The 108,527-nt window shown below is 48.2% G+C and overlaps 4 protein-coding genes across 7 annotated transcripts in view; 2 read left to right on the top strand and 2 right to left on the bottom strand.

Moving 5' to 3' along the window:
• Nucleotides 1-13,503, top strand: part of LOC124473569 (signal-induced proliferation-associated 1-like protein 2) — a 72,815-nt gene extending 59,312 nt beyond the window's left edge. The window contains exons 12-21 of one of the 3 annotated variants that reach the window (XM_047029138.1): nt 590-687; nt 1,964-2,052; nt 2,610-2,974; nt 3,998-4,252; nt 5,378-5,513; nt 6,003-6,213; nt 8,117-8,248; nt 11,117-11,234; nt 11,332-11,410; nt 11,965-13,503. In XM_047029138.1, the coding sequence (XP_046885094.1) occupies nt 590-687; nt 1,964-2,052; nt 2,610-2,974; nt 3,998-4,252; nt 5,378-5,513; nt 6,003-6,213; nt 8,117-8,248; nt 11,117-11,234; nt 11,332-11,410; nt 11,965-12,111 (1,630 nt within the window). In that variant the 3' untranslated portion in view covers nt 12,112-13,503. The remainder of the gene's footprint in view (nt 1-589; nt 688-1,963; nt 2,053-2,609; nt 2,975-3,997; nt 4,253-5,377; nt 5,514-6,002; nt 6,214-8,116; nt 8,249-11,116; nt 11,235-11,331; nt 11,411-11,964) is intronic. The other 2 variants (XM_047029139.1, XM_047029140.1) reach the window with 2 other exon arrangements.
• A 34,957-nt stretch (nt 13,504-48,460) lies between these two features.
• Nucleotides 48,461-84,983, bottom strand: disc1 (DISC1 scaffold protein). 2 transcript variants are annotated; one of them, XM_047029198.1, is made up of 14 exons: nt 84,376-84,983; nt 78,397-79,364; nt 78,241-78,310; nt 76,502-76,652; nt 74,671-74,752; nt 73,452-73,687; nt 71,283-71,337; nt 69,024-69,126; nt 68,382-68,570; nt 60,250-60,310; nt 56,950-57,190; nt 54,782-54,826; nt 53,313-53,430; nt 48,461-50,115 (listed from the first exon to the last, which is right to left on the bottom strand). In XM_047029198.1, the coding sequence occupies exons 1-14, from the start codon at nt 84,407-84,409 to the stop codon at nt 49,943-49,945; spliced, it is 2,526 nt and encodes an 841-aa protein (XP_046885154.1). In that variant the 5' UTR covers nt 84,410-84,983; the 3' UTR covers nt 48,461-49,942. The 2 variants fall into 2 exon arrangements, with proteins under 2 accessions (XP_046885154.1, XP_046885155.1); XM_047029199.1 differs by lacking the exons at nt 48,461-50,115; nt 53,313-53,430; nt 54,782-54,826; nt 56,950-57,190 and adding an exon at nt 58,305-60,010.
• Nucleotides 84,984-86,325: 1,342 nt separating this feature from the next.
• On the bottom strand, nt 86,326-92,906 carry tsnax (translin-associated factor X). The gene is made up of 6 exons (XM_047029241.1): nt 92,581-92,906; nt 92,356-92,448; nt 92,086-92,200; nt 91,860-91,990; nt 89,080-89,189; nt 86,326-86,980 (listed from the first exon to the last, which is right to left on the bottom strand). Exons 1-6 carry the CDS (start codon nt 92,594-92,596, stop codon nt 86,606-86,608), a joined length of 840 nt encoding a protein of 279 aa, XP_046885197.1. The 5' UTR covers nt 92,597-92,906; the 3' UTR covers nt 86,326-86,605.
• An 808-nt stretch (nt 92,907-93,714) lies between these two features.
• egln1a (egl-9 family hypoxia-inducible factor 1a) lies at nt 93,715-108,006 on the top strand. The gene is made up of 5 exons (XM_047028652.1): nt 93,715-94,742; nt 104,341-104,460; nt 107,043-107,179; nt 107,274-107,341; nt 107,439-108,006. Exons 1-5 carry the CDS (start codon nt 94,026-94,028, stop codon nt 107,492-107,494), a joined length of 1,098 nt encoding a protein of 365 aa, XP_046884608.1. The 5' UTR covers nt 93,715-94,025; the 3' UTR covers nt 107,495-108,006.
• The last annotated feature ends 521 nt before the right edge of the window (nt 108,007-108,527 follow it).

Consider the following 108,527-nt stretch of genomic DNA (forward strand, 5'->3'; position numbering starts at 1 on the left):
ATACCCGTGCTTCGCAACTTTACAACCGGCTCTTGAACCAATCGTCACTCATAATGCCTAAACCTCACAGCCAATCAGAGGCAGAGTGGGGAAAGGTTTTTTTCAAAGTCTGCAACACTGAGCAGTCTGTCAACGACTGAACCAAACTGAAGTTGAACACTTCCGAACGCATTTAACTTTAAAATGTAATACATTTCCTTCCGGGGGAGCATGCCCCCGGACCCCTCGAGAGGGTCGGGGGTTCACTGTATCCTTCTCATCTTTTTTAGCCTTGACCTGTTTGCATGCCTGTGCCTGACCCGGACAGACCAGCGCCTCTCGTCAGCACCGGAGGGAAACACCATCTTCAGCTCGACTCTAATGAGCTCAAGTGTTCTGACCTGTGATCCTCAATGACTTAGAGTCCTTTGAGGAAAGTGTCTGTGTTCTCTCTGCTGCTGAGAGAGAACTGTAAACAAGCTGTGACCTGCCTGTGTTCTCTCTGCTGCTGAGAGAGAGCTGTAAACAAGCTGTGACCTGCCTGTGTTCTCTCTGCTGCTGAGAGAGAGCTGTAAACAAGCTGTGACCTGCCTGTGTTCCTGTCCTGCAGCTGTCCTTCTCCAGTCCTCCAGGAGCGCTGTGGGGAGCTGCAGGGAGAGGTGGACGTGCGGGAGAGAGACACCACGCTGGAGAGGACCCGCTCTGCAGGTGAGTCTCTCCTCCCCCTGGGGGACCTGCTTAACTGTGGGGCTTGAATCATGCTGTTGTGTTGTACATGATTTATGGAGGTTGTGAGTTATCCATGTGTATGAAACTCTCCTGCCCCCTCTGAACGAATGAGAAGTCATGTCTCTATGAAAGCTCAGCTCTGTGACCTTTGACCTGCTGTGTATCTGTGATCTGGACTTCAGATTCAAGTGGCTGTTGTCTGTCATGCTCTCAGTAAGACAGCTCATCTTACTGCTTTCTCTGACCCCTCTCTCTCTCCCCCTCTCTCTCTCCTCTCTCCCCCTCTCTCTCTCTCTGTCCTCTCTCCCCTTCTCTCTCTCTCTCCTCTCTCTCTCCCCTTCTCTCTCTCTCATCTCTCTCTCCCCTTCTCTCTCTCTCATCTCTCTCTCCCCTTCTCTCTCTCCCCTTCTCTCTCTCTCATCTCTCTCTCCCCTTCTCTCTCTCTCTCTCATCTCTCTCTCCCCTTCTCTCTCTGTTCTCTCTCCCCCTCTATCTCTCTCTATTCTCTCCCTCTCCTCTTTCCTTTCTCTGCTTTCACTCCTCTCCCTCCCTCCGCCCCCACTCTGCTCGTCTCCTCCCCATGTCCCATGTCACCCTGCCCCATGTCACCATGTCACCCTGTCCCATGTCACCATGCCCCATGTCACCCTGTCCCATGTCACCATGTCACCCTGCCCCATGTCACCCTGTCACCCTGCCCCATGTCACCCTGTCCCATGTCACCCTGTCCCATGTCACCCTGCCCCATGTCACCCTGTCACCCTGCCCCATGTCACCCTGCCCCATGTCACCCTGCCCCATGTCACCCTGCCCCATGTCACCCTGCCCCATGTCACCCTGTCACCCTGTCCCATGTCACCCTGTCCCATGTCACCCTGCCCCATGTCACCCTGCCCCATGTCACCCTGCCCCATGTCACCATGTCACCCTGTCCCATGTCACCCTGCCCCATGTCACCCTGCCCCATGTCACCATGTCACCCTGTCCCATGTCACCCTGTCCCATGTCACCCTGTCACCCTGTCCCATGTCACCCTGTCCCATGTCACCCTGCCCCATGTCACCCTGTCACCCTGCCCCATGTCACCCTGCCCCATGTCACCCTGTCCCATGTCACCCTGCCCCATGTCACCCTGCCCCATGTCACCCTGTCCCATGTCACCATGTCACCCTGCCCCATGTCACCCTGTCCCATGTCACCCTGCCCCATGTCACCCTGCCCCATGTCACCCTGTCCCATGTCACCCTGTCTGCAGAGGCCAGATGGCACCTCCCCTCCACCAAGGTCCTCAGCTCCCTGAAGCAGAGGGAGGGGAGCAAGGACTCTCCCAGCAAGCTGTCTAGGGTGAGTACCTAGCCCCACGCCGTTACCCCTGGCAACGGAGCAGGGGGCTGGGGTGAGGTGGTGTTTCTCCTCTTCTTCTCTATCTATCTCTTTTTTCCTCCTTCAGCCTTCTCCCTCCCCTATCTTCTCCCCCCCTCCTCCCTCCCCTCCTCCCTGCTCTCCTCCCTGCTCTCTCTGTGTGGCAGCTCAGTCTGGAGGGCTTATTTTAATAAGTAGTTATGACTATGCTCTGCCACGGGTCAGCTGTCTCCTCTGGACAGTCCTCTGTTTGGTACAGTCCTCTGATGTACAGCAAACACAAACACGCTTCCCAGCCGCATGCTGCCACCCACAGCTCACGCCTGAAGATTTCCTGTCTCTTTCTCCTTACACACCTCTTTCTCCCTCTCTCTCTCTCTCTACCTCTCTACCTCTCTCTACCTCTTTCTCCCTCTCTCTCTACCTCTCTCTCCCTTCGCTTTCGTCTTTCTCCATTGCCCTCTCTCTCTCTCTCTCACATTCCTTTCACTTTTCCCTCCCTCTCCCTCTCTCTCCCCCCCCCTCCCCCCCTCCCCCAGACGGGAGATAAGACCTCCAGCCCCTCCAGCAGCAACACCCTCTCCAGTAATGCCTCCAGCAGCAGCGACGACAAGCACTTTGGCTCCGGGGACCTGATGGACCCTGAGCTCTTGGGCCTCACCTACATCAAGGGGGCATCCACAGATAGCGGCATCGACACCAACCCCTGTGGGCCCCCCGGGGCCCGGGTGCTTCAGGGCAGGCTGGCCGAGCAGGGTCTGGTCTGGGGCCCCGAGCACGACGCAGCCTCAGAGGAGGATCATGGGAAGGCTTACCTGCCGCAGGGTTTCGCCTCCGCCATCTTGGCTGGTCATGTGACCGAGGGCAGCATCGGAGACCTCAGCGAGATCTCCTCCCACTCCAGGTATGGTACAGCCACTTTCTGTGTCTTCTACTTCCTGTTTCCTGTCCCAGCAGCATGTGGGGTTTGATGGGGAAGTGTTGTAGCAGTGTGACCTGTGACTGTGCTGAAGGTTGGATGATGTCATTGATGTTTTTCCTCCCAGTGATCTGGAACACACCACCACAGGAAGTGGACCCTACCATGTCTGTGTTATTGATTTGCCTGTGGGGGTGTATTGTATTCTCTATGGGATTTGACTGGAACCACAATCTATTGAGTTCAAACACACAAACAGAGTAACATATATACCCACAGAAAGCTTTTTCTGTTTGTTATCTACATCATCGCCTCATCGGACTGCTGACCTGTTTGGTCATGCACACACACACACCACACACACCACACACACATGCACAATGGGGATGGTTGCAGGTTGACCTTTTCGTCCAGCTGTGAGCCTCTCTGTTGACCTGCAGGCCGGGCCCTCCTGCTGGGGGGTGACCACAACAAGCCCCTCCCCCCCAGAGCCCAGGGCGGCCCCTCCCCCCCAGAGCCCAGGGCAGCCCCTCCCCCCCAGAGCCCAGGGCAGCCCCTCCCCCCCAGAGCCCAGGGCAGCCCCTCCCCCCCAGAGCCCAGGGCACCCAGGGTACTGGGGGTACTGGGCAGGTCTATGAGAGAACACAGGCTTTATTACAGCTTAGGATCTGGTCATCATGTCTGGTCATATCACACCCAGCCTCCTGTTTTTGTTGATTTGCTCTGGTTCTGCTGTGGTTCTGTTTGGGTCACCTGTTCCTCTGGTTCTGCTGTGGTTCTGTTTGGGTCACCTGTTCCTCTGGTTCTGCTGTGGTTCTGTGTGGGTCACCTGTTCCTTTGGTTCTGCTGTGGTTCTGTGTGGGTCACCTGTTCCTTTGGTTCTGCTGTGGTTCTGTTTGGGTCACCTGTTCCTCTGGTTCTGCTGTGGTTCTGTGTGGGTCACCTGTTCCTGTGGTTCTGCTGTGGTTCTGTGTGGTTCACCTGTTCCTGTGGTTCTGCTGTGGTCAGCGGTTCACACCACTCTGGCAGTCCCCTGGCTCGTGGGGCACGCTACTGCACCTCCGCCGACTCCGCCCGCGTCTACACCATCCCTCAGACCAGCTCAGGGGCGGGGCTATGCTACTCCGCCCCCCAGACAGGGGCGGGGTTAAGTTCGGAGGCCTGTGGACAGACACGACAACAGCCTGGCACCAAGAACTCTGAAGACACACCCCCTCCCGAAGACACACCCCCTCCTGAAGAGCCTGCCATGTCAGAGTGTGGGTGAGTGTGTGAGGGGTGTGTGTGTGTGTCCAGATGTCCACAGCCCTGGCAGGGTTCACTATTGGGTACTGACCCAGGAAACACACCTGGAGACCTGCTCCTGTAGATGACAGCCTCACACACACACACACACACACACTCAGAACAGACAGTGATGAGTTACTGGATCAGATTAAATGGTGGGCTGTAGGATACCGGGGGCCATTATAAGATGTGTGTGTGTGCGTGTGCGCACGCCTGTTTCAGTGTGTTCGGGAGAGAGGGGCAGAGATGACTCCCCCAGGGTCCTGGGCTGCAGTTGCAGTAATCTGATTCAGCGAGGCTCATGTAGCACTTCCAGCCTGAGTGATTGATAGCATGCTGTAGTCATCTGCTCCCGCCTTATGAAGAAGGCCCCTAATGCTGTTAACGCCCCCCACTGTTTAGTCTAGATCATTCCTATGGTTTCATTTCTTCTTACATAACCAAGGTTCTTGATAAATGGCCTAATAATGCACACAGTTATTGTCTAATCATGTAATTAAGTTTTCCTTTCATTCCAGAAAGTGTCCTTGTCTCTGCCTAACGTGTCCTAACCTCTGGCTGTGCTTCTCCTGTTTCTGCGTCTCCCGCTTGTTCCAGGGGAGCAGACAGTTTCTTAGCTTTCCTCCTTAACACGCTGTCTGAGCGCTCCAGGTACACACTCACTGTCACCCTCACCACTCTGCTGTACCAGCCCCCCTCCTCTCCCTTCTCTCCTCCCCAGCCTTCCTCCCCTGGTCCTCTCCCCTGGTCAGGGACAGCCTGCCTCTCTAACCAGAGAGACCGACATCTCTCTAACCTCTCTTCCCTCCTCCTCTTCCTCCTCTCACAGAGCTTGGCTGCGTCCCTCACAGCCTCCTGCCTGGCTCCACCTCCTGTCCCTCACCCCCTCCCTCACCCTTTCCCTCCCCCAGACTAACATCTTCAGCAGGACTCAGAGCTGCCCCCTCGTGTCTCCAATGCTAAGATGCCCCCTGTCCCTCTGATTGGTGCTGACAGTATTTACCAAACAGCTGGGTTCCCTTTGAGCCCTCGCTGTGCTGTGTGAGGGCCCCCTGGCCCCCGGCCCCCGGCGCTGACCCCTGGCTGTGTGTGTCCCTGCAGGCAGCTGTACGCCCAAGAGGCCTGTCAACGACAGGCGGGGGAGAGGGGGGCCGGGGGCCTCCAGGGGCTGTCCAAGGAGGAGTACCTGAAGATGATGCTGCCCGACAGCCCTCCAGGGCACGAGGGCCCCCGCAAGGTGAGGCTGGCCGCTGCACACACACTCTGGTGCTGTACATGTGGAGACACTGGAAACACACACACACACCAGCATACACACACTCTCAGAACACACAGGCACACACAGCAGCCTTTGGCCAGAATGAGGTACTACACTGAGGTGTGTGTGTGTGTGTGTGCTGATGTAGACAAGGTCTCTGGCCTGGTAGTGAACAGGAGCCAGGAACACATCTGATAACCTCACCATGACAACACAACTGATAACCTCACCATGACAACACAACTGATAACCTCACCATGACAACACAACTGATAACCTCACTATGACAACACGGTGGGGAAGGGGGAGGGAGGAGGAGGAGGGAGGAGGAGGTTGCTCCCTGAACTCTGTCAGTCTGAATGCTTGTAGACATGTACCCTGCATGCTTCCTCTCATCTCTCTCTCTTTCTATGTCATCCCCTCTGTCTCTCTCTGTCTCTTTCTTGTTTCATCCTCTCTCTCCCCCAGATGTCAGCGTCAGAGAGCCTGTCACCACGGCGATCCCTGTATCGTACCCTGTCAGATGAGAGCGTGTGCAGTACCCGTAAGGGCTCGTCCTACAGCAGCTCCCACAGCTCTGCTCTGGACCAGACCTTGGCCAGCGACATCCTGTTCAGTAGCACCCCGCCCTACCACACCACCCTACCCCCCCGCAGACCCCCTGGGGGGGGGCTGAGGAGTGAGTTACTACACACACTCACACACTCACACACACCTGCAGCTACGCTGTGTCAGGCTGCAGCTACGCTGTGTCTCCCTGCAGCTACGCTGTGTCAGGCTGCAGCTACGCTGTGTCTCCCTGCAGCTACGCTGTGTCAGGCTGCAGCTACGCTGTGTCTCCCTGCAGCTACGCTGTCTCCCTGCAGCTACGCTGTGTCTCCCTGCAGCTACGCTGTGTCTCCCTGCAGCTACGCTGTGTCTCCCTGCAGCTACGCTGTGTCTCCCTGCAGCTACGCTGTGTCTCCCTGCAGCTACGCTGTGTCTTCCTGCAGCTACGCTGTGGCCCCGGCTGAGGAGACTGACCGCTGCAGCTCAACTTTTGTCAACAACATGCTCATTCTCCATCAAGCTGCATACTGTCCTGTCACACACAATGTCCCATTCACTCATCACTTCCTGCCTGCCTGCCTGCCTTTCTGTTTGTCTGCCTGTCTGTCCTCTGTTTTAGTCCCTGGTCCTCCTCTGTGTGTGTGTGTGTGTGTGTGTGTGTGTGTGTGTGTGTGTGTGTATGTATGTGGTGACAGCGAGAGTGCTCTGCAGAGCAGTGTTCCACCTCCCCCTTGTGAAGCTATGCTCTGAAGGTCTCTGATTGTTTTGAAGGAACAAAACATCCAAAACATCCCTTTCAGCAGAGTATCAATCTGTCTCTGAGAAGGAAGGGAGAGGGAAGGGGTTTAGCATCACCTCCAGCACTGCCTTGCTTTTTACTATCCCCTCCCTACCCTTCTCTCTTCCCCTCTCCATGTATCCCTCCCTACCCTTCTCTCTTCCCCTCTCCATGTATCCCTCCCTACCCTTCTCTCTTCCCCTCTCCATGTATCCCTCCCTACCCTTCTCTCTTCCCCTCTCCATGTATCCCTCCCTACCCTTCTCTCTTCCCCTCTCCATGTATCCCTCCCTACCCTTCTCTCTTCCCCTCTCCATGTATCCCTCCCTACCCTTCTCTCTTCCCCTCTCCATGTATCCCTCCCTACCCTTCTCTCTTCCCTTCTCCATGTATCCCTCCCTACCCTTCTTTTTCCCTCTCCATGTATCCCTCCCTACCCTTCTTTTTCCCTCCCTCCCTCTCTCCCTTCTTCCCTCTCTGTCTCTTCCTCTATTTGATCGTTTCTGAAAGCCCATGTGAAATGCCAGCTTGTTTATTGCATTCGCTGTCTGTCGGGGGGGAGAGGGTGGGAGGGAGGGAGGGAGGGAGGGAGGGAGGGAGGGAGGGAGGGAGGGAGCAGAGAAAGGCAGCAATGATTGAAACATGAAGACATTCACTCAGACAAGTCATTTATCAGCCCTCAGACGCTGAGCTGAACACCGGGCGGAGGTGTGAAGACATCCTTAAACACCCCGCTCCCCCTCTCCTCCAGTTAGCCTGCTCTCCTCCTCTCTTCCCCCTCTCCTCCTCTCTTCCCCCTCTTTCCTTCTCTTCCTCCTCTCTTCCTCCTCTCCTTGAGGGTACCAGAGGAAGTTGTTTGCACGCTTGTGTGTTGACGCTCGTCGGGATGGATTTAGAAAGCCTCATATTAGCAACTAAGATTGGGGCGAGCACTCTTCAGTGAAGAACCTTCTGGAACTAGAAGGATGTGTATGATCAGGTGTGCAGGGCAGAGTGGAGGTAGATATGACCAATGAGGAGAAAGAGGAGGAGGAGTTAAAAGCTAAACCCCCCTCCCTCCCATCCTCCCTTCCTCCCCCCTCGTGCCCCACTTGTACCCCCACCCCCCAGCCAGTCCTGCCCCCCTGGGCAGCCCTGCCCCTCCAGCCAGCCCTGCCCCTCCAGCCAGCCCTGCCCCCCCGGGCAGCCTCTCCCTGGTGTGAGTGTCCTGACAGCTGGCCCCAGACCTTGACCCGAGTCCTGTGTGTCTCTGCAGATGAGCTGTGGTTCTCTGACGGCTCCCTGGCTGACAGGTGCAAGTCCGGCGACCCGGGGCTCATGCCCCTGCCTGACACCGCTGCCGGGCTGGACTGGTCCCACCTGGTCGATGCTGCGCGCGCCTTCGAAGGTAGCTCACCTGCTGTGCCTTTCACTGCTGCTGGCCTTGTGTGTAGGAGAGACTGTGTGTAGGAGAGACTGTGTAGGAGAGACTGTGTGGGAGAGACTGTGTGGGAGAGACTGTGTGTAGGAGAGACTGTGTGTAGGAGAGACTGTGTGCGAGAGACTGTGTGTAGGAGAGACTGTGTGTGGGAGAGACTGTGTAGGAGAGACTGTGTGGCAGAGACTGTGTGTAGGAGAGACTGTGTAGGAGAGACTGTGTGTGGGAGAGACTGTGTGGGAGAGACTGTGTGGGAGAGACTGTGTGTAGGAGAGACTGTGTGCGAGAGACTGTGTGTAGGAGAGACTGTGTGTGGGAGAGACTGTGTAGGAGAGACTGTGTGGCAGAGACTGTGTGTAGGAGAGACTGTGTAGGAGAGACTGTGTGTGGGAGAGACTGTGTGGGAGAGACTGTGTGGGAGAGACTGTGTGTAGGAGAGACTGTGTGTAGGAGAGACTGTGTGGGAGAGACTGTGTGGGAGAGACTGTGTGTAGGAGAGACTGTGTGTGGGAGAGACTGTGTGGGAGAGACTGTGTGTAGGAGAGACTGTGTGGGAGAGACTGTGTGTAGGAGAGACTGTGTGTAGGAGAGACTGTGTGGGAGAGACTGTGTGGGAGAGACTGTGTGTAGGAGAGACTGTGTGGGAGAGACTGTGTGTTGGAGAGACTGTGTGTAGGAGAGACTGTGTGGGAGAGACTGTGTGTAGGAGAGACTTTGTGGGAGAGACTGTGTGTAGGAGAGACTGTGTGTAGGAGAGACTGTGTGGGAGAGACTGTGTGTAGGAGAGACTGTGTGTAGGAGAGACTGTGTGGGAGAGACTGTGTGTAGGAGAGACTGTGTGGGAGAGACTGTGTGTTGGAGAGACTGTGTGTAGGAGAGACTGTGTGGGAGAGACTGTGTGTAGGAGAGACTGTGTAGGAGAGACTGTGTGGGAGAGACTGTGTGTAGGAGAGACTGTGTGGGAGAGACTGTGTAGGAGAGACTGTGTGTAGGAGAGACTGTGTGGGACAGACTATGTGTAGGAGAGACTGTGTGTTGGAGAGACTGTGTGTAGGAGAGACTGTGTGGGAGAGACTGTGTGTAGGAGAGACTGTGTGTAGGAGAGACTGTGTGGGAGAGACTGTGTGGGAGAGACTGTGTGTGGGAGAGACTGTGTGTGGGAGAGACTGTGTAGGAGAGACTGTGTGGGAGAGACTGTGTGGGAGAGACTGTGTGTAGGAGAGACTGTGTGGGAGAGACTGTGTGTAGGAGAGACTGTGTGGGAGAGACTGCGTAGGAGAGACTGTGTGTAGGAGAGACTGTGTGGGAGAGACTATGTGTAGGAGAGACTGTGTGTTGGAGAGACTGTGTGTAGGAGAGACTGTGTGGGAGAGACTGTGTGTAGGAGAGACTGTGTGTAGGAGAGACTGTGTGGGAGAGACTGTGTGGGAGAGACTGTGTGTGGGAGAGACTGTGTAGGAGAAACTGTGTGTAGGAGAGACTGTGTGGGAGAGACTGTGTGGGAGAGACTGTGTGTGGGAGAGACTGTGTGTAGGAGAGACTGTGTGTGGGAGAGACTGTGTGTAGGAGAGACTGTGTGTAGGAGGTTCAAGCACTGTTCGTGACTTGTGGCACTGCTACAAACTGTCCCTGGTTCCAAGCCTCTAACTTGGGATAAGTGGACCCTCGTTCGTGGCCAATTTTCACCATAAATCCCAGCAAGACTCCACTCAGGCAGAGTGCACTAACTACCGCCTCTCACAGTTAAGCACTTGGTTGCCAGGTTGGGTAAGTGCACCCCCGTTCTGGGGCCTGGCCGTTAGGAGTTTGAGTGTACTATCAGGGTTGGCAGAGGCTCTCCTGCTCTCCCTCCCCTCTGAGGGTGTGTGAGGGTGTGGTTGGGGTGTGTGAGGGTGTAGCATGAGTGACGGAAGGTTGTGTTGTGTTGGAGGGCTGACCAGAATCCATCATCATTTTTTCTCATTACCACTGGCATAACACTGTATATGCTTAGAATTAGCCTTGAATACTTGTTTCTGATTGGTAAATGATGCAATTCCAGGGTCTGTTAATTCTGAACTAACACTTTTTTTTTGCCGAAGCAAAAAAAAGCATCCAATATTATATAAATCAACATTTTGTGTCCAATTATTGATTTATTTAGTAAATCGCCATGTAATAAGATGGATGGTGCACATTCGACATTTAGCAGAAATGACCATCTCACTTCACATGATCCCATCATCGTGTACAGATGAGCGGTGGTGTTTCTTCTCCTGTTACCAGGGTCCCCCACGTCCTGGTGGTCTGGATCCAGGCTGTTAGGGAGGTCCTGGTCGTCTGGATCCAGGCTGTTAGGTGTTGGTACTGGGAGAGGCAGGTGGACGAGGCAGGTGTTTTTTCACCAGTGAACTGAACATTTCCTGACAGTCAGATTTTCTGTGCTGATATCTCTGCTCTTGCAGCACTGGTTAGTCTCAAAGACACAGCCATGGAACATGAGAGACCTTAATTCATATGGAAATCCCAACCTGCTCTCTCTCTGTTTCTCTCTCTCATCATCCAAACCCCAGTTTGAGAGCCTTTGTCTTGGATGGGATCAGGTTTCTTTTGGGCTAAATTAACAGCGAGGCTGTTTTAATCTCTTTTATATGAATATGCAGATCCTTCTACTGAGGTGTCACACAGGAGCCAGAGAGAGAGGGAGGGTCTGTGGGAGAGAGAGCAGCATTCAGCAGACATGGACTCCCTGCTGACACTAGCTGGGTGTGGTGCGGTGGAGGTTAACGTGTGTGTGTGTGTGTGTGTGTGTGTGTGTGTGTGTGTGTGTGTGTGTGTGTGTGTGTGTGCGCTCCCCAGACCAGCGGGTGGCCTCCTTCTGCACCATGACAGATATGCAGAGAGCCGAGGCTCTGCAGATCTCCCAGGAGCTGACCCGCCGCGTGGCCGCTGCCGAGGGAGCAGCTCTGCAGGCAGGGTGAGGAACCCCTACACACACACACACACTCTCACACACACACACATACAAGGCCAACAGTGTGCGGTGTTGTAGTCTGTGTGCTGGTCTCTTCCAGGAGCTGCCCTGCCACGCTGACGGGGAAGGTGAACCAGCTGGAGGTCATCCTGAGACAGCTCCAGTACGACCTCCACAAGGTGCTCGCGCTCTCTCACCCACACACACTCTATCTCTCCAACACACTCCTCTCTCTCTCTGTCTCTCTCTCTCCAACACACTCCTCTCTCTCTCTGTCTCTCTCTCTCTCTCCAACACACCCCTCTCTCTCTCTCTCTCTCTCTCTCTCTCTCATATTCCTCTCAACAGCTGGGCTGTTTTGGGAGGATCTCAGAGCTAACCAGTGAGATGACGGGGTAATGGTTCATCTAATATCCTGCTTCCCTTCCTCATCATGTACTGGCCGAACATTTGTCCACCTCCTGTAATGTGTTTGTCTGAAGAGAGGAAACCCTCTCAGCCTGCAGCAGAGCCAGCAGGGTCTTCAGTTCCTCAGGGCTCCTTTTCACCAGAGAGCAGACGGTTCCTCAGGAACAGCAAGCTGTGCTTGAATGGAGCCTCTGGGTTTAATCTTTGCTTCTGTATGTGTGGTGTTGCCTGGAGCGTAATATGAGTCTGTTGTTGTTGTGGTGCTGGTCCAGGAGAAGGAGCCTAATGTGAGTCTGTTGTTGTTGTGGTGGTGGTGCTGGTCCAGGAGAAGGAGGACAAGGCCATCCTGCAGGTGGAGGTGCAGCACCTGAGGCAGGACAACATGCGTCTTCAGGAGGAGAGCCAGACGTCAGCAGCGCAGCTCAGGAAGTTCACAGAGTGGTTCTTCCACACCATCGACAAGAAGCCCTGAGAGCCCCCTCCCTGCCCCTGCCCCTCCTGCCCCCACCCCTCCCTGCCCCTCCTGCCCCCACCCCTCCCTGCCCCTCCTGCCCCCACCCCTCCCTGCCCCTCCTGTCTCCACCCCTCCCTGCCCTTCTGCCTCTGGAGGCTGGTTTGAGGGCCTGGGGAGGGAGAACTCCGACAGGCGTCTTGGAAAGGCTTGGATGATCCTCTATCCCTCTGGGACAGACTGTCTCAGGTTCACCGGGCACCAGGTGCCTGCTTCACCGGGACAAACCTACAGTAGTGGAATGTAAAGCCTTCAAAGTCCTGTACTGTAGCTTCACATCTGAACTGAACCCTATTCTACTGGACTGAACACACTGTCACTCAACTGTTACCATGGCACCCGGGACATTTCCCTTCTCCATGGAGACAAAGAGCAGGAAACGAGGGAGGGGAGGAGGAAGAGGAGGAATGTACTGGACATAATGAAGTGGTACTTACTGTCTGCTCACACCAAGAGGGGCCACATGTGGAGGAGCTGAAAACAAAGCGTGGAAAAAATGAATGTAGCTCAACTGAGATCTATTTTTGCTGGACTTTCTGGTTCCTGGTTCCCAAAGTCACAACCATTTAGAGTCCTGATGTTTGATCCCAGCGCTTTCTTCCACCGTGCTTTCTTTTCCTCAGTGTTGTAACATAGGGTCAAATGGCAGTAACTTTGATGTTTCAAGTTTTTCTCCTTACACATATGAAAAATGTTTGTCAGTAGTTTATATCCAGTGTCACAATGTCCTAGCAATAACAAAGTGGTAGTAACAAAACAGTGTTTTTAAAAGTTAGCACAAACGTGAACAGTTACCGTCACAGACCGGTTGTGTTTGACATGTATTTATATAACAGGAAGAGAGTGTGCCTAAAACATGGTGGTGTAAATGGATCGTTTCTCTTGAGTTTTCATTCTTGATGGTGAACACATGCCTTGTCCACGGCTCCCACACACACAGCTGGTGTCTGTCAGCAAACCTGATCACAGCAACTCTCTGTTCTGCAGTGGAGAGTCAGAACTCACAATGCCAAAAGGTTTTTAGTTTAGTTTTTCTGTACAGATCCTCCACAGAAGTGTCTTGTGTTTAACAGCATTATTTAAACTTATTCAACCTAAAGTTGTTTATTTTACAAAGTGTTTTTGCTGCACTAAGGGGAGAGGTTCTGCTGTGTTGTAAAGTGTGTAGCTTGCCAGGGCAAAATTATATATTTAAATATATAAATGATGATTTTGGGGGAGATTCCAACATTTGGATGCTGCTAGATAACAGTTTGTTGGTGTGTATGCTTTTACAGATGTGTCTCGTGAAACTGGCTCATCTCTGATGGGAACATGGTTGCTTTTTTCTTTTTTTAAATAAATGTAGTTTGAAAAGAATGGATGGCACTTACTGTGTTGTTTTCTGATCTGACCCAACGTAATACGACTGTGAATTTAATCAGACCTTTTCAGATGATGCACCTCATAAATCACCATTACCTGAGATCTGATGTACCTCATAAATCACCAGTACCTGAGATCTGATGTACCTCATAAATCACCAGTACCTGAGATCTGCTTTGAAGTGGAACCGTGAACCCTCCGCAGGCCCCGACACCCGGGGAAGGACACGCAGACGCCACCGAACAGGAAGAGGAAGCCACCAAACAGGAGGAAGACCGGCTCTGGGGAGTACTCGGTACCCGGGCCCGGGCTGGGGGATAACAGGATTAGGGTAAACGCTTCCATTCTGGACATGTGGCAGCAGCATGGAGGAGGAGAGTTGAAGGAGAAGGAGGAGAAGATTCAAAACTGCCAAGTTTTAATAGCAGGTGGTATTCTCTCAAAACGTTGTTTTCCAGAATGGATAGAAACTTAGTTCAGCACCATGTCAGAGAGTGCTTTTAGTTAGAAGTGCTTGCTCTCAGCAAAGCACACTATTATGTCTTGTGTATTTTTTTTATTTCCCACCCAAACTACTCCCTCAGTTTTTGCACCACGTAGACATGAAAGATAAAAAAATGTGCGCCTCGTTCCTGAATGTGTTGCTGTTACTTTATGGATGGTTCCATTGCACATTTTAGGAAATATTTTGTGTCAAAGTGCTGCTAACTTTATTTAACTAGTTAGCCACAGTCAGAAACATTGCAAAAGTGTTGCCAATTTAGCGACTTTTCACCTTCCCTAGCGACAAAATTCTCGTCAAGCGACAAACGTGGCGACTTCATCAACATCTGTTCTGGGAGCAGAAGCTCTGACACCACAGCTTGTTTGTCACCAGATCTCTACTGTGAGAGTGTGGGCCCCAACTGAATGACAGATGCTGTTTTCACCGTAGGGACAGTGCAAAAAAGGTTATTGAATAATTAATTGTAATCCTTATCTTTTTTGGGAGGGGGAAGTGGGGGTGGAGATCAATTAAATGTGTTTGCTTCCTGCTACAGTAAGCCTTGAGCCCAGCTGGAAAGACATGGTCCAATCATCCAGATGCTGCAGGGGTTTGTGGGTAAGTAGCTGCATTGCATGATAGAAAGAATCGGTTTTCGAAGTGTCCGCTCTCTGAATCTAGGTTGCCACTTAGGTGAAGTTCAGCTTTAAGAGAGTTCAGCTTTAAGAGAGTCCTGCTCGGCATATATTTGCTGTTTCTGTCAAAGCTCCAGGGTTTATCAGGAGTCACGTCTTGTATCGTCTGAAGGGAACAGCTTAACTTCTTTATTCTTGAAATATCGTCGGTACTGACACATAACTGCGCCTCATATTTTCCCAAACGGGATATTGCCGCTGGTGGCCCTTTACTGGGTTTGGTTTCCCTAACTCACACTTCCTTTTACAAACAACCTCCTCATGTCTCCTCAGAGCCAGACCCCCCTCAGGCACAGTGAGCAGAACAGGCAGGACCTCCCAGACACGAGGGTGAAAAGAAAGAAGCACAAATTCGGGAAATATCTAAGCACTCTGACAGGCTTTACCTAAAGTCTAGCAGCTTACCCCCGTCCATCAGTCACCCTGTCAATATTGAACTTGTTATCTAAAGGGGGTCAGGTGGCTGAGCGGTTAGGGAGTCGGGCTATTAACCAGGAGGTTGCTGGTTCAATTCCCCACCCGGTTAAATTACGTTGTATCCTTGGGCAAGGAACTTCACCCTACTTGCCTCGGGGAGAATGTCCCTGTACTTACTGTAAGTCGCTTTGGATAAGAGCGTCTGCTAAATGACTAAATGTAAATGTTATAAACTGTAAGTCTGTTTGCATGTGAGGTGATTCTGTACTGTTCAGGTCAGCTATATCTCTCACGTCAAGCCACAGCCTGCCTGCCCGTTCCCCTGCTCCACCCACAGAAGACCCCTCCACCCAGCCAGGGCTGCCTGAGAACATGCCTGAGTGGGAATGTGTTGTCCGTGTTTGGTGCCTCAGAGCCCCTCATGCTTGGTCTGGGTGCATGTGGGCAGTGCAGGGGCAGCAGATGGAGGTTGGCGCCACGGTTGAGCTGGGACCAGCAGAGAGACTGGTATCCACAGAGACGGATGCTGTTGGCATAGTGACAACATAGAGGATGATGAATAGGCTGCTCTGTTGTACTCACAGTAAGTACCAGACAGTCTGTACATTGCAAAATGGAGGGACAGACTGACTGAATTACTATTCAGTAAAAGCCCTGCAGAACTTCAGACAAATGTTATGTCCATGATCTCCATTTCGGTAGACCAAACCAACAAGCCATATCCAAAGCAAAAAAATTATAAGCAGCTCTCTGCCGCTCTCCGTCCGTCTCCAGGTCTGTTTCTCTGTGGGCTCATCCCTCCTGTCGGCTCTCTGGAGCTCCTCGTCTCCTCGGGGGACTGAAGGATCCCTCAGACACCTGCCACTCATCCCTCTCCGTGTCACTCAAGCTCTGGGGTACCCCCCTGCCCCCCGCCCCCCAGCGGTGAAGGACAACATCTCACCCAGTCATCAGAAGAGAGACTGGCTTCAACACATCAAGCTAATCAAAAGGTAGTAGACAGATTCATGCTTCATGTTGAATGATGTTGTACAGTACCTCACAGCGTAAGGAAAAACCCACCCTGAACAAAGCGGAGAAAGGGAGGGCGAGGGAGGGAGGGTGAAGGGCAGACGGGGTGTTTCTGTATTGCACAGCAGCGTGGCCAGATGTGGGAGAATGAGGAGGGGAACAGAGATGAAACCTGCTGATTTGGCTTCCACTGCTGAGATGTCCATGCATGTTGTCCTTCTCGCTCTCTGAGAGATGAGCGCTCTATCTTCCTCCTCCAGATAAACCAGCTGTGGCTGCCTGAGCCAGGCCACGGAGGCCCAGAGGGATCAGATGCAGAGCAGCACAGGGGGTTTAGCTGTGGGGGGGATGGGTAAATGCATCGATTATGCAGGGATTCATTATGTTTGGATGGCCTACAGCATTATGTGTTGGTGGAGGGGTCATGGGAATATTGATGCTTTGGGAGGTTTTTGTTGGTGGTAAGGGGAGGGAATAAACAACCCCACTGACCCGTCAGCACTAAAAGCTGAACTGGAGCTCCAGTCAATAGCCTGTGTGGGAGTCAGACTGAGAGACACTGGAAGGTCAGACTCCAACTACATTACAGCATTTACCGCCAGGCTGATGAGTTTAGCATTGAGTGGTGCTGGGCTCCAGTCCCTGTGAACACAGCAGCCTCCTCTGTCCTGCTGACACACCCACTAAGCTAGGACACTGTACAGAGAGCTGCATTAGACAACACTAGTAGAGAAGACAGAAGAATGAATGTCAGACCCATATCGTACACAATCATATCGTACACGATCATATCGCACACGATCATATCGTACACAATCATACCGTACACAATCATATCGTACACGATCATATCGTACACAATCAAATCGTACACGATCAAATCGTACACAATCATATCGCACACGATCATATCTCACACAATCATTTCGTACACGATCATACCGTACACGATCATCAACCACTTTGCTTTTCATAGAAGATGTCTGCTTGTTTTCATTATGAGAAAGTGTATTTGAAAGGGGCTTCTGTTAAAAAGTCTGAAATTTAGTATCTAACCAGAAGAGGCAGATAGTAATATTTGCTTCCATTGTGCCGTGTGATGTCTGATTTCGTGTCTTGAGTGTAGAGACTGAGATGAGACCAGGTCTGGGACCCTGCGGGTGGATCGCACCTATCTGCCTCTCTCCTACTCGTGAGGTTCAGGGGAGGTGACAGGGAGAGAACAGGCAGCAGTTAACCTTCAACCAGTCTCCTCTCTCCTCCCCGGGCCACGACAGACACTCACAAGCAGCGAGAGAAACAGAGACTGAGATATTTCTCTCCCTCCAGCTCCCACACATTCCTGCGTGTGTGTCCCTCTTCCTCTGATCTCTCTTTGTTTCTCGCTCCTTCTCTTTGCATCATCCAACATATTTCTCTTCATCATGGTTTTGTCTTGTTTTAACGTGCCTTAACTGGTTGAAATGACTGTTGCGTTGGTAGGGGAGCGAGCGTGACCTGGTGCTGGCTGTCTTTGGAGAGAACATGGCTGCTTCCTCACTGAGACCTGGCAGGATGCGTGTGCCCCAAAGCCTCAATGTGTTCTGCTCCAACAAAAGCTTAGCATCAGAATATGTCACATGCTATCAAGACAAGCGGATGATTTAAAGGGGACACGTTGTCTGATCAGCAGAGTAGCTCTAGGTGGCTGTAGCTTCACTGTTTCTACAAAATTCTACATATGGACCATATGTGGTGGACCATGGAGGGACAATGAACTGACCGCTGCAGTAGGAGAGAGAACGAGAGAGATGGAGGAGGGGAGAGGGTGAGAGTACGAGAGGAAAAGAGGGAGAGATGTTGAGAGGCCTTTTGTTGTCTTGGCAGTAACGCTGAGCTTCTCACAAAGCTGAACACCAATCTGCCTCCCCCTGTCACATCCTCCTGCAGGAGGCATCTGCACACACTGCAGCTGCAAGCACATTCAGACAGAGAGAGAGAGAGAGAGAGGGGGGGAGAGACAGGGTCTAAGAAAAGGATCACACCATCTCTCCCCTTGTTTTCTCCTCTCCTTCCTGCTCTCTATTCTCCCTCTCCTTCCTGCTCTCTATTCTCTTTCCTGTCTCCTTCTTCCTCCTCTCCTCTGTCCTTGTGTCATCTGTCTGTAGGTCTTGTCGTGTGGTGGAGGGCTGAGCTTGTGGGAGCCGCCTGGCGCTGGCTTCCCTCCTGGCTCACAGCTGCTGGGGCTTCACAACAACAACAACAACATCTGGAAGAGGGGTGAGGTCTCCATCAGCTCCCTCTGCTCCACAACCAGCTCCACAACCAGCTCCACAACCAGCACCACAACCAGCACCACAACCAGCACCTCTTCCATTGTGTGAGCCTGCTGTTATTCAAGGTAAACACAAGTTGTTTTGTTGTTGTTGTTGAACTGTTCATGGGGAAGTCCCAAGCATATTATCTGTCTAAAGGGTTAATGTCACTCATGCTATTGTTTCCCTTAATCTTTCTTCCTGTCTTTTCCATACTGTCGAAGGAAGTGTGATTTGTGGGAAAAACAAGCGATGAATATGAAGTCCGTAACTTGTTTTTGTTCTTTTTGATTTCCTTTCGCACACGTAGCTAAATATACCCTGCGACCAGCAGGCTTCTCAGACACGTCAAGATGAAGGGGAACGTTTTCTCACTTCGGCTTCAGCCCAGGAGCCCCCCACTTGAAAAATCAGTAAATAGTCTCTCACACACACACACATATACATACATACATACATACACATGTATAGATACACACACACACACAGGATCTAAAGACTAGCCGCCTGGCACCACCACAGATCAGGGTGTGTCCTCTCTTGCTCCTCCCAGACACAGCATCTCAGAGTGATGGCTGACAGAAGCTTTCAGATGCTGTCCCAGACACAGCATCTCAGAGTGATGGCTGACAGCAGCTTTCAGATGCTGTCCCAGACACAGCATCTCAGAGTGATGGCTGACAGAAGCTTTCAGATGCTGTGAGAACACACGCTCCCTCAGCCCAGCTGCACCATGTGCACTTGCTCTCTCTCTCAGCATCAGGATGTTTGTATCTGGAACATTCTGCTTATCCGCCCAACACTTGTTTTTTTACCAACAAAAAGTTTCTAATCAAGGGCCACTGTTAGTCTCTGTGTGGTTATTGTGTTAACATGTTCACTGTGCGCGTAAACACTCTTCGACGCTCGCAGCTACAACAAAGGGGACAGGTAATGGCTTTGCCCGGCTCTACCCTAATAAACAAATCGAAATTAATTTCTTTGTGCTCAGAAAGCCAAAGTGATGAGAGATTATGATAGTGCCTATTGGGGGATTGTGCATACAATGGCTCTTATTCAGTCCACAAAGGCAGAGCGTTGTGGGGACGAGATGCGCCCGATAAACCAGATGAATAGCAATTGAAAGGTGTGAATGAATGGCAGGTGTAATCATCTGTCATGAGAAAAAAAGGTTGAGGTAAATAATCTTGTGATCCAGACTACGCAGGCATGGCTGTTCCAGAGAGCCCCCCACCAAGCTATAACGAGGCTGTGAGTGACTGAGTGATTACATGGTGGAGGGTGTTCTCTCTGTCTACCTGTCCTGTCAGGATGTAAACAGACCCCTTCGCCCCCTCCTCTTACCCCCTTGCTCTGCCGGCCCCGTTTCCACGGTGACAGAGGTGTGAAAATGGCCCGCTGACCGTGCGGAGCCCAGCACCTCTCTCCTGGCGGGATCCTCTTTGTTCTTTCCTCACAAAGAACGGGACAGACACAGCCTCCTGCAGGTCAACACCCCCTCAGACAGACACAGCCTCCTGCAGGTCAACACCCCCTCAGACAGACACAGCCTCCTGCAGGTCAACACCCCCTCAGACAGACACAGCCTCCTGCAGGTCAACACCCCCTCAGACAGACACAGCCTCCTGCAGGTCAACACCCCCTCAGACAGACACAGCCTCCTGCAGGTCAACACCCCCTCAGACAGACACAGCCTCCTGCAGGTCAACACCCCCTCAGACAGACACAGCCTCCTGCAGGTCAACACCCCCTCAGACAGACAGCCTCCTGCAGGTCAACACCCCCTCAGACAGACACAGCCTCCTGCAGGTCAACACCCCCTCAGACAGACACAGCCTCCTGCAGGTCAACACCCCCTCAGACAGACACAGCCTCCTGCAGGTCAACACCCCCTCAGACAGACACAGCCTCCTGCAGGTCAACACCCCCTCAGACAGACACAGCCTCCTGCAGGTCAACACCCCCTCAGACAGACACAGCCTCCTGCAGGTCAACACCCCCTCAGACAGACACAGCCTCCTGCAGGTCAACACCTCCTCAGACAGACACAGCCTCCTGCAGGTCAACACCCCCTCAGACAGACACAGCCTCCTGCAGGTCAACACCCCCTCAGACAGACACAGCCTCCTGCAGGTCAACACCCCCTCAGACAGACAGCCTCCTGCAGGTCAACACCCCCTCAGACAGACACAGCCTCCTGCAGGTCAACACCCCCTCAGACAGACACAGCCTCCTGCAGGTCAACACCCCCTCAGACAGACACAGCCTCCTGCAAGTCAACACCCCCTCAGACAGACACAGCCTCCTGCAGGTCAACACCCCCTCAGACAGACACAGCCTCCTGCAGGTCAACACCCCCTCAGACAGACACAGCCTCCTGCAGGTCAACACCCCCTCAGACAGACACAGCCTCCTGTTAACACACTGACTAGCATCCACACGCAGGGAGGTCTGGTTTTTCCAGTGTGTTAATGTGAGGTTTCCCTTCTTTCTCCTTGTCTTTGGGGGTTCAGGTTAGTTTAGGTGCAGTTCTTTGCCCGGATGGGAAGCCATCTATGACGTTGCTTGTCAAAAAGGGCTACACAAATCCAATTTGATTGACTATTTCTCTACAATAACAGAACACACCTCCACAGTACAGAGGAAACATGAGTGAACAACCTTGACCTGGTGTCTTCATGATAAACAGTCGCTGTTTCTCAGACCAGCCTCTCAACTCTAAACTGCTGGTGGCAGCCAAGGAGCCTGCAGCTGATTGGCCCAGTCACGGTCATATGAGCAGCCCTCTTCTGAGATGCTGGCGGGTGCTGCCCTGGGGAGCCCGGTCCATCCCTGCAGGGTGATTAGCACATTCCTCCACTGGGTAACAGTCCCATCTGAGACACCGGCTGGGAGATGATTGCTCATATTCGGGCCCGTTTCCACATATTCCCTTTAAAATAACAGTGTATGCGTGTCATTATACCTCTGCCAGGGTAATCCTGATTTAATTGTGTTTGGCTGATGAACATTCTATCTGTTGGATCTGGTGATCTGTCGTGTGAGAGTGAAGCAGGGCCTAAGTTAGCCAGCGACTCATCTCATTTCAACTCAGTGAACCTCTGAAAGAATAAATGGTGATGGTTTTAAATGTGGGCTCTATTTCGGAATGCCTTTGAAACGGCTGCTAGCAGACTTGTGGATGTGCGGACGGGACCTGAGAAGAGGGGACCTGAGAGGAGGGGACCTGAGAGGAGGGGACCTGAGAGGAGGGTACCTGAGAGGAGGGGACCTGAGAGGAGGGGACCTGAGAGGAGGGGACCTGAGAGGAGGGGACATGAGAGGAGGGGACCTGAGAGGAGGGGACCTGAGAAGAGGGGACCTGAGAGGAGGGGACCTGAGAGGAGGGGAGTCCTACTGTGTCGTATTTTGATATGGCATCACCGGCACCTCCCTTCTAAAAACAAGACCCACAGAGATTCTGACAGAGGGAGGGATTGAGCGGGAGGGAGGGAGGGAGGGAGGGAGGGAGAAATGGAGGGAGGAAGGGAGAGAGAAATGGAGGAAGGGAGGGAGAGAGAAAGGGAGGGAGGGTGTAACGGGTATGCAAGAGAGAGAGAGAGGAGAAAGGGGATTTGTACTGAAGGCACTATTATGCCCTAGATGGAAGAAATTATTATGTTTTGCATATATCTGTCTTTCTCTGTCTCTCTCTCCATTTTCTCTCTCCCTCCAAGTCTCTCTCTCTCTTTCTCCCTCCCTCTCTCTCTCTCTCTCTCTCTGTCGGCTGAGAGAGAATCATCTGATTAAGGCACAGACTCCAGGACCTGAGGGCTTGGGTGCTCTTGAAGCAGCGAGGAAGGTTACAGGAGAGGACGAAAGAGAGAGGGAGGGAGGTGTGATAGAGGGAGAGATGGGGGAGGGTGGTTTGATATATAGAGAGGGAGGTAAGGAGTAAAGGAGAGAGGGGGGGGGAAGAAGGGAGGAGTGGAGGGAGTGACTGAGAGGGAGGAGGGAGGGAGGATAGTGTTCAGAGTTGTAGACTGCTCCAAATATTTTTTCTGTTTCTAGATCATTCAGTAGATGCCCAGGCAGACTCAGTGTCTACAGTCATGCAAGGTAGGCCCTCTACATATCACACCATGAAGCAAGGATGCATGAGAGCTGATGTCAAGACTAACGCCCATGTTACATATGTAGTCCATCAGTGGTGAGGTGATGTTGACCGTAGCAGACCCTGAGCTGAGCTGCTTGTTGAGGGACGGACGTGCAGGAACAAGCCCACAGGTTCATCCTGTCTCCTGGACGTCACGTCTCATCTGGGGAGAGACTGAACCACACAGACACTACAGGTCACTAGCCATGAGCACATTAGCATCTCTTGTTCCCTAGCTGTACGTGTGTGTGTGTGTGTGCTGTAGTCTGGTTCCTCCCTCTACAGCAGCAGGAGAGTCCATGTGACCCGGGGGTCTGGAGGGGGAGCAGCATCACAGCTCCCCTCTCTAACCCTTGATCCAGGTGGTCTTCCAACGGGAAGCCCCACCTCACCTCCCCTCTCCTGGGGAGGTGGTTTGTCTCTGCAGGCTGGAGACGGCTGATCCGTTGTCGATACGATCCCAGCGGTAACCATCATTGTCTCTTTTTCTGGTTCAAGATGTTTTATTTGACTTGGCTTGCCCTGGGAGCAGTGATTAGACATGAGGAGGCGGCTTAACAAGACTAGTCCACGGAATTGCTACTCAGGCATTGTGTGTGTGTGTGTGCTTGAATGCATGTGTGAGTGTGTGAGTGTGTGTGTGAGTGTGTGTGCGTGAGTGTGTGTGTGAGTGTGTGTGTGTGTGTGTGTGTGTGTGAGTGTGTGTGTGAGTGTGTGTGTGTGTGTGTGTGTGTGAGTGTGTGTGTGAGTGTGTGTGTGAGTGTGTGTGTGTGAGTGTGTGAGTGTGTGTGTGAGTGTGTGTGTGAGTGTGTGTGTGAGTGTGTGTGTGTGTGTGTGTGTGTGTGTGTGAGTGTGTGTGTGTGTGTGAGTGTGTGTGAGTGTGTGTGTGTGCCTTTGTCCTCCCTCCCCTCAGAGGCAGGCACGGTGCTGGTCAGGGAGAGCTGTCAGTCAGGGGGCTGGCTCCCTGTGTCGGCCTGTCATCCTGTCCCTCCCTGGTCGACGGGGTCCTAATGAAATCTATTTAACGACACCCAGACACCAGGGGCCCTCGGCCTGCCAGGGGCCCTCAGCCTGCCAGGGGCCAGACACAGTTACCTCAGAAAGACGGTTATCTCCACCATGTGCCACCAGCCATGACCTATAATTCAGCCCTTTATGTGACAGACTCACATCTGATCTGCAATTAACAGATGATTATATGTTTAATGTCTTTGCAATAAACGCATTAGGCTTGAAGAACAAAGAGGTAAAGATGTTTCTCCTTGTGGGCGTGGCGACAGATCTGGGCCAGCTGGAAGCTGAGATGAACTTGGCTACTGAGAGCATGGACACCTTGCCAAGCCCCGTCAGTCTCCGACAGGGCACTTTGTCTTGTGAGGAAGAGCCGCACAAACAGCTGTGCTCTCCCCCCCCCCCTCGTGATCGTGACCGGCGGGACACCCTGCCGTCTCCACGAGACATGGTCCGAGAGCAGAGGAACAGGACCGGTATTTCACATTGGCTGACGTCAAATGTGTCTTGCTGGTATGAAGAGAGCAGGGCAGCATGCAGACTGGCCTCCCTCTCTCCGGCCTGTGAGCTCCCGACTGAAAAGTCTGGATAAATAACATGTAACTGCAGCAAGTCTCTGAAACTTTCTAAGTTTGTGGTCAGTCGAGTGAGTCGCTGGTTCAGACGATGGCGTGTGAAGGTCGCCAGGGATACAGCAGGTTGCCAGAGATACAGCAGGTCACCAGGGATACGACGGGTCGCCAGGGATACGGCGGGTCACGCCCTCAGGGTGGGTGTTTGAAGCCTAATCCCCGACACGGACACATTTAGCCCAGCAGCTAATCATGCTTTCATCTCCCTCCTGGTCTGACTGGCTCTGTAATCTCAGTTATGTCGAGAGCGAAGCGGACTGCCTCCAGGCTGCTCTGGTGGTGCTGAGTTGATAACGCCTTCAGCTGAGCGAGGGACCGGATGAATCTGAACATCAAGGGGCGTCCGAGGTGCCTCTTCCCTCAGAGAACGTGTGAGAGACGGATTTGGGGCAGGATCGATATCCAGACTGAGACTGGCAAATACCATGGAGGGGGGGGGGGGGAGATCTGAGGCAGCTTCAAAGTTTAAATCAATCCTCCCCTTCCTCCACCCTCCCCCTTCCTCCCCCCTCCTCCTCCTCCCCCCACCACACTCACACTACCAAGCTGTTCTAAGCACATTTAGCCTTCCCTCTCTGGCTCAGCAACACATGGTATTACAATAATGTGTGGAATGGCTGTGTGTCTGTGTATGTGTGTGTATGTGTGTGTGTATGTGTGTATGTGTGTGTGTGTCTGTCTTCAGACCAGTAAATCTGTTCAAACACTTTATGGTCTGACCGCTCTGAGATCACAGACCCTATTGAAGATCAGCGTTGGTAGGGAAATAGCTTAACAGCAGTCTAATCACTGACAGGTTCACTTTATATATCAAATGTGTCTTTGTTTATCTTTGTGTAGGTGTATGCTGTTTGTGTGAGCGAGGGTGTGTTCCTTTTGTGACATCATCTGTATAAGACCAAGTGGTGATTAATTTCCATGTCAGGGTTTGGGCTGATTGGACGAGCCTTTGGGGAGAGCCGGATTGATTGGATGGTTTCTCTGTCTGTATGTGTGGTCACGACTGAGGAGAGAGGGACTGGGAGAGAGAGAAAGAGAGAGAGAGGGGGAGAGAGAGAGGGGGAGAGAGAGAAAGAGAGGGGGGAGTGAGTGAAAGAGAGAGAGAGAGAGAGAGAGAGAGAGAGAGAGGGGGGGGGGGAGAGAGAGTGGGAGAGAGAGAAAGAGAGGGGGGAGTGAGTGAAAGAGAGAGAGAGAGAGAGAGAGGGGGGGGGGGAGACAGAGAGAGAGAGAGAGAGAGAGAGAGAGAGAGAGAGGGGAGGGGGGGGAGAGAGAGAGTGGGAGAGAGAGAAAGAGAGGGGGGAGTGAGTGAAAGACAGAGAGAGAGAGCAAAGAGAAAGGGACAAAAAGAGCATGTTTGCTCTTCCACCCCAGAGATCAGCAGCATATAATACAAATCAGAGTGTTCTCCTTGGTTCCTACCGACCCTGAGAGAGAGGGAGAGAGGGGGGGGAGGGGGAGATAGAGGGGGGAGACAGAGAGGAGTCCTGGATCAGGTGCAGCCATGTGAAGAGCAATCGGAAGTGAGATGATTGGAGTGTGTCTGTGTGTACGTGTGTGCGCCTCAGGGTTTGCATGTGACTCGGACTGTCCCTCTGTTTGACGGTCTGACTGTTGTATTTAAAGACGGTGGATTGTTGATATTTAGAGAGGAGTCTACAGAGACAGAAACAGTTGAACCATAGAAGCAGAGTGAACCCTTCTGGTCTGCAGCCCACCAGGGTCCCGGCTGCACTGTACTGTACTGCACTGCACTGTATGGAACTATACTGTATTCTACTCTACTACTGTGCCCTAACCTTTTTTCTTTTATCTGTCTATCTTTATTTTCATTTTTTTACTAAATGAATATCCAGGACCTACTTTAATTCGATCAGAATATCATAATTTTTTCCACAATTAAAATAAAGCATGTTGTATTTAACGACATGTAATTTAGCATGTAATTTAGCGACAGGGAGAATCACAAGCTCAGTGGTGCTGAGGCTGTAGTAGCATCTCTTATAGATCTATCTTAGAGAGCATCACGGATAGACCGTCACCTGCAGCCATGGAGACCAACAGCACCAAAAACAGAACCAGCCCCTATCTTGCCCTGACACTCAAACACAAGCAGGCAGACGTTTGGATGTGTCAAACCCATCTGGCCTCGTTTACAGACCCAGCAGGGGAGGTGGCACAGTGCCTTGCTCTGGAGCTGCCCGTTTGCCTGTTAGACAGCTACACAACTGAAATGCTACACAGCTACCGCTAAAGCTACACAGCTTTAATGATTAATGATCTGATGTCTGACTGCAGCCTGGACCTGATTGGTCTCACCGAAACCTGGCTAAAACCTGATGAATATTTCCCCCTGAATGAAGCTTCGCCTCCTGATTTTGCGTATTCACACATCCCTCGTGTTTCAAAGAAAGGTGGTGGTGTTGCTATGTTATATAAAGCTAGCTTCAACCTCAGCCTAAAATCTGTCAATACCTTTAAATCATTTGAGATAATTTGTATGAAACCACCAACTACTTTAAAAAGGACTAATTCTACTACTGTTGCCCCCCCTCCTTCGTTTTGTATAGTTACTCTATACCGGCCCTCTGGCCCATACTCCCTCTTCCTTGAGGAATTTGCTGATTTTAGTGCTGATCTTGTGACATACACTGACAATATCTTAATTATGGGTGATTTTAACATTCATGTCAATGACCCAAAAGATCCTCTAAGTAAGGCCTTTACTGCTCTTATGGATTCCACAGGTCTCACTCAGGTGGTTTCTAAACCTACCCATCTTCACTCGCATACATTGGATTTAGTTCTCACGCGGGGAATCAAGATTAGTGATGTCATTGTTCATACCCACAATCCTATATTATCAGACCACTGCCTGGTAACCTTTAAAATGGATCTCTGCCAGAGCCTTGGAGGCACCCAGAATATTTCTATTAGCCGCTGCTTAACCCCAAATACAGCTCTGGAACTGGCTAGTATTCTACCCGCTGCACTAGAAGCACTTGATGTCCCGAATAAATCATTAAATGCTAAAACAAGGGATCTGAATTTGGTTCTTCAGCAATCCCTAGATTCTGTTGCTCCACTCAAACCAAGGAAAAGAATAGACAAGAAACTGGCTCCATGGTATTCAGAGGAAACCCGCACTCTCAAGAGGTCCACTAGAAAATTAGAGCGTAAGTGGCGTACCACTAAATTGGAGGTTTTCCGCCTGGCCTGGAAGGACAGCCAAATAGAGTACAAGCAAGTCCTCATCAGGTCCAGATCAGAATATTTCTCTAAGTTGATTAGTAAGAACAAACACAACGCTAAGTTCCTATTTGATACTGTTGCAAAACTCACTAAGAAAAGTACACTCTGTGTTAGTTCAGATCTCTCTCCCAATGATTTCTTAGATTTCTTTGACCAAAAAATCTATGCAATAAGGGACAAACTACAGACTAGTCCTGGAGGAGTGGCCATCAACACTGATTTTCCCTCTGTACCCAGCATTCTGCATGTTGAGACTCTCACTCACTTTAACCCTATTTCTATGGAAGCATTCATCAAGCTGATAGATTCCTCGAAACCCACTAGCTGCCTTCTCGATCCCCTCCCTGCCAAACTTTGTAGGGAACTTCTCCATATTATTGGACCGCCCATGCTTAGTATTATTAATGAATCTATTGTAACTGGACAAGTCCCTGATGATTTCAAACAAGCTATTATCAAGCCCCTTCTTAAAAAACCAAACCTGGATCCAGGTTGTCTTAGCAATTACAAGCCCATTTCAAATTTGCCATCTCTCTCCAAAATTTTGGAAAAAGCTGTGGCAAAACAGCTCACTGAGCACCTCTCCTCAAATCAGCTCTATGAACCTCTCCAGTCTGGATTTCGTCTTCACCACAGCACTGAAACTGCATTAGCCAAGGTAGTCAATGAGCTATTATTAGCCTCTGACGCGGGCTTTAGCTCTGTCCTTGTTCTTCTAGACCTAAGTGCAGCTTTTGACACTGTAGATCATGAGATTCTCCTGGAACGTATGGAGAACTATGTTGGGATTTCTGGTACTTCACTTCAGTGGTTCAGATCGTATCTATCTGATAGATCACAATATGTCCACTATGATGGTTGCTCATCCAGGAGCTCCATTGTAAAATACGGAGTACCACAGGGTTCAATTTTAGGCCCTCTGTTATTTTCACTCTATATGTTGCCTTTAGGAAACATAATTAGAAGTCTTGGGGTAGATTTTCACTGCTATGCAGATGATACTCAGCTATACATGTCTATAAAGCCGGGAGAATTTCCACATGCTATGGAAACCTGTGTTTCCGGGTTGAAAACTTGGATGACTGCAAATTTCCTTCTTCTTAATTCGGATAAAACCGAGGTTCAAATTTTTGGTCCGAAAAAACACCGAAATAATTTATCCCATCTAACCTTAGACTTAGACGGCGTCAAAGTATCTCAAAGCCAGCTGGTAAAAAATCTGGGAGTCACAATGGACCCAGACCTTTCGTTTGAGTACCATATTAAGCAAATCACCAGAACAGCATTTTTCCATCTACGTAATATTGCCAAAATACGAAAATTCCTCTCAAAGGATGATGCTGAAAAACTAATACATGCTTTTGTTACGTCCCGATTGGACTACTGCAATGTGTTGTTCTCTGGCCTCCCAATTACCTACCTAAAAAACTTACAGCGGGTGCAAAATGCTGCTGCTAGACTATTGACTAAAACTAGAAAGTTTGATCATATAACATCGACTCTTATCTCTTTACACTGGCTCCCTATCCAAGCCAGAGCTGATTTCAAAGTTCTACTACTAACTTACAAATCTCTGCATGGATTGGCACCACTGTACCTCTCCGGTCTCCTTGCACCCTATTGCCCCGCAAGGTCTCTAAGATCTCAAAATGCCGGCTATCTGGTAATACCCAAAGTTAAGAAAAAAACTGCTGGAGGTAGGGCGTTCTCATATAGAGCACCTCTTCTTTGGAACAAATTACCCATCTCAATTAAGGAAGCTGATACTGTCTCGACATTTAAAACTAGATTAAAAACGTTCTTGTTTAGTCAATTCTATGATTGTTAAAGGGAAGTATGTGTGTACTTTCTATTTAAACCTGGGATGTGTGCTTGCCTATGTGTGTATCACATGTAACTTTTAAATTTTAATTATAGCTTATGTTCACATTGCCCAGCTAGATGTTACAAATAAAGTAAACCTGTTACTGTATATTGTTAGTATTATTATTATTATAGTTCCGTTGCTGTATATTGTTACTGTTATAGTTTTTATTACTAGTTGGAGACAACGGGGGACTGGCTGTTTTCATCCTTATTCGTATAAGTATAACCTACTTTAGAGTTCTTTCCCCTGGAACAGATTTCATGTTCCAACTGAGGGGGGCTGTCGTTGTTTTGGTGTGTGGGGCTGCATCAAATACCCTTTTTGCTCTGTTAAATTGCTGCACTAGTCCACACTTGACCGGTGGGGATCTCATTCTATTTTGACTGTAACTGTTAGCTGCTCCTGGCATTCTCTAATCCCTGCTCTCCTCTCTGTCCCCCCCCCACACATTCCCTGTGGTGTGGGGGGTTTGAGCTGTCAGGACCTGCTTGGTCGTCGGTCTGCCAACGCTGAACCAGGTCGTCACCCGGAATCCAGTCTCCATGACGGCCAACAGCGAGTTTCCCGGTCCCATCCAACGTCTATAAAGCCGAACAATGGATTTTGGTGTTTCAAAACCCATTGACACTGTATGACTATGTTTAGCTTGTGTTCTGCTCCTCTCTCTTACCAACCGTCTCTGGAGGAGGGGATCCCTCTCTGAATTGCTCCTCCCAAGGTTTCTTCCATTTTTTCTCCCGGTGGGAGTTTTTCTGGGAGTTTTTCCTTGTCTTCCTTGAGGGTTTAGGTTGGTTGAGGGGCAGTTCTATGGGCGCATGTGAAGCCCTCTGTGACATGCTTGCGTGTAAAAAGGGCTATACAAATAAATTTGATTTGAAATTTGATGACAGCTAAACCGCTACAGCTACCGTTAAAGCACATGCAGAACATGGTGTGTTTGTATCTGTACGGATCCCAGATGGATATCTCCAGCCTCAGGTCTGACGTCCTGCAGCTAACCCGTCCATGGGCGGCTCTGTGTGGGCCTCTGCAGTCCGTCAGCCACCCCTGTGTCCTGTTGGTTCAGATAATAATAATAAGAAGAAGACTTTATTTATATAGCACATTTCATACAAGATTTGCAGCTCAAAGTGCTTTACATAAAATCAATAAAAACAACATTAAAAGTAATAAAACCCTTCTGAACACAGTTATAATACAATTGTTGCTCTTTGCAGTAATCCAGAACAATCTCAGACCTTTTGCAGTGCAATCCTATGATGCTCAAACCTTTTGATTCAAATCCTGACATGCACTGCATGGGCTCGTCAGAGCGTCACGATGCGTCGGTGCACAACATCATCTGCTCCCTGGTCCACAAAGGACAGGCTTGCTTGGAAAGAGGGCTCAGATTGGGAAAATTGTTGATTGAATAAGGACATAGCCAGCACAAAGAATATGCGCTCAAACGATGTGTGAATGTTTATGCTATGTAGGTCAGCCTTCAGCTGTTGCCGGGCAGTGGTTCTTTCAAGTGCTGTCTCATGGTAACGTTCTGAGTGAAGTGACAGATGATACAAGAGAGAGAGATGCTCTCTCCCTCCTCTTCCCTTTCTCCTTCCCTCCCTCTCTCTCTCTCTCTCTATCTCTCTCTCTCTCGCTCTCTCTCTCTCTCTCTCTCTCTCTCTCTCTCTCTCTCTCTCTCTCTCTCTCTCTCCCTCTCTCTCTCTCTCTCTCTCTCCCTCTCTCTCTCTCTCTCTCTCTCTCTCTCTCTCTCTCTCTCTCTCTCTCTCTCTCTCTCTCTCTCTCTCTCTCGCTCTCTCTCTGTCTCTCTCTCTCTGTCTCTCTCTCTCTCACTCTTCCTTATTCCTCCCCACTCGCTCCTCTGGCCCTCCCTCCCTCCATCCCTGGCTCTGCCTTTCATCCTAGTAAGAAGGCTGTTCCTGGCCTGTTTGGCCCTCAGTGAAACGGTTCTTTGTGCTTCAGTGAGCTGAGAGTTGCAGCCCCCCTGGGGAGACCGCTGTCCTCGGCGAGGGGCCGTTCTTACGTAGACATCTGTCAGAGACTTGAAAGCCGTCTGACCAGCACTCTGAATAGTCGCCCCTTTAGGATTTATTTTTGTAATCCTTAGATGATTGTGACCCATTATGAATCCTTCCCACTTTCTCATGTCCGTTTTGTATAACACCCTCCCCTCCTTCCCACTCACACACACACTCACACACACACTCACACACACACACACTCACACACACACTCACACACACACACACTCAGACACACACTCATACCCTCTACAGAGTTTCAGTGCAGTGAAAGGCATGTCCTCTGTACTGTTATCATAAGTGAGGAGAGTTCAGGAGAGACACCCCTCTGATCCTGCCTCTCTTCCCTCTCGTCTCTCCTGATCTGGTGGGATGTCCCCCCTCCCCTCCAGGCTCCACCAACCATCTCTGTATCAGAGCCCTCCAGATATTTCACATGACAATCGTGTTACTCCTGCAACCCCCCTGGGGCCAGTCAGCAGACGGAGACAGAGCAGGAGGTATCGCTAGTTAAACTGGAGCACCATATGTTTCTTCAAGGGTTTTGCTGATCATTTCCCACACATACACACACACACTGAAACACTCACAATAATCCCTACCCCATGCCTGTATGTATGTGTGTGTGTGTGCGTGTGTGTGTGTGTGTGCGTGTAAAAAAGACAGAGAAAGAGAGAGCAGGATGCTAGCGGCTCAGAGAAGATAGCCCTGGGTTCTCTCAGCAGACAGCTGATGAAAGCCTCATCCTGTGTTGCCATCAACACTTACCAGAAGAGAAGGCCTCAGGACACACAGACCAGCTCACAACACTTACCAGCTCACTGTGGAACAGAGCACTGCATCGGCCTGGGGGGGAGGAGGGAGGGGAGGAGGGGAGGAGGGGAGGGGAGTGGGGAGGGGAGTGGGGAGGGGGGGGGAGGGGAGGGGGGGGAGGAGGAGGGTTGGAGAGCTGCCCTGTAAGTCAGGCATTTTAGGATGAGTTATAGCAGTGTGGATTGTCTGGCTTACTGTTGACTTAGGAAAGAACCTCCCAGAGGACTACTGGGAAGGACACACTCCCCCCTCCCCCCCCTCCCTCCCCCCTCCCCCCCCCCCCCCCCTCCCCCCCTCCCCCCCCCCCCCCCCCCCCTCCCTCCCCCCCTCCCCCCCCCTCCCCCCTCCCCCCCCCCTCCCCCCTCCCCCCTTCCACTTCTCTCTGACAGTCTCCCAGTACCCCATCGAATGACACAAATAGGACACATAATATAGATAATGGTTCTCCCGCAATAAGTGTCATAGATTAGACACGGTGCTTAAAACAAGTCTTGGACTGCGAAGATCGTAAACCACCATCACACAATTAGCTCCAACGGACAAAAGGAGCATTTAGAGACGCGGTCCCTCCTTCTGAGGCGTAACAAGCCTTCAGAGGCCGCCCTCTACTCCAGATGAGTTTCTGTTACCAGGATGGAGGCAATTAGGCCAGCTCTGATCCTCCATCTGCCTTCCTGGAGCACTGCCTCATCAGCCAGGAGGAGGCCCGAACACACCGTGGCTAGCCAGGAAAACCCTGACTGTGCAACACAACACAAAACTACCCTGTCAGCTGTTTCACTCTCTCCTTTTAACTTTCTCCTTCTCTTTGTACATTTACATTACATTTAGCAGACGCTCTTATCCAGAGCGACTTACAGTAAGTACAGGGACATTCCCCCCGAGGCAAGTAGGGTGAAGTGCCTTGCCCAAGGACACAACATCATTTGGCTTGGCCGGGAATCAAACTGGCGACCTTCAGATTACTAGCCCGATTCCCTCACCGTTCAGCCACCTGACTCCTTTTGTCTCTCCGTTTGGTCCACCTTCCTCTCTCTCCTACTCTCTCTTTCCTTCTCTCTTTCTCCTTCTCTCTCCTCTCTCTCCTCTCCCCTTCTCTCACTCCTTCTCTCTCCTTCTGTCTCCAAAAGTCCCTGTGGGGCTGTCTCCAGTGAACTCTCCACCAGAGCGTGACCTTGTACCGTATCAGTCGACAAGTTCTCAAAATCTGGTGCACAAGCACGAATGAGAATAATCATTTGTTCTGCCACCCTACTGTACATCTACTGCACACACAGTTTCATCATGTAGATAATGTGACAATGTGGAATGAGACTGGTTGTAATCACTGTTATCTTTAAACGATATATCCCTAAAGCCCCACAGAGGTAACATCTCTCACAAGCACCTGGACTGCTAGTCTGTGCAGTGTTCCCATCACACTGTCCTGGGGAATCCACCCAGCGATGTGGAGGAACCAGGCGTGGAGAGCTGTCTGCTGGCGGACACACAGCACACACAGAAGAGATGAAACATGGAAGCATGAATGAAACGCTGTGGAAAGTGGATATCTGTGGGAAGGGAACATGGCTGAACTTCCCTGCAGTACCTGACGCACATGTAGCAACACACGCTGTACCATGTGTTCTGTCCCTTCCAGAGCGGACGGGAGGGTGAGACTGGAGAGTATATCCATTAGACACACCAGACTGCTTCTGTCACAGTCACCAACTGCAGGGCAGGAATGCAGTTAGCAGATCATTAGCTTAGCATAGGCGAAGATACTTAGCCAACAGTGCATTTACATATTCTATTTTTTTTATTTTTTGGGATCATTGATGAGTACTCGATGAGGACCTAATACACTGTACTATATTTCTTTACTCTGTTTTAGGCTTCTCTGTTCTCCTCTCCCCTCTTCCAGTCGGCCATCTTGAGGATGCTGACTAGACAGTGTTGTTGGTCCCCCCTCAGCAGGAGAGAGTACTTACCCAGCAAGGGAAGTAAGACCAGGTAGTGCCCCCTTTACCCACAGTCCTCTCTGGTGGCTTGCCTCTCCCTGACTCCCTCTTCATGCTAACCTTTATTCCCATTCATATTCATAACATTTCTGTTTTGAAGAGCGTCACTCAAATGCCCTCTATCTGCAGACTTTCTAGAATGGACTGCTCTCAAAGGAGCTCAGAACTGATCCACTGCTGGAAACTAAAAGAAAAAAGAAGCTATTCATGAACATTCAGTCCTGTTCCCCACCGAAAGAGACGTTTTAGAGTTTCATTCGGTTGCTCTGTCCTGGGGCGAGGAGAGTGGGATGTGTTCCTGCCTCTCTCCCTGGAACAGCAGGAACGGAGGGTGAAAGGTCGGTGCATTAGTGACGGTTTCTCTCAACTGCCTTTCAACTGCCACAGCAGAGGAGGTCCTGAACGGGGCAAGAGAGAGAGAGATGGATGGGGAGAGAGAGAGAGATGGATGGAGGGATGGGGAGAGAGAGAGATGGAGGGATGGGGAGAGAGAGATGAAGGGATGGAGGGATGGGGAGAGAGAGAGATGGGGAGAGAGAGATGGAGGGATGGGAGGTTCTGTTTTTGTGATTTGTGCTGCCCTTCTCCACTTTGGTCATCATTTCATCATCCTTTCTATGTTTTTGTAGTCACACACAGTAGGAACACAGTACACTGTGTTTCTTCTCTCTCCGCCCATCCCACCCCAGTCCAGCCCATCAGACTCTATACGTATCACAGTGGAAGACTTCAGGTCAAGCTTGTGGGGAAATAATAATAGTTTTTTGTTCTATATTGTTCACTGTGATGACATGTTGAGAGTAAATTAATCGTGACCCTGCACTGGTGAATCTATCAAATCACCAGAACAATCAGCCGTGGCCTGCTGCGTTGTGATGAGATGCTTTCTGAAAAGGCCACCTCTTCACATTTGAACAAAGTCACCTTTTATTATCTTTTTATTGGAGATATCGGCTGGTATTTGAGCTCTGCAATGTTATCGTTTACAAGTGTGCCGGGACCAGCCTGACCTTTGTAAATAGTCACTTTATTTCCTGTCCCCTCCTTGTGATATCTGTATTACCAATCCCATGTGCTCAGTGTTTTCTCATCCGCTGGCTACACCCCACCCTGTCGGGCCATATGGAAGCTTCTTGCAGCCTGACTCTGGTCTCTCATTGGCTAAAAGCCACCGTTCCACCCCTCTGATATGGCTGGGGACGGGATTAGGCATGTTGACACCTCCTTGACACCTGATTAGTAATGTTGCTGGACTGATGATGTGTAAATACTCAATTAAAAACGTAGGCAGATGGATTAGAATATGGTTGATTGTTAATCCTAGAGAGAACATGCAAATTCACGTTTATATTTTGTGTGCAAGAACATTATTCAATACACAACAGATACAATGTTTGTCAGGAAATCTACACCAAACTATATAGTATCAACAAATGAACAATATTTAACCATCACCGAAACAGTCATTCATGTTTGTTTAGTTTTTTCCCTACAGTGTCGGGCCACCAGCTTGAAGCCTACACTGTCGGTGGTGGATTATTTCACAAGCACACACTTCATCTTCTTATGTTGAACCATCAAACCAGTTATCTGGCTGGTTCCACTCAAAATCTAGATGCTTGTGGTGAATAAAATAGACAAAGAAATGTGAAAGACTGAATGATGGGGTGCTGTAAGTGTGGTGTATCTGGGCAGGGTCCCTAATGGACCTGAGAGCAGCTCGGTCTGAAGAGGGTGTGGATGTTCTCTGTTCTTCCTGAGAGAAAATATCTGCCAATGGAGACATCCATCAGTCTGGAGCCCCGCCCTGCTCCACGCCCGCTCCTGTCAGGAGCCACTAGCTTCAGCTCAGCTGTGACCAATGAAGATGGATTGCAGGTGTAAACACATACTGAACCACATTCTTCCAAACACAGACACAGTGAGGAAGCTGAACCAAATCTCCGCTTGGAAATTCCTCTTCGGCTGTAAGATTGTCGGCAAACAGCTGAAATATGAAAACCAAACTGAGAGGCGAGGTTGTTTGAGAGGAAAGACTTAGTTAAAATTGTGTCTGGGAAATGTAGGGCGCAGCCAGGGGTGATTAAGAGGAACAGATCTCTTTTATTACCTGAGGAATCACCCAGGAGCAGGAATCAGGATTCAGCCCTGTCTACTGGTGACTTACAGGACATGAGTTATGGGTTACGATTACCCCTAGCCCAAAAATATGGTGGTGATAATGAAGACCGCCACGATAATGATGATGAAGATTATAATGATAATTGTGTTATTAGCAACCCAGTTTTCTGGTAGCACTTTCACAAACCTAGAGACCATGTTCAATGTCAAAGGTGACGATGCTAATTTAAAGGGAGCCAAATATAGGCTTTGATGGAGCTGCATCAGATGTCGTCTTAAGGATCTGGTCTGCTGACGCCTCACAGGCTCTGTCTTTGTCATTCACCTCAGACTGACTGCTAACTGCTCGTCGTTATTTAGCCTACTTCCTAGTTGGTGAATAACTGGGAGAAACTGACCTGTCTCACCTGTGGACACTAAAAAGACATCAGTCTTCCTATGATCAGGCTGTTTATCCATCCGCGTTTTATCTTATTTCGTTCTTGTGTTTTCGTGATCAAATTTGACATCATCCTTCAAGGCCAAGTATTGTTCCAATACCAATGAATGCAATAGACCTAGCCTGGGTGGGTTTCTCATTCCACTTCTTCTATGGAGGATGCACGGTGCAATGGTGGAATAAGCACATGAGGATGATCACAGTTCAAATATGAGGTCCCAACATGCAGCTACCTATATGTTGATATGATCTAACAGAAGAACCTACTTTGTCCTGGATAATCCCCTCCCTCCCTCCCTCTCTACCTCTCTCTCTATCCCCCTCCCTCCCTCGCTCCCCTCTCCTCGTGGTGTATTACACCTCTGCAAAGGACACTCTAAAACAGTCTGCCAGTCTGTTATTTTTCACCTTGCCTCCTCACCTCTCCTGCAGCCTGTGCTGTGTTGGTACACCTAGCAGGTCGTCCTGCAGCCTGGGCCTGCACATGGTACGGTGGCCCTGAAGGGACACACTGAGGGGATGTCTTACACAGTGTGAGTAATAACAAGACCATCAAGACTGCAAGCACAAAACCCTGCAAAACACAGAGGAGAAATGTGGGGAAGGATCTGCCAGTGCCATGGCAACCACGATGGGGGGCACCGTCGCCATGGCTCCCAGGGTAGTTTTAATATTATTCTTTTTGTGTGCGTGCTCTCCTTATCATTAATTACTAGATAGACTGTAGGCTGACTATTGCAGAAATGTTTTAAATACAGTATTTGTGTGGGTGACGATAGACTAGAAAACAACAAAGGTAAACTTCAAGTTTTTCTTATATTTATCCCTTATTTTTTCTAATCAGATATAAAGCTTCTGGATGCAGAAATTAATTACATCCTGTGAGTATAATGAACCACAATCTCTGTCTTTTTCCCCAGTAATGGTGTTCGTCCTTAGCCGAGAAGTAAGCAACTTCTTGAGTGTTTTATAGATAAAGCACAATGAATAAACCAGCAGTGGAGACCGAGCCAAAGCCAAAGGCTGATAATACACGCACACAAACACACACACATACACACACATACAGACATCCACACACACAGAAGAAAATGAAAATGATGACAGAAAACAGACGTGTTATCTCTGGCTGCGTGTTTTTTCTTGTCAGACGTGCTATCTCTGTGTAAATCTCTGACTGCATGTTTATTCTCAGAAGGAGCTTTAGTTTCCCAGGTCTTATTCTGCACAGCAACAAGCAGAAGGTCTTGGAGTTCAAGAGGAACTTTGCTCTCATCTTTTAGCAACAGTCTCCTCAACCCAATCATACGCCAACGAAGGCCTTTTAAAAAGATTTTCTTTTCCGTTAGTCACTGTCCCCCTGGTCGTTGATCATATTACTCTGATGGTTTAGAGAAAGAGCCAGAGGATGCTTTAAACTGGATGATCAAATGATTGTTGTGGTGAAAACAACTTGGAAACTAACAAGACATGAAAACTTTAGTTGTGCTTCTTATCAGGATGAAACTGATCTGATTATACAGACTGTCTACATGAAGCTATTAAAGTCAACTGCTTTCCGTTGTTGCATAAGAGGGAGTCAGTTGGGGGCAAAGTCAAAGACATCAAGCATGTTTCAGCAAAGTTACTGTTCAGTAGTTGATGTGTGTTTGGGAGATCAGTGTGATTGATGATGCTAGATCAGTGTGATTGATGATGCTAGATCAGTGTGATTGATGATGATAGATCAGTGTGATTGATGATGCTAGATCAGTGTGATTGATGATGATAGATCAGTGTGATTGATGATGATAGATCAGTGTGATTGATGATGCTAGATCAGTGTGATTGATGATGCTAGATCAGTGTGATTGATGATGCTAGATCAGTGTGATTGATGATGCTAGATCAGTGTGATAGATCAGTGTGATTGATGATGCTAGATCAGTGTGATTGATGATGCTAGATCAGTGTGATTGATGATGCTAGATCAGTGTGATTGATGATGATAGATCAGTGTGATTGATGATGCTAGATCAGTGTGATTGATGATGCTAGATCAGTGTGATTGATGATGCTAGATCAGTGTGATTGATGATGATAGATCAGTGTGATTGATGATGCTAGATCAGTGTGATTGATGATGATAGATCAGTGTGATTGATGATGCTAGATCAGTGTGATTGATGATGCTAGATCAGTGTGATTGATGATGATAGATCAGTGTGATTGATGATGCTAGATCAGTGTGATTGATGATGCTAGATCAGTGTGATTGATGATGCTAGATCAGTGTGATAGATCAGTGTGATTGATGATGCTAGATCAGTGTGATTGATGTTGCTAGATCAGTGTGATTGATGATGCTAGATCAGTGTGATTGATGATGCTAGATCAGTGTGATTGATGATGCTAGATCAGTGTGATTGATGATGCTAGATCAGTGTGATTGATGATGCTAGATCAGTGTGATTGATGATGCTAGATCAGTGTGATTGATGATGCTAGATCAGTGTGATTGATGATGCTAGATCAGTGTGATTGATGTTGCTAGATCAGTGTGATTGATGATGCTAGATCAGTGTGATAGATCAGTGTGATTGATGATGCTAGATCAGTGTGATTGATGATGCTAGATCAGTGTGATTGATGATGCTAGATCAATGTGATTGATGATGCTAGATCAGTGTGATTGATGATGCTAGATCAGTGTGATTGATGATGCTAGATCAGTGTGATTGATGATGCTACTTCCTTGATATAGATCAAGAACCGATTTCTAATGTAGAGAGAATTTTACAATAACACACACACACACACCACACACACACACACACACACACACAGAGATAAATACACCAACAGATAACCGCACACACACCACACACACACACACACACACACACACACACACAGTCGTCCCCCTGCTGAGCGGCTTGTTGTGGTTTGTGTGTAGAGAGACAGCAGTTCTCCTGACAGTGTTCAGACCAGTGGGAGCAGGAGATAAGGCCTCAGCCATACCTTCAGCTCTGTGGATAGAGAAGGGATTTCCTCATTTCCTGTGAGATACAGACATGCTGGATGACTGCCTGGATGACTTGGCCTGGGGCTAAATCACAGTTATCCCATAAATAGATGAAGACTGAGGGAGGAATGACATGCAAGCATGCTAGGAACGCACCACATACAGCTGAAAACAAGGTTAAACCGAGGTCAATCAGTTGTACAATCTTGTTTACGGATTGCTGAACCTCTGCATGTTAATCTCTGACATTAAGTACGATCGTGCAGGACTGGACCTACTGCCCCTGATTATCCATGTGGAATGAAGTCTTAATACTCCATGTTGATTTACCTGTTCACCTGTTCAGATTCCTTTTCTGAAGTTCTAAAAGACAGTTTGGTTTGTCTTATCTTTGCTGGACGTGATTAGTGAGAACACTCAGTGTTCCCATCAGCCGGGGGCCTTCCCAGGCTGGTGGAGGAGTCTGTCTCTTCAGGAGAGCTCATCTCCCCTACAGGACTCCACCATCACCATCTGGGATGTCCCTCCCTCCCTCCCAGCCTCTCCTCCACCATCACCACCTCTTTTTCCTCTCCCTCTAATTAAACCATCAGAACAAAGAAGATTTCCTTCAGTCTGTCCGGCCTTCACAGATTTCACAGATGCAGCTGAGTAGAGGGAGGCTGTGTGACACATCCAGATGTTATTATAAAGTACACCACGAGGCCTGAGAGACTGTGTGGACCAGGACCATGTCATGTTCACACAAAGATTTAATGATTTAAAGATCTTTTCTGTTAATGTAGTGTGAGTGTGTGTGCTCGTGTGAGTGTGTATGCTTGTGTGTGTACGTGCTCATGTGCGTGTCCGTGTGTGTGTGTTGAGAGTTCTCACTGTGTCTAATGTTCTCACCCGCCAGGAGAAGGGTTCATCAACACATCATGCAAAAGGGATCAGCACTGCTACACTTCACTGAGTCAGGGCTGGTGAGAGTCAACACAACTAGCCCTGGTGCCCTCTTCCTGCCATCCTCACAGACCGCCTGTGTGTGTGTGTGTGTTTCTGGATGCGTAAATATAAGTGTGAGTGTATCATTGTGACTGCGTGTGTTTGCATAAGCATCCTGACTCTCAATCAATCACAGTCGCCTCTCTCAACAATGCTATATTACCTGTCGAAAAGAAGTCTAACTCCTCAGATGCCGGCCATGTCTTGTTCAGCAGCTCTGAAGAGGACAGCTCAGGGTGATGCTGTCGGAGGCGGTGATGGGGAGATGCTGCTTCTCTAATCCCACACTACCTTTCCAGGACAGGGGCTCTTCTGAATCTCATCAGCCCAAACTGGCTGCTCAGCGGTGGGGGAGCAGGGCAGCGTGCCTTGCCTCCTGCTGGAGGAATCTGCCATCGCTCAGAGGATCTCTCATTACAGCAGCCAGACAGCTAGCCCAGCCTCCCTCCCTCTCTTCTTCTCTCCCCCCCCATCTCTCCATCATCTTTCCCCCATCCCTCCCTCTTCATCCGCCCTCTCTCTTTATCTCTCCACCTCCACCTCTCTACCCCCTTCCCTCCCTCCCCCTCTCACCCCCATCTCTCCTTCCCTCTCTCCCCCAACTCTCCCTCTCTCTCTCCCTCCCCCATCTCTCTCTCTCTTTCTCCCCATCCCTCCTGCCCCCCCTCTCGAGGGAGCCAGCTCCGTCCATCAGCTCTATCGATCTGTCTCCCTCCTCGTGGGCTGGGTCTGTTCTTCAGGCTAAGTGGGTGATGGTGACGCGGTCGTGATGTTTCAGCTCTCAGGTAGCAGGCTCGCCCCCTAGGGAGTTCTCAAGGTGAACCACCGGCTGCTGGCTCTTTAGTTTCAGGCTTCTCCCCAGACCTGGATAACACCCTGCAGACTGAGTGTCAGTGACAACATGGTTTGTCCTGGTTAAGTTCAGGTCCTCGTGGATCTGGTGTTGTCCGGGAGACAGCCTGTGCTGAGGACGATGTGTGGACAACATGAAGTAGAGGAGAGGAAGTAATGGCGGCCACACAACACCACAGCTCTGCTGAAGGGACGTGTGATCAAGCGGCAGAAAACCCTGGTTTGTAAACAGTACGACTCAACTGAGAGATTACTGACGACTGCAGCTGGTAAAAAACAATTACAGTCTTGTTTTTTTCAACCCAGTCATGCTGCAGTATAGAGTTCTGGGGAGGCGATACAGTCGGCTCTTTAAAGAGATTTTGTTTTCTGTAAAACCTGAAGTTCCAAGGATCACTGATCTTATTACTTTGATGTTTTGTTTTGGGATTCAAGTTTGGGAGTTCAAGCGCTTAAATATGGAGCTAGAAAGCTGACAAAAGTATCTGAATTTGAATATGAAAGATTTGAAATATTTCATAAAACTGAAATATTTTGCTGTTGAATATATAATATCTGAATTATTTGTATGCCAAATTTAATAAAACGGAATTATTTTGATCAAAAAATACAAATTTATAAAATTCAGATTGCAGGAATTCAAATTCTTGAAATTCAGATTGCAGCAATTCAGATTCTTGAAATTCAGATTGCTGAAATTCAGATAGCGGAAATTCAGATTTTGTCTGAACTAGGCCAAATGTGAAACAGCTTGCTTTCACAGGAAAAAGTAAACGATTTCAGAACGACCGAACTTTACCTCAGAACAAACTGAGTTGCTAGTTGGAGGAAAACCCAGATTGCACATACGTATCTGGGATAGCACACATAAATCCCGATGTGTAGAAGATACGTTGGCAAAATCTAGTATGGGGATCGTTGGCATTTGATCGAAACTGACTTCCAGACGATGTGTGGACGATGAATCAAATCACTCCCGGTCGCACAACAGATATATCCTGTTAACCATAGATAACTCCTTATATCTGCGTTAAATACTATGTCAGATCTCTCAGACAGCAAATATTTCACTATCCATAACCGATCTGAAATGTCACTTAGGAAATTAACATAGCCTGTAGGCTGAACATTGACTTTGATAGGAATAATGAGACAATGAAAAATATGCTTGACCATCCAAAATTGGCCATTAGCAATACAGTAGCTAGCTAGCGTGACTTGATTCAACCTGGATTTTCTGTGTGGGTATTATAATTAAGACACAATTGAAGTTCATGATTTTATATCAGGCTGGATGTTGATGCCATCAAGCTCTTAAAAGAAATCCAACACAGAAAAGAGCTGTAGCCATGAAATCTATGGAAGCAAATCGTGACCAAAATTCAAATGAAAATGCATTTCCAGAAATGCATTTTCATTTTAAGAATGTGGCTGCATTATTATGGAAGCAAATCGTGACCAAAATTCAAATGAAAATGCATTTCCAGAAATACATTTTCATTTTAAGAATGTGGCTGCATTATTTGACTCATAAATCAAATTAGTATTCAATCACTCTATTTGCATTTTCATTTTCTCCTTTAAGACTGCTCATTCTTTCCCTTAATTAAAATGAAAACGAAAAAGACATTTGAAATTTAATTTTCAAAATATGCCCCAGCAAATATGGAAGCAAATCGTGACCAAAATTCAAATGAAAATGCATTTCCAGAAATGCATTTTCATTTTAAGAATGTGGCTGCATTATTTGACTCATAAATCAAATTAGTATTCAATCATCCTATTTGCATTTTCATTTTCTTCTTTAAGACTGCTCATTCTTTCCCTTAATTAAAATGAAAACGAAAAAGACATTTGAAATTTAATTTTCAAAATATGCCCCAGCAAATAGATACCAAAATTCAATTTGAAATGTAAAATTTGAAAATGCATTTCCAGAAATGCATTTTCATTTTAAGAACGTGGCTGCAAAATCGTGACCACAATTCAAATTCAAATGCATTTCCAGAAATGCATTTTCATTTTCAAGAACGTGGCTGCAAAATCGTGACCACAATTCAAATTCAAATGCATTTTCAGAAATGCATTTTCATTTTAAGAACGTGGCTGCAAAATCGTGACCACAATTCAAATTCAAATGTATTTCCAGAAATGCATTTTCATTTTAAGAATGTGGCTGCATTATTTGACTCATAAATCAAATTAGTACTGATTAGTACTGAGCGGACATTGCATTTTCATTTTCATGTTCTGCCCGCAAAGAACTGCCCATAATTCGAAAACGAAAATGCATTCTGAGCGGCGCAGTTGAGTGACGTCAGTAGCCGCTCTTCTTCAGCTCCCTGCTGACCGAGCTACCCATCTTGTTCGGTAGGGGGCGGTGTGCACATACGCATTGTATTACATGGCAAATGTGCCGGGAAATTGGTTGAATTGCCGGGTCTTTAGAGGACGCATCACAGATCATGGCGCTCCCTCAAATTGTGCAGACACTGATAGAATTAGCTGAGCTGGTAGAAACTAATAATATATCTGAGTCTGATGCCCGTGACCGAGTAGAACAAGTCACAGAGAGCTTGGCTGCATACTCTGCCGTCACAGACGTACACATTAATGAGGTTGCCATAGTAAACTCAGTCCTGGAAGGGCTGGATGCTGTGGAGCCTCAAATGGGACGGGGACGACCAACCATCCACATCCCGTTCGAGTCCATCGAAAACTATTTATTAAATGGTCTACTTTTTCCTGTGAAAGCAAGCTGTTTCACCTTTGGCCTGGTTCAGACAAAATCTGAATTTCCGCAATCTGAATTTGAATTTCCGCAATCTGAATTTCAAGAATCTGAATTCCTGCAATCTGAATTTTATAATGTTTTATTTTTGGATCAAAACAATTCAGTTGTATTAAATTTGGCATACAAATAATTCAGATATTATATATTCAACAGCAATATATTTCAGTTTTATGAAATTCGACACACAAATATTTCAGATCTTTCATATTCAAATTCAGATACTTTTGTCAGCTTTCTAGCTCCATAAATCCGTTGCTTTGCATCCTCCGACGGATGGTCTGGTGGCCGACAACAGCTCCGCTATGTCCTTTATTTTTAAACCATTTAATAAATAGTTTTCGATGGACTCGAACGGGATGTGGATGGTTGGTCGTCCCCGTCCCATTTGAGGCTCCACAGCATCCAGCCGTTCCAGGACTGAAGAGAGGTTTACTATGGCAACCTCATTAATGTGTACGTCTGTGACGGCAGAGTATGCAGCCAAGCTCTCTGTGACTTGTTCTACTCGGTCACGGGCATCAGACTCAGATATATTATTAGTTTTTAACAGCTCAGCTAATTCTATCAGTGTCTGCACAATTTGAGGGAGCGCCATGATCTGTGATGCGTCCTCTAAAGACCCGGCAATTCAATCAATTTCCCGGCACATTTGCCATGTAATGCAATGCGTATGTGCACACCGCCCCCTACCGAACAAGATGGGTAGCTCGGTCAGCAGGGAGCTGAAGAAGAGCGGCTACTGACGTCACTCAACTGCGCCGCTCAGAATGCATTTTCGTTTTCGAATTATGGGCAGTTCTTTGCGGGCAGAACATGAAAATGAAAATGCAATGTCCGCTCACTACTAATCAGTACTAATTTGATTTATGAGTCAAATAATGCAGCCACATTCTTAAAATGAAAATGCATTTCTGGAAATACATTTGAATTTGAATTGTGGTCACGATTTTGCAGCCACGTTCTTAAAATGAAAATGCATTTCTGAAAATGCATTTGAATTTGAATTGTGGTCACGATTTTGCAGCCACGTTCTTGAAAATGAAAATGCATTTCTGGAAATGCATTTGAATTTGAATTGTGGTCACGATTTTGCAGCCACGTTCTTAAAATGAAAATGCATTTCTGGAAATGCATTTTCAAATTTTACATTTCAAATTGAATTTTGGTATCTATTTGCTGGGGCATATTTTGAAAATTAAATTTCAAATGTCTTTTTCGTTTTCATTTTAATTAAGGGAAAGAATGAGCAGTCTTAAAGAAGAAAATGAAAATGCAAATAGGATGATTGAATACTAATTTGATTTATGAGTCAAATAATGCAGCCACATTCTTAAAATGAAAATGCATTTCTGGAAATGCATTTTCATTTGAATTTTGGTCACGATTTGCTTCCATAGAAATCAACATTGGGGTGGACGATGACGTTTCTTATGATAATTTCGGACAGCGTGCGTGGTTGCCTGTCCTAACGTAGCACATTTATATTTTCATATCAATATATTGGGGGGGATATTTTGACCAGATTTGAATATTGGGGGGGCCTAGTTCAGACAAAATCTGAATTTCAAGAATCTGAATTTCAAGAATCTGAATGTCAAGAATCTGAATTTCAAGAATCTGAATTTCAAGAATCTGAATTTCAAGAATCTGAATTCACACAATCTGAATTTTAGAAATGTGTATTTCTGGATCAAAATAATTCAGTTTTGTTAAATTCGGCATGCAAATAATTCAGATATTATATATTCAACAGTAAAATATTTCAGTTCTATGAAATTCGACATTCAAATATTTCAGATCTTTCACATTCAAATTCAGATACTTTTGTCATCTTTCTAGCTCCATACTTAAAAGGCTGTTTTTTTTATAGAAAATACAAACATCATTCGTAAACGTTTGTACTGCAACTTTGCACAGGAATTAAATGGATCAGAACATTTACGCAGAACCAGAATAATGGAATTATTACAGAAAGTATAAATGTCGGCCCCCCAAAATGATAAACTCTCCTGAACAGTTCAAGCTCCTCCACAGCCTCTCGATCTGGTTCCTCTGATGCAGACAGCCTTGCAGCATCATTGGTTGGCACTCTGTAAACCCTCTTCAGTTTCATCTGATTTTCCCCCAGCGTGGCTAATCTTGCTGTTTGTTCCTCGCATAATTAAGGTTCTGAAACTGCGGGGGGTGGAATACACTAACGACAGACTGAAAGTAGCCAAACTGTTAATTAGAAGATTAGACATTGAGGTGGGCTGGTGTTCGGTACTTACTGTAGCTGTAACTGGAAGTGTGTCTTGGGAGAGAGAGAAGGAGTGACAGAGAGTGGCAGAGAGGAGGAGTGATAGAGAGAGGAGTGATTGAGTGATAAAGAGAGAGACATAAGAGATTGGCAGAGATAATGAGCTCATTGAGCTGTGTGCGCAGCAACTGTCTGTGACAGCTGTAGCATGACCTCAGGTCCTGGGGTCAATAGTTCAGAGTTGGGGTGTGTTGATCATGTTTGTAGCGGTTTCTGGTAGAGACACTCTCTGCACACTCCCAGACAGAGCGATGCTGCAAGACGATTCCAGACATGCTTCCTCACGTTTGACGTCTAGCTGATTGTGTTTTCTGTTTCAAAACAGTAACAGCGGTCAAGAGATGACGCTCATCGCCATGACAGCGCGACAGAGTGGAGCCTCCTCCAGGGTGACGTGTTTTCAGACTGCATGAGGAAGCAGAGAGAACTGTGCTGAGAGAGAGACATGAGAGAACTGTGCTGAGAGAGAGACATGAGAGAACTGCATGAGGCTGTCATTCCAGGTTCTGGTAGCGCGCAAACAGGATGAAAGAAGAGTGACATCGAACTGTTCCACTCAGCAGAGCGATGCTTCCATCACTGTCCCACACACACACACACACACACACACACACACACACACACACACACACACACACACACACACACACACACACACACACACACACACACACACACACACATCCCACTCAGCCTGTCATTTCTCATATGACTGTAAATGACAGAAAATGGGCTTGTTTCTGAAGAGAGACAGCCTAGCTCCCACTGGTATTGTGTGCATAATTAAGTGTGATTTCCAATGTCAAGATCAGAATGGAGAGAGGGAGTGAAGGAGGCAAGATATTTCCAACTCTTTCTGCTTGGCCTCCTCCATTGTTCATCTGGGTCCTCTTTCCATTTCAAATGTGACAGTGGATCACGCTGAAAGAATATATATATATTTACAGAGAGATGGAGGGTGGTAGAGAGGAAGATGATTTTGAAATGCTTATTAATTCCAGGGGAGTAGCTGTTGTAATTAATTGCCCTGTTGACAGCGTTCAACAGTTGCCTCATTCCTGTAATGATGGATGTGAAGACCATGAGCTGGTGGATGGATCTTGATTTGGTCTTGAAATTAGCGTAAAGCATTTATACTAGGAATGACTCGTTCTCTTTTGATATAGAACAGTCCCACTGTAGCTGTTACACTCACATTTCTCAACGCTTTCTTACTGACTCACATGGTAGAACTGACACCCGTCAGTCAGTCAGTCAGTAATGACCTCGGTGTCAGTTTCAAACAGTAAACATCTCTCAGAATGTATGAATACATTGAAAGGAACATTTGCATTCATTAGTAATGTTGGTGTGACTGTTGAGGGCAGTAAGGATTGGAACAGCCATATGACCTCTGCAAGGAGCCTGCTCCAAACACCTGCTGCTTGGGCTGTATTGGACCTGTCAGATGAGGGTCATCAGGATGAGCTTACACCAGAGTCACAGCTCATGATCCAGATTCATCAGGATGAGCTAACACCAGAGTCACAGCTCATGATCCAGGTTCATCAGGATGAGCTAACACCAGAGTCACAGCTCATGATCCAGGTTCATCAGGATGAATGACGTCACAATGCTCGCTGAATCTTGATTGGTGGGTTGTCCGACAGTAGGCACCAATCAAGTGGTCTATCCCCTCCTCCCCACCCCTCCCCTTCACCCCTCCCTCCCTCCTCCCCACCCCCTCACCTTTCCCTCCTCCCCACTCCTCCATCCCCCTCCCCCACTCTCCAGCTGCACAGTGGCTCAGTACAGTACGAGGACAGAGAGACAGCATATTCAACAGAAAGGTACACACTTTATTTCGTTAGGCCGTACAGTATATATACTGTATATAAATATGAAACAGAACACAGTGGTTCCAAACCGTACAGTAAGAAGGTTGAGACAGAACATTGATAAACAGGTGTGAGACTGTGCAGGTGTGAGACTGTGCAGGTGTGAGACTGTGCAGGTGTGAGACTGTGTCTGCTGGTTGGAGAGAGAAGTGGGACAAACAGGATGCACAGTGGTGCTCTCACAACCTTCAATAGAACAAGCTACAAAAACACAACAGTACTTCTTTATAACAAGCAGGACAGACAAGACACAACAAAAGTGCTTTTTTGTGGACGTAAGACACCATCCAACAGTTATTAAAGAGCTTCTCTGCACATGACACAGTCTCATCAGTCTCCCAGGATAAACGCATAAAACATCAAGAGTCTGCATGCTAGACCTCTTTCAACACAATTATAAAAAAGCATTGCATCTCTTTCTCACACACGTGGAATAAAGCCTGTGGACAGTGATGTGGTCTTACATCAGTCTGCACACTGTGGACAGTGATGTGGTGTTACATCAGTCTGCACACTGTGGACAGTGATGTGGTCTTAACACCAGTCTGCACACTGTGGACAGTGATGTGGTGTTACATCAGTCTGCACACTGTGGACAGTGATGTGGTGTTACATCAGTCTGCACACTGTGGACAGTGATGTGGTCTTAACACCAGTCTGCACACTGTGGACAGTGATGTGGTCTTAACACCAGTCTGCACACTGTGGACAGTGATGTGGTCTTAACACCAGTCTGCACACTGTGGACAGTGATGTGGTCTTAACACCAGTCTGCACACTGTGGACAGTGATGTGGTCTTAACACCAGTCTACACACTGGTAGGAGGGGGTTCAGGTTAGCTTGCACCTCTGTAGCACCACGTAGAATATCATGGACTATAACTAAACGGTTTATGATCCAGTCGTAATGAATTAAGCAACAAGGCAACATTGACCCCCACCTCTGTTCCTGTGCAAAACTATGAACTACCATACATTTGGATTGTCATGTTGGTCCTTATTTTTACAATAAAATCCTTGCAAGTGTTTTCAGACTATCCCCAGTATTGAGTGAGGTAACCTAACTGGACCGTCAGGAGAACACCAACCCAGTCCTGTTAGCTGCCTGAGGAGCTGTTCCAGCTGCTTAGACGCCTGCTGGCACAATATCTGTTCTTCCAAGTACGACGACTACAACAAACAGTATCTTTGAGTGTCAGTTCCAGTACACTGGCACTAATGTAATAAGGATATATTTCCAAGGTCTGTGAACGTCTTTCTTTCAGCACCAGTGTAGAGGCCTGTTGTGAGGAGACTGATGGGGGGGGGGGGGGGGGTGTGTGCAGTAACTAGTACTGTTTCTCCTGTGTGGCTGGGGTCATTCTCCCAGGCTGGGTCAGGAGATCCAGAGCCCACTGCCTCAGAACACACTCCACCCCCGGGTCAAATCTCCCAGCTGTCACTGAAGTACTGATCTTCCTCCTCTTCATCCTCTTCCTCCTCCTTTTTGTTTTCCACGATGTACTGGCCCCCCTCTTCCTCCTCCTCCTCTTTCAGTCGCACTAGCATGCTTTGAAGAGCAGCCTTCACCTCCTTCACCTCCACCTCCAGGGACTGTGCAGCTATACTTAAGGAAAGACATCTGAATGCTTCTGCCCAACAACACACCCCATGCACCCTGAACCACGCACACACACACACACACACACACACACACAGGACATTCCAGTAGATACACACACTCCAGTGTCTATAAGAGCTGATCCCCGATGGCTAATGATAATAGCAGCTCCAGAGAGACTAGAGACTGATATGGTCATCAATCTTCCTCCACTGGGCCACCAAACTTTGATCACTGGTTCCCAATCATCAAGTCATACTCAATTTAACTTCATTCAATTTACTATTCATGAGATCGTTTCAGCCACAGCGAGACCCACCCCTACAGACCCGGCCAGCTAAATCATTCATGAGGCCACAGAGAAAAGGACAGTGGCTGTGGTGAGAGGAGGGTTTAACCTGCGCAGAGACCCAAATGACTGTTTGGAGTGTCCATCTGAAGTGGTGAATCAAAGGGAAGCCGTTCACAGCAGATGGGGGCCAATGGCTCATTTTGCTCTCCAAATGGACACAGATTGTCCTCATTCATAATGAACCAGCCGGTAAAGAGCGTGTCATGAATAATGCATGTATCTCCTGGAGATGAGCTGGCTGCACGGGTCACATGCGTACACACTCCCCCATATCAACATGATGTTTGTGGACAGAGTCTCTACAGAGGCTGTCCGTCTCTCCCTCTCCTGGCTGCCTCAGTCATCTTCCAAACCTCGCTCACAGAGCAGTTTACTGATCGCTTGGTTTTCAGAAAGAGTGGCTTGGTCTCCTAGTCTCCATGGCAACCTCCCCATCCCTAACAACATCCTAAGTGAGCCAGGCGGAAAGAGAGAGGGCCTGTCGAGCCTCCTCACGTCTGCTGCACACTGGAAGAGGAACACACATGGCACGCTCTCACAGTACACTTCAGACACACAGACAGGCAGACACAGACAGGCAGACACACAGACAGGCAGGCAGGCAGGCAGACAGACAGACACAGACAGGCAGACAGACACAGACAGACAGGCAGACACACACAGACAGACAGGCAGACACACAGACAGGCAAGCAGACACCCAGACAGACAGACAGACAGGCAGGCAGACACACACAGACAGGCAGACACACAGACAGGCAGACAGACACACAGGCAGGCAGACAGACAGACAGGCAGGCAGACAGAGAAAGTAGTGTGTTTGATTCCCCAGCGTGTGAGAGCAGATGTGATGTCATGCATCAGTCAGGGAACCAGGACAGCCTTGAGACAGCCTGAGACACCATCACTGATCCCAGGTCAGACCATGCCACGACACCAGACAGCCTGAGACACCATCACTGATCCCAGGTCAGACCATGCCACGACAACAGACAGCCCAGGGGCAACACGGCACACACAGGAGAGCAGCGCCAGGACCACCAGAGCTCTGAACCAAATCACAGTTTTAAATACTTGGGACATGTAGTCACAGTAGGGTCCTGTATGTCCCAGAACACAACACCACTCTGTCTAGAGCAGTTCTTTAACATCCACATAGCACCTCCCCATTCCTCATAATAAACTCTCACTAAAGAAGGGAAGAAACTGGGTGAAAACTAGTCATCTATTTCCAATCATCTCACTAATTAACACAGAGTATAATGCATTGTCACATGTAATCAGTTTCAACAGTTTCATTTGAGTCATCATTATCTTGGATATTGTAATTTCCTTTTTGGGGAGAGAGGGAGTGGGGGAGGGAGAAAGGGAGGGAGGGAGGCAGGGAGACAGGGAGGGAGGCAGGGAGGGAGGGAGGGAAGGAGGGAGGGAGAAAGGGAAGGAGGGAGGGAGGACATTAAGATATGACAGGAGAGGAGTCATTGTGGTGACATTCTACTCTCTGCCCCAGCGATGGCCCTGTCTCTCTCTCTTAATCTCAGCCCATAGTGACTGGCAGCCCACATGAACAGCCCTCTTGTAACCTTGCCTGGACTATCTGCAGAGGATACGAGAAAGCTGAGCTAGAGAAAGACAGAGGGAGGGCTAGAGGGAGTTCATTTTGTCAAAAATAACTGTTTAACAATCCGCTGAAGTTAATTTTTTTACCCTCCTAAATGTACCTGCACTATTTGCAGAGTAAAGTACAGTAACTGGCATGTAACATCAGACATCATGAATACAGTATCTGCTCTTTTATGAACAAACATTGCCAGATGTTTGAAATGATTGGCGTCAAAAAGGATTCCTGTCGAATGCACTGCATGCGCTGTATGTCTGTAGTGTCTTTTTGTATTAATGTATTCATATGATGTCCAGTTACCAGCATGACACTTAAACAGGTGGTAGTCATGGTTACTGTTTACTGAAGTATGTCAGAGCTACTTCTTTACTTTACTTTGAGTGAAACAGTGGAGTCAGTACTGTCCTTTTAAACATGAGTATCTGTACTTCTACTAGACTGAAGGATGTGTGGAATTCTGACAGCTCTGCACTGTTGTTACAGTCATCACTGTTAGTATGTTATTGCACTGCTATTGCACTGCTATTGCACTGCTATAGATTGTTACGATGTTGCTACACTGTTGTTACCCTGTTGCTACACTGTTGCTACACTGTTGCTACATTGTTGCTACACTGTTGCTACACTGTTGCTACACTGTTGCTACACTGTTGTTACACTGTTGCTACACTGTTGCTACACTGTTGCTACATTGTTGCTACACTGTTGTTACACTGTTGCTACACTGTTGCTACACTGTTGCTACACTGTTGTTACACTGTTGCTACACTGTTGCTGCACTGTTAGTGTTCAGGGTTTCCCGCAGCACTTTTCAGTTAAGGCGGCTGCCTACGCAACACACACCTGCTGCCATGACTACGTTGTGTTTAAATAGCGATATCCTCTGCGTTAATCTGTCCTGTTTTCTCCCTTCCATTCCAACACACCAGTCTCCCTTCTCTGCAGAACGCATGAGTCTATCGCACAACCTAGCACCCCTGCATTAGTCTATTGCACTAACTGTTGTTACATTACAGACAGAGACAGACAGGCAGACAGACAGACAGAGAGACAGACAGACAGACAGACAGACAGACAGGCAGGCAGGCAGGCAGGCAGGCAGGCAGGCAGGCAGGCAGGCAGGCAGGCAGGCAGGCAGGCAGGCAGGCAGGCAGGCAGGCAGGCAGGCAGGCAGGCAGGCAGGCAGGCAGGCAGACACCAAGGTGACAATGAGAGGATATGGGTGAGGGCCTGGTCTCGGCTGAGCATGGCTGTCTGCAGGTCTTCCTCCAAGGTCATCAGTCTGTCACTAATGAGCTCACACTGTTCTGTCAGGTCTGCAGCCTCACTGCACCCATCCTGGGGGAGATGAGGGGAGGGAGAGGGGAGAGAGAGCAGAGGGTGAGGGGAGGGAGAGAGGAGGGGGAGGTGGAACAATTGAAGGAAGAAGGAGGAGGGGAGAGAGAGCAACAAAAAAAGTGAAGCATTAAGACACTGAAATACCATAGTAATTTTCCCTCCTGCAGCTACCATGATGAGATGAGCGTGAGTACATGTGTGTGCATGTGTGTGCATGTGTATGCAGGGTGAGGGGGGAGAGGGGAGGGGTACGGGCTGGGAGGCTGGAGAGGCAGAGAAGCAGTAGGTATGGTTGGAGGGCAAACTGGACGATAATTAGAGCAAACCCCTCTGCGGACACTGTGCCCCAGTTCAATCACACACACAAGCAGAGAGGCCGTCTAGACTGAGTCACCATTGCAGGTAGACACATCCTGCCCCTACCGTGTGTGTGTGTGTGAGTGTGTGTGTGTGTGTGTGTGAGTGTGTGTGTGTGTGTGTGTGAGTGTGTGGTTGTCTGAGCTCTATTCTGGTACCTGGCCTGAAAAAATATATTTATAGGGCGATGAAACAGTCAAACAAATGTTTTCCAACCAGAGAGGCACAGTCCTCAGGGTCTCTATTAGGGGAAATGTTATCTCCCTCCAACAGATAAAAGGAAATTGTGCCAAGTATGATTTCATTATAAAAAGTATTATTTAATTATTTGACCTAGGAACACTTAAAATAAGTTAAAAATAAGTTTAAATACAATTCTCTGAAGTTGGTCCAGTATGTTCAACAACTCATAAAGATACACGAGTCAATCACCTCACACAGCTGCAACACACGCCAGCACCCGCAGAGATGCATGACTACACTGTGCTTCACCCAGCACATGCTAACTGCACTACACTGTGCTTCACCCAGCACATGCTAACTGCACTACACTGTGCTTCACCCAGCACATGCTAACTGCACTACACTGTGCTTCACCCAGCACATGCTAACTGCACTACTTACCTCCATCCAGGCTGCAGCTCAGCCCTGACTAGTGTTTAGCCTCAGGTCTTTGGCACACAGCTATGTAGAAAGCTACGAAGCTAGAGGACATTTATCAGAGCAATCAGCATTCCACATGTTCTCCCCCGTAAAGAGCTAGTGAGCATGCACGCTGCAGGCCCCTCCTGCCTGGGTCCTACTGGGACTGCAGCTGCACGGACGAGATGGGCCTAAATATTGATTGTGAAGCTCAGTGTTAGGGGTCATATTTAAACTGGGGTCATGTTCACCAGGCCTCAGGGCCCTGGATGAGACTGGTGGTGGTCCAATACTACAATTCCCAGACTGCACCAGTGTATCTACAATTGAGACCTAATGACTCCAGACATACCTCTGGGTGATTATCCTCCATGCTGAACAAAAACTCCTCCAATTTCTGCAAACAAAACAAAAACAAACAAAAAAATAGTCACACAGTGATAAATGCCCTCATGAATTATTGAAAATGCAATTATTCGTTCTGTGTACTGTACGTATGCAGTCTCATCATTTTGAGTCCTGGGTTATTATTCATCACCAGAATTGACGAGAGGAAAATGAATGAACTTGCCCTCGCATTGTGCTCTTTATTTTGTATTCACAACCTGGTGTTAATTCTGTACTACAAGAACAAGTAATTACCTTATGAAAGTCTAGCATTGTTTATGGCTTTAGGCTAAGCAGAAAAACACATTTAGCAAAAATAAATAATGATCTGATTCTTAATGAAATGTTTATTAGAAATAAAAGGACCTTTAATGATCTTGTCTGGCTTGCCAGAAGTAACAAGGCACTTCAAAATCCCAGTGATTTGTTGTGTGGTTTGGTTGGTTTGGAGTGTGTGTGTGTGTGTGGAGGAGTTGGAGAGTGGTACAGGTGGTCTAGTTGGAGGAGAAAGGAAGAGGTGATGCCTCACCTTTATCCTGGGGACAGTTTAGAAGGAGAAGCCAGGCTTCAGAGACAGAACAGACAGCACAGGGAAACAGAAAGAAAAGAGATTCATGCAGGTCTTAGATTCCAGGGTAGAGGAGCCCCCAGACAAGGTTAGTCTCTTTAGTCGCTAGGACCCTGGGTAGAGGAGGACCCAGACAAGGTTAGTCTCTGTAGTCGCTAGGACCCTGGGTAGAGGAGGACCCAGACAAGGTTAGTCTCTGTAGTCGCTAGGACCCTGGGTAGAGGAGGACCCAGACAAGGTTAGTCTCTGTAGTCGCTAGGACCCTGGGTAGAGGAGGACCCAGACAAGGTTAGTCTCTGTAGTCGCTAGGACCCTGGGTAGAGGAGGACCCAGACAAGGTTAGTCTCTGTAGTCGCTAGGGAGGCATGCTGCCGACAGGTGCAGGAACAGTTATTGGTAGACAACAAAAGAAGATGAGTATGAAAGTATTAAACAGAAAACATCGATGTTTCTAGAGACACAAGTATTTGTTATTGTCTCCATTGAAGCACATCTTTGTATGAAACCATGATGGATGTGGATCCACTGTGGTGGTAGAAATGTTGCCTTTAAACAAGCAAGTGAAACCCTGCTCTCATCACAGACTTTGTATTAACTAGGAGGAGTCAGATGGCTGAGCGGTTGAATTAACACGAAATCATTACGCGTTACAGATTAAGCAGCCAGGCAATATTACAGTTACCGGAAGAAATCAAAGATTACATCGAATCTCCGACTCAGCGGTCACATTCCATTCCATTGTTAAATTCCTCGCTACATTACAAATATTGGCATCAGGATAATTTCAAACAGTCATCGCTGTTTTGATTTTGGTGGCTGATCCAGGATAGAAAGAGAGAAGGAGGCCCATTCAATTGCGCGTTGAAATGCTCGTAATGTACGGTAAAGTGGGCGGAGAAAGGCGCGGTTTACCCAATGACCTGCAGGTTTTGTAAATACGACGTAAACTGAAGTATCACAGCGTGCGCAATCTGCGGGTTGCCCATGGCGCTAATAACGCTACGTTTGCGAATGTACGTAAATGAGGCCCTGAGAGAGACACACAAATATCTTTCCAGGGAGGGGAGTCACTTTGGTATCCAAGACTGTTTCTAAAGTGAGATACTTTATCTCCAGTACGAGGAAGACACACCCACACCAGAAATGGATTCCCCACAGATCCCCAGATCCCCTGCCCACCTGCTCTAACAGCTGCAAGGCCCAACACTCTGGGCTCTGGCGTGAGACTCGACCAGATAAATGATATCACGCTATGATACAAGCTGATGAAAATTCCAGTCAATACTAGCCACATTTCCTAAACTATAAGTATGGTCTTTGTTTCTCAAGAACAAAACAGCCCAAAAGAGTTATGCCAATACCAGTATCAGAGTCGGTATAAATAAGCAAAGAACTACTATAAATACAGATTCTTTTTTCCCCAAACAACATTCCAAATCCATTTGAATGCTGTTTGTAAGTCACTGGCACTACTCAGCTTCATAGCTAAATATGAACCCTCCATACTAGCCACATCAACCACAGTATGTCATCACAGCATTCTGAAACATGGCTGCCGTTGTTACCTTGGTGAACTCAGAGTTCTGCAGGTTGGCGTCGGGGCCCCAGCGCCCCCCCAGGGCGGTGAGCATGGCGCAGTCCTGTTCCTGTTTGGAGCCCTGCTGGGCGGACCGGCCCACTATGGCGGGGGGGTCCTCTCCCTCCAGCCCGCTGCACGCAGGGCTGCGGAGCTGGATGCCTCGTAGGAGCAGGTGACAAGCCTCCAGGTCAGCTTCCCACACACGCTCCAGCACGGGACAGCCCCAGCTGTGCAGAGACACACATCAGGACAGTTGCACATATACTACAGACAGTGTGTGGACATTCTACTACTGATACTGCTGTGGTAATGGGTCCCAGTAGTAGTGCTCTTATCTCTCAGCACAACATGAAAGAAGAACTCAAACTGGAAACCCAAAAGGTTCTACTTTTGCAGACTCCCACACAAAATAAAGAAATGGTCTCTCTTATAGACTCAAAGCGCAGCGAGACTTGCGTTTCCTTCAAAGAGACGTTCTTCAAAGGAAGCAGTGAGGTGAGAGCCAAGGCCTGTTCACAGCTGGGAGTCTGAGAGAGGGGGGGAGGTGCTGGAGGGAGCAAAAGGACTTCTGCTCGTTCTCATCTCTTCTGAGATCAGGTCCCTCCTGATCAGGTCCTCCTGACCAGTGAGGCAGACTGGACAGTAGAACTCTCTACAGACCAGGACCAGTGAGGCAGACTGGACAGTAGAACTCTCTACAGACCAGGACCAGTGAAGCAGACTGGACAGTAGAACTCTCTACAGACCAGGACCAGTGAGACAGACTGGACAGTAGAACACTCTACAGACCAGGACCAGTGAAGCAGACTGGACAGTAGAACTCTCGCTGGGCTCAGCTGGTCACCAAGCCCACTTCCTACGCTATGATTATAATCGGAAAGCACCATGGCAACAACAAGCTATTTCAGCAATTGTTTTTTCTGCGGAAGTTGAATACAAGGCCATTCTCTCTGCTGGATTTAAGTGGATACCTAAATAATGGGTGTGAAAATGCTGTTTCAATCAAGAGCGCCCTCACATCACTGCCTGCCTGCCTGCCTGCCTGCCTGCCTGCCTGCCTGCCTGCCTGCCTGCCTGTCATCAGTCAGGGGAGTTGCTGTCATAAACCCTCAGTGTCCCTGAACGATTTAAGGGAAACAGCAAAGCAAGCGCCCAGACATTCACAAACAACCAGGAGCATCAAAACACAATCTGGGGGAGGGTGGGGGCTAGGGATGAGGGTGGTGGATGGGGGGCAGGGAGGGGGCTGGGGGTGAGGGATTGGGGATGGGGGGCAGGGAGGGGGCTGGAGGTGGGGGATGGGGGCCAGGGAGGAGGATAGGAAGGGGGCTGCGGGGCAGGGAGGGGGCTGGGGGTGGTCCCTCTCCACCTGTCTGACAGTGGCAGTCCCTCTCCACCAGGGTGTGGGCATCGCTCTGTGCTGATGGTCCAGTAATGAGAGAAGGAGCTGGGCTTGTACAACACTGCCCTGTCAGACTATCTGTCTCTCTCCCCCAAACACTGCCCTGTCAGACTATCTGTCTCTCTCCCCCAAACACTCTACCTCACAGACACAGCTTTCTTTCTCTCTATATATCTCTCTTTCCACACTCTACCTCACAGACAAAGCTCTCTCACACACTCCTCTCCTTTGCGTTCTCCTCTCCCCCTCTGAGCGCAGGATTCTTCTCATCGTGGTGGTCAGAGCGACGGTCCTGAACCCTGTAATATAGGAGCCATCAGAGGGACCAGAGCAGCGAGAACAGATCTACTGGTGACAACACCACTTCCTGCTAACGTCAACAGGCACCATCACGGCATGGGGAAAAAATAAGAAGCGTCTATCGTCTTTATCGTGACACTGAGGCAGCACCCACAAGGATTGGTGTTACTACAGCATAAGCACTGTGTGTTGTTTCCTTCCGTTTACCGAGTTAAGGCGGAGTGGCAGCCCAGCGAAGTGTTTGGTACCAGGGGAGGGTTCCTCTGGCGTGTGGAGGCTTTCTGCTTATCAGCACCACATTCCCCCAGGCCGCTACAGAGTTTAGAAAGTTCACATGAACCACAGCAGGCAGAAGCCAGGCTTGCAGGAAACTATTGGGTGATTTGGTCAGAAGTCCTGTTTTCATGAAGCTTAACACGACAAATGAACACTCCCAGAAAACTCACAAGAAAAAAGTATATAGACAGAGAGGAGAGATGTCCCTCACAAACTTCTACGCTGTGTATTCACTGTTTCCAAACTGAACGCTAATCTATTCTACTCTATTTCCGGCGGCATATTCTGGGATGTGTAATCCCTAGCATCCTGTCTAGGTCTATAGAAAGGGAGATAATTGCTTTTTTAACACTGTCCGTCTCTAAGGAAACTAGACATTTCACAAGTGCGTGAGCTAGACCAGGCCCCCCCCCCTCCCCCCTGGCAGTCCATCAGAGCAGCATTAGAGCTATATTAGACTTCATTTGAGGGTAATTTTGCTTCTCTGGGGTGGCGTGGCGCTGTGGTCTCCAGAAGAGCAGGAGAGGAAGTCTCCAGTGACTGACAGCTGATGAGCAGAAACAGACGAGTGATAAAGGAGCGAGCGTGTCTGGATGTGGCCTGATGCCCATCCAATTACCTCAAACACAGAAGGCAGTACCACCAACCCTACAGTCCCACTGAGCTAAGCTGGAACTGGCATCCTCCTTAGCCCTGGTTCTCTCACTTGGGCCCAGCTACAGGGGCTCTCACTTGGGCCCAGCTACAGGGGCTCTCACCCAGGCCCAGCTACAGGGGCTCTCACCCAGGCCCAGCTACAGGGGCTCTCACCCAGGCCCAGCTCCAGGGGCTCTCAACCAGGCCCAGGTACAGGGGCTCTCACCCAGGCCCAGGTACAGGGGCTCTCACCTGGGCCCAGCTACAGGGGCTCTCACCTGGGTCCAGCTCCAGGGGCTCTCACCTGGGCCCAGCTACAGGGGCTGAAGGGTGAGCTGGCTGCTTCATTACTGAACCATCAGAAGCCCCTCCATCAACATTACTAGGCAGGGGGGGATGAGAAGGAAAGCTGAAGGGCAGGCCAGGTTTGATTCTAAAGAGAAACACACATAAGACATACAGACAGACAGACAGACAGACAGACAGAGACAGACAGACAGACAGACAGACAGACAGACATACAGACAGACAGAAAGGGGAGACAGGATAACTGAGTGAGAGACAGAGAGAACACAAAGACTGAATGGAGGAGACAACAGGGGTCTGAGACAGAGGAAAAAGATAGGAGAAAGAAAACCAAGAGAAAAGAGAGATATGAGACTACCCTCGTACCTGTGGACTCTGTCCTCCAGTAGCCTGATGTACTTCAGAGCGTTTTCTTTCAGACTGCGTTCTGCGGGGGGGGGGGGGGGGGGAGACACTTCAATTAACACTGTACCACATAGACGGGAGGGTCTCCTAGCAACAAACCATTGCTGCAAATGCCCAGCTGAGTAATTATCCATACTGTAGCAGGACAGTATGGGGAGGCGTCATTACCTCTGAGGTTTTTTTGTGTTGAGACACTAAAGCACTTTTCAGGCTCAGATGCTGGTGTGTGGATGCAGGCTGTGTGTGTGTGTGTGGGAGGGGGGGGGGTAAAGGTGTGAATTAGCAAAAGACCCCCTCAGAGAAGAGAACTGCATCATGGTAAATATCTTTCTGTACGCTGGAGGGAGAGAGAGGGACGGTGTGTTGTTTGGGCCCCAGGATAGACACCAGCCTGAAGGCTGAGACATGAGAACGGTATTTTTCAGGAAGCAGGGGAGGGAAAATTGGTATTCATTAGGCTCATGTTTGAAACATGATATCGGGGTCCTTGAAACCACACACACACACGATCTCTCTCTCTCTCTCTCGCACACACACGATCTCTCTCTCTCTCACACACACATAAATGCCAAACCCAGTGGTGTTATCATAATCTGCGCTCTGTAATCAAAGTCTGTTCAGTTAAATACACTCATACAAAACATCACACACACGGTGGCTACATGTAAACACAACCTTCCCGTAACACACAAAAGGCTCTTTGCTCTGATTCTCTCACAAATAAAACACCATTCATAATCTACTGAGGCAGATATGACAATCCAGTACTGAGGGCTGTCCACAATCCAATACTGAGGGCTGTCCACAATCCAGTACTGAGGGGCTGTCCACAATCCAGTACTGAGGGCTGTCCACAATCCAGTACTGAGGGCTGTCCACAATCCAGTACTGAGGGCTGTCCACAATCCAGTACTGAGGGCTGTCCAAAATCCAGTACTGGGGGCTGTCCACAATCCAGTACTGAGGGCTGTCCACAGCAACACATTTATAAAGACACAGCACGGCTCTTCCTGGAACATGTCAACTTCCTTTTAGTCTGTAGGAGACTGTTGCTGTTGGCAGGAACTGGGCATAAAATCTGCATTCAAAAACTTGTGGAGAAAAGAATCACTCATTTAGTGGACAATACATAATACATGTGGGGGTTCATTATCCTGTTCCACTCAGAATCCACTGATTTGCAAATTCATGAGCCTCGTTTTCTTTCTGTCAAAAAAAGATGAACTCTCCATGACTTCTCTGATCACACTACCCCTGACGTAACCCAATCACACAGGGAAATACAGGTTCTACTGACCTCCGAGGGGAAAACAAGAGCAGATCAAACTTGGCAGATCTGTCTGATATCCAGGCTATGATGAGAGATCATGGGCTTCAACAATAGCAAAGTGCTTGTCCTGCTCGCACTCCAACAGTATTTATTCATCTCTGTAACCTCAAGTGAGTAACACATCGATACTTTCATCAGCTCGTTATGATGAAGAACACAATAAAAACAAAGACTCCTACGAGGACTCGCGTTGCGCCGGTATGGCGTTCTGAAACTGGAGAATGATAACCAGGAAGAGAAACAACCTGGTGTAGCTGAGTCGGAGCCTCTGACTGTGACTAAGGAGTCAGACCCCAGGCTCAGCTTTACTCAGATGAAGGCTAGACGGTCACGTGCATCTTCTGCACAGGGTACCCTAGTCCTGCTAAAGAAGTGTGATGTGTTGAGGCTTGACCCTGGTAGCAGAAGTAGAGATGCTCGTTTTGAACAAATATTTGATCGATAACTAACGCTGGTTAACGACCATCAACCGCTGACTGACAAGATTAAAAAGGTAGAATGGACGAGAGTCTGTGACCAATAAAAAAATACAAATATTTTTAAAAAGGCCTAGCAGCATGGACTAAACAAAAACAGCAAAATCAGATAAACAAAACGAAAACGCATTGCTGGCTGCAGCGTTTCCCACAGATTAGAAATCTAGTTGTGGCGGGGAGGGGGTTGTCAGACCGGGGGTGGTGGGGGGGGGGGGGGGGGGGGGGGGGGGGGGGGGGGGAGTCGTAATAATTCCTTCGTTAATAATTCGTTACACAGTTAATTTGTTAATAATTTGTTACATTAAATATTAACCCTAAATGATTCACACCTTCACGAAATTAACAACAACTAATATATCATTTCTGCATTATGCATGTAGCCACGCTAGTGCTAAACAACTATTTAACTGGTCGGCTCCAGGACGCCGGGTAAGTAGCTAGCTCCTGAGACTTCTCACCAAAAGAACGAAGGGGAACCTTCGAGTAGGTAGGCCTACCTAGCAAAAAGTTGCCTCAACTTTCCTCAACTTTTAGCTACGGCACTAATGCTGAAAGCTCGCTGATATAGCTGTCGGTCTTACTAGAACGGCGTATGTATGCATTGTTGCTAACGTGTGCTGACGTTGTGACTGTGCATATGTGAGAAAGACGCATGAGTGACAGAGAGACGGAGGGAGGGCAGGGGAAAGAAAGTGCAGCTGAACGAATACGCTGCGTGTTTTAACCTAAATAGCGATTAAAAAAAATGTTTCACGAAACGCAATATGTGGCGGCCGGTGTTGATTCTGTGGCGCACCGCCACAAATTAGTCTATGTGTGGGAAACACTGGGCTGTACCTACATGATTGGCAGCTATAATAATTAACACGTAAGTACAATTAGGCTACAGTAATAAAAACGACGAAAACGTCGCTAGATACAATTTTTGTCTCTCGGGAAGGTGAAAAGTTGCTATATCTAGCAACATTGGTGTTACATTAGCAAACCAATAGGTCAACGGTTCCACGGTTATATGAGCCTCCCTCTAAGCAGAAGCGGTCCTTTGGAGAAGGCGCAGTGGCAGCAGGCTGTCTGGTGAGGACCCCCGCTGCCCACGCTTCAATCTCCACCTCTGGCCTCACAAAGAACCCAGGTTACTGCTGCGACTTCAGCCAACGTTGCATGAGCACACCATACATAATGCAACGAGTGCTTTCCCTCCCAAAAATGGGGAAATACACTCAAAGTACAAATGATTTTCAATCCTCAGCCGTGAAATTGTACCGCCATCAAAGTACACTTTACCGGGTGTTAAAATACTCTGTAGAAAATTGAGTGAGATTGTCCTCACCGTCTCTAACGTGTAAATGAGAAGGCTGCAGTCACTCAGCCCCCAGCGGCATTACTTACTTTTCAGATGATTGAATCTGGCTAAACATTAGGAGACAAGGCGGGAAGAGTTCCCCCAAAAGCACAGTCCTAAAAGCCTTTCACAAAGCTTCCCCCCTCATCTCTCTCTCCCCCCTTCCCATCTCTCCCCCCCTCCCATCTATCCCTCCCTCCCATCTCTCTCCCCATCTCTCTCCCTCCCAACTCAGTACATCACCTGCACGCATTCTCTGCTCTACTTACCTCTCATCTAATTATACCCTCGGAAAGCTCTAGAAAGACTCCAGCTACCACACAGTAAGAGCACTTTCCTGTGAGCTTGGCCATCCCAACACATCTCCTAGCTCCCTGTTCAGAGAGAGATGCATTCAGGTTAATCATGCAGGCGGGTGTGTGGATGTGCTTTCGTTGTTAGGGTTCATTACTGGGGCCTCGTCTGTGTGTTAGTGCCTGTGTATCTGCAGTCACACAGACCGACAGGGTGAGCGTTAGGAAAATCACGCTCCTTGATCTAAGTTTAGAGTTTAGATTTGATGACAGTCCGTGTTCACACGTCTTGACCAGATGATTATCAGAGTTGGGTAACGTTACTTTTTAAAGTAACTGATGACAGTTACTAGTTACATTTCTTGTAATGTAACTAGTTACGTTACTTAGTTACTTGCTGTGGAGAGTAAGGCGTTAAGTTACTTTTGCGTTTCATTAAGAAAAGTATTTTATTTCTAAGACAATTCACCTTAGTCACTCTTATGCCTAGAAGGCACATTTAATGGGTTGACCTCAGCAATGGCACATATTTTACTGAATAGTCAGTGTCACTCTCATATAACATGTTCAATCCTCACTGTACAAAAATACGGTAATGTAATAATCCACCATAATGAAAAGCAATATTTGCCTGAAGTTCTTGAAACAAGAAACTCTTTAATCAATAAATAATTTTGTAAAATGCCAGGCAGATGTCTAGTAGTTAGTTAGCTCTACAATTTACCGGGCTAGGTATGAATTTAGGAGCAAAACGAAGCTAAGCTATAGCTAGGTATATGGTAGCAAACTGGTGTTCAATTCACTTATATACTGAAGCAGACTTTACTCACTGTAATACATGGGCGTATCTAGCCCTATTTTGCTGGAGCCCCCCCAAAAGTTTCATTAGCCCCCCCAAATAAATAAAAATTAATAAACAAATACAACTTTTTAATTTAATTTTATTCTTTCATATTTTAAATCTAAATGTGTTAATTCCCTAAATCCCACTAGAGGACACTGTTTAAAAGGATATTTTCAAAAATGTCTTCTGGGGGAACATGCCCCCAGACCCCCCCCCCCCCCCCCCTAGTTTTGCTGGGTCACAGGAAAAATAATAAGTTTTATCTAGGGGCTTAGCTCCCTCCCCCCCAAAAGTGGGAACCTAGATTTGCCCCTGCTGTAATATAATCCTAAAACCGCTGCAACGATATAGCGACGCATCACACAAGCTTGAGTTCAAATACATTATTTAATGTGACATTACGTAGGCCTACGGTACGTGCAAGTCTTAAATAACTATTTAGCTGGTCGGCTCCATGACGCCGGGTAAGTTGGGCTCGTGAGATTGCTCACCAAATGAACGAAGGGGAACCCACTTGTCTAGCATTTTCGTAGGTACCTAGGTTAGCGAAAAGTAGCCTCAACTTTCCTAGACTTTTAGCTACATGCTGAGGGCTCGTGACCAAAAGACTAACTTGAGTAACACGTTACTTTTTTGAACAAGGAACTAGTAACGGATTCATTAATTAAATAAGTAATGCGTTAAGTTACTCGTTACCTAACAAAAGTAGTCTGACTACTGTGATGCGTTACATTGTAACGCGTTACACCTAACACTAAGATTATGCACTAGCTAGGCAGCAGTGGGATTACAGCTCTATTACTGAACTGACAGACTGAATGACACCTGATATGTGAAACATGTTAGTGCACCCTCATACAAACACCTAATATTTAGTCTCAATCTCACAAGCATGTGACTCTGTCATCACACTGTCCAACAGAGAGCAGGTCATGAAGGAAACCTCTGTCCCCCAGCCGGCCATGCAGGACAGATTCACTCACATCCTGGGTAGCTTAATGACATCACATCCTGGGTAGCTTAATGACATCACATCCTGGGTAGCTTAATGACATCACATCCTGCGTAGCTTAATGACATCAGGTAAGATCAGATCCCAGATAATGTGACGTTTGTCCTGGACCAACACCCAAAGCCTGCTGGGAGGCAGAGCATGGACGCTATCCCATCATGCACCACAGCACAGAGGTGACATTGGAGGCGTCTGCTGCGCAGGAGGGGGAGGGGAGCAGGGAACAAGATGCTTTCCCTGCACTGCCAAAACAAACTAGTCAAAGCAATGCTGAGGGTGATTCGCTTGGACAGTTTGTAATATTCAAGTGTACATATTTAATATGATGCCACCGGTACAGTTCAGAATACTGCCATCCTAGGGATGCCTGGTCCGGCAGCAGAACCGGAATATTAGCAGAATATGGAAACAGCCATCAGCGTTTTACATTCAACAAAACAAACTGATCCGCACTCTGGTGCTGTATATCCTGAACACGTCGAATCCTGGGGGGTCATTTATAGTCTTTTTTTATATCTCGTCAATTATTTATCTGTGCATTTAGTCTCTGTGGTCATCTCTCCAGGGGAATCATGATGCTATCAGTAAGCATTAAAGCTGCCTTTGTCAGAGGAGAGAGTGAAAGGTATGAGTAGGCTACCAGTTCTACTTGAGTGCATAATGTCACCATGCCAACAAGGAGTGACTGCTGAACTGAACATAGTGTTGATAGTCTGGACGTCCACTGTTGAGTACGAACTCTACTTCATGCTAATGACCATTTCTCTGTTAGCTGAAGCTGCTAACAGGAACATAGATCTTTAGCTCTATCAAACAATAGCTATTCTCCTAGTTAATCTGGGTGTGATATTTTTTGTAAGTTAAAACCAAAGGTGCGCTAACTTGGCTTTGAACCTGACAAGCCATACCAACCCCCTCCAGCTAAATACATGCTAATGAATTCTACATAGCAGTGAAGCTATCAGTTTCAACTAGCGTGCGCCAGCCCCTTATTACCCAACGGGGTGACAGTTTAATGAGACCCCAGTGTCATGTCAGACAGCCATTGTGGTATTCTGCCTGTAGTATTGTGTTCGCCTACTTTGTGCACTTTAGCTCGGCGCACAACCCCTCATTATCTCACCAGCTCTCCCCACACAGTGACGCCAACCCACCTGAATCCAAAGCCTTTTGTTTCAGAGGAATGTGAGCGTGTCACATTAACCACGCAACCCCCCCCCCCCCCCCCCCCCCCCCCCCCCCTCCCGGCAGTGCTGGCGACACCGCTGTTACACCCTGCAGCACAGCTCAGAGGTGCTGAGCTGCGGCGTTAGCTGGGTTTAGGTGTCTGACTGCTAGTGCAGCAGAGGTGAACTGCTAAACTCAGTCCTCCTCAGTATAAGTACTGTCCACCCGTGGCAGCTAGCTTATCGGTGGCGTAACTTACTGGTTTATTAGAACATAAACCACTGAAAGGATTCTGTAACCAGACCAGACCCCCCCCCCCCCCCTCCCCCCCATAAACAAATGACTCTCACAGCCTGTTCTAACAGAACAGTGCCCCCTAGTGGTACTGGGTGTATGACAGCTCTTTCCCATCTGCAATGACAAAAACCCAAGCTCAGTCTTGGAGCATGTACAGTAGGAGAGTGTGGATGGGAAAAAAGACACGTAATCACTTAACCTAACTCAGGGCCATATCCGTTGGGCCTCCCCTACCCCCCCCCCCCCCCCACATCTCTGACATCATGCTCTGTGACTAGATGTCACTTCTTCTTAAAGTAGGCTTGACTGACTGGAATGTCGAGTCACTCCAGACAAACGATTATTCAATACCACGCTGGATGAAAATGTCATCTGAAAAACATGTTACATGCAGTGCTCACGCAACACAAGGCCTACCAGCCCTGAAACGGGTGACGAAACCATGGCTCAGAATGGATCCTGTCGTCGAGGACAATCTGGTTGTTCCAGTAGATCACATCTAGTCTAACCTGGGGGTGGCAGCACAGCCCTCGGACCCTGTCCTCCAGCCAAGCCTCACTATCCTGGGCTTGTCACTTCCCTGCCTCCCCCTCCAGGTTCAAACCTCAGAGAGCGAAGTGACCTTTTTTAGATATGTGGCTGTGACAAATGTGCTGAGGATGGTAGCAGTGCAGCTGGTGCTGTCAAGACCCATTTATCTCTCTACACATACGATCACCAGGAGGCCAGACCATCAAAAGCCTCCAAATGTGCCTTTCTAGCTGCAAACATCTTCAATGGAGGGGGAGTCAAGCACGCACACACACACACACACACACACACACAGCCATGGGGCTCCACTGTCCTAGCGAGGAGGTAATTGGACACTTCACACAATCTGAAGCTGGTCTCCTTCCTCTCCTGATGCGTCGTGTGAAGGCCCGGCAGACAGTATCTCTCTTCTCCACCGGAGGATTTTCATCTTTAATTGACGCCAGCTCTCAGCGAGGAGCCCAAAGCAACAGAGAATCATTTCCTTCAAAGACTTTCTTCTCCTGGCCTCTTGTGATGCTCAGGATTCCTCAGGATCCGTGTGGTAATGGGTATTTCAAAAAGCAGCTGCCGGTAAATGACAGGTGCTTTCTGAAAAACACTACATGTCTAAATGTCTAAAATGCATGTATTCATGTGTGTGTATATAAACAAGTGACAATGAGTGAGACATACACCCAGCCAGTGTCTGGTTAGGATGGACCCCTAAACACAGACAACCCAACTGTCTCTGTTCGGACATCCAAGGGGTGTGTCCACCCCAAAGGAGGCTTGCTGTGTTGTGACCCGCTCCAGACTCACCGTGCTGGGCCACGCTCTCCTCCAGCTCCTGCTTCAGCTGCTGCTGCTGCTCCTTCATCCTGGCCAGCTCCTGGCTGTTCCCAGCACTCAGGCTGTGGAGCCTCTTGGCCAGGCCTTCCAGACGCTCCCTCTCTGCGTACACCCCCCTCATCTCAGCCTTCAGCTCCCTGGCACTGCTGAAGTCATTACCTGGAACCAGACAGCAGGCGCTTCAGTTATGCAGGACTCTGAAGACGGGAATGGATGGTTAAAGGCTTGATTAGTTGTGTCTGATGTGAGGTGAATGAGGTAGATGAAGGAGCAGATCTGATTACCCCCTCCACCCAGCCCATAAGCCCTGCTGTTTGTCATATAGTATGTTGCCAATGTCAAAGGCACATTTATATTTAATGGCAATTTAATGGACAATAAGGATTTTCTTATCTTCTAGTCTGATTGGTTGGAGGAAATGTGTCAGGGGGCTGGGATTCGGGCTCGTAATCAGAAGGTTACCGGTTAGATTCCCGGCTGTGCCAATGACGTTGTGTCCTTGGGCAAGGCACTTCACCCTACTTGCCTCAGGGGGAATGTCCGTGTACTTACAATAAGTCACTCTGGATAAGAGCGTCTGCTAAATGACTCAATGTAAGTGATGTCAGTCACCTGACACAGCGGCGAGCTTGGCTTCGTGGAGGGCCAGGAGCTGAGTCTCTGTCTCGCTCACCTTCCTCCTCAAACTGGCCCCCAGCCTCTGACTCATCACCACCTGGGGATGGGGAGGGGGGAGGGGGGAGAGAAGGGGAGGCAGTCAGGTCTCCAGTCAAATTGCCCTGGTGAGCCTGACTCATTATCTCTGCCACTTTCATATTCCTTTGTTTTGCTGTCATTCTCATTATACTTTTGTTCTTATGTCTGCTCTTTCTTCAGAGGACACCAGAAAGAGACTGATGATGGGATACCTTGTTCCTAACCTTTAGAGAGGCACTCCTTTCATGAGGTGAGAGAAAGGAAATGAGAAATCTCCATAAAAGATGGCAGCAGAATGTCAGAGAGGAGAGAGGTTCGGAAGGTCAGTGGGCTGAAGGGAAGTGTGTGTGTGTGTGTGTACATATACGTGTGTGTGTGTGTGTGTGTATGCATGTACATACAGGATGTGTGTGTGTGCGCGTGTATGCATGTACATACAGGATGTGTGTGTGTGTGTGTGTGACATTGCCCACCCACATTCTGACTCATCAACCTGTTCAGTGCATAACCGCCGGACAGTCATCCATATGACACAGTTCTTCTTCTGTGAAAGAGATCTATCTTCAAAGAGCCTGCGGTCTCCCTCAGATCTCACACAGAGCTTTGTTAAGCAGGGGGGTCTCGTGGAAGAGCTCATCTCAACAGGCTGTCTTTGTACTGAATAGAGAACAAGTGTTGCTTTGAAACACACACCCATATTCTCATGTGAACCAGCATACAACCCAAACCTTCAATGTCGTTCAAAAAACAAACTTGGTCAAGAAAAACATGCTGTGCGTCCGTTTCCTCCACAGAGAATAACAGTTCTGCTCCAGATAAGGGCTGTTTCTGAAAGTGCTGTGCTCCTGTTAAACCCTCCAGAGGTTCAGCACGACACAGCATCACACACACGTGACGATGGCTTTCTGGAGGGCAATGTGACATTGTGGTCCTCCCCCCCTTCCCCGCTGCACCTCCCTCTTCCCCATCCCTCCCTCTCTTCATCCCTCCCTCTTCCCCCATCCCCCCATCCTCCCTCCCTCCCTCCTCCAGCAGTGAAGGATCTCTGCTGATCCTGGCTGTCCAACCCTCCCTGCCCAGATCCATGTCTCTGGATTGAAAGATCATCCTGATACCTTGTATATCCACACACCCACACACACACCACACACACACAAGGGCGAGCTGTGGATTTCCGTGATGTGAACACACATCACGGAAATCCATGCAGGCAGAGACACAACCCGAACAAAAAGTAGAGACATATAGACACACACACACACACACATTCAAGCACACAGTGAGTGTGTGTGTGTGTGTGTGTGTGTGTGTGTGTGTGTGTGTGCGCGTGTGATAGAGCCTGAGGCCATGACGGCTAAAGTGACAATTTTCTGATGCTCACACAGCTCCAGGCTCTGCTAGACACACACACACACAGACACACACACACACACACAGACACAAACAGACACACACACACACACAGACACAAACAGACACACACACACACACACACAAACAGACACACACACAAACAGACACACACACACACACACAGACACAAACAGACACACACACACACACACAAACAGACACACACACACACACACACACAGACACACACACACACACACAGACAGACACACACACACAGACACACACACACAGACACACAGACACACACACACACACACAAGCAGACACACACACACACAAACAGACACACACACACACACACACACACAGACACACACACAGACACACACACACACACACAGACACACAGACACACACACACACACAGACACAAACTGACACACACACACACAAACAGACACACACACACACACAGACACACACACACACACACACAGACACACACACACACACACACAGACACACACACACATACACAGACACACACACACACACACACAGACAGGGGTGGGAGGCAGCAGCCCTGTTGAGGGCTGCACACTGGTGACCCCACCCACCTCCCCTGCCCCCAACTCAACACACATCCACCCCAGACAAACACAAAACCACACACACAATCATCCTATTATAAGTTTGAGACCTTAGAGCTCTGGAGTCCACAGTATATTTCTGTCACATTCATAAAGTAAAGGCAGTCTGGTGTTGTGTGTAGGTGTGGGGGGGCTGTGGAGCACATGGGGGCCGTGAACAGAGCCTTACTTTGGCCGTGGCCTCCTTGATGGACAGACTGACTTCCTGTTCCTGCTCCTGGAGTCTGGAACGAGAGGAGGAACACGTCAGAGAAGAAGAAGAAACCGTTATTAATCCCACAATCGTGAACACACATGCACACACAGGAATATTGTGGAACCATCACATGTTCAACAATGGTGGATCTAGACCATTACTGTTAATAAACCAGAGTAAATAAAAACACTTGAGGAAATGTTTCTAGGGAATCGTAGCAGATAATTCATGTCACAGTTGTTTAAAGTGTGATCCTAATTAGAAATAAATGGACAAAATGGAGCAGAAAATCCTCCCCACTCTCTAGCATCTCATCCCCACTCACTAGAATTACATTACCCTCATGTCTGAGCAACACAATGAACACTGTCACGTTGGATAATAATATTACAACAACAACCTTTATTTATAAAGCACATTTAACATAATACAAATTGATCCAAAGTGCTGTACATAATGCATAGCAGAACTCCGCTATAAAACAACAATTAAAAGTTTCCAAAAGCTAAAGAATAAAAATGTGTTTTTAGAGTAGATTTAAAAATCTCCAGTGAAGGAGCAGACCTCACATGATAAGGGAGAGCATTCCAAAGCTTTGGCCCAGCCACAGAAAAAGCCTGATCACCCTTTCATTTGTAGTGACATCATGAAACATTGAAAAGCAAGTGATTTGAAGATGAATAACTTGCGTGTATTTAACACCTTTCAAGAGACTTAAGGCTGCTTTGCTCATAGTAAGACAACGATGCAATGTGATGTGCATCTTAGTAAAGACTGGATCACTGAACTATCCTACAACAACAGACCTTTAGCTTGCATGCATTCAAACCTAAACACTCAGAAAACCAGCAGAGTGAATTAATATGAACATTAGCAGCAGCACCTGGTTGACCTGGTCTTTCTCATAACAAGCTGCTGGTTTTATGGGAAGCTATGTAAGATTAACATGTCAGCGTTTCACCAGGTGGCAGATAAACCAGCGGTGATGGTTACGACAGCACAGCGCAACATACTGGTGGAAAGACAAACTGCAGGAGGAGTCGCCTGCCATTAATTCAATGAGCCAAATTCTCTGACAACAGCACACACTCAGGAAAACCACATCCGAATCTCTCCTTCCAATCTCAATCAGGAGGGGCTCTGGGGCGTTCCAATCAGAGTGAGAGTGTCAGTTACCAAATGGTCCCCCAGATGGTGGGTCACAGGGCGAAGGGGATAAATACAATTTCCTTCTCTAACCAGAGGGAACAGGACAGGGTTTCCATAGCGTCCACTCCGAAGCCATTAACTTCAGACGATGTGACGGCAGCATTCATTTGCATCAGAGAGGAATAATAAAAATTAAAAACAGGTTCAAGCAGGTGAAAGTGAGGACGGGAAATTGAAATAGCAAGGAACCCGGAACCTCCTGACATTTTGGAAACAATATTAAATGCATGCTCTTCCAAATACTGTGAAAGAACAAAAAAATGACACAAAAAATAACTGTTGTGCTTTTCTTCATCCTTGTTCCCTGTTTTGTCTCTGAAGCCTCAGGTTCTCCTGTGGCATTCAGGCAGAGATTCTCACTTAATCATTATTTCTTAACCTAGGACAGTGCAGCGTGCAGTGGGATTTGTTTTAAATGTCATCGTTTGACAGCAGAACAATCGAGTTTGTGGTAAAGGTTAGCACCAACAGGTGCCTGAGGGCCACAGTAGTGCCGTACAGCAGCTAACCCTAATCATCCCCATGAAGATGGACCCAGCCAAGCGGACTGCTTATGACTAGGACTAACAAAGACTGGCATTCGTATGTCTCTATTTTGTTATATTTTTATATCCAGCCTCTTTAAATGGCTCTCTGGCAGCCCCTTGTGGTGATGCAGTGCACTGCAGCTTCAGAATGTACAGGCTAGACTAGTGTGCCTCCACAGGGGGAATGTGTACCCACCCCTAGAGGCACGTGAAGGTACTACAGGGGTATGTGAGAGAAAGTGGGAAATTAAATATGACAATAAACCATGAAAATATAGGTAGAAATATAATATAATCAATATATTTTTTATGGGGTATAGGGGGATTCAGAAAAGCGTCTCTGAAGCCAAAAAGCTTGAGCACCACTGGGCTGGACGAGGCATTGAGAGGAGTAGGGAGGGCAGACCTGAGCGTGGAGGCTGGAGGTGAGACGATCATCTGGGAGCGGCTCTCACAGGCGACCAGGTCGTCCAGGGTGCGGCTCATGTCTCGTAGCTGGGCCGCGCTGCGCCCTCGCAGGCTCAAGCTCTCCTCTGCCTCCTCCGAGCCCCGCAGATCCTCCTCCTGCTGCTCCTGCTGCTCCAGGCTGCGTCTCCGCTCCTCCAGATCCTCCAGACGCCGACGCAGCACCTGCATCTCCACCTGCACCACCAGGGAGGAGACAGTTTGAAGAGGAGACGGTTTGAAGAGGAGACGGTTTGAAGAGGAGACGGTTTGAAGAGGAGACGGTTTGAAGAGGAGACGGTTTGAAGAGGAGACGGTTTGAAGAGGAGACGGTTTGAAGAGGAGACGGTTTGAAGAGGAGACGTTTGAAGAGGAGACGGTTGAAGAGGAGACAGTTTGAAGAGGAGACGGTTTGAAGAGGAGACAGTTTGAAGAGGAGACAGTTTGAAGAGGAGACAGTTTGAAGAGGAGACAGTTTGAAGAGGAGACGGTTGAAGAGGAGACAGTTTGAAGAGGAGACGGCTTGAAGAGGAGACGGCTTGAAGAGGAGACGGTTGAAGAGGAGACAGTTTGAAGAGGAGACGGTTTGAAGAGGAGACAGTTTGAAGAGGAGACAGTTTGAAGAGGAGACAGTTTGAAGAGGAGACAGTTTGAAGAGGAGACGGTTTGAAGAGGAGACGGTTTGAAGAGGAGACGGTTTGAAGAGGAGACAGTTTGAAGAGGAGACGGCTTGAAGAGGAGACAGTTTGAAGAGGAGACAGTTTGAAGAGGAGACGGTTTGAAGAGGAGACGGTTTGAAGAGGAGACGGTTTGAAGAGGAGAAAGTTTGAAGAGGAGACGGTTTGAAGAGGAGACGGTTTGAGGTGTAAAGGTGTGAACAAAACAGGCTTGTGACAGGAGGGTTCTTACACTCATTTCTACTTAAAAAAGGCTTTATAAACACAATTTGATTTGATACAATTGTTAAATCATTTGTGCATTCCTCACAGGATAGATAGACAATAAGTGATAGTATGGCTGTTTGCGGTATTTCTGTAATAATGTGCTCATTTTACACTTTAATCTAAAGCGACCTATAGACAGGGATTTGAATGTGTGACTTCTTGATCTGTAGTCAAAAGCTCCAACCACTGAGCTACACCAAACTACAACACTGTGTCACATCTAGGAGCTCCGCTCACCTCCACCTGTCGTTTTTCCTGCAGAAGACAGGAGACTCTCTTCTGCTGTGGAACCTGGACCAGGTCAGCATCCCGACCTTCACTGAGAACCACAAAGAGAGAAAGAACCACTGTGACTCATTCTGCCTCTCTCCCAGAGCTGTCCAGCCTCTCCCCCTGAGCTGTCCAGCCTCTCCCCCAGGACTGTCCAGCCTCTCCCCCAGAGCTGTCCAGCCTCTCCCCCAGGGCTGTCCAGCCTCTCCCCCAAAGCTGTCCAGCCTCTCCCCCAGGGCTGTCCAGCCTCTCCCCAGAGCTGTCCAGCCTCTCCCCAGAGCTGTCCAGCCTCTCCCCAGAGCTGTCCAGCCTCTCCCCCAGGTATATCCAGCCTTTCCCCCAAGGCTGTCCAGCCTCTCCCCCAGAGCTGTCCAGCCTCTCCCCCAGGTATATCCAGCCTCTCCCCCAGGGCTGTCCAGCCTCTCCCCCAGAGCTGTCCAGCCTCTCCCCCAGGTATATCCAGCCTCTCCCCCAGGGCTGTCCAGCCTCTCCCCCAGAGCTGTCCAGCCTCTCCCCCAGGTATATCCAGCCTCTCCCCAGAGCTGTCCAGCCTCTCCCCCAGGTATATCCAGCCTCTCCCCCAGGGCTGTCCAGCCTCTCCCCCAGAGCTGTCCAGCCTCTCCCCCAGGTATGTCCAGCCTCTCCCCCAGAGCTGTCCAGCCTCTCCCCCAGGGCTGTCCAGTCTCTCCCCCAGAGCTGTCCAGCCTCTCCCCCAGGTATGTCCAGCCTCTCCCCCAGAGCTGTCCAGCATGTTCCTGGAGAGCTACAGCCCTGCAGGCCCAGCCAACCCTCAGTTAGAAATAACCTGATTCGGCTTGTCGACCAGCTAATTTGTAGAATGCGCTGTGCTGCATTAGGGTGGGAGTGAAATCCTACAGGCAGTATCTCATCCAGAACACGGCTGGACACCCCTGCTCTAAAAAGAAGTTATTTTTAGATAAGAAAAACACAGTTTCATAACGGACACCTTACATTCTCATTTTACAGATTATAATCTCTGGTGGATTGTTCTACATACGTTCCAACAGGAACACACACGCTGTCCAGACCCCACCTGAGCTGCTTCCTGTTGCAGTGAGCTGCTTCCTGTTGCAGTGAGCTGCTTCCTGTTGCAGTGGGCCGTTTCGCAGAGAAATATTTTACAGCTTAATTTTCCACATCAAGGTTCATGTTAGTTTTGGCTTTTGTAACAAGTACAGGTAGGGTTGAATTCTAGGTCCTGTGCAAGGGGCCATATAGGGGGGAAAGGTTAGGACAATTCCAATTGCCCCTGACTGACAAGGGCCCCAAAAAATAGAAGAAAATAAAAAAAAATGTTCCTGCCTGCGCCCCTGCCTGTTTCCTTCCATCTAACCTAAATCCTCTATGGTTCTACATCTCAATTTATACATGAATAATCCCAACCCTTTGTGAACCAACATTCTTATCAACAATATATAATAAATAAAACATAACATGGAAATAATCCTATAACCCCTCTGATGGTTTGTAAATTCATATAAATTCTACTGCAGAGGTCTTCAACTCTGGTCCTCAAAGACCCCCTGTCCTACATGTTTTAGATGTTTCCCTGCTCCAACACACCTGATTCAAAGGAGCATTCATTTGATTCTTCAAATGAGCATTCATTTGAATCAGGTGGATTCAAAGGAAACACAGCAGTTAGATAAAGACCCATGCATTGGAATCAGGTGTGTTGGCGCATGGAAACATCTAAACCATGTAGGGCAGGGGGTCCCTACGGACCAGGGTTGAAGACCTCTACTGAATAAAAACATGAAAAGGAGTGTTTACTGACGTGGCGTCCTGGGTCCTGCGGAGGGCGCTGTGGAGTGCGTGTCCCAGCCGCTGTAGGAGGAGGGAGACCCCTGGCTGTCTGGAGGGCAGGTCCAGCTGCAGGCGCGTCCGTTCTCCACACAGCTCATCCAGCTTCTTACCAAAATGCTCCGCTGCACACACACCAACGCAAACACACACACACACACCAACGCAAACACACACACACACCAAACATAAAAAAAATATATTCCTATTTGCAGGGTGCCTGGATGTATAAAACCCAGTGTGCTGTCTGGCACCAGGCCCATCTGGTGTTTGTCGTTTGACCTCAACCAGGAGTCCTATTCTGGCTGCATAGTGGCTTGACTCATCCAGGAGCAGACCCAAGCATGTCCACCTCTAAACCCTCAAGAAAACACTGTTTACCCACACACGCACACACACACGCACACACACACACACTCACACACACACACACACACGCACACGCACACACACACGCACACACACGCACACACACATCACCTCAAGGAAGCATCAAAGAGGCCTGAAGCGCAGGTTGGCCGGCACAGAGAGCGATTGCGTGAGAGAGGAGCGACTCCCCTTCTCCTTCTGCTGCTACCTCAGAGAATCAGGAGTTCATGTCACAGGGTCTCCATGGTTACCCCACGACCTCCAGGGGCACAAGATAGAAGCCTTGACATAAATGACACGGCTGCTCCGCAGACAGGAAGGGTTACTGATGATCTACACAAAACCCTACACGTACGCTGGTTGGCATTTAAACCACCATCATTACTTGTGATATGTTCTGTATACTCAGTCATGAGCTATCAAGTGAGAGTGAGATCGTAAACATGAGCAGCCTTCCTGACCCCATATTCAGTCCAGCTAAACACATCACTGTCTGCTGAGGAGGGAGAGGGGGTCACCAGACGTTCTTATTTATCAAAGTCACAAGGTGCAGGAAACAGCTCAAGGTACAGTCTTTACACTGAAGCCAACTGCACACACCAGCAGTCAGGGTCTGTAGGCCAACGCTGTTTAGATATCTGGGTCAATGAGTCGTCAATGACCAGACACCAGTCTCAGCCCTTTAGTAAGAGTGATGTGCTGTCACAACAACAGCAGCAAATGGAGCGAGAGGATTTATTGACGTAAAACTCAAGTTGTGGGTCAAATCTCTATTACTGAACCCAGCAGTTACCAACGGCACTGTGAATCCATAACAGGCCATACTAAACCAGACTGACCACCCTTGTTTGTTATGGTTCCAACTGACACAGTTAAAATGTCCGTCCGTGCTTCAATACAGCAGGAAGAGGAACAGGCTCCTGCTGACTGGGAGGGCCGACGAGGAGAACACTGGCCTCTAGTGGAGGCAGATCCCAGCCCAACACTGGCCTCTAGTGGAGGCAGATCCCAGCCCAACACTGGCCTCTAGTGGAGGCAGATCCCAGCCCAACACTGGCCTCTAGTGGAGGCAGATCCCAGCCCAACACTGGCCTCTAGTGGAGGCAGATCCCAGCCCAACACTGGCCTCTAGTGGAGGCAGATCCCAGCCCAACACTGGCCTCTAGTGGAGGCAGGACACCAGCACACCAGTGAAAGCATTCCAGCAAAGACTACATTCATCTTCTCTCTCAAACTGTCTATCTGGCTCCCCCTCAGTGGTGGAGTAGACTCACCAGGTCATGGTTTATTATAACACATTCTGACTCAACAGGTCATGGTTTATTATAACACATTCTGACTCACCGCTGTCATAATCATCCTCCAGGACAGCTTTCTGCTGCAGCCTCTGCAGTTTCAACATCATGGACTCGATCTACGAAAGGATCAGAAGAACAATTAACTAAGTCAAATCATCATGGTTAGAGGTTAGGGCCTAGCCCCCCTCCTCCCCCTCCTTACCTTGGTGTTGGTCCGGGTGTTCTGCAGGCAGGCCTGCAGGGCTCCTTCATACGTCTTCAGCAGGCTGCCCCAGCCCTGCTCACCCCCCGGGGTCGCACTGTCGTAGCCGGATGTGGCAGCGTCTGAATCCAGGGACACGGACGAGGCTGCCTCGGTGTCCAGGGAGCAGGAGTCAGAGTCGGGTAGACTCTCTTTCAGGTCAGAGGTCACCGACGTGCAACCCCCCACCTCCCGGCCCTCCCAGTGGCGATCCTGCCACAGCCTCTCACCCAGCGACAACTCTGATTGGCTGGGTGGAGCTGAGCCAGGCTCTGAACCGGGTTGTCTCATAGATCTGTCTCCTGGTGTTTTAGATGTTGGATGACTAGAGGAAACACATTCAGGTTCCTGCTGGACAGAGAGGGCTAACCCAGCCCTAGAAGGTAATGTCTTAGAGGATGACTGGTCTGCTGGTTCCAGGGAGGCGATGCGTAGCTCAGGGACAGTGGGAGTTCCCTGGGTGGAGGTGAGCGACTGCTGGATGAAGCTGAAGCTGGACCTGAAGGAGTCCCCTGGGCCAGGGAGTCTGGGCTGGGCAGGGCCAGGCTGGAGGCCAGGGGTCAGCTGGAGGTCACAGAAGGGTTTGTCCTGGGATCTGGACGGAGGCCTCGCAGCCCCACAGCCTTCCTGAGGAAGACAGGGAGCGGAGGAGGAGAGGAGGATGTGTCGACACTGACCCAGGGAGAGTTCATCCAAGGCAGGTCGCTGCCGGCTTCCAGACATAGCGTTGGTTGACTCGGTGATGATGTCATTGCGATCCTCCCCGCCAGCGCTTCCAGATATTCCGTTCTGCAGGCAGGTGGTGCTCCCCTCCTCCCCAGAGGAAGAGCTCTGAGGCCTGGGCAGGTCTGGCCTCACGCACCCTGGCCTGCGCTGGAGCCTCTTACGGGGCAGGCTTCCAGCTGACTCAGACGGCAGGACTGGGCCACCTGTTAACAGTCAGATTAGCCGTTAAGCCTGAGAGCACAACACCTACACAGCGAGGAGGGCAGCACAGGTTTAAGTTTGGATCATATCAAAACAAATCTGAGAAACTGTCTGTGTCATGACCCTCCAATAGGTCTGTGTTATGACGCCCCCAATAGGTCTGTGTTATGACCCTCCAATAGGTCTGTGTCATGACCCCCAAATAGGTCTGTGTCATGACCCCCAAATAGGTCTGTGTTAAGACCCTCCAATAGGATTCCCCTGTTATGTGTCACATGAAGCTGTGCTAGTGTGTCCAGCTGGATTAGACCCTCGTAGGATGAGTCTCTTTCCCAGGCACTGGGAGAGTCCAGCTGGATTAGACTCTGGCACTGGGAGAGTCCAGCTGGATTAGACTCTGGCACTGGGAGAGTCCAGCTGGATTAGACTCTGGCACTGGGAGAGTCCAGCTGGATTAGACTCTGGCACTGGGAGAGTCCAGCTGGATTAGACTCTGGCACTGGGAGAGTCCAGCTGGATTAGACTCTGGCACTGGGAGAGTCCAGCTGTTGAGCACATCCCAAACCCCTCCGTCATGTTCCCAGAGAGAGCTCCTCCACAGCAGATGCGGTCACACGGTGCAGGACTGACAGCCCGGCCGTGGATCCAAGCTGCGTGTACCAAACTTTGTTCTGTCCTCTGGAACACAGTGACACTGACAACTTCTCATACTAACGCTAAACTTTACTGCCCCCGAAGGGACATTTGTCTTGGACTTCCATTTTGTAAAGTCACCAAACTGAACAGAGGGTTTGTAAAGTCATCAAACTGAACAGAGGGTTTGTAAAGTCACCAAACTGAAGAGAGGGTTTGTAAAGTCACCAAACTGAAGAGAGGGTTTGTAAAGTAACCAAACTGAACAGAGGGTTTGTAAAGTCACCAAACTGAAGAGAGGGTTTGTAAAGTCACCAAACTGAAGAGAGGGTCTGTAAAGTAACCAAACTGAACAGAGGGTTTGTAAAGTCACCAAACTGAACAGAGGGTTTGTAAAGTAACCAAACTGAAGAGAGGCTGTGTCCGTGCCTGGGCACCTGCCCCGTGTCACACTGCGCTGCTGCAGATCCCTCGCTGGGCACAGACGAGCCAGAGGAGACCTCAACAGCTCCTTTGTGTACAGCTGTGCTGCTTCTCTAGCTCTCTGCTTCCCACACACACACACACACACACACACACAGACAGTTAGACAGACACACACACAGTCGTGGCTACATTCAAACGCGGGCCTCCACCACAGAGGGGTCATTCAGGAGAACTGGCGCTAGAAATCCCACAGAGACAGTTGAAAAGAGCTCAGACATGCCCCGTTTGTTTTTAAATACGTTAAAGGGGAGTAATCAAGAGACCATCTGAAAGAATGTGTTTCATATTATAAATGTGACATCCCCGCAGGCCTATGTTCTGGTATTGTCTTAAAGGTGGGCTTTTAGATCTATTGCCTCTGTGTCAGCGGATGCAGTATACTACAGCAGGAATGCGAAACATTAGAAAACGATGGAGCGCAACAAAGGAGTCACATGATCAGACTTCCATGATCCTAACATGATGTCATGCTTCTGGACTGTCTAGCGCTGAGTGAGAGAGACCCAGAGGGAGAGACTCCACTTAAGGGACAGAGGGCCAAGCTAAAAGAGAGACAAAGAGCGATGAAGGGTGCCGGGGGGGTACTGGAGGCCTTGTGTGCAGTGCCCTGACCAGGAGAACAGTAGCAGACAGACAGGGTTTCCATCAGGCAGCCCTCTCCTCAGAGACCACAGCCTCACGGTCAAGTTACACAACCACTCCATCGAAACTCTCTCTCTAGACGTGGTCACTGTAGCATGTTCCACCTGTGTAACCTGAGACACACTGCAGATGGGTCTACCACACACCATCTGGCTGGCTGGGACAGAGAATAACCCCCCATGTAGAGAACCAGACCGATGTGAGAGGCTAGGAGGAGGAGGAGGAGGAGGAGGAGGGGGGACCGTTAGATTACACAAGGACCTGTCCTCCAAAAGGGAGGAAACATCACACATCCATTGTTTGGAGGCAGAACATGTCTGCAGCATGCCTGTGTGTCACCTCCTTCCTGCCAACAGTGAGCTCAAACAGCTTCCCAAGAATTCAGAGAGAAATTACTCAGAAATTAATGTATTTCTGCATATTCCCTTCACTAACACCCAGTCCCATTTGACATATCAGTCTATTATAAGGTCATTTGGAAACAGGTCGACAGAAGCCAAACAGAAACACAACAATGCACAGGCCGTGGAAAGTGCTCTGCCTGAGACTTGCAGTATTTACCTTAGCAGATTAAAGAGGCCTTCTTAGCCCCCCGTATGGTAAACACAGCTTGGTGGAGAGCCGCCACATCAGCAGTACAGGAATGTGGAGGATCTCATAAAAACACAAACGTTTGGGGAGCGAGCTCATCGGCCTTCCAGTCCCGGACCTGCCCTTGTCAGCACCACCCTCGCCACCCTCGCCACCCTCCTGAGAAACAGCCTGCTGGCCAGATGGGCACTCCGCCACTTGTGACTGACCACAGCAGAAACACAAGAGAAGTGAAAGTGCACTATCACAGTATTTCCCCTCCTCTGTCACTAAGTCAGCTGTTTGAGTTGACACCCTAAGTCGCTTTTCATGCCTGTAATTTTGTCTGTTTTAAGGGCTGAGCGTGAACAACCTAACCCTGAAAGACTGTACAAGTACTACATGGTTATCATGTTAGGTGGTTTGAGACAGCCTGGTGGGATTGTGTGCTAGGCTCCATGAGAGAAGTCAGTTACACACCACATACACACCACATACACACCAGCTACACACCAGCTACACACCAGCTACACACCACATACACACCAGCTACACACCAGCTACACACCAGCTACACACCACATACACACCACATACACACCACACACACCACATACACACCAGCTACACACCAGCTACACACCAGCTACACACCAGCTACACACCAGCTACACACCACATACACACCACATACACACCACATACACACCAGCTACACACCAGCTACACACCACATACACACCACATACACACCAGCTACACACCAGCTACACACCAGCTACACACCACATACACACCACATACACACCACACACACCACATACACACCAGCTACACATCACATACACACCAGCTACACACCACACACACCAGCTACACACCAGCTACACATCACATACACACCACATACACACCAGCTACACACCACATACACACCAGCTACACACCAGCTACACACCAGCTACACACCACATACACACCACATACACACCACACACACCACATACACACCAGCTACACATCACATACACACCAGCTACACACCACACACACCAGCTACACACCAGCTACACATCACATACACACCACATACACACCAGCTACACACCAGCTACACACCATATACACACCAGCTACACACCAGCTACACACCACATACACACCAGCTACACACCACATACACACCACATACACACCACACACACCACATACACACCAGCTACACATCACATACACACCAGCTACACACCACACACACCAGCTACACACCAGCTACACACCACATACACACCAGCTACACACCACATACACACCAGCTACACACCGCATACACACACACAGCAGGCATGTTTGGTTCGCACAGCCATGAGCTTCCTGTCAGGTCACATGGGAAACATAAAGCAGCTGAAAATAATGAACTCACACTGTTTCTCTTCTTCACACACCCTTTCACACTCTCCATCTTCCTCTTTGTCTCTCTCTCTCTTTCCCCCAACACCAGAAAACGCTAAAAACACACACAGAGCTATTTAATGTTGGTAGCTCTTTTGTGTGGCGTGCACAGTATATAGTGTCACATATAGGCAGAGTCACAGACAGTAATTGTGGCTGGTAAGGCTCACAGAACTCTGTCTTTGTTGTCATTGAATCTGTCGTCTGTGAAACAGGAATGTCCTCCACAGCAGTCAAAAAGGTCAACATGAATCCATGTCAGATAAATTGCTTCGTTTCTGGAGGCAGTACAGATGCACATGAGCATAAGGCCCATGTATAGAACACTTCTCAGTGACCCCTTTAACCGCTGACACGTCATAGGTCTGTTTCCAGAGAACACACTAACGCAATATGTTCACAGGTCAATTAAAACCCTGAACCCTCCCCCATAACCGCCCGTTGGATGCCCTCGAGACGTCCACCAGTGTGGACGCTGAGAGAAGTCCACTACTGAGCGGGTTACTAAAGACCAGGACCAACAGCGGGATGAGGGTTTTAGTCCCAATTTCATCTATTTGATTTGCAGCCAGATGCAGTCTGACTGGGGAAGGAATAATATTTGATCTGAAAAGCATGTGTCACACTTGCAATATTTGAAAACTTGAAACCAAAAAGAGCAACAACAAAAAACTCGTGAGAACATTCCGTTTGGACAGACTGGAGGATTTGCAAAGACCTCGGACACAATGTCAGTAGGGCAGCTAAACAGCCTGCATCATCCGGCAAATTCCCACAATCAAAAGCTTTACCATGTGAAGAAGATCACTCAGCTACAGTGAGGAATTAAGGTCAAGCATCAATCCACTCACCCAAAGCCTGGCTCACACCTGTGTTAGCCACGTTATCATCATTGTCAAATAATCAGGCCCTACATTTTAAATATCAATGATTACATTCTGATTCGAGATAGCTACAGTAGCGTAGCTATGTAGGCTATCACACTTGGGTATCGGCTGGCTTTTTTGTTAACAGCAGTTACAGCCATACTAAACTGCTGAGAGCAAATTCCATTTCTATCTTCATCTTCTTCACTATATGATCATTCCTTTGTAAATATCTGAACTTTTTATCGTTTTAAATGTTAGAAATCACTAGGCCTATTTGGAGAAACTACACAACTTCCAACAGGCGAATGTCTTCCATTGTCATGAGCAACGTTGAAGATGCGCGTGGCGGCTGTCAACTTACCTTGGAATTCCAAAGTCATCAACCCGGCAAACATCTTGATGAAAGAACGACTTGAAGTTATATTTCCAAATGAAACACATGAGCTAAAACGACAAAAAAAACTATTAAAGTGGGATCCCCTCGCCAAACGTAGGAAAGCACAGCGACTGATCTCATTTCCGTTGTAAAGAACAGACTCCTTGAAACTTGTTTTTTCCCCACTTGGGATGGAATGTTGTTATTCACTCCGCCTTTTCGGCATTCAAATGCCCATAATAACAGTGTCAGAGGCTGTACCTACTTGTAAAGTAGTGCCCTATTATTTATACACGATCAGCAACGAAGTATAATAGGCTACCTTAACTGTAGGCAGTCCTGCGCTAACTGTAAGGATAACGGTCCTGAAAGCAAATAAAATAAACTTCGGAGGTTATGATAGCCTATCGAGCAACGAGTAAAACAAAAGGGAACTATTAAACGTTTCAAGCTTATTATAGTAATATATCAATTTCAATACATTACAGTCCAGGCGATTGAAATCGAATATCGGCGCCCCATGGCGCACTTCGCTCCGTTATGTGTCGTGTTGGCGGAACGCGAACGCAAGGAACTGTCCTACGTGTGATGGAATTTGACTCGAGCTCCTTTTGGCCGCCTTATACACGAGACAGCCAATAGTTGCGGTCGCATCAATACAAAACATTATGGCTATTTTACATAAGTAACAGCATTATTGAATTAATCTCTTTGATTGTTTTTAGTCTGTTTTGGAGAAAGCTACAAATGTAGACTATAGGGTGGAAAGCAGTGCGTTAAGGGCGGAAATAAATTCAAATTATCTTGGATTTTATCAGGATAATCTACAATGATTATGCTACTCTGTGACTTTCACGTGACTAAAGGCTTCTAAAATTGTTGAGACACAAATACCAAATGGGCTTCTAATGACTAATGTCTTCGCTTCTAATGCATGGGAAAATTGATGATTTCTGTCAAGCTAACCACATACCTGTTTTATAATCGAACCTAAACTCACGACGACTTTACACAGACAACCACTCAATATGCCATAGCTGATTCATAATCTTTCCCTGAGTCCGTTTGTTTTTACGGAAAACTTTTACTTCCAAATCTGGGCTGTTAGTGTGTATTACCAGCAGTCACCACCAGATGGGGTACGCGCATTATAAAACCTCTAAGGGGTAGGATACGTCGCCTACGTACGTACGTACGTCGACTGAGAATAATTAATTAAAATTCACCATACTAATGCCTACGGCTAAGATTACAGCACAGCAGTCCTATTTTAGAGATGGTTACTGTTCCTGAAGGGGAAAGAACTGAACTGATGTTTCTGGGAGCAAACAGGGAGCTCTTGCTCTTACAGAACTGAAGTAACTTTTGTACTTCAAATACTGTCAGAAATAAACTTTGCCCACCTCAGTAGATCTCAATATTTGGGTAAAATGTGCTAATATTTATGATAGCATGTGCCAAAACCAATATTAATATTAATAAAGAAAAAACAATTGAAGCCAACCCCAGTGCCTCTATATCTCAGACTAACCTTTTAGACGCAAAAATGTCATGATGAGAAAAAACTAGTATTTGCCGAAGCCTTTTGGAGTTTGCTTTCATTCCATCCCAGTCAGGGTTATCTGAGGGTGTGAGGCAGGGAGGTTCCCTAAAGGCACCTACAGCAGACAGCTCATTCACCCTGCGGTCAGACAGATAGCACCGGGCCTACCTTACATTATCCGTTTGACTCACAGACAGGAGAGAAAAATAAACTATTGCAACCGCACAGGCAGGTCCAGGCAGATAGCAGCACTTCAAAGCGATGGCTGTTGTCATGTTTGAATAATGGAGAATTGAAGCTGGATTGAAGCTGGATTGAAGCTGGATTGAAGCTGGATTGATTACATCCCCACATATGCGTCACTTTTATATCATGAGAAGCAACGACAGCAGTTTATCACAAAAGGCTTTATTTGATTTATTTTCACTAACTTCAATGCAAACAACCTGAAAATATAAAACAAGCGTGTGGCATTCCACATCCTAACATTGAGACAGTGGTGAAGGCTTTCCCAACTCGAGGAATGGCAAACATCAAATACTAAACCGGCACATGACTCTCACAGCATAACAACAAAACACAACCAAACTATTTGTGATATGAAGCAGAGAACACCCCCCCTCCCCCTCCACACACACACCGGGCTGTGGACCAACCAGAAGCCTTGCTCATCTAGGCCACGCCCTCATCCGTGTCCATGAGCGCCGCCCTGCTGGAGAACACGTCCGCCAGCATGTGCTTGGGGATCTCGGAGCCCCTCACGCGCAGGGTGTAGCAGGCGTCCTCCACCTTGGCCAGGCTCTGCCGGAGGGTGTGCAGCTTCTTGGACACCTCGTAAGGCCCCGTGTTCCCGATGTAGGCGAAGCCGTCATGGATCTGCCTCAGGAACTGGCTGAGTTGGAAGGGCGTGTCCATGTCTCCGTTCCCCACGCTGCTGATGCACATGCGCATGAGCTCCCCCGTCAGGTCGGCCACGCCCAGCAGGTAGTCTGTGGGCGTCACCTGGAAGGTGAGCACTGTGGTGTCTGGGGCGTGACCCTCGCACCCCTGCAGGACAGGAAGAGGAAGCGTCATCGTCCACATACTGGGTTCACCTGTGGACACTCACACAGAGCTGATGAGGAACTCTCACAGCTTTATGTTTAGACAGCCATCCATGTTCTGACCGTCAAACAATGACTTTGTCAACAATGGTGGCCAATAAGCAGATTGGAAGATGAATTAGCAGTGTTGTGTGTTTTCTGTGCACTACGCCACGAGATAACAGCCATTCTAAAAAAGGAAAGAGCCGAAATGAACTCAGCTGATCCAGACAGCAGGTTGGTGATAAGAGAGCAAATAACTTTGGACACAAGAGAGTTACTGTATGTTCAAGGAGTTAGGATGCAGGCTTCCAACATCTCAATCTAAAAATAGTCCGAGGCCATGCAGGGACTCTGACCAATCAGATAAGAGCGCTGGGAAGTGCTTCACAAACTGCAGGCCGTGATCAAGCCAGAAACAACAACCACCAAAACAATCAACAAACCAGATTCCAAACTCAAGTATTTTTCCTCAACTAAAGTCAGTACATGAAAGTATGCATTAGAACTAGGCAAAATGACTAATATTCTGTTTACCTGCCCTTGAAAGGTGTTTGCACCTGATTTTGTGACACACAAATTAACCAGTCAGAAATCTTGTTTAACTGTTCAGCAGTTTGTGAGACTCAGTACTCAGTATAGGGTATCAAATCAGTGACATTACGTTTTGAATTTGAAAACTTAATATAGAAATTTTAACACCACCGAATTTGTTGGTTTTGAATTGAAATTGAAATATGAATTTATTTAAACGTAAAAACAAAATTCTGATTTAAAACAATCAAACAAAAAAAGGCTTCAGAAATTCAGGTTGCTCAAATAAAGATCCCCCAAATTCCCGGATGTGGATCTGAGCCGGATTTTTACCGGCTCAAATTTTTTCGGCTCGAATGTTTGGCCTCTGAATTTTACTGTTCGAACTTGAGCAACCTGAATTTCCGAACCTTGAATTTTAGGATCAGATTTCAAATTCCAAAACTCAATTCAATTTTAAATTCAAAACATTATGTCACTAATTGGATTCCATATCAGTTTAACTGGTGAGCACAGAATGTAAACGATAAGCGTTTCCTTTATGTGTGAAGTGTAAACTGTACCATGTGTGAGGTGTGGACTGTACCATGTGTGAGGTGTGGACTGTACCATGTGTGAGGTGTGGACTGTACCATGTGTGAGGTGTGGACTGTACCATGTGAGGTGTGGACTGTACCATGTGTGAGGTGTGGACTGTACCATGTGAGGTGTGGACTGTACCATGTGTGAGGTGTGGACTGTACCATGTGTGAGGTGTGGACTGTACCATGTGAGGTGTGGACTGTACCATGTGTGAGGTGTGGACTGTACCATGTGTGAGGTGTGGACTGTACCATGTGTGAGGTGTGGACTGTGCCATGTGTGAGGTGTGGACTGTACCATGTGTGAGGTGTGGACTGTACCATGTGAGGTGGGGACTGTACCATGTGTGAGGTGTGGACTGTACCATGTGAGGTGTGGACTGTACCATGTGAGGTGTGGACTGTACCATGTGTGAGGTGTGGACTGTACCATGTGTGAGGTGTGGACTGTACCATGTGTGAGGTGTGGACTGTACCATGTGAGGTGTGGACTGTACCATGTGTGAGGTGTGGACTGTACCATGTGTGAGGTGTGGACTGTACCATGTGAGGTGTGGACTGTACCATGTGTGAGGTGTGGACTGTACCATGTGTGAGGTGTGGACTGTACCATGTGTGAGGTGTGGACTGTACCATGTGTGAGGTGTGGACTGTGCCATGTGTGAGGTGTGGACTGTACCATGTGTGAGGTGTGGACTGTACCATGTGAGGTGTGGACTGTACCATGTGTGAGGTGTGGACTGTACCATGTGTGAGGTGTGGACTGTACCATGTGAGGTGTGGACTGTACCATGTGAGGTGTGGACTGTACCATGTGTGAGGTGTGGACTGTGCCATGTGTGAGGTGTGGACTGTACCATGTGTGAGGTGTGGACTGTACCATGTGTGAGGTGTGGACTGTACCATGTGTGAGGTGTGGACTGTACCATGTGTGAGGTGTGGACTGTACCTTGCCCTCTTTGATGAACACCAGCCGGGCGTTGATCTCCTCCAGGCTGATGAGGGAGCGATGGCGGATGAAATGCTGGAAGGACACGGCCTCCACGTACTCCTGGATCCCTGAGAGGACACACAGGAAACAGCACCTCGCTATTACCTCAAACAAAACCGTTTCCCCTTGATTTTAACAGGAGCAGAATGGTTTAACCCTAGCTGGAGGGATGAGGATCTGTGTAGGCGTTCAGAGTGAGGCATCGTAGATGACCCCCTATTCGTTTCCACCACTCATGTAAACAACAATCCAATAATCACAGGACGGAAGACATTGTGTCCAACGTTTACTTTTGGAGCGGCAATTTGACATCAAAGGACCTCTATCTCCCTGTCCCTGCCCACAGAGCCTGGGTCTGGTTGAGGCTGTGGTTCATTCAGAAGTCAGACTCACTTATTTAGCTCTCTGTTGTTTTAAAATAACAACCAAACTTTTACCATACTCAGGATTGTCTCTTGTTCTGTCCAATCATGCCACTTCAACAACTAATAACCCACCATGATTGGTCGCAGCGACAGACTTTCACAGCCATGTTCTTTTGAATCTGCAAAACAGGAAAGGTGATGACTTCACCCAAGAAATACCAGACTCCCGGGACCAGACAGTTTCTTTAGACTGTTAATCGAGTAAAACAAACACCTTTCCCAGCACAAATCTGCCTTTACAGAACCTGCACTTGAATCCTGAATGTCTGAATCTTGTTGAGAGACAACAGCTCCTGTGCTGAGACATCTCAAAACATTGACTCGTTCTGTTGTGATGGACAATGATGACACTGAACGCCAGTCTTAACCACGCAGGAAGTTACATGAAAAAGTTGCCTGCTTTGAAGCTGGCAGGCAAAGTTCACTCAAGTTCCCGAGTCCACTCCCTCGATCACTTAATTTCAGTCAGATAGTTTCTGAGGATTCCAACAGGTTACAATCAAGCACAGAAAAACACCCAACAAAACAAGTGAAAATAGCTGCAACCACGTATGTTAACACAGTTTTTGTGGGTGACCAACAGACTGAGCAACAGAGCTGCTAGTCCCAGCACAGACCCAAAATAAGGTAAATAATTCCATTTAATAAATGACCAGATGGAAGTAATTAGCAATAACAAAAACAATAATTTACTTTAATAATGTTCTGTTCTTAACTTTACTCCAAGATATTTAAGTATGTCTGGCAGCCTATTGCCTACACATCTACCATACAAACGCCACTCATTTCAAAAGCCACTAGGTTCTCCTAGACACATGCTGTACCTGTACTCACCCAACACAATACAGCAGGCCCTTCACACATGGTTCTAGCACATCCTGGTTTTAACGCCAACTTCAGTCTATAGAAGCAGGCTGCAGCACTGGGCCCTCTGGCCAGAGGATGCTGGCAAGGCCTGGATGGAAAGATCCAGGCTGTCTCACATAAGTACAGCAGCTCACCCATAAGTCTGACAACCTGTACCACTGATACATCTGCATGTTGTGACACCTCAAAAGGTCTACAGGGTTATCACAGCTTTCAGCATTGATCACTCCGGAGGAGGATTAATCTGTTTGCTGATCAGTTCCAGGCCAACGACACATCACAACAATATTAAAGACATAAATGTCTCTGATCCAATCAAGCACATACTACAAATTCAATTCATTCAACAGCTACAACATGCTAGAGTCTCTCCCACGAGACTACAAGGCTGTTCAGATCCTGGGAGCTCCCATGCTCCTCTCCTGATGCACCCTGGGAGCTCCCATGGTCCTCTCCTGATGCACCCTGGGAACTCCCATCCGCCTCTCCTGATGCACCCTGGGAACTACGTGTCCTCCAGGCCGTGCCTCACGTCCACCGCAGCCCTCTGAGACAGACAGCAGACAAGCCTCCAGACCCAGAACAGCTCAAGCTGCAGATAGCCCTCCAGACCCAGAACAGCTCAAGCTGCAGATAGCCCTCCAGACCAAGAACAGCTCAAGCTGCAGATAGCCCTCCAGACCCAGAACAGCTCAAGCTGCAGATAGCCCTCCAGACCCAGAACAGCTCAAGCTGCAGATAGCCCTCCAGACCCAGAACAGCTCAAGCTGCAGATAGCCCTCCAGACCCAGAACAGCTCAAGCTGCAGATAGCCCTCCAGACCCAGAACAGCTCAAGCTGCAGATAGCCCTCCAGACCCAGATAGCCAGCCTCCAGCTCTCCAGCTTATCAACGTGCAGCACCAGTCTCTTATCAGGAGCAATTACCTTCAAATTCAGCTCACAACACTTTAATGGTACTTGTTTGGAAAACAAACCCATTAAACGTGACTGCAGACTTCCAGTCCAGCCAGGTTAATCATTTGTTGGGGCGAGAATGACCATATACTGAATCTAATAACGAGGTTAAGATAAATATATAAATAAACATCTAATTGGTGGGAACTGCTAGGAGTCACGTTGCAGGGGAATACAGCAACAAACCCTGACAAGCAATCTCAAAAGGACTTCCCCAGCTCCGAGATAACAGCTAACTTATCTACTCATTATATTTTTCTATTTTTTTGGAGAAGTGGAAAAACAGACCTTTTCATCAGAAGGCTTGAGGGGGATTGAAACTGAACACGTATGAGTCATTACAGCCTTGCTTTCAATCAGTCACTTAGATAACCTTGAGTCAAATAAAATGTCAAATCAACTGTTTACATCTATTTCGAGGTAATACTTATCTTTTCTTGAGAGGGATGAATGGAGGGATGAATGGAGGGAGGGATTAATGATAGCTCACCTGGTGTGAATGCTCTGTGGAACTGATACAAGTCCTCTCCTCTCAGCTCCTCAGCAACCTGACCAATCTTCTCCCTCACAGCGTCCAGCTTGGTGTCTGCCTCCACCAGGACAACCTCCACGTTCGGTACACTGCAGGACCATTCAACACTCTGACGCCGGCTCACACACAGCTGTGCATGCCATGTACAATGTTAAATTAATCAAATGTAAATATCAAATGTTACCTGGTTACTCTGTGCAGTAGGAATATGCTCCTCTTGCTCTCGATGGTGATGTCCCGGCTGAGTTTAACCAACCTCTCATGTTTATCGTGTTTGACGTCAAGCTCCTGCTGGAAAACTTCGGACACCAAGATTAGGTCTCCAATTAATGGCCACTTATTTCACTGTCTTGATTTACTAAGACTGGTAGTTGTGTCTATGCAGTGACAATAAATATAAAAAATAAACATAATTTGCCAGAAAGTGTACTGTGTATAAGATAGATTGGTATACCCTTGAATGCAGATAACACAGGGGAGGGTACGTCACTGTCCTCCGATTTAAACGGCGTGCCATCATTCTTTCTTCTGCGGGGACACGCTTCACCTAAAACAAGTAAACTTCATTAGCTAGCTGGCCAGCAAGCTACCAGTAAACAGATAACTAGTTAGCTAACGCTAGGTAGCTAAATGACCACATCCAAATGAGACAAGCCTCATGATGCATGCTTGCAATTACCTTCTCGCTTATTCATACCGGAACAGTTGTGTTTGGTAACTGTGTTTTGAAAGTTAGGTTAATGTCGTTAAACACTAAACAACTATAGCCTGGTTAAGAGAAAAAAAACGATTATTTGAACAAGAATCAATTGCATGTCCCGTGTCTATCGCCTAGGGAAAATGGTTCATTTGGGATATGCTAATGATTCATAGTATAATACAGAATTATGAAACTATATCTAAGAGATTAAATCCAAAACGAAAACGTTTTGTTGAGTTTTAAATCGTACAACAACACGACTTGAAACATTTCATTTCGCACTTGAATCACTGGCAAGTCTACGGACCTCGTGTGGCAGGGCTTTTGCGCTGGCTTCTTGCGTAATAGGGAGAGATGCATGCTGGGAAATGTAGTTTGGGCATCCTAACAGAACGTTGTGGCATTTGCTTTTTTTGGGGGGGTGGTGGTGTATTTATGCAGACGTAGGCTATGTCTGCGGTGTAAATTGTATATCGCTGTTCCGCTTTATTGTTTAGTCTGGCGTTAAATTCACACAATCCTTTGAAAATAAACTAACGGTATTAAATAGATCTATAACCTATTTACACTATCAAAATAAACATTTAGATTAATGACTCTGAATTGAACTTGCAGTGACAGCCTTTGAACCCCCTGATTACATAGATCAGATTTCCTCGCCTCTCCAGGATCTCCTTCTCGGGGGATACATGCCAACTGTGTACGTGCAACTCGTCGGGTGCCAGCCTCCACGCGCTCTGCTGCACAGATTCCTTCAATTTCTGGAGCAGCTCACTCCAATTCTCCTCAACCTTCCGACACATTTGAATGAGAAAATAAGATACATACACAGAGGGTATATTCATGATTATATATATATATATATAAAAAAAAAAAAAAACTATTGTCATTGAAGGGCTGCGCGGGATTTGTACACATTGGCCTATTTCGATTAATATATTTAATAGGGAACATTTTTATATATTGTTGTAGGAAGTGACATATATTGTAGTTTAATATATATTTAACACCAGTTTCAAACGTGGAATTTGTACTCTTCTGTAAACTACACTGGTGTGGGCCAAGAACGTAGTCGTTTGTAGGCGGAGTCAGAGTAGACGTCAGAGAGGGGCAAGAACGTACCGACGTACAGAGAAGGCGCCATGCGACACTCGCGGATCTAAGCATAGCCCAACAATGTCCTGACGGACTACGACCTCGCCGAGATGCAGGTTCTCGAAACCATGTATTCGTGTCTACCGCAGCATATGAGGTAATAACGGAACACGTGTGATGAAATTGTTAGGTTTTAAATCGTGGAGAGCTGATTTTCCGTTTCATTCGGTGTGGCGTGGCAGGCAGTGGATCACTTCCAAACTTATCAGTAGCGGGGCGCGTGTAAAGGATTGGATTTAAAGAGGCCGTACTCATATTTGACCGCAAACATGGAGAAGGAAAGTACAGAAGATTTGGACCGAGACCGACAGTATTGTGAACTTTGTGGGAAAATGGAGAATCTTCTCAAGTGCGGCCGGTGCCGGAATTCCTTCTATTGCAGTAAGGAGCATCAGAAACAGCACTGGAAAAAGCATAAGCTCATTTGCAAAGAGCCAGACAAACCCCAGGTCTCAAAACAGAATCCCGAACCTGAACAATCGCCAGTGGGGGACGGTAAAGAGAGACACGGGAAACCCAAGCTAAAGAACCGCACAGAACCTGAGGACATCGCACCTCCGGTTGGAGAACGAATGAAAGGGTTTATCACGAACGCAGAGGGCCAAGACAGTTCTGACAACAAACAAGATGGTTCTAAATCAAATGGACAAACTCGGTCTTCGCCTCAAAAGCTTGCCATGGAATATATTGTCCCCTGTATGACCAAGCATGGCATTTGTGTAGTTGACAACTTCCTTGGAGGGGACATTGGGCTGGGCATTTTAGAGGACGTGAAAGCTTTGCATAAAACTGGCAAATTCACTGACGGACAGTTGGTCAGTCAAAAGAGCGACTCCACTAAAGACATCCGAGGAGACAAAATAGCTTGGATAGAGGGAAGGGAGCCGGGATGCGAGAAGATACGTTTTCTAATGAGTCGCATGGACGACCTTGTCAGACACTGTAATGGCAAACTGGGAAACTACACAATAAATGGAAGGACAAAAGTAAGTAGCAAGTCACAAAAACACATTTGATTTTGAGATGTAACTTTTGTGTTGTTCCCCCAAAACTCAGTCCCAGTAAATCTGCTCGCAATTATTTAAGGCTGTTCTATTTCCATTCTAACTAAATGTTTGAAAACCCAACTGAGAGGCCTTGGCCCAGACTGGCAGAAACAACCTGTCCCACACACAGACCTTGTCTAGAGGCCTCAACCTGTCCCACACACAGACCTTGTCTAGAGGCCTCAACCTGTCCCACACACAGACCTTGTCTAGAGGCCTCAACCTGTCCCACACACAGACCTTGTCTAGAGGCCTCAACCTGTCCCACACACAGACCTTGTCTAGAGGCCTCAACCTGTCCCACACACAGACCTTGTCTAGAGGCCTCAACCTGTCCCACACACAGACCTTGTCTAGAGGCCTCAACCTGTCCCACACACAGACCTTGTCTAGAGGCCTCAACCTGTCCCACACACAGACCTTGTCTAGAGGCCTCAACCTGTCCCACACACAGACCTTGTCTAGAGGCCTCAACCTGTCCCACACACAGACCTTGTCTAGAGGCCTCAACCTGTCCCACACACAGACCTTGTCTAGAGGCCTCAAGCTTCCCAGGTCCTTTCAGGCATCAGAACCAAGAGTAGAGGCTGGAGAACAGCTGAACAGAGAGTAGAGGCTGGAGAACAGCAGAACAGAGAGTAAAGGCTGGAGAACAGCAGAACAGAGAGTAGAGGCTGGAGAACAGCAGAACAGAGAGTAGAGGCTGGAGAACAGCAGAACAGAGAGTAGAGGCTGGAGAACAGCAGAACAGAGAGTAAAGGCTGGAGAACAGCAGAACAGAGAGTAAAGGCTGGAGAACAGCAGAACAGAGAGTAGAGGCTGGAGAACAGCTTTCCTTTGGAGACATTAAGTTCTGTTGCCCCCAAAACATCCCTGGTGGATGTAGGCAAATGCAGCAGCACCTCTCATCCTAGAATAGACTTATGGTATGCCACCTTGTTCACATCCAGCCTGTATGTAGGGGGTCAGATGGCTGAGTGGTTAGGGAATTGGGCTATTAATCAGAGGGTTGCTGGTTCAATTCCAGGCCGTGCATATTACATTGTGTCCTTGGGCAAGGCACATTACCCTACTTATCTAGGGGGGAACGTTCCTGCACTTACTGTAAGTTGCTCTGGATAACAGCGTCTGCTAAATGACTAAATGTATTGTAAATGTATTACACCCTCAATACACGTCCCAAACCCTCTGTCAGTAAGCCTCTTGCTTGCTTGCCCCCTCTGACCACGGTGACCATACAACTTCCACTCACTCTGGAACAGGAGCCTGTCTGTCCCCCCTTCAGGGACAAACACACCGTCACACATCGCAACAGCGCTTTGACCAGCTGCAAGTGTTTCAACTTTGACCGGTGAAACATTTCGTTTAGCTTTGAATTGATCATGCAGAGCAACTGTGGACAAAAACATACAAAATAAGTAATTTAAGATTTGTATTTTATGTTATTCAAGTAGCCTTCTCCAGTTATGGGATTATAAACTCTTAATTGGGTATTGATCCTGGATAGTCTGACATCACAGGTCCAGGTAGCCAGGCTGAGAGTGCTATTCACAGTGGCCTGGTAACCTCAGGGTGTCTGCTACACTTAGCTCAGTATTTCAACGGATTTTAATTAAGAATCAATCAGACAAATTCTAAGTATAAATCAACTATGCAGTATGTGTTCAGCTTCCTCCAACTTCTCAGAGCATCTTAATGCCCAGGATAGCAATATGCTAGCTCATTCACATGATGAAGAAATCTACCATGATGTATTTCACTTTCTCGTCCTGTCTCTGCAGAGGTCGTCTTTGTATGTTTTCTCAAACTGCTCTTCGTGAAGACCTCGTCCAGCTGTCCTTCCCCCTTCTTGTCTGGTGCTTTGCGGTCATCTTGTTGTTTACACAAAATGAAGTGTTTACCAGAAAGCACAGATTCCATGGAGAGAGAGATTTGTTTTGCATGTGCTGCCTTGCAGCCAGTCACAAGTCAGATGTTGTTGAGGACGTGAGGCCTGGAGGACGTGAGGCCTCGAGGACGTTCCTCCTGTCGTGGTAGCAGCAACCAGCGCCAGCAGGTTGTGATAAACCCAGCCTGATAGGAGGACCAGGCGGTCAGTGTTGCGACACCTCTGACCAGCCTCTGACCAGCCTCTGACCAGCCTCTGACCAGCCTCTGACCAGCCTCTGACCAGCTCAGTGGCTCAAAGGAACCCACAACAATGCTAGTGTGATTCACAAACGGGACAGATAAAAATTGTTGCCCAAATAGTTATTATATATCATTGTTGTAACTTCCTCTTTCCCTCAGTTATACTGTGAGGAATGACAGGCTGCTGGAAATGTTTGTTTCTTATCAAGCCTGGGGTGTTTCTTATCAAGCCTGGGTTGTTCGAAATAACAGTATTGACTTAAGAGACTCATATCTGTTTTCATGGTGCCATGTTGTCTTGTAAAGAATGTAAGATGTAATAGTTACTCCCTTGCAGTTAAGCCTTGAGGGTTTGCAGTTATGGTGCACATATGGTGTTCTCACAGTGCCACTGCTGAACACTAGCATGTTCAGTTGGATGGGGCCAACGTTCAGTAGCATGGGCCCAACGTTCAGTAGCAAGGGGCCAACGTTCAGTAGCAGGGGCCAACGTTCAGTAGCATGGGCCCAACGTTCAGTAGCAGGGGCCAACGTTCAGTAGCATGGGCCCAACGTTCAGTAGCAAGGGGCCAACGTTCAGTAGCAGGGCCCAACGTTCAGTAGCATGGGCCCAACGTTCAGTAGCAGGGCCCAATGTTCAGTAGCATGGGCCCAACGTTCAGTAGCAGGGCCCAACGTTCAGTAGCATGGGCCCAACGTTCAGTAGCAAGGGGCCAACGTTCAGTAGCAGGGCCCAACGTTCAGTAGCAGGGGCCAACGTTCAGTAGCAGGGGCCAACGTTCAGTAGCAGGGGCCAACGTTCAGTAGTATGGGCCCAACGTTCAGTAGCAGGGGCCAACGTTCAGTAGCAAGGGGCCAACGTTCAGTAGCAGGGCCCAACGTTCAGTAGCAGGGGCCAACGTTCAGTAGCAGGGGCCAACGTTCAGTAGCAGGGGCCAACGTTCAGTAGCATGGGCCCAACGTTCAGTAGCATGGCCCAACGTTCAGTAGCAGGGGCCAACGTTCAGTAGCAGGGGCCAACGTTCAGTAGCAGGGGCCAACGTTCAGTAGTATGGGCCCAACGTTCAGTAGCAGGGGCCAACGTTCAGTAGCAGGGGCCAACGTTCAGTAGCAGGGGCCAACGTTCAGTAGTATGGGCCCAACGTTCAGTAGCATGGGGCCAACGTTCGGTGAGCAACCTTATCCTCAGTGCTCTGGAGAGGAAGTTGCCACTTGACCTAGATTATTACACTCATAATTGGACCTTTAATGTTGCTTGACTGAAGTTGTACTTCCTTATTACAACTGAATCGAAAGCATGCTGAATCTAAAGCAGGCTGAATCTAAAGCAGGCTGAATCTAAAGCAGGCTGAATCTAAAGCAGGCTGAATCTAAAGCAGGCTGAATCTAAAGCAGGCTGAATCTAAAGCAGGCTGAATCTAAAGCAGGCTGAATCTAAAACATGCTGAATCTAAAACATGCTGAATCTAAAGCAGGCTGAATCTAAAGCAGGCTGAATCTAAAGCAGGCTGAATCTAAAGCAGGCTGAATCTAAAGCAGGCTGAATCTAAAGCAGGCTGAATCTAAAGCATGCTGAATCTAAAGCAGGCTGAAACTAAAGCAGGCTGAATCTAAAGCAGGCTGAATCTAAAGCAGGCTGAATCTAAAGCAGGCTGAATCTAAAGCAGGCTGAATCTAAAGCATGCTGACTTCCCAACTCCCTGTTTGGTTTTCTGGGCTTGTGTAACCTAGACCCTGAACAAAGGTCTAGGTCTTTGGTGAAGGGGGCCTTTTGATTTAGCAGACATCAACGAAGAACACTTTTTTGTTTGTCAGTGAAAGCCAATAAATATGCATCAGTAGAAATTAAATGACACGAATAATGAGCATAAAAAATGTACAAATAAAAGAAAATATAAAAAAGAGAGAATAACACTCCTCTCCTTGATGGTTCTTCAGAGTTCGTTGGCCAGGTTATACTGGCTCACAGCTTCCACAAGCTTTAGACTTACAAGGGTGCTTGTTCTCGCAGAGAAGACGTGTCAGTGACTGATCCTATTACAGAATGAGCACTGAGTTCAGTCTCACGCCCAGCACTGTCCCTCTCTCCAGGAAACTAGTTAGCCTAACCAGCACCACACATCATCCTGCTCCTCATTCGCTACTGGGAAACATCTGAGACTGAACGTGCCACAGTTGGTGTTTGAATGAGGGACATGTCTCCACAATAGTTTGACAGTTGACGTTAATGTTGGCCTTCTGGTCTGTTGTGACGAATGATAGCCTGTTGGGTTAGGGTTCTGTTGTGTCCAACAGGTTGGCTCCTCCTGAGGATACACGTTCTAAAGGATTCATTAAGCTGCAGGCTCAGAATTGGGCTGTGGTAAACACCAGGGGAGTACACCGATGTGTTCTATACACGTCTGGCTCGCTGCTGGCTGGGCCCAGCTCTAAAGGTACAGTCCTGTACCAGTGTTGTGGGTCTGCTTTCCATTGTTATTTTCCTCCAGTAAAATGAAAGGAATGAGGGAAAAGCGGGTAATTGTTTTAAACTGTTGCTTCCTCTTTGAGCCGCAGCTTCTGTGACGGGTAGAACAGCGTCTTGTTGTCCTCCAGCCAGGGTTGAACCTCCCCCACACCTCTCTGCTCCAGGGTGGAACCTCCCACACACCTCTCTGCTCCTCTGTCTTCTTCAAGACTGTTTGTGATTGTGTGGATAAGCATCTTTTCCTGTAAGCAGACCCCTAACAGTTTGCCCCTTTCTGCTCATTCTTAGCTGACGTCAATAAGCTCCAAGTTAAACGTGATACCATCACTCTGATGTCAGAAATACCCAGAGACACAGGGGCCAGTGAGCCACAGAGCAGATTTAAGGACGATCTCCGAAAGGTGTCATTTTGAGTGTCATGAGTTGATTCCTCAAACCACCATAGTGGAATAGAATTAAACATAGCTGACCTGGGTACAAATATCCTATCTCCCGTAGTTATGTTTATGAACTGTAGTGATGTGTAATGAAACTGAGTTTAAGGCTCAGAACAGGCATAAAGGTTAATAGCAGTTACTTAATAAGAAAGTGGGGATTTTCTATGACATTCACAGAAAAACAACCTGTTATATTATTTGTTTTGTGTGCCCTTAAAGATATACTAGAGCGTAACAACAGGTGTTGTTGTCTCGTATAAGTCACGTTAGAGAAACACATTGAACCAAGAGATCAGTTGACAAATCCCTCCGTTGATGGCTGTTTTAGACTGCTTGTTTTGTGTCCCACTGGACAGGCAATAAGGAATTCTCAGCCCATTGAAAAAAGCTGGATTTATTTGAGATGTGATCTGGAGCTGTTCAAGGCTAATTGAGACCAGAGCAGAAAAATAAACACTTGCACAAGGCAAGCCCTCCATGGGTTTTTTTTTTATCAAGCCAAAGGAGTGTTTCATTAATTATGTTTTTATTAGGTAACCACCAGAGATTTGAAGTATATGAGTCGAGTGTATTAACTAACCTGGAACACTGAGCTGTTGAAGACTTTGTTTGACTTTAGTTCACTGGGGTGAGGCAGAGTCGCTTGATACTTATTCCAAAATAAGAAAGCATGCTTGTCTGTCAGTGACCAAAGGTCCATTTATCATATCCTCTCTCTCTCCTCTCTCCTAACTCTTCTTTCTCTCTCCTGCGCTCTCTCCTCTCTCCTAACTCCTCTTTCCTAACTCTTTTCTCTTTCTCTCGCTCCCTCCCTCTCTTGCTCTCCCCCCCTATCTCCCCTCTCCCTCCCTCTTCCATAGGGGTCGCCCCCGAGGCTGTGTGTGGAATGTAAACAAACAGCATGGTGATCAGGTTCAGCCTCCTAATGAGAGCCCACACAGGAATGTGGAAGAATGACTGCAAGGCAGAACGTGAACGTGGTGGTGGAAGAGAGAGAGATTTGGGATCCCCTCTGGTGTGTCGTAGCACTAGTCCGACAGCCTCGTAAAACAAAAATGAATTAATTTCCTATGATGATAGGTTTGTCTTGGAGTAAATCTAATGACAGTTATCATGTAGGTATTTAGAGCATCAGCAATGTAGATAACAAATGAGGTATGTTCAACATACCTTTTGACAGCTCTCCTAACGAGTCACTAAATGGTTGTAACTACACTTACAGTGCATGCCAGCTAAACATAGCCAGGCTGATCACATTTCCTATGCAGCAAGTGGTGTTCACTTCCCCATGCTGGCCAGGGATGTGGGGTTTTCTGAATGGTAGAGATTGGGTCATAGCCTACATGTCACCTTGTTATTACCTCCCTGTTGATGTTGAACTGTTACCCATAGTCTCTCGATCAGACCAGAAGTAGCTACATAAACTACATGAAATGAGGAAAGTCATCAGCTAGCCTGAGAAGATGCATACAAACAAACCTCTCGTGCATCTGGCATTGTGCATCATTTGTGGACTTGCCTGTCCTGTTTTAATTAATTACATTTGAGCAGAAGCCCATCTCTGGCCATATTCCCAAAGTAAGCAAACGTTTCTTGTGGGTCAGCCCTTTAGGTCTATATTTCTGTACTTGACAAAGGGCGGTTTGCGGGTTCCGCCCACGACCTTGTTGCTAGGGATTAAATCATAAATTAATGTTCCACTACAAAGGTAGACGTTGGGTTTTCAAGTTATCTATTGTATCCTACTAGTGGGATGTCGACCTCACGCAGTAAGTCAGACAAGTTTGACATGTGAAGCTAATTTGACATGTAACACCAGTCAACAGTCACAATGGACGACATTAAAAGGTTCTTAATTTCCCAGTTGAAGGTGTTGGGCGCTAGCAGTTTCGGTCTAAAGCGTTCAGGGGAGAACAGTCCATCTGCATTCCACCGTTCACATCTTGTGTTTTCGAGGCGGGTGCTGCCAGATCTAGGAATTCACATTTCAGCCAACTCTTGTCAGTGTGACCCTTCCTGATAATATTTGTTTTAGTAACCCCTGTATCTATTTTCAAAGCTTCCTTGTTGTGCTGCGACCTATAGCTCTATGGCTCTCTGTAGGCCGGGGGTTGGTCCACAAAAATGCGCACGTGCGGTTGCACCAAATGCGAACTCGAGCGTGTTTTGAGTCATAGAAGTCAAGCCCATATCCTTCCATACCGCCTCCTTCAACTGAAAGTGTTTTGACAATGACCACTTTGTTTGAGTCTTGATTTCGGTTATTGAAACTTGTGTTTGAGCCCAAATGTGTAAACATTATTATCATGTAAAATTGACTTTTCTGTGTTCTAAACAACTGGTTGGGCCCCCCTACTTGCAGTCTTTGCCGGTCGCTCTCAGACAGTGCAGCATGAGCAGCGGTGGGAGGAATCTCAGGGCGAGTGAGTCAGCCAGGCTCCCTCACGTTCTGCACGTAGACCAAGCATTAAAACACTGCTCCGCTGGAGAGAGGCCAGGAGTCAAAGTTAACATCAGTTCACTCTCTTTTCTCCTCCTCCCCTCACCACCCTCCTCAACACTCCTTTCTCTCTATCTCTCTTTATCGCTTCCCCCCCCCCCCCACCCCCCCCCCCCCTGCATTATAAACAGCTTTGCTACACAGGGGGTCTCGCTCACAGGAAGCTCTTTGTCCGTTAGCGTGCCTCTCGCGCCCCTTTGAACCTCCAGAGCGCACCCACCCTCTAGGGGACAGGCTCCCTGCAGGAGTTTGTCAGGCAGCGTCACTGAAGCTAGGCTAGCGCCTCTTCCTCATGTGGGTCTTCTGGAGAAGACTCTGAAGGTGTGATGCAGCTTACCGCCGGCTTGCTCACTATCGCTGCAGAAGCCCTATGATGCAACCGGCTGCTGGGAAACATTCCCGACGAGTGGCGAACAGAAGGATGCTCCTCTCCAGTTTTCACAGTAGTCGTCACGAGAACAAGGTGTTGTTGATGTAATCCTTTGTGGATTTACTTTACCAAAGCAGTGATTTAATAACATATTCTCATTTACAATAAAGACCTGGCAATGATATAACTCCATTAGATTGTGTCATTGCGTTACAGAAGTCGTTGCCTCCCACACTGGGGTAGCATGCATGCTAGTGTAACCAGTGTGAATCGGTGAAACTCACTCCTCAGGTATCTAATAGGCCACCCGCGTCAATAAATAGTTAGCTTTTCTTTGGCGTAGCTGGTAGTGGTTGCGCTTGGCAGTCATAGGTGGCGTGTTCGAGACCAGGCAAGGACTAAAATCAGTTTATAAAGCCTTTTGACGGAGTAAGCCCACGTCTGTTACACCCCCGTTACACTAGCAGTGCTAGCAGTGCTAGAGTGAGCCTTGTAAAAGACAGGTTGAACTTGAGCAGGCTGTTGTTTTCATAGAAACAGTCTTTCTACATGGAGCACATGAATGCTTTACAAATCTGGAACAGAAAATAATGTGGACATTATTTCGCTTGGCACTGGACCAAGCCGAGGAGTTTAGTCTGTGGTGTGTTTAGAATAATGTTGCTATGGTTTTTGTTGATGTACGTGTGTAAAAAATGTAGAGGAACTCGCCCATTGTTTTTGATATCAACGCATAGAAATGGTATGTAGGGCCTGAATGTGTATGTATTGTGCACATTTACTTGTGTGTTTAAGCTCAGAAATGCTTTGTTCCACAGTTGATAGTCCTATACTGATATTGCTGCCCTCTGTGCTACCCTCTGGGTCGTGTAAAGGCGAGGTGCACAGTGACAACCTGTCTGTCAACATAACGTCCCACAAGCCTTGCAGTCCAAACAAGGCAGACCTCCCAGGGAGTGAAAATGCCTCACACTTCTCTGAAAGCCTGTTCCCAGCCGTGTTGGACAGAACAGTTCTGCAGGCTGTCTCAGTGCTGCCGACACAGAGAGCTCTGCCCCTTCACTGTGTTCTTAGAGAGTCTGGGCTGTGCAAGTGTGTTGGATGTGCAAACACCTCGACTGTTCAGCCCTTATTAGAGAAGGAAACTGCCAGAGGAAGCTGGCTTGCACTTTGATATCTCCGGTTTCTTTTTTCGCTGCTTTAGAGTTTATCATGTGACAGCTGGTTGTAAGTGAGCCTGCTGTCCTTCTCCACTCTGCCTGGCCAGACTAGTCACCACGCTGGGCTGCTTCAACACACACACACCTGCTTCAACACACACACACCTGGATCCCTTGGCTGCTCTTGCCTAGCTCTTAGACGAATCAACACACACACACACACACACACACACATACATACATCACTCCTACACAGTCTTCTGATATGTAAACAAAGAATACATCTGAAGCCTTTGGAGTAGAACAAAGATGTTGCTCAGCCTATGAGGACTGAAGAGGTTGATGTTGCTCAGCCTATCAGGACTGAGGAGGTTTTGATGTTGATCAGCCTACTGAGGAGGTCGATGTTGTTGTCTGTAATTGTCATCTTGTATCCCGAGTAGCTCCCCTGCTCCTGGTGTTTTGTGTTTTCAGGCGATGGTGGCATGTTACCCAGGCAGAGGCACAGGATACGTGAGGCATGTGGACAACCCTAACGGCGACGGGCGATGCGTCACCTGCATATACTACCTTAACAAAGATTGGGATGCCAAGGTACGTAGTGTCCTCAGTCTAACCACTGTGCCTCCCGAGGCGTGACACGTGACAGAACCACACGTGTCGACTTTAGTGGTGTGGTAGACCTGCCTGCTTCCAGGGATGACCCCTCACCCACCAGCCACGCCCTAATGTCAAAGGACAGGTCCTGCTAACAGCCAGTCTCTCCTCTTGATATAATCCCATTACACACACATCCTGATAATCCCCTGAGACTACTGCAGGGTGGCAGAGGGAGGACCCCAAAACGTCCTTCTTCGTCACCCATCATCCTTAAGCGGGAGTTGTTGGATCTGAAGTCAACTTAACTCCCCAATCTCTGAACCCTGTCATCCTGGAGTCCCTCCTCCCCCCTGGGTGTGGGAGCCCTACGCTCTGTTCCCCGCGAGCCACGCCCCTCCAGGGTGGAGGAAGGACCTGTGTCTCTGGAGCTTTAGGGTCAAAGGTGACTCGCTGAAACGGAGCAGGAACTCAGTTCTTGAGCTTGGAGGGAAAAAACAGGATGCTAGGCTGCAGGAAACAAGGCTAATGTCGTGACAGAAGCGCAGCAGTAAGGAGGCCTCTGGCCCAGCTGGTTTCAGAGGAGGTCAGGGGAACTAGCGACAGGAAAAGAGCACGTAGCCTGAGCTAGGTGTGGAGGAACCAGAGCCTCAGTCTCTCTGATACTCCACCTCCAGGCCTACTTACTGAATGATCTCATTACTGGAAACTCTGTTTTGCCAGTTGAAGGAGGAAGGGATGGTGTGACGAGGCTAATCCTGTACCATGGCGTTGAGAAGGGAAGAGGATCATTTGACAACTCTGTAAAGGAGTCAGATGGCTGAGCAGTGAGGGAGTCGGGCTAGTAATCAGAAGGTTATCGGATCGATTCCCCGCCGTGTCAAATGATGTTGTGTCCTTGGGCACTTCACCCTACTTGTCTCGGGGGGAATATTCCTGTACTTACTGTAAGTCGCTCTGGATAAGAGCGTTTGCTAAATTACTAAATGTAAATGTAAGGAACACAGAGTTCTCAGTCAATGGCAATGCACAAACAGTTTCTGGGTTCATGCTCGACGAAAGAAAAGGAAAAAGTCAGGTTTGGGTTTTTCAAATGAGTCACATATCCTCCACCTTAGATAACCTTACATAATTCGTCAGACGTAAATGTGCTAATTGCCATCTAAATTGTGATTGGCTGTGACTGTGGGTCCTTTGAGCGAGCTCTCTGTTCTTGAGTTTGGTTGCCTGGATACGGATGGCTCCACCAGGGGATGATATGACTGGAATGTCTGTGATACTTGGGCTTTCATTACACACTGCTATCAAATGGCAGTTCATTACAGTTCAACTGTATACATTATTAGCATGTGCAGTGTCCTCCTTCGTTAGTGCTTTGTAAGGCCTGTACGGATCTCCTGAGCAGAGACAAGCCAGTGCATTGTTGTTGTTGTGGGTTTAACAGGCAGATGGAGCCCATCATCTAGAGAGCTGTGATGTCACCCTGATATAGTCTTCCTTGACCTTTCTCAGCTCTTAGTCAGGATTGGCACCAGCAGCCTCCTTGGGGGGCCCGTGGGCTGTGTGAGGGGGGCCTGTGTGAGGGGGGCCTGTGTGAGGGGGGCCTGTGTGAGGGGGCCTGTGTGAGGGGGGCCTGTGGGCTGTGTGAGGGGGGCCTGTGGGCTGTGTGAGGGGGCCTGTGTTAGGGGGCCTGTGTGAGGGGGGCCTGTGGGCTGTGTGAGGGGGCCTGTGTGAGGGGGGCTGTGTGAGGGGGCCTGTGTGAGGGGGCCTGTGTGAGGGGGGCCTGTGTGAGGGGGCTGTGGGCTGTGTGAGGGGGGCCTGTGTGAGGGGGGCTTGTGTGAGGGGGGCCTGTGTGAGGGGGGCCTGTGGGCTGTGTGAGGGGGGCCAGTGTGAGGGGGGCCAGTGTGAGGGGGGCCAGTGTGAGGGGGGCCTGTGTGAGGGGGGCCTATGGACTGTGTGAGGGGGGCCTGTGTGAGGGGGGCCTGTGTGAGGGGGGCCTGTGTGAAGGGGGCCTGTGTGAAGGGGGCCTGTGTGAAGGGGGCCTGTGTTGGCATCCGTGTGAAGTCAGACTGATCAGCTATGTGAGAGGTTGACCGGCATGCTAGTTGCAATCTGCTTTTCCACTCTGCAGGCCCTCTCTCCATCCAGCTCACTTCCTGTAGCTCAGTCCCTCCATCCAGCTCACTTCCTGTAGCTCAGTCTCCCCATCCCTCCACAGGAAGGCCATTCTCAGCCCTCACTTCCTGCCTTCCCCCCTCCTGCCTGGGGTGCAAGCTTCTTCCTGCTCCTCCTCTTCCCTCTCCTCCTGCTCCTCTTCCTCCTCTTCTTCCTCCTCTTCTTCCGCCTTCTGCTCCTCCTCTTCCTCCGCCTTCTGCTCCTCCTCTTCCTCCTCCTCTTCCTTTTCCTCCTCCTCCTCCTCCTGCTCCTCCTCTTCCTCTTCTGTATCTCAGATGATGGTGGAACAGGATGTATAACCTTATTTTTAAGCCGCAGTCTTAAGTGTCTTGGTTTGTCACCTGTTCAGGTCTCCCGCGAGGCTTAAGGACTAACTCGGCAGCTGCGTACGTGTCTCCTTGCAGGAACACGGAGGCCTTCTCAGGATATTTCCGGAAGGCAAAGCCCAGTTCGCCGACATCGAGCCCAAATTTGACAGGTTGCTGTTCTTCTGGTCGGACAGACGAAACCCTCACGAGGTCCAGCCTGCCCACACTACCAGGTGAGCCCTGCAGACCCTCATCGGCCTTCACCCCTGACCTCTGACCCCCTAACCCTCCCTTCAGGCTCTCTCATATCCTAACTTGTCTCACCAGGTATGCCATCACCGTGTGGTATTTTGACGCTGATGAGCGAGCCAGGGCTAAAGAGAAATATCTAACAGGTGCGTTTGAAAGAAGTCAAACTGAAGCCAACTGTGGTTGCAGTACTTTAGCACCAGGGCTTCCTATGTGTCAGATGTTGACTGGCTGTTTCTGCAGGGGCCGGAGAGAAAGCTGTGAAGGTGGAGCTCAACAAGCCGTCAGATGCCAGCTAATGAGAAGCCAGGGCCCCTCGCCCGCCCATGAAGTGCTCTGCTCTGCTCTGCCCCTCCTGTGGAGAGAGAGTGATCTGCTCTGCTCTGCCCCTCCTGTGGAGAGAGAGTGATCTGCTCAGACTCAGAGACTGTGTGAACTTACGGATGGTAATACAGAAGGAAAAACACTTTTCTTTCCATCGGACATGGCCTGACCCAGGTGACCGTGAATGTGATGTCATTGTACTTCAGGGGCTGTGTGCTCTGTTTTTGGCCTTGTTGGTGAATAATACTTGCTTCAAAACTGCAATTCAGAAATTACTTCAAAGAGGAAGTAAGCCCAGAGAAACTTCACCGGTTAACTTTTACAAATTGATTTTGCTGTTAATTCCCTAAAGGTACAGTGTTCTGCAAATGCTTGTCGTGTTAATGCTTTACATGGAATGAGGTGTGGTAAAATGTGCCTGCGTTTTGATAACATGAAGAAGGATCTGAATAAAGAAACAATGACAGTTATTCTGTGACAGTTTACATATTTTTCATTCGAAAAGCTTTTATCAGAATTAGAACGGTTTTAATCGCCATGAAAGTTTGCACAGACAAAGAATTTACTTTGGCAGGAAGGTGTATACATTCAACATATATGAATCTTAACTTAAATATGTGGTCTATACCTATACTAAAGGTACAAAGTCTCACTAATCCTAAGAATACAAATTAATAAAAAAAATAAAAAATAAAAATATATATAAAATGACCATAATATACAATACAAAAATACAAATAGTATAAAAAAATACAAATAGTGTAAAAAAAAAAAGTAGTGTATTAGTAGTGCACATTTGAATGAAGGTGTCATTGTACAGATGGTGGTTAAAGTCCACGTGAGCCCTTGGCCTTGTTTGAGGAGGCCAGCAGCGGATGGGAAGAAACTGTTTGTGGCGTGAGGTTTCGGTCCTGATGGACCGCAGCCTTCTGCTGGAGGGGAGTGGCTGAAACAGGGCGTGGCTGAAACAGGGCGTGGCCAGGGTGGGAGGTACCTGACTACGAATAG

The sequence above is a fragment of the Hypomesus transpacificus genome, chromosome 11 (genome assembly GCF_021917145.1).
Source record: "Hypomesus transpacificus isolate Combined female chromosome 11, fHypTra1, whole genome shotgun sequence".
Lineage (NCBI taxonomy): Eukaryota > Metazoa > Chordata > Actinopteri > Osmeriformes > Osmeridae > Hypomesus > Hypomesus transpacificus.

What these genes read in the sequence shown, in the direction of transcription:
- disc1 (XM_047029198.1), bottom strand. Translation starts at nt 84,409, where the DNA reads ATGTTTGCCGGGTTGATGACTTTGGAATTCCAAG. An exon ending in AGGAAAAACGACAGGTGGAG is followed by an intron (nt 73,688 to 74,670) that starts GTGAGCGGAGCT and finishes CTGGTGGTGCAG; the next exon opens with GTGGAGATGCAGGTGCTGCG. An exon ending in CTGGAGGACAGAGTCCACAG is followed by an intron (nt 57,191 to 60,249) that starts GTACGAGGGTAG and finishes GTCTCTGCACAG; the next exon opens with CTGGGGCTGTCCCGTGCTGG.
- tsnax (XM_047029241.1), bottom strand. An exon ending in CCACAGAGCATTCACACCAG is followed by an intron (nt 89,190 to 91,859) that starts GTGAGCTATCAT and finishes GTGTCCTCTCAG; the next exon opens with GGATCCAGGAGTACGTGGAG. An exon ending in TGTTCATCAAAGAGGGCAAG is followed by an intron (nt 86,981 to 89,079) that starts GTACAGTCCACA and finishes CCTGTCCTGCAG; the next exon opens with GGGTGCGAGGGTCACGCCCC.
- egln1a (XM_047028652.1), top strand. Translation starts at nt 94,026, where the DNA reads ATGGAGAAGGAAAGTACAGAAGATTTGGACCGAGACCGACAGTATTGT. An exon ending in ACAAAGATTGGGATGCCAAG is followed by an intron (nt 104,461 to 107,042) that starts GTACGTAGTGTC and finishes GTCTCCTTGCAG; the next exon opens with GAACACGGAGGCCTTCTCAG. An exon ending in CAGCCTGCCCACACTACCAG is followed by an intron (nt 107,180 to 107,273) that starts GTGAGCCCTGCA and finishes TTGTCTCACCAG; the next exon opens with GTATGCCATCACCGTGTGGT.